Source organism: Uranotaenia lowii, chromosome 2 (genome assembly GCF_029784155.1).
Source record: "Uranotaenia lowii strain MFRU-FL chromosome 2, ASM2978415v1, whole genome shotgun sequence".
Taxonomy (NCBI): domain Eukaryota; kingdom Metazoa; phylum Arthropoda; class Insecta; order Diptera; family Culicidae; genus Uranotaenia; species Uranotaenia lowii.
Window position 1 is genome coordinate 254,613,278 of NC_073692.1, and position 128,787 is coordinate 254,742,064.

Below are 128,787 nucleotides of genomic sequence, written 5' to 3' on the forward strand. Positions count from 1 at the left end.
TTCTCTTGAAGCGTACGGTGGCGGAGCAGAGTCGTCTTCCTGAAACCCAAGCTTCTCGCTGCTTCTAGCTGCACGATGACGACTAAACTGTTGTGGCTGTGACCCAAAATTACGTTCTTCAGCGCCGCGCAGGTATGATGCTGCCTGCTGCGATTCGTGCACGTTGCGCTCTCGGTCTGAAAGCAGTTGCCTCTGCAGATGTCTCCTCGAAACTGGTTCTTCAACTGCGGCAACTCCGCTCACCCATGGTGAATTCCCTAAGTACGTGCTTTCGCGTCCTGAACTGAATGAGTTGGCCTCCGACTGCGATGCACTGCGAGCTGGCTGCTCCTTTCCGATGTCGACTAGCTGATTCGAGCTGGCTGCGATCCTGTCCCTCGAAGCTTTTGGAATGGTTCCTGTTCTGCTCGACTCGGCTCGGGATGCGCTCAGATCCACTGCTGCTGCACCATAATCCTCACTAGCACTTAGCACTTGTCCACTTACTTTCTTTCGCGGATTATTTAACACGTCTTCAATGTCCTCTAATGAACATTGAACCAGAAGAGTGAGAGTTTTATACATGTCTTCTAGCTTTGATGTTGGTTCAACTATCGCTAGACGATCCCGATAATGAATCAGACGCGAAATGGCTTGACGCATAAACTGATAATCGGCTGCTTTGTAGGCCGTTTTTAATTGATCAAGCAAAGTATGTACGCGTTCTTGACAGACACGAATATTTTGCTCCGCATCCATTATGTGCGAAGAATTGTCGTAAATTTTATTGCTTCTTATATCTTCTAGCATAATTTGCCGAAGTTTCAACGCTTTCGCTCTTCTAGGAAGAGAGCTTAAATTTGCTACGTGACGTAGCGCCAACTCATAACTCACCTCGTCTTCAGAAAGACAAGCTGGATCCATATCCATTTTGAAAAAAGGGTCTAATAATCTTAAATACAAATTGCCAAACTTTTAAACTTCAAAATATGCTGCATAAACTAAACAGCAACATAAAAATACCACAAAAACAATCAAAAATGTGGGTTAATTGTAGTTGGGCGCCAATGTTCGAGGTTTTTTCTTTATATGAACGGGCGTGGGAGTGCATACGGTAAAGCTCCTCATCACCAAATATGCCACAACTAATAAAATTTATGTTTTCATGATTGCATGTATTCAATAAAACGCTTTACTCACTCTGACTTTACTTCCGGCGCGGCATGCACATGCACTACTGGTAGCTGCTCGCCCATCGACTCGAGTGCCCACTGCCATCAAATTGCTGACTTGCCCAAAAGTGCTGATCCAGCAACACAGGATTCCGCTAGCGATGCAGTACGGATCGAGATGGTTGCCTTCTCGCCTCTCTTGCCTTGCGAGAGTGGTGTCGCGATCATTTGGTGGGTACTTCCCCTGTGATCGATGAACCAAAGCTGGCCTGATGTCGTGACCGGATCCAATTTTGCTGCTACGGTCGCCCGCAGGCCTCCGAGGAGCCCCAGCAAAGTCCGCTTCTGTGATGACTTCTTGTGACGGCTTGCGAAGCGTGGTTGTTGTTGTTGCTGATGCCAGGTTGGCCGGTTTGTAGTCACCGGACCACGGAACTCTGCTTCTGCGATACCCGCTGACGACCAGGATGCGGATCGCCTGATCGGACCAGGCCCAGATGGCCGTTATTGTTACTGCTGCCCGGTTGGCAGACTGGTTATCACCAGACGACGGAACCTGGCTGCTGCGATGCCCGTTGGCAACCCGGATGCGGATCGCTTGATCGTACCCGACCCAGGTGACTGGCGAACAGTGAGGCGCACCGACGTGAGTTGACGTGGCGTGGCTACGGCTTGGCTGCTGGGGACTAAAGAGGGGAAACAAAAAAAAGCCCCGATATTGGGGCTGTTGTGCTGTGGGTCTTCCCTAATGCCAATGCGATGTAGTGCGCTCCGACTGACTGGCTCTGCCCGTTGGTCTTCGGCAATCAGCCCGCTCAAAGTTTTTTGCAGCTTTGAAAGGAGCGCTGTGTCTGAGCGTTTTGGGATGAATCATCCAATAGGATGAAAATCCCTGAAAAAAAAAAAAAAAAAAAAAAAAAAAAAAAGTGTCTGAGCGTCCAAGGCCTTCCCCGCAGCGTTTTCCCAACCGTTTTGATGGGCGGGACAACCAGCAGCCGCCAGAACCGTTGAATTCTTGCTCGGGGCAATCCGGAATCGGCACCGGAGAGTGTCGAGTATCGTGGTGATGTCCGGATCCTGCTGGTCGTTCTCCGCCTTCCGGTTACGGTCGAACCGACGCTTTTCACCAACGCACTCAATAATAAAAGTGTCCGCGCGCATTTTCCTTCGAACACCACGTCAGCACTCCCAGAAATGATTTTTCCGTTTTTTTGTTTCCTTCTTTTTGACATTTACACCGTACGAGGGGTGTTCCAGAGTGATGTGAAAAGTTCCACACTGAGAGAATTTCAGCATATGTTTTTTTCTAATTCTGTGCTACTTGTGTGCGCAACATACGTTACTGAATACATGACTAATAAATACAACTGTTACACAATCCTATCATGGGATCAGAGTTTTTTGTGAGGCTTAGAAGAACCTCACAAAAAACTCTCTGCTTCCGCTTAGGTTCCGAAGCGCCGAGACTTAGAAAGATCAGAGAGTGTGGGTAAATCCCACGCGTAACTTGATTACGATGTGCGGCTGAACCGCTAAGACGATAACTATACTGTACTATACGGCAGCTGAACTGCAAAGCTATACTATACGGCAGCTGAACTGCAAAACACGGCCACACTGTGTGCCTAGATGGTGATCTCAACGCCATCTCATGGTGGCTAAACGTCTCTGAATGTTGCACTCTGATTGATCCCATGAAACATTTAACTAAAATCGTGATAGCTTAATAATCAAAAACTAGACGATTTAACAGGTAACAGATAAGAAGTTTGGCATTTAAACTAATCTACAAAAGATTTTAAGCAAGGCAATAGGAAAGGGAGTATTTAGTTCCCAAATCGTCAGGAGTCCGGAATAGAGGTTATCAACCGCGCCTCTAGATCGCGTTGCTTTTGATCATTTGTCCTGACGACCCCCAAACCGTACTTAATATTTGACTTGACCCAATGGATAGTATTTAAGAGTGAGTTGAATTAAATTGCATTATTAAAGCTTGAATTCTTCATTATGTTTTCATAGTAAGTGGGTTTTGTGTCCAAATTGAACAGATGTGCCATAGATGGGGTTTGTTCAGTAGTTCGTGGCCTCCAATCTTGGTTAGTGCTTATTTTAGCAGCATGTTGCTCGTCATCGTCAGTGATGGTACTGCGTGCATAGCGGGATAAACGAGTAGATGAGTGCCTTGGAAGTGCCACAGCCTACACTGAAGTCGATATGGCGGTAGCGGCCGTCATGATATCTACCCCTCACAACTTGCAGTGCAGTGCTGTATTCGATGGAATGTCGTTTCGGGATGTGCCTGCGTCGCTTCGCTTCTGTGGTGGTGACTTTGCTTCGCCGGTTCCTTTCCAGGGAGAGCGAAGTGACGGTTTCCTGACTTGACGTATTTGGGTGTTGTCGAATTCAATGTGTTGCTACATTCGGTGTTTCGTCATATTCGAAGGTTTGTTGAATGCGTCTGCTGACTGTTTCTCCGAATAGTGTGAGAGGCGAGGTTTCCAGAGTAGATGTGGTTCCGTCAGCCATCATCATCTCGTATTTAGGAGGCGTCTAAAGCTCGTGGTCTGCAACATGAAGTCTGCTTACATAGCTTGAATGTGTTCCGGCTGGTCGTTTTTGTGGTCTATGGTGTCCTGACAATCGTTTTAATTGCAGCGACGTGGTATGTAGCGCCTGGCTACGGTGATTCACCAGTGCTACTATCCCAAGCGCGATAACGCTGCTGTGAATGACAGGATTGCTTTCAGGACACTGAGCGGCGGCAATCCCACGCAAGGTTGCCGGCCCTCCCCAAATTCTGACGAACTGCATGGCCGAGTTCTCAGAGTCCGTACAGCTGACGCTGGTCCTACGCAAGGCCGTTGTCTCCTTCATGAACGCCTACTTCTTCGTGTTCGTCGGTGTACTAGCGACGAATTGGCATCAGCTGTGTTCCATTGAGTTGTTTGAGTGGAAGAATTCTGCATAATTTGCTCCGAGTAGTTGGAGGCGAGGTTTCAAAGATGATGTTGGTCCTTCAGCCTTCTCCATTTCGTGTTTTCTGCTCCAAGTGAGCTTGTGGTCAGCGTTAATGCTTACATAGCTCCAAAAAATCGTTCTTAGTCCGCTTTGATATCCTTAGCGTGGTACTGACCACGTTTCCCGGTTGACACATCTTCAAGAGTGTACAGGTTGGTACCAAGTACTGCTTTCACTATCGCTGGCAGGAATTTCGGATCTAGTTTACGATTTATGTGATCCACCTTAGAAGACTAGGTAAAAGTTCTTCGCCATACCAGATCTCCTACGTTGAATATCACAGATCTCTTTCGTAAATCATACCGCTCCTTCGACTTCGCATGGTTGTTCCGGATTCGTTTCATCACAAACTCCTGTATGCGCTTGATCGTTGATAAACGGATATCCAGAGCGATTTTTGGATCTTCGTCGGTGTTCAGACCTTCCTGAGTGTACAAATCGGTGTGCAGAATTAGTTCTCTTCCAAAATTTGCGACGTGCGGACTGGTTCCTGTTACTTCATGCTTGGCGCTGTTGATGGCTGCGCAAATTGCAGGCAGATGCTCGTCCCAGGTCCGATGATCCTCGTCGATCAACGATCGTATGCAGGTTACCAAGACTCGATTGACTCTCTCTGCGTTATTCACCATAGGACAATAATATGCCGTTAGCATGTGTTGTATGTTGTGCTTGCTCAAAAGAGATTTGAAGGCAGATGAGATGAACTGTTTTCCGTTGTCTGAAAGGATTATTCTTGGACGCGAGAACTTCAGGAAGACTTGATTCTCGAGGAACTCCACCATCTTGCCAGAATCCGCTGATTTCATCGGATGAACGACGATATACTTGGTAACCCAATCCACCACGACAAGCATAACCTTGTTATCAGAACGTGAGCGTGTTAAAGGACCGACAAAATCTATGGAAATTAGTTCCCATGGGGTGCGTGCTGGCTTTAGCTTCCCCATTTGAGGCATCATCTTGGAGTTTGCTGCTTTGCTACCTTTGCAAACATTGCACTGCTTGACGTACCGTGCAACCTCTTCTCTCATCTTCGGCCAGTAGAAGTGTACCTGAATTTTCTGCAATGTCTTTTGAAATCCCAGATGCGCGGCTGAAGGTGCGTCGTGGAATTTCCGCATGATTTCGACACGATTTTCCTTGGGTACTGCTTTCTTCCAACGATGCGTAGTGTTCCCGGCGTCATCCTTGGAGGTACAATTCTTATACAACTCGTCCTGAATGATCTGAAAGTCGGCGAACTTGTTCGGCGTTTCTTTAACGTTCTGCTTCATTCTAGCATACCAGTCATCTGCATTTGAACCTTGAGTGAATGTTACTGAAGCCACAATCCTGGACAGGGTGTCTGGAACCACATTTACCGATCCCTTTCGGTAGCGAATCTCAAAATCAAAAGCATTGAGTCGTAGCAGCCATCTGCACATCAGCGCTGTAGGATTCTTCATCGTTTTGAGGTAACTGAGGGCAGAGTGGTCACAATACACGATGAAATGAACGCCTTCTACGTATCCTCTGAATTTCTCGATGGCTCTGATTACTGCCAGACACTCTCGTTGCGTCACCGAATATTTCCGCTCTGCTGTCGATAATTTTTGTGAGAAGTAGCATATTGGATGCTCTTGACCATCAGTTTCTTGCGTGAGTACTGCTCCAATCGCTACATCACTCGCATCGCAAGCGATCGCGAACTGCTTCGTGTAATCCGGTGGCGCGAGAATCGGTGTAGATACTAAGGCTGATTTGAGTCGTAGAAAGGCTTCTTCTGCTTCAATCGTCCAACGAAACTTGTGCTTTACCTTGGTAAGCTCCGTGAGAGGCGCCGCTATCTCCGAGAAGTCTGCTACAAACCGACGATACCAGTTGCACATGCCGATGAAGCGCTGCACCTCTTTCCTGGTTGTTGGAATCGGAAAATTGACTACACAGCTTGTTTTCTCTGGATCTACCATCCAGCCATCTTGGTTTAACACATATCCCAGGTATTTTATCTCCTTCCTACAGAAACAGGATTTTTCAGCAGAAATTGTCAGATTAGCTGCACGAAGTCTCTTGGCCACTTCTTCGAGTAACTTTATATGCTCTTCAAAGGTCTCCGAACACACAATAATGTCGTCAAGGTAGTGGAAGACCTTTGGTTCCATATCCGCGAAGATGGTCACCATTACTCTCTCCAGTCCTTGGCTAGCGGTGCACAACCCGAAAGGAACCACCTTAAATTGAAAGTGGCCTCGCTGAGGTACCGTAAATGCCGTGAGTTGCCTTGAAGCTGTTTCAAGAGGTATTTGCCAGAATGCGTCCTTTAAGTCTATCGATGAAATGAACTTACAGCCGCTGAGGTTGTTCATAATTGCTGCAATCTGCGGGATTGGATAGCCTTCATTGATCATGATGGAGTTTAGGTGGCGAGCATCCAGACACACTCTATATTGGCCCGTCTTCTTCTTCACGGCTACCAGCGGGTTGTTCCACGGCGAAAAGCGAGCTTCTTCGATAACGTCTAGCTTTATCATTCGGTCTATTTCCTTGTTTACCTCGTCCAACACGTATTTCGACATCACATAGTAACGCTGCTTTTTCGGTTGCGCATCCCCGATTTCAATGCGGTGTGTGTATAGATTCGTGCGACCCAGACGACCTTCCGTTGCTGTAGGGAAGTTTGCTACTGTTGCTTCTAGGATGACTGATTGTTCCGGCCACAACTGCTTCTGCTGATGTCTCTTGCTCGTTACGTTGCTGTCGAAGTTACTGTTGACCTCCTCTTCATCGTTGCCCTGGACTTCACCTTGTAATTTCATGCTACAGCATATGGCCTTGACTCCGAATTCATTCCAAAAGTTCATCCCCAGAATCACGCAATCCGGCAGGGTCGGTAAAAGCAATACTGGGATTACTCGGGTCTTTCCATTGTAAGCAATAGGTAGACGAACAAACGTTTGGAAATGATGCTCCGTTCCATCTGCAGTCTTAATTCCTCCAGCCAACGATCCTTTCCGCAATTTTAGCTGCTCCACTAGCTGTACACAGCTTCCTCCGAGAAGCGAGCAGTTCGCCCCGCTATCTAACAGACCAGTGATGCTTTTTCCCAGGACTTCGATTACTGCATGCGGTCGATTGTCGTTGTTTAGATTGATGACTAAAGAGTTGATGTTGTTGAAATCCGGTATTTGGGAAGGATCATCAAAACATGGCGAGGAATTTGGTCCCTCCGTTACTAGTTCCCCGCCGGGGCGTTTCCCGAACGATGACGGCAACTTGGGCAGCTCCTTAACGAAAAACCTTTTTGCCCACACCGATAGCAGAATAGTATCGCTTGTGGTTTGGAACAATCCATAAAGCGATGTCCCTCCTCGTCGCAATTCCAGCAAATCATTGGTGGTCGAGTGTTTACGCTCGTTGGTTCTGGTTGCTCCTGACCGGACACGGCCGGTCGCGATTGATTTTCCCGCGTGTTTGTAGTGTTTTGCTCCCTGCGTTCAAATCTCACCCTCAATGCGTCGACCTGATGAATCAGTTCCTCCAAACGATCTTCCACCTTGTTGCTACTGTTGATCACCGACGATTCACCGTATGAACTCACTGCTTCTTCATTTCTGCGACTGTTCATTTCTTCTAGCACATTGACTCTTCCGTAGCGCTGATTCATCGGAGCACTGCGATTAGCGCGTTGTACTGGCACTGGCGTAGCGAGCGATGGTTCTAACAGCGATGCTGCCGGAAGTAGCATTCGCCGCTGCAGCTGTTGGAGCTTTCTGAGCTCGTCGAATTCCTTACATGCTTCTACCAGTTGTTCAACCGAAGCTGCTTGCTGTGCTGCTGCTACCGGAGCGTACGTAGAATTCATGTTCTTTTTTATTATAAACAATTTCTCTCTATCCGTTGCGGGAGGATTTGCATAGCTGAACAGTGTAGAAATGTCTGCGAAGAAGTCACTAAAAGTTTCTTGCTCCCCTTGGAGCCGATGATATGCCTCAGCCCTCAAAATGTATGCGTAGCTGCTTGGTAGGAACTCTCCCCGGATTAACCGCTTGAAATCACCCCAGGATCTCAAATCGCCTCTCAAGAATGCTCTCGCGTACCACTTTAAAGCATCACCTTTCAATAAGTGCTTGATGTTCTGCAACAAAACTTGCTCCGGAACCTCTTCTGACAATGCGAACACCTCCACGCTTTGAATAAATTCGTTCAACGACGCGCCATCCCTCTCACCTTTGTAGAAAATCTGCCAATTGTGAATCGCCTTGCTCGAAGAACGTCGGTCTTCCCAGCGCCGTTGTTGGTTTGCTTCCTGTTCACGTCGCATATATCGCTCCAGTAATTCATCTCTTAAACGGCTGTACTCATTCCTCGCAAATGACTCTCCCGCTTCTCTTGAAGCGTACGGTGGCGGAGCAGAGTCGTCTTCCTGAAACCCAAGCTTCTCGCTGCTTCTAGCTGCACGATGACGACTAAACTGTTGTGGCTGTGACCCAAAATTACGTTCTTCAGCGCCGCGCAGGTATGATGCTGCCTGCTGCGATTCGTGCACGTTGCGCTCTCGGTCTGAAAGCAGTTGCCTCTGCAGATGTCTCCTCGAAACTGGTTCTTCAACTGCGGCAACTCCGCTCACCCATGGTGAATTCCCTAAGTACGTGCTTTCGCGTCCTGAACTGAATGAGTTGGCCTCCGACTGCGATGCACTGCGAGCTGGCTGCTCCTTTCCGATGTCGACTAGCTGATTCGAGCTGGCTGCGATCCTGTCCCTCGAAGCTTTTGGAATGGTTCCTGTTCTGCTCGACTCGGCTCGGGATGCGCTCAGATCCACTGCTGCTGCACCATAATCCTCACTAGCACTTAGCACTTGTCCACTTACTTTCTTTCGCGGATTATTTAACACGTCTTCAATGTCCTCTAATGAACATTGAACCAGAAGAGTGAGAGTTTTATACATGTCTTCTAGCTTTGATGTTGGTTCAACTATCGCTAGACGATCCCGATAATGAATCAGACGCGAAATGGCTTGACGCATAAACTGATAATCGGCTGCTTTGTAGGCCGTTTTTAATTGATCAAGCAAAGTATGTACGCGTTCTTGACAGACACGAATATTTTGCTCCGCATCCATTATGTGCGAAGAATTGTCGTAAATTTTATTGCTTCTTATATCTTCTAGCATAATTTGCCGAAGTTTCAACGCTTTCGCTCTTCTAGGAAGAGAGCTTAAATTTGCTACGTGACGTAGCGCCAACTCATAACTCACCTCGTCTTCAGAAAGACAAGCTGGATCCATATCCATTTTGAAAAAAGGGTCTAATAATCTTAAATACAAATTGCCAAACTTTTAAACTTCAAAATATGCTGCATAAACTAAACAGCAACATAAAAATACCACAAAAACAATCAAAAATGTGGGTTAATTGTAGTTGGGCGCCAATGTTCGAGGTTTTTTCTTTATATGAACGGGCGTGGGAGTGCATACGGTAAAGCTCCTCATCACCAAATATGCCACAACTAATAAAATTTATGTTTTCATGATTGCATGTATTCAATAAAACGCTTTACTCACTCTGACTTTACTTCCGGCGCGGCATGCACATGCACTACTGGTAGCTGCTCGCCCATCGACTCGAGTGCCCACTGCCATCAAATTGCTGACTTGCCCAAAAGTGCTGATCCAGCAACACAGGATTCCGCTAGCGATGCAGTACGGATCGAGATGGTTGCCTTCTCGCCTCTCTTGCCTTGCGAGAGTGGTGTCGCGATCATTTGGTGGGTACTTCCCCTGTGATCGATGAACCAAAGCTGGCCTGATGTCGTGACCGGATCCAATTTTGCTGCTACGGTCGCCCGCAGGCCTCCGAGGAGCCCCAGCAAAGTCCGCTTCTGTGATGACTTCTTGTGACGGCTTGCGAAGCGTGGTTGTTGTTGTTGCTGATGCCAGGTTGGCCGGTTTGTAGTCACCGGACCACGGAACTCTGCTTCTGCGATACCCGCTGACGACCAGGATGCGGATCGCCTGATCGGACCAGGCCCAGATGGCCGTTATTGTTACTGCTGCCCGGTTGGCAGACTGGTTATCACCAGACGACGGAACCTGGCTGCTGCGATGCCCGTTGGCAACCCGGATGCGGATCGCTTGATCGTACCCGACCCAGGTGACTGGCGAACAGTGAGGCGCACCGACGTGAGTTGACGTGGCGTGGCTACGGCTTGGCTGCTGGGGACTAAAGAGGGGAAACAAAAAAAAGCCCCGATATTGGGGCTGTTGTGCTGTGGGTCTTCCCTAATGCCAATGCGATGTAGTGCGCTCCGACTGACTGGCTCTGCCCGTTGGTCTTCGGCAATCAGCCCGCTCAAAGTTTTTTGCAGCTTTGAAAGGAGCGCTGTGTCTGAGCGTCCAAGGCCTTCCCCGCAGCGTTTTCCCAACCGTTTTGATGGGCGGGACAACCAGCAGCCGCCAGAACCGTTGAATTCTTGCTCGGGGCAATCCGGAATCGGCACCGGAGAGTGTCGAGTATCGTGGTGATGTCCGGATCCTGCTGGTCGTTCTCCGCCTTCCGGTTACGGTCGAACCGACGCTTTTCACCAACGCACTCAATAATAAAAGTGTCCGCGCGCATTTTCCTTCGAACACCACGTCAGCACTCCCAGAAATGATTTTTCCGTTTTTTTGTTTCCTTCTTTTTGACATTTACACCGTACGAGGGGTGTTCCAGAGTGATGTGAAAAGTTCCACACTGAGAGAATTTCAGCATATGTTTTTTTCTAATTCTGTGCTACTTGTGTGCGCAACATACGTTACTGAATACATGACTAATAAATACAACTGTTACACTTCCTTTCGTAACCCTAGCTCTTCCACAATTTGTGCTTTACTACCACCTAGCAACGAACAGTTCGCTCCACTGTCCAATAAGGCTGTGATTTTCTTTCCTAGGACGTCCAGAACGGCGTGTGGACGGTTGTCATGTCCGGGATTGATGATTATAGAGTTGATGTTTTTTAAATCGGGAGGTATTGAAGGTTGATCGATGTGTTGCGAAGAATCTGGCCCTTCGTCTACCACTTCCTCGCTGCGGCGTTTTCCGCTTCGCTGTTACAAACGAGACAGCTGCGTAAAGTGTAACCTTTTCGACCGCATCTGTAGCAAAAGAGAATTGCCTGTGCCTTCGTGCAATCCGGAAACCTATGCCCCTCCTCATCGCAGTTCCAGCAAAGCGCTGGGCGGTACGCTGTATGCTGAACAGGATCTATATCGTACATGTTGCTGCCTGCTTGCTGAAGCTGCTGGTTCTGGAGCTGTGGTTGATAGTGCTGTTGGAATTGCCGTTGAAGCTGTTGCTGTTGAGGCTGCGGCTGTTGAGGCCGCTGCTGTTGTTGCTGCTGCTGCCGCGGCGCCCATTTAGCTTGCTGTTGCAACGGATGTTGTATTCGATAGTTCTCCGCTTGACTGCCTTGCCGATTCATAAAGTTGTTCTGACCTGTTGAAGTTGTAGGCGGTTGCGGACGCTGATCCGGTCGCTGTAGAGAGTTTTGCTGCTGTAGCCCTGTATTGAAAAGATTTGGTCTGCGTTCCAGCTGAAGCTTCATGGCACAAACTTGCTCGTACCACTGTTCGTATTTCTCCTGCCAATCGATGAAGTCTTGTGGAGTCGTGTGCTCCTCTGTCTGGTGATAGGACGTAGTCGGATGCTCCATTACCACTCGTTCTTGATTATCGGCTTCCACTGCGTGAACTCTGTTGAAACGCTGCTGTTGATGCTGCGTCGCCTGTGCCCGACCCGGTGCCGGTGTAGCGAAGTTTGGTTCCAATAGAGCTGTATGGGGTATTGGAATCCTACGCTGTCTGCTTAACAATAACCTGGTTTCATCGAAGTTGCTGCATGCATCCAATAACTCGACTAGTGTTCTCGGCTGTCGTGCTGTAACGATGGTAGCGTACTCCATGTTCATGTTCTTCTTCACAATGAACATCATTTCCTCTTCGGTAAGCGGCGGCTCGATAAACCGGAATAAAGTTGAAATGTCACGGTAGAATTTGCCAAAGGGTTCATCGGGACCTTGATATCGGAAACTAGCTTCTTGACGCAGTATTTGTGCATATCCACTTGGCAAGAACTCACGACGGATCTCTCGCTTGAATGCTGACCACGAAAGAAGAAGACCTTGGGCTAACGCTCTGGAGTACCAATCAAGTGCGTCTTCCAAAAGAAGGTGTTTTACTGAAGCGAGAATGGTACGATCGCTTAGCCCTTCGGATCTGGCGAACGTCTCGACCCTGTCGAGGAAGATGTTGAGTGAAGTTGTGTCCTTTTCACCCCGAAACTTGAACGGCCAGTTGTGAATCGCCTTCACCATTCGCTGCTCTTCGTGTCCAAAGCTTCTGGTGGAATGTGGAGAACTGCCACCCAAATTTCGCTGCCTCCTCTGCCGATGTTGAAGATCAACTCGCAACTCGTCGATAACATCTACGGATCTCAAACCCACTTCCGCTTCAACGTTGAAGTTCGTTGGACTCCGGATGTCCTCCTGTACTTGCTGCCTTCCAGCTAACCCTTCGACCTGCTCTCGTGCTGGATTTTGTTGACCTGTGGCACCTCTTCGTCGATTTGGGACCGCTTGACCCCAGCTAGGATTGTCGTCTTCATCTCTGCCTTCCGCTATTTCACTGCTAGGCTCACTCAATCTGCCGCTTAAATTTCCCGAATCACTGCGCACCACTTTGTTGACAGCACTGTTTATTTCGGAAATTAACATCTCGACCAAATCGCTCAAAATTTTCCGCGCTTCTTTAACCGAAGAGACCGGCGGTATAATCGATAATCGTTGTCGGTAATGTAGCAATCTCGACCGAGCGCAAGCCATTTGCTCCGAGTTGCCATTCTGAATTGCCAAATCTACAAAATTTTTCAATTCCTGAAGTGCCATTTGACAGGCTTCAGCATTTGATTCCGGAGACATCGCGTATTCAGAGCTAACGTAATTAGTTTCTCTTAATATGTCCTCTTGGACTAGTGCCTTTAATTTTACCACCTTCGCCCGTCTGGTGCTAGGGGCTAGGTTTGTGACATGGCGCAAGGCCAGTTCGTATGATATTTCCTCATCGCTGAGGTGGAATAACTCTATTCGAGAGTTCATCTTATGGATCAAATAACCAGTAGAAATGTGTTACGATACGACAATATAACGAAGAAAGATACGATATTTCAAAAAAGAGCGATAATAATAGTGATTACTAACGAACAATAATAATCATAAGAATCATAAGCGTATTCACAATAATAATAAAAATGATTGTGATTACGAACATTAACATTTAACGAACTTTTATTGAATAAACAGGTTCGTTTTGTTGGGCGCCATTTGTGACGTTATCTTACTGGGGTCGATGCCACCAAGTAAAACTAATAAAATTTTGCAAACTTATGGTGAAGCAACATTAACAATCGTTGCATAATTTTGGGTAACCCATTTTATTATTTTCCCCCCATTAACAATAATGTAGTGCAACTTACGTGCTAATTCAATTTACTCATCCTGTTGGCCTTAACGTGTGCTGTGTTGCAGTAGCATGGTTCACTCATGTTCACGCTTCCCTGCTTGAACGGCTTGCACTCCGTTTCCGACCTCACTGGACTCTGCATTGGGAATGTTGTCCCGAAGATGAATGAGTGCACACCTCACTGGGTGTGTCCGAGACGCACCGCGATGGCTACGCCACTCGCCCTGCGCACGCTGCAATTCAGCGGATTACACGACACTATCCCGTCGAACACTGGGACTGACACGCACTTGCTTTCCTTTTCTGCTGCAGATCGATGAGGAGTGAGCACAACGTCCTGTAGGTGCAGTCCTGTTCTTCTTGCTGAACTATTCTGTAGTTTCCGCTGGTTGCCAAATTGCGCCACCGTTTGTCTTACGCAACTCCGACAACCTGGTAGCGGACAACTCCGACAATGTGCACCGGATTCCAAAATTGCTTGCAGTTGTACTGCGACGATACTCGGCCGGTAAGCGTTCCTCAGCGCCGACGGTGTGCTGAATCGGAATGGCCAGCCACAAACAATGCCCAGAGATCTTTTTGCTTCTGTTATTACAGCTCCGTGACAAAGGAATGGAGCGCACGCTTGCACGATGGGCATGCAAACTCGAGAAGATCGCCTTTTGCCAGACGAAGAAAAGAATATTGGATCGGTTCTCCGAGAGAGCGCTTCTTTCCGGATGATGCGACTGATTCCAGTCGATGCTGAAGTCTGACAATCTGCACAGCTGCTTGATCGCGCCTTTCCGAGATGAAGTGGCACTTCCACCTTTTGCTTCGCTTGGAAAAATATTCCACCAGTGCCTTGAGCACGTTCCATGCAGTTCCGCTTAAGTGCGGGGCGTTCCAAAACAGCAACGTAGCAAAGCAGAAACGCTTTTGCAACTATTCCGCTTGGTGTGCACCGAATTTTTCCTCGAGAGGTGTTCTTTGAAGCGTTTCGGAACAGATTCAAAATTTCTCGATTCCACCAAATGAAAGGCAGTTCGACCCACCACCAGATGGCGCTCCGAACAAGTTTGGAAAGATCACCGATAGAATAAAAAAAGGGTCCTGGAGGAATGAGATTTCCGGTTAGGCCAGAGAATGTGATCAAAAAGGGGTTTTACTTACGCTGACGACCCTTTTGATTTGGTTGGCTCTTCTACCAAACTTCCTCTATCGCTTTTCTGTCTCAGTCCTTTCTTTTGTGGTGGATAGTGAGGCGATATCTGAGGATTGGGATTTGATTAGCATCTACTCCTTGATTGGCAGTTTTCTTTTTCTGCTTACCTTCGCTATTCTTGAGTCCTTCGCGATTTCAGAAATCGATATCGATGATCGACTTTCACCACAGTAGCTCCGGATTTCTCTGCTCTTGGCGTGCAGACTTCGAATGCTAGAAGCCCCGATACCAGATGTTTTTTCGGCCCTGTTGTGTTGCGAAAAATTAATGTTGTTGCTTCTATGCGGTTCTTTTTAAATTCCGCTTACCTATAGTGTTTTTTCCGCCTCGTTGTATGACAGAGAAGATTGCATGCGGATCTGCGGAGTTCCTTCTAGCTCTCACGCCTGTTTTGGGTGCTAATGGCCCTGTAGCGCGGTGGATGAGAAGCAATTAGTTGGTGCTTTGAAGGCGTTGATTTTGTCCGCTTACCTTGGATATTCTCCTCTTCTGTTTGTGATGGAGGAAATCGCATGCGGATGAGCAATCCTCTTTCCCGCTGTCACAATCTTCCTGCGCACGTTTCAGGTGCTGGCGGCCCGGTATCGTTACGCTTTGTGGTGGAGCGAAATCAGCGAAATCTAGATTAAAGGTGACGATTTTTAGCTGGCTGCCAGTTGCTAATTCTGTAGCTTACCTTTTCTTATCGCGCGGACTTTTTTTTCCGGGAGGATGCCCCTTTCGCACTGCACACTTCTATCTTCTTTTTCCGGAAGTGCTTATTTGACAGGACAATAATGCCAACTTGCCAAACTTAAATGATTTCACGTTGAGCGTTCCTGGTAGCTTTTCGCGACTCGTTTTTCTCATTTGTTTATTTTGCGAGGGGTGATTCGCGCCAAATTCTTATGCACGCTTCTAATTTGTTGATGGGGAATGGGTTAAATTTAAATGTTTGCAAATTCGCTTAAATATCGTATCGGAATAAATAACGAAAATATTAAATGTAACACCTACTTGTTTTTTTTGTTTCATTAAATTGAGTTTAATATAAATTATAAATAGGTATGCTTTAATTTCATCAAATATTATCATCACATTTTCGATGTGTATTACAATTCAGAATATTTGAATAAATTTAAAACCAATTTAAAAAAAAATATTACTTTTGTACTTTTAATAAATAAAGTGATTATTCGTAAACACACATACACATACTGAATTAGTATCAAGTTGGTATGAGGTAGCGAATGTTAACCACTAATGTACTGAAATTTTGTTATATGAGATAACTCGATAATCGGTTGACATTTCAGATGAAAAAATGGTAAGATAGAGTGATAAATATCAATTCAGTGTTAAATATCATGGAGTTTAAAAAAAAAATGATACATAAGCATTTTCACGAGTTTTGCTTTCAGCTCCTCGGATCAGCAAGTTGCAGTTGTTAACAACTTATTTTCATTTTCAGCCATAATATAAATCATTCATTCACTATTATAATTATCATATTTGTATCAAATCATGAACTAAATACATGTCTATCTTTTATTGGACATATTAGGGTACTAATTTTATATAATTTTGAAATTATATTCATTTAGTACTTCGATGTGGCAACAATAAAAGATGGAAAGTCTAATCATAATCATATGACCCATTTGGTCATGTGGCTATCATTGGGCGGGGCTTATTGATAAGGAAAGTAACCTCGGAATGTGCAGCTAGGTCTCTGTCATTCTGAAATGGGTTTCTGGAATTTCAATAGAGCTAACACCACCAGCACCCGCAATTGAACAATATTAATCAAATTGATTAATATTGACTCTTTTGCATAACATACCTGCCAGCTCAGGGGGTCGTCGGTTGGAACACACACACACACACCTCCTCCCCCTCCGTGGACAAGCGTGGACATTTGGCAAACCCCTACCCCCCTCCCCAGATGTCCACGTGGACAGATTTGAAAAAGTTTTTATTTTAAATACCTTTAATTTGACAGCTAGAAAACACCACTTTTTGCCTTTTTGTTATTGAAATGGCTGATTTTGTAAAACCGAATAACAATTTCCTGATACAAAAAAATTAAAAAAATTTAAATTTCTTTATTATTATATACATATATCACTTGCTTGTTTATACTTAAACTGGAAATGTGTGCCATTTTAAGATTTTGATTTTAACATCTTAATATTTATTCACCTTAAAATAGAAAATATTTTGAAAGTAAGTATGTCCACGTGGTCATGACCAAAACCCCTACCCCCCTCTCCGTGGACAAGCATGGACATTTCCATACCCCCCCATAACCCTCATCCGCATTAGATTTCATTACCCTAATCAGCACTAGGAGTGTCAATTTGACACTCCAAGCTAAAATCGTCATAACTCTTTTTATATCAAAGCGATTACAATGAAACTTATATCACTAGAAACCTTGTAATGTCAGTAAAATTATTTAGAACATTATATATAGCTAAAGCTTATAGTTTTCTCATTATTCAGCATGAAAGAAAAAAAAAATCCAAAAAAATAATACCTCAGGAAAAATGCTGTAGTTTATATATTACATGTTCAAAAAAATATTTGCTTTATGCATATGAAAGCTGAAGTTAATGTCTACATCATGAAGCCAAGAAATATTTTTTTTAATGAAATGGTCACATTAGTTTTAGAAAATTGCCAATAACTTTTCAGGATCAACTCAAATCTTTTTCCAGTCTTCGACAAAGTTGTCGGGCATGAAATTTTCTACAGTCATTGAACTGGGTGATTGTCATATGTAATAAGTAGTCAGAAAAATCCATGGTCATAGAACATAAGGGGGCATCCATAAATTACGTAACGCTCCTAGGGGGGGGAGGGGGTAAGCTCGAGCGTTACGAATTGTGACATAGGGGAGGGGGGGAGGTATGCTCATCGTTACGTAACGATTTTTCTATAAAAAAATCATTTTCATCGCAGCTTTTTCATGTCATGCAATTTTTGCAGGATGATATGCAAACCAAAATCAGTTTAAAATTTGTAAGCTTCAACATGATTGAAACTGGTTTGTAACCTTTCCTCTTTTAAGATTTATAGGTAGATTTCTTAAAATGTGTTTTGAATATTCGTGAAAAAACCGTTGCAAACCGAATATGAGGTACATCTACCCCCAAGAACTCAATTCAACCTTAAGACAGAAATTTTACTATTTTTTCTAAATTGATTTAAAAAATGCAATTTTGGTTATTCTGACAAATATTACTAAGTTGAGTATATCTTGCATAACAAGCTATGCTCTTGTCACAAAATAAAGTAAACAAGGTGGATCATCAGTTAACAAACACAGAGCAACTCGTAATAAGACAATCAATTTATTTTATGAGAGAGTTTTCATCAATGAGTACTAAGAAGCAATTTGGATAGATATTAATTCCGCTTTGAAGAACGTTAAAAAAATTTACGATAATTTTTTTTTTACTTCGAAAATCAGTATTTAAAAACGTGAGAAGATGGGGGGGGGGGGGGGTAATTATCAGCGTTACGTAATTTTCGTAGGGGGGTACGTCGAAGCGTTACGATTTGTGACATACGGGGGGGAGGGGGTCAAAAAAGTGCATTTTTTGCGTTACGTAATTTATGGATGCCGCCTAAGGTCGAAAAACCCCATAGGAAATCTTATGCAAATTGACTTAAATTTAAAATCGCTCTATTTTCAAAAAAGCCCGATGAAACATTTCCAAATTTGCAGGATGGATGCCTGAATACTATATCTTCCGAATGCCGCGTGCCGTTTTGGTGGTCATTTTTATTTTTTAATAACGTATTTTGGCACACCGTGAATACCTCTTTTCACTGAACATATCAACCGAGAATATTCAAATCATCTACACATCTATACTGATGGTTCGATAGCTGACAACCGGGTAGGTTGCGTAATCTGGTCCTCAAGTATCCAAAAACTAATGCGACTCCAACCGGACTGCTCCATATTCTCGGCTGAAACCTACAGCATATTCAATGCGATTAAAAGTTTTTATGACATCGATTCACCTCTAGTAATTTTCACGGATTCGGCGAGTGTTATAACCGCAGTTCAAAATGGGTCCTCCAAACATCCGTGGATTCAAAAAAGTGATGTTATGATTTTTCAAAACAAAAAACATCAACAAAGCGGACCAATCTGTCTCAGGAAATGAATAGGTACCTGATTGGATTGTATAAAAATCCATAAGGTTAACTTGCCCCTAAAAGTTTGCACACAAGTTGAACTTGGTGCTTGTTTTCGTGAAGACTGATACTGAGTTAAGAAAAAAAAAATTATAAAAGTTTAATTTTAAAAGATCTTGAAATTACCAGCTTTCCAACGAGCTCTGAAATTTTAAGATTTTGAGAAACTGAATATATTGGCGTTTTGAGATTAAAACGATAAGTAGGGTTTTAATTGTGTCGGTCACTGTATAGGTTTAAACAAAAACACAGATTGATTGGTATGTTTAGTTCACTTTTATTTAATGAAATAGAAAATAAACTAATGCAAATGAGAAAACGGATAAAAACAGTAAATTTCCATAGAAATCTCTGTCTCGGTGTCTACTAAGATGTTTTTTTTCATACGACGGTGCTCCAAAGACGTTTGTTTATGCTTTATTTAAAGTTCAACCTATACTTACTCGGTGAATTTTAACTGCTAACCGCACACAAACTTTTCTTAACCAACTAATGGATTCCTCAAATCGTTACTCAATGCTGTAAATCCCTCTTATTTTTAAAATAAAATTACACAATTCGTTAGTTGATTTTGACTGTCTGTTTAATGTTTTCCAGTAGCTTTATTATTGGCGCATCTGCATTTTAGTACGCAAACTGCAGACAGCGGGATATTTCGGTCACAATCGATCCATTTTATTTTTTGTCTTCCTCTTTTTCATCTTTATCCTCGGTTAAACCAGGCATCGCCTCATCATCCGAATCTTCCTGATCATCGTCCAGGTCGTCGAAGGATAGTTTGTTGTCATTATTCGACCGCAACATGTCATCCAGTGACATTTGATTATCGAATTCATCTGTGGAATAAAAAAAATACATATAACTTATTGCAACTCTTACAATCAATTAAGTAACCAAATTTAAATTACATTTGGAAGATAATGCAAAATTTTTCCCCCATCTCTCTTTCCCTCTGCGAAAAAATAATTATTTCAAATCGAATCAATCTTATGCATCAAATATTGCACACAGTTCACTGAATAGAACTGCACACTTCTTAACAACGTATTTCAAAATAAGTGATATCAGTCAAATAAATGATAGTTTTATTCATCATAGTTTTTTTTATTAAGGCATTTCATTTCAGAAGTTTCGATTTTGTTTGTTATGAAGAAAAAATTTGCAACTGAGCCAGTGGAAAATAAACGAAAATGCTTAAAAGTAAAAACATTTTTTATCGTTAGAATAGAATACATAGAATTTTATCAACCCATTAATCACAAACTAAAACAATTCTATATTGTGAAATATCTCTTGGGTATATCCAGCCCACAAAAGTAAAACTATTGAAATTTTTGAAATTTCCAGTTTCGCCTTGAACAATGGCCGCCATGTCGCTAGAACGAATTTGATAGACTCCCTTCGGGCCCGAGGAAAACCACCCTATGTTCCAGTGAGAGATGTGCTGGCTGTGATAGACTTGGACTACATGTTCGAAATATATCTTTTCCTAAAAGCTATTGATCTTCGTCAATAATTCTTTTTATTTTCATATGTTCCTATCTATTTCCTTTTCTCTTAAAACAAATGTACTAGAAGTAAGAAAACTGTTCAGTCCGACAAGCGGACTGAGAATCAGTGATTGAAATCCTCACCAATTTTCTCATCAGAGGCTCTCAAAATACATGCTTTGAGGCCTCGCATAGTAATACAGGAGACGATACATATACATTCATTCAAACCTCCCCTCATGAGGAGGATCTGCTCTGAGAGACACTATTCGTTTGCTGCCCCGAACGAACTCTCTCAACGTTTGGTTGCTACATGATGCATGAAGAAGACTAGGCACACATACTCATTAACGTTATTGAATTTGATGGACTCAAGCCGATAGCTGTTGTTGAGGAGAACATCTTAAACCTCGCCGCAAAGGTTGAGGCAACAACGACAACAACCGAACTTATTGCATTGCATAGGCCCGCAACGTATGGAGCAAGGAGGGGGGAGGAAAAAGAAACGAAAACACTAGCTGCCTGCGTGCGGTTGCTGTGCAATAATAGCAACAGCAGAAAAACCTCGGGTATTCGATCCAGGCACCAACGAGGAGACTCGGGTTTGCTGTGCCTTTTGAATTCGGTTCCCTCAAGAATGTAACAGCAGATGAATGAGAGACATTCGTTTGGTTGTTTGGATTCGCTGCCTCGAATGTATAGTGCTTCGTGAAGGCGGGCAAGTTGAGAGCGTATGCATCACCGGTTTTGTCGTTTTCGCTGCCTCAAAGCAACCTTTGCTTCCGAGTAAAGCGTTGAGCGAGAGAAGGTTGATCAATTCATTCTCAACCAAATACAACCACTGCTGAGAATAGACGCGAGAGTATACCGCACCGAGAGAGCACGACGGCTGCTCTCACTGAAAGCGAAATGGAAAGTTCTAAGCGGTTCCATCTGGCGCGAGAACGTGCTTGCAGGGTTGCCAACTATTTTTCGAAAAAGTCTGAAAGATTTTGCAAAAAATGTCTGGATAGCTTACTTTTGAAGGTGGTGACCTCTTTTTTTAGTCGACAGATCTCCATGTTGCAGATAGCCACAAATCGTTTGTTTCTGTAACTACCATCTCACAACTCAATCGAATCAGCTATGAAAAGACGAGGGTGCCACACAGCAATTGTTGACTGGACTAGTGCCATGCTAATAAATAGAACCATTTATGCAAGCTTGGGAGGACTTACAATCAGTGCCACTCCAACGAAGGGATGTCCCCAAGGTGGGGTTCTATCTCCGTTGTTGTGGTCACTGATCGTGGATGACCTCCTAAACAAACTTGTATCTATGGGATTCGAAGTTATTGGCTTTGCAGATGACGTAGTTATAATAGTTCGGGGAAAATATGAGAACGTGTTGTCAAATAGAATGCAATCTGCGCTAAACTTCGCACTATTCTGGTGCAGGGAAGAGGGATTGAATATAAACCCTTCCAAAACTACTGTGATAGCATTCACTACGAGACGAAAAACTGCACTAAAACCTCTAACATTAGATGGGGAAGTGCTAAACTTCGAATCACAAGTGAAATATCTAGGAATCATACTAGACTCAAAACTATCATGGAACCCACAATTAGAGCATGTTATAAGGGTATATACGGACGATAGTATTGGCGAAAAATTGGCCTCAGCCATAACCTCAAATTTTGATTTGCTGGCGGCCTCACCAGTGATGCTAGGTGCGTTACTAAAATGGGTATTGGCTTGTAAATGAATGAAGATATGCCATCTTTTGCTAATGAATTTTCAAGGTGAATTCAAAACAACTTATATGTTTTATCTACTGTTTGGTGGATTAAAAAAGAGTTGTTTCTAACTTCTAAACGAATGCAAAGTCATTCATTGTTACAAACAAGTAAATTAATGAAAGCCCCGTCTATGTTGACTTTGAAAATAATCGCCTACATCAGGCATGTCAAACTGGGGGCAGTGTTCTGAATATCACTCATTTTCAATGAATGTTTCTGATTGCACTTCGCACCTGAACGTACAGCGGTCGGGTTTCGTTATTGATTGCTACTGGACCTACCCGATCATCGATCGTTCAATTCATCGCTAAAATACAGATCACCTCGCACGATGCTTGCTGTCAAAACAGTGCAGCACCATCATCAAATTGGAATATCACCAATGCGCAATGCATATGGCGAATCTTGTTGGTCTTCGATCAGGAGTGAATGGATCAGGCAGTGAGTGAATGATACATGAAGCCGATCATTAGCGTATTTTGTTTGATTTGATATAAAGCAAATTAATAAATTTATTTGTTGTTATAACGTTTTTTAACATCAGTATGATCAAAATCAAATTGCAGTTGTGTTTGTGAGGGAAAGATGTTCACTTTCGCCGTGTTTTTCAATTTTTACAAGTTCTCTTATTAAAATGTCGTACGTCACGTTAAAACTACTGAGAATTTATGGTGTCCCGCACAACTGTTTGATTTTTCTCGTCCTGCAAAAAATAATTTTGAATTTCATATAATTCAGGCAGATACTGAGTGAGCTACATTCAGAATGGATCAGTTTGTATCTCAATCATCTCCGATATGCGATGTTTGCTGAACCGATGATTCTGAATGATGCGACTCGGTTTGCATAGCTGATAGGAGCGCTGATCGAGATTGCATACCAGCCAGGCGAAGCAGTAGCGAGAGGCGCTATCCCATTATACAATCGGAATGTTTCCAACAGGAAACGCATCCTGAGTGTTTGTTTTGATTGATTTTCGGACCATTGACTGGGGGTTCGCGGGACGCATGCGGTCCGCGGCCTTGGTCAATGCGGCCCGCGTAGCCCCGTCTTAAATTATCACAAAATTCCCTACTACACAGAAGTACGCTGGCTTTCCTGCCACAAAATATTAAAAAGATTTTTTTTTGCTACGAGAGGAAATAATATTATTTTTGGAAATGAAAGATTTTTTTTGCGGCCCGCACACTTAAACGAGTTTGACATGCCTGGCCTACATGCTCTGATTATTTTAAACATATCAACATAATTCGCTACATCGTTTAAGTATCGATACAGTAAGTTGTTTTTTCGTTTAGATAAATGATGCTTTTAATTTCACATTCGAATAGAAATCTACGGGAAAGTTGCAAATTCTCAGTACTGATGAAAATGTTTTTCAATAACAATGCAATTAAAAAATTGTAATCATTTTTCAAATATCAATACACTTGGCAGCCCTGAACACCCAAAATATCAAAACATGAACATCTGTGTATCGCTTTTCGACAGGGCGAATTTGTCGATATTAGTACCGGGAAATCGCTTTTATCGTGCGCCCTTCTCAAAAATCGATTCAGTTCTCCCATGGTTTGAGGTTAGGGCTGAGGCCTCCTGCTAACGTGGTGTTCGTGTAGAACTGTCAATATATCCTAATAGCCAAGGCTACAGCATCTCTGTGGGTCTGCCTCAAAGGAGTAGGGAAAAAATGGGGACTACGGCCGAAAATTATCCATTGGATATTTACAGCTATAATAAGACCCAAAATCTCTTATGCTTCTTTAGTATGGTGGACCAAAACTGTGCAAGCTACGGCCCGGAAGAAACTAGCGAAGCTTCAAAGAATAGCAACCCTAGCTATAACTGGCGCCATGCGAAGCACATCAAACGAGGCCCTTAATGCACTACTAAATATTCTGCCACTACATCAATTTATTGAACTAGAGGCAGAACGCAGTGCCTTGAGACTCTCCAAACATAAAACTCTCTATGAGGGGGATCTTACAGGACACCTAAAAATTCTGAAGATATTTAAAATAAACTCACTTATTGTAAAGAATGATGACTGGATGGAGCCCGTTTTCAACCTAGACATACCATACAATGTAACTATCAACGATAGGGACGTGTGGGAGTCAGGTGGGCCTGCGGTTCCTTCCGGATCGATAAAATTCTTTACTGATGGTTCAAAAATGGATAAAAGAACTGGGGCAGGGGTGTTCGGACCTAGACTCAGGATCTCAATTCCTATGGGAAACTGGCCAACAGTATTCCAAGCAGAAGTTCAAGCAATTCTAGAATGCACTTTAGCCTGTTTGAAAAGAGGGTACAGGTACACAAGTATCTATATATTCTCTGACAGTCAGGCCGCTCTCCGAGCACTAAGTACATTTACATGTTACTCCAAGCTAGTATGGGAGTGTATTGTTGCACTAAGAAACCTGGCCATACGAAACAGAGTATTTTTATTCTGGGTTCCAGGCCACTGCGGTATCCTAGGGAACGAAGAAGCAGACCAGCTAGCTAGGGAAGGGTCTCAGGGCCTGTTTATTGGACCTGAACCTTTCTGCGGAGTATCGAGGAGTGCCTTGAATATGGAACTCAAGAACTGGGAAAGCACCACTATTGTCTCCAACTGGAGAACAGCAGAGGGAGCAGCTCAGGCGAAAAGATTCATTGAACCAAGCGCACGACTCTCCAAAAACATGTTGAAACTAAGTAAGCACGAGTTAAGTACTTACACAGGTCTCTTGACCGGACATTGTCCATCAAAACAACATCTAAAACGGATAAACATTATTCAATACGATGACTGTCGGTTCTGCGGGTTCGAAAAAGAAACTGCAGAGCATCTTCTATGCAACTGCTGCGCCCTCCTAAATAGGAGAGAGCGTGTACTTGGGGCAAAGTTAATAAGCGCACAAGACATATGGTTGCATATCAGCCCTAAGAAGGTTATATCGAATGTTGGTTAATCGCCGCGATATATTGTTGTTGAATTTAATCGACGTTTTTCGGCGAGTTTTACAAATTAAAAACTGTTTTTTACCAGTTGTCCAGACGTTTCGAGCTACTTTGGCGTTCGCTCCTCTTCAGTGGACACTAAAATATATTTTAAATTACAATTTAATACTACAATTACAATTTTTGATTTCAAACTTACAAATTACTGGCTTTCGTCTATACTACTGTGCCGGCTTAGGAGAAAAACTAGCCAGATATCTAAGGCAATTTGATATTAATGTTGCTTTCCAGCCATTAGACAAAATAAAAAACGTAATTTTCACAAAAACAAAAGATAAAATTCCAAAAAATAAAAACATTAATGTGGTCTACGAAATAAAATGTGGAAAGTGTAAGAAATCATACGTTGGTGAAACTAGCCAGTTTTTAGAAAAACGAATCAAACAACATAAAACAAATGTATCAACGAAACAAATGAGCACTGGTTTAGCACAACACAGCTTAGAAACTGGTCATGTTTTTGATTTTGAAAACACCAACATTTTAGAAAGAGTAGCAGGATACAACGCAAGAATAACTACAGAAACTTTTTACATAAAACTAAGAGGGGACAACAATGTTGTAAACAGACAACGGGATTCATGTAATTTTAAAACAGCATACGACCCCGTCATTTCCAAATTAACACAGACACTGACACACAAATGTAAACGAAAACCAAAACAAACTGAGCCAGAACAAATTAGTATGGACGAAAGCCAGTAATTTGTAAGTTTGAAATCAAAAATTGTAATTGTAGTATTAAATTGTAATTTAAAATATATTTTAGTGTCCACTGAAGAGGAGCGAACGCCAAAGTAGCTCGAAACGTCTGGACAACTGGTGAAAAACAGTTTTTAATTTGTAAAACTCGCCGAAAAACGTCGATTAAATTCAACAAGAAGGTTATATCATACATCTTTGATATCATACCCGATTGGGATAAAATGCTTAATCAGCAATCAACTGTCACTTCAACCCATAGTGCAGGTGAGCCTGATAGCATACAGTAACGCGGGGTAATTACCACAATAGATCAATTACTGGTCGCAGTGGGCTCTCCCCTACAAGGAAAAAAAAAACTACCATTACACAATAAACCATTTAGCCCTGTTATAAGTCGCATTATATTAGGATATATTGACAGTTCTACACGAACACCACCTTAGCAGGAGGCCTCAGCCCTAACCTCAAACCATGGGAGAACAGAATCGATTTTTGAGAAGGGCGCACGATAAACGCGATTTTCCGGTACTAATATCGACAAATTCGCCCTGTCGAAAAGCGATACATATGATGTTCGTGTTTTGATGTTTTGGGCGTTCAGGGCTGCCAAGTGCATTGATATTTGGAAAATGATTACATTTTTTAATTGCATTGTTATTGAAAAACCTTTTCATGAGTACTGAGAATTTTCAACTTTCCCGTAGATTTCTTTTCGAATGTGAAATGAAACGCATCGTTTATCTGAACGAAATAACAACTTACTGTATCGCAAACTTAAATGATGTAGCGAATTATGTGGATATGTTTAAAATGGTCAGAGCATGTAGGCGATTACTTTCAAAGTCAAAATAGACGGGGCTTTCATTAATTTACTTGTTTGTAACAGTGTTTGTAACAGTGAATGATTTTGCATACGTTAAGAAGTTAGAAACAACTCTTTTTTAATCTTCAAAGCAGTACATGAAAATATATTTCAGATAATTTGAATTCACCTTGAAAATTCACTAGCAAAAGCTGGCTTATTTTCATCCACTTAGGGACGCCCCGTAATGAATTCAAACGTTAAGCTGTTTTTTTTTTGTAAATTATTTATTTGAAACGGCTCATACCTTTAGGCTTTAAGGAGCCAAACTCGTTTTGTTTGATTACAATTGTGTACTTAGATCTAGTTCACTTTTTTTTTTGAAGAAAAAGAAAGATAGAAAGTGAAATATGAAAATAAAGAGAATTATAGTCGAAGATCGATAGCTTTTAGGAAAAGGTATATCTCGAACATATAGTCCAAGTCCATCATACCTAATACATCCCTCACTGGAACGTCGGGTGGTTTTCCTCGGGCCCGAAGGGAATCTATAAAGTTCGCTCTGGCGAATAGGTGGTCCTCACACGACCAAACAATATGCTCGATGTCATGGTAACCTAGACCACATCCGCATAAATTGCTGCCAGCAATATTTAAACGATAGAGTACCGCATTCATGGAATAATGATTGGACATGAGACGGGAAAATATACGAATAAAATCCCGAGTCAGGTTCAATCTATTAAACCAGGGTTTAAGGCTTACCTTTGGGATAATCGAGTGGAACCACCGACCCAACTCATCCTCGTCCCATCTACGCTGCCAGTTGACAAGAGAGTTTCTTCGAGCCAAGAAGTAAAATTCGTTGAATACGATTTCACGCTGGTAAATGTTGCCTTCCATCGCACCCACTTTTGCAAGGGAATCTGCCCTCTCATTGCCTGCTATTGAGCAATGTGTGGGGACCCAGATAAAGGTGATAGAAAAGCAACGTCTTGATAAAGTGGTCAATATATCTCGTATCATTTCGAGGAAGTACGGCGTGAATTTTCCTGGTTTTATAGAGCGGATTGCTTCAACAGAGCTGAGACTATCAGTTATAATATAGTAGTGTTCAATAGGTCGTGTGGCGATACTATTCAAAGCCCAGTGAATAGCTGCTAACTCTGCAACATATACAGAGCATGGTGACTGGAGACTGTGAGATGCGCTGGATATTTCGTTGAACACTCCAAATCCTGTTGTTTCCTCTATAAGTGATCCATCGGTAAAGTACATTTTATCAGCATCGACGTGTCTATATTTAGCTTCGAAAATTCTTGGAATCAGAAGAGGACGATGCGGATCCGGGATTCCACGAATTTCCTGCTGCATAGACAAATCAAACTGGACAGAAGAATGATCGTAGTCTGGGCTACAAACACGAGTTGGAGAATACGAAGAAGGGATTACCTGCATTGACATGAGGATATGGTATATAGACATAAATCTGGTTTGAACATTTTGCTCAAGTAACCTTTCGAAATTTACAATCACCAATGGGTTCATGACCTCACACCTGATGAGGAACCGAAGTGATAGTAAATTGAATCGATCTTTCAAAGGGAGTATTCCTGCCAAAACTTCAAGACTCATGTTGTGTGTTGAGGGCATACAGCCCAAAGCGATACGGAGACAACGGTATTGGATACGCTCTAGTTTGATGAGGTGAGTTTTGGCAGCTGACTGGAAACAGAAGCTACCATATTCCATAACGGATAGAATAGTTGTTCGATACAATTTGATAAGATCTTCTGGATGGGCTCCCCACCAGGTGCCAGTAATTGATCGGAGAAAATTGATTCTTTGTTGGCATTTTCCTTTCAGATACTCAATGTGGGCTCTCCAGGTACACTTGGAATCAAACCAAACCCCAAGATACTTGAAACTCCTCGATTGAGTGATCGTTCTGCCTAGGAGTTGAAGCTTAGGTTGAGCAGGTCTACGTTTCTTAGAGAAAACAACCATTTCCGTTTTCTGAGGGGAAAACTCAATCCCAAGCCCCAAAGCCCAGGAAGACAATCTGTCTAAAGTATCTTGTAAAGGCCTGTGCAGATGAGACTCAGTAGATCCTGTGACAGACACTACTCCGTCATCTGCAAGTTGTCTTAGAGTGCAGCCTTCAGAGAGACAGCTGTCGATGTCACTCACATAAAAGTTGTACAAAAGTGGACTCAAACATGAACCCTGTGGGAGGCCCATGTAAGATGTTCTTCTAACTGCAAAATCTCCGTGAGCAAAGTTCAAATGTTTCTCACAAAGTAAGCTGTATAAGATGTTGTTCAATAGAGGAGGCAGACCCCGGGAGTGCAACTTGTCTGACAAAACCTCTATTGAGACTGCATCAAAAGCTCCCTTTATGTCTAGAAACACTGAAGCCATTTGCTCACGTTTTGCGTACGCCATTTGTATCTCTGAAGACAGCAAAGCAAGGCAATCGTTTGTCCCTTTGCCCCTTCGAAACCCAAATTGAGTATCTGAAAGAAGACCATTTGTTTCTACCCATTTGTCCAAACGAAACAATATCATTTTCTCCATCAATTTGCGTATACAAGACAACATCGCTATTGGACGGTAAGAGTTGGGATCAGACGCCGGTTTTCCGGGCTTTTGGATAGCAATGACTCTCACTTGTCTCCAATCTTGGGGAACAATGTTATGCTCCAAGAATTGGTTAAATAAATTTAACAAGCGAAATTTTGCAGCATCCGGAAGGTTTTTCAACAAGTTAAATTTGATTTCATCAATTCCCAGAGCTGAATTGTTGCAAGAGAGGAGGGCAAGTGAGAATTCGACCATCGAAAAGCTTGAGTCTAGACCACTATCAGACCTATCAGGAGGCACGTTCCGGATTATTTTTTGCACAGGTGTAGAATCTGGACAGACTTTCCGTGCGAATTTAAATATCCACCTATGTGAATATTCCTCACTTTCATTTGTAGATGATCGATTACGCATGCTTCGTGCCACTTTCCACAAAGTACTTAAGGATGTTTCACGCGATAACCCACTAACAAAATTCCTCCAATACACCTTTTTCTTCCCCTTGGTTAACTTTTTAAACTGATTTTCAAGGGAAACGTAAGCTTCAAAATGGACAAGAGTTCCATGTTTTCGAAATTCTTTAAATGCTGTTGATTTGTCCTTATAAAGCTTAGAACACTGAGGGTCCCACCATGGATTAGGAGGCCTTCGATGAATAGATGATTCTGGGATGGGTTTTGTTTGAGCGTCAACTGCACTATCGTGTATCAGACAAGAAAGAAAGTGGTACTCCTCCAAAGGAGGTAAAACGTGCATAGAGTCGATGGCGGTTTTAATTGTGTCCGAGTACTTTTTCCAGTCGATGTGTCTTGTAAGGTCATATGTCATATTTATTGTGTTCGAAGAGCTGACCCCATTGGTGATAGTAATTTCGATAGGTAAGTGATCACTACCATTCGGATCATGGACTACCTTCCACTGGCAATCAAATGATAGTGAATTTGAGCAGAGTGAGAGGTCAATTGCACTTTGTCTTGCAGGAGGTTTAGGTACCCGTGTTTTTTCACCCGTGTTCAATACTGTTAAATTGAAACTGTCGCAAATGTCATAGATAAGAGTAGAACGACTATCGTCAATTTGTTCTCCCCAGACAGTTCCATGTGAATTGAAGTCACCCAGGATCAACCTTGGCTCAGGGAGCACTGAGCACAGGTCCTCTAGGTGATTTCGATCCACTGCAACTCTCTGAGGCCAGTACAAACTGACAACACATAAGTCCTTACCTCTTATTGTTGTATGACATGCAACAGCTTCAATTCCGCCTGATAAAGGAAGGTGAATTCTATAAAAAGAGTGGCACTTATTGATCCCCAAAAGCACCCCTCCATAAGAATCGTCACGATCCAGACGGATAATATTAAAATTGTGGAATGAGATGTTAGATTGAGAAGATAGCCAAGTTTCGGACAATGCAAAGATATCACAGTTTGTTTTATGAAGTAAATAATTCAATGAATCCAATTTTGGAATAAGACTACGACAATTTCACTGTAGTACAGTGATATCTCCGACCTCTCGGCGTAAATTAGCCATCGAGAGATACAAACACTGAAAGGACGGGCCAAGTTTGCATCAATTGCTTTAAAAATGTCTTTAATACAGGAAGCATTGCAAATACAATGTCTTTCACGGGTTCTGATACATTAAAACAAGAAAAAAATCTGTTCAAAATGTCAGTCAACTTAAAGAGCCCAGACTGAGTCGTTGATTCTGGCATCACGTTTGGGGTTTGGGTTTGCGAAGCTCCCGCAGCTGTTGGTTTATTCTGCAGTGGTGCATTTCCGCGGAAACCTGGAGGAACTTGTTTTTCCTTTTCAGCAGCAGTCGACTTTTTCTCGTTTCTATTTGAAGAGACAACCGTAGCTATTTTAGCTGGTATTTTCGGAGAAGGCGCCTTTGTTCGCTTCCGAGAGCCTCCTGCAACGAAGACTGGCTGAACTTCATCAGCCGTATCTGTGTCTTCATTGTCAACTGACAGCACAGAAAAAATGTTACTGGTCTGAGGTTGGACCGGTGGAGAGGCGCTCTTTAATATGGCGGCATAAGAACGCTTGGAGCGTTCTTTTAAAGAGCGCCTCTGTTTATCCCAGCTTGCCTGAAATGCCTCGCAGGAGGAGATATCATGGGGTGAGCCCCCGCAATAGACGCATTTTTGCTCAACTGCTGAGCATGCTCCTTCCCCATGATTCTCCCCACAATGCAAGCATCGCTTCTTGTTGCAGCAATGCGAAGCAGTATGCCCCAACTTGATGCAATTCTTGCATTGCATTGGGCGAGGCACATAAAGGCGTACTGGAAGCCTTAAAATTCCGTCAATCAAGACGTAATGAGGGAGGGCTGTTCCTGCAAATGTAACCCGAATCGAGGCTGAAGGCGAATACTTGGTAACGCCATCAACGACGGAGGCAGTCATGAGTTGGCGACAATCCAAGATTCCGACCGAAGTCGAATCAAGGCTCTTGAACTTACCTACGCCGTGAGACTTAACGTATTCAGCCTCCAAACTCGATTCGGTGATCACACCCTCGATCTCTACGTCTCGAGATGGAATATAGAGCTGATACTCTAAATTAAAAAAATTACTGGCAAGAATTCCGTTTGCGGCCTTCCGGTCGGCCACAACAACGCGCAATTTGTTCGGACGTACTTTGGAAACACTGGTAACGGAGGGCCACCTAGCCAGATCTTTCGTGATCTGCACTAAATTTAATGGTTTTCCGTTAGCTTTGGGCCGGATGAAAACCACCCCCGGCCCAGAAGAGGATGAATTATCAGGATAAACTCGGAGTCGGGTTGTTTTTCCCGCAGCTGCAGATGGAGTAGCAATATCAACTGGCGGAGAAGGATGAGCATTCAAAGAACCAGCTACAGCTGAATCCTCCAGATGCTCCTCATCCTCATAGATGATTTGCTCACCATCCACCTCTGGCGGGTCCGACCCCCCGCCTTCGCTCATATTTCATGAAAATAAAAGCGAAGCTCAATTTGATCGAAATATATAATAGAGAAAAAATAGAATTAGAAATAGAGAAAAGTAAGAAAAGTATAACAAACTTGATTTTTGTTTTGATTGGCTCCTTCAGTGGTGATCCCAACCACGTGGTCCTTCTTCGAAGATGGCTGCCACGTCAAGTCTCGGCTCGAGCAAGAACGACCAGATTGATGATGATGATGAGTCAAACAATGGCGGCGGCCCTCGTGGTGACCAGTTGAGGGCAGTCAGCTAGCCAGAAAAAAACCTTTTCTTTTGTCGACCAACACTATAATAGCACCACTTTGGCAAGCTGGGGTCTGCCTTTGGCAGAAAAACGTATAGCGCGGTACAAAACACCGTATTAAACGCCCGAACGGAACGAAACACCCGGATATATTGGACGAAATCTCGAAACGCGACTGTTCACTATGAGCGATACGAGACGAATGTGAAACGTTAAGCTGTTGATAGTTAAAAAATTCAATCAATTCAGAAATATTGTAATTAGTTTGAAATACTGATTTCTGTAAAGCACCTAGCATCACTGGTGAGGCCACCAGCAAATCCAAATTTGAGGTTATGGATGAGGCCAATTTTTCGCTAATACTATCGTCCGTATATACCCTTATAGGCCCTGTGGGATGAAAAAAAAAACGAAATAAGCCGTATATTGGTTCTTTAACCCTCATCCGCATTAGGGTGTCATTTTGACACCATTGCAAGTTTGAAGGCTTGTAACTTTTTTCAGAAGCTTCAAAATACAAAAATTTCTTCGGGGACCCTAAATGAATTCAAAAGTTCTTCAATATTGCATCTTTACTTTTTTTTATGGACGAACCTTGGAAGCCTGGACAAAAAAACTCCCTTTTCCGACTTTTGGTGTCATTTTGACACCACAAAAGTAAAATCTATTTAAGTCGTTTGAATTATTATGAACTTCATATAAAACTTATATCAATAGAAACCTTGTAATGTCAGTAAAATATGTTTAGAACATTATATACAGCTAAAGTTACAAGTTTTCTCGTTATTCAGCATGAAAGAAAAAAAATCCGAAAAAACATGCCTCACGAAAACTGCTGTAGTTCATATGTTCCACGTCCAAAAAAATATTTGCCTTATGCATATGAAAGCTGAAGTTAATGCCTACATCATGAAGACAAGAAATATTTTTTTAAATTTTTTTTAATGAAATGGTCACAAAAAGTTCAAAAAAGTGGTCTAAAAAACCTACTTTTCATTCGATTGCTAGTAAATACTGTTTGAGCGATGGTAGACGAAGAAATGCAAGACACGCATCGTTATTTCGTCTGTCGGCTTCGCTCTCTGACCAAATCACCACCCACCGTACCAACTCGGAGAGCAAACAAACACGTTTTGCTGGACGCGGTGCTTGTAGTTCTAGAAATTCAGGAATGATTTTACGTTTATAATTTTCATATTTTTGTGAAATCTCACAGCGTGATTTGTTGCACCTCACTAGAATGTAGATTAAATTAGCTTTCCAATGAATATACTTTTGATTGGTCCAAACAAAGTAAAAGCACTGAAAATCCGGGTACAACCTGATGGTGGACCACAAAAACAGATGAAATTTCAATTTGTATAAAAATTGCGCAAAGTAGTAAACTTTGAAAAATTCTAGTTCTTTCATTATTTACTAGCAATCGAATGAAAAGTAGGTTTTTTAGACCACTTTTTTGAACTTTTTGTGACCATTTCATTAAAAAAAATTTAAAAAAATATTTCTTGTCTTCATGATGTAGGCATTAACTTCAGCTTTCATATGCATAAGGCAAATATTTTTTTGGACGTGGAACATATGAACTACAGCAGTTTTCGTGAGGCATGTTTTTTCGGATTTTTTTTCTTTCATGCTGAATAACGAGAAAACTTGTAACTTTAGCTGTATATAATGTTCTAAACATATTTTACTGACATTACAAGTTTTCTTTTGATGTAAGTTTTGTTTAAATCGGTCTAACACGTCCAAAGTTACAACGATTTGAGCTTGTGGTGTCAAATTGACACCACAAGTGCTGATTAGGGTAATGAAATCTAATGCGGATGAGGGTTAAGGATTCGAAATTACCTCGGCTCGAACGTAGATGATTGTCCAAAGCGAATCTCGACTACATTAGGACGGAATTAAAAGTATTTACTGTCATGCGAAAATCAAAGCATTGAAAACTGTCAAGAAGATGTTCCCAAAACTGTCACGTAGCTTAAAAAGCTTTCATATCTACGAACAAACTTACGCATGAAGTGAAACAAGGCATCGTTGTACATCGTACAACCGCTCCTTTTAAAACTGTTGGGAAAGAAATATTCGGAAAGCTTTCATCGAGGTGTATGTGAGCATCCCGAGTCATCCGACCATTCTTCTTCATCTTCTGCTTAACAATTGCCCAATATTTTTCGATAGGGCGGAATTGAGGGCAGTTGGGTGGGCTGAAGTCCTTTTCGACAAAACCCACCCCGTTGTCCCGATACCACTGTTGTAGTACATCTTGCTGTAGTGGCAGCTTGCCAAATCTGGCCAAAACTTTTTTTTTCTCAGACACTCCTCCTTGTACATCTTGGAGTCCATGGTCTTGTTTGTCAGAACGCTGCACACGGTCGATTTGGTCATTTTAAACGATTTCGCGATTTTTAAACGTGTTTTTTTTTGTGGCGTTTAAATAGCTCGGGGAGCTGACACTGGAAATGAAAATTAGAGATAGTTTGGAGAAGAAAATTTTAAAGTTTAGAAAAGGCAGCGTAGAATAGTAAGCGATCATGAGACGTTGGTTAGACCATCAAGCACTTCATTATATCCATTCCGGCTGGATATGGACAGAATGCAGTTCAAGATAACAAACCAAACCCTCCTGATACCAGTTGTAGGAGGGTGGGTTCGAGACTGGCCTCTACTTACTCCCCAAGCATCTCAGGATTCGAACCCAAAAGTTTTTCTTGCCGATACCGGGAATCGAACCCAGTACGCCTGGGTTAACAGACTCGCGCCAGTCTATCCACTAGACCACATCAGCGCTGATTTCGCGATTTTTGAACCCGACATCACGTGTAACTTTTTGGAAACAAAAAGAATCGTAATGAAATTTTAAACACTGATAGAGGAAACATTCCAAAACAATGTAATGTAAAAACATTCCAGATCCGACAACTAGGAGCACTATGGTATAATAAACAGTGCGTCCAGATATAAGACGACCCATGCTTTAGAAGGAAATTGAAATACCGTAATCCGGGGTAGTATAATGCCATCGTGTGTATTTTTTTCGAATGCGTTCGGAGAATGGCTTACCTCAAAAAATGAGAGAATTATTTTGTTTTCGTCGTTTAATTCGCCAGTCACCATCCTAAAAGCGGGGTAAGTGAAGACACCAGAAGTCCAGTCCATAACAATTTACGTGATAACTTTTTTCGCTTCGCGTCTTTCAAGCTCTCTTCAGCATTTGTAAACAACATGTTCTGCATCACATTGAACGTAAATTTATTAAAATTGATCCACTGCTAATTTTTTAAGGATTTTTTTTATAATTGAACTATACGAAAAACCGTCCCCACTAACCCCGGTGTACCTTATTATTTTCATTCCTGAGTGCACGTTACAAACCCAACGGTACTGTCGGCAATAGTGTGGCCTGGTGGAACCCCATCTGGGTATCCGACCGCCGACCGCTTCCGCTAGTGCTCACTCGGTAGTGTTAGACACTCACGTGACAAGTACACTAATAATGATCCTCCCCGTACCGCATCGAAACATTAGAATTTAACCCGACACACTTAGGCCATGTTGTCGCTCGGCTTGCCCCAAGGGGGTGAGCTGCTCTGTTCCTGACTCTACATTCCGGAATCCCGTTACGTCGTAGCCAAGGTGTCCCCCCAGAACGGCCGCAACGAGATCCCGAAAGAAGAACACATTATAAAAAAAACAGGTTCGAACACAGTGCAAATTGAAAAAAAAAACCCTTTTCTTAAGGTTAAAATACAACACACATTTAAAATTAATTTATAACTGTAAGAGCATCTGTATCCGTGATCTATTTTTGGGTCTAATTTATACAAGAATTGAACCAACGGAATAACATCCAATCCAATGAAAAAACGGGCAACCCCACTCGTGTTTCATTTACTGTCAAACGGTTTAGAACTGCGTCAAATTGGATCCAAATTTCATAAATTTTGGAGCAATAGCCAGTTCTAAAAAAATGTGTAAAAAAAAACTTCCCCTTGAGCTAGCGCAGGGAAGTAGGGTCTCTACGACTCTAACAGGTCAGACACCTAAGAATTTGTGTTTGACCGGATGGGATGACCATCAACTTGCCAGCTATGCGTATAGTTATGGCGTTTTTCAATGTGCATGTCTTTATTTTTGCAGATTCCTGACACTTGGAGCTTTACTGATGAATTCGCTCTCAGGTTGTTATCTATTATTTTAAGTTGACTTGCTTTAAATACCTACTGACGTTCCAATGATTTTTTTCAAGATTTGTTTTTGTTCTCAACTATTTATAGATTCATGCTATTTAACTTTTTACGAGAATATAGCACTTTTGTGCGTATTCATCCTTTTTTCGATATGTTAAAAAATAAATTTTAAAGCGTGAAAATTGAGCCCTTTATCGCTTCTAGAACTTACTTGTTTCATCATCGGATCCTTCGTCTTTCCATCGGTTGAAATCAACTTTGAGCCAGTGGGGTTTGTTCTTGTCGTTCGTAAGCTTTGGCCAGTACGATTCCTTGGTATCTGCCTTGGAGATCACGAATTCAATGCAACGGCTGGTGTTTTTGCTTACCACTTTGTCGGGATTTATTTTGCTGTAGAAGTTTATGGTCACTTCGTGGTTCTTTTTTTCTGGCAAACCGACACCTTTGAAGTACATGGAGTCCTCTGTGAACCTATATAATGTTAAAAAAATGCAATAATATAGTTAGTCACTGAAAAATAATTATTCTCTAGTAAAAAAAACTTACTTGAATGTAGGATCCGGACACTCTACATTCAGTGTCAAATATATAACATCGTTCCTCTGGGCCCAAATCGCTGGAGGGGGTACGCTGTAACCGTGGAATGACAGAACATAAGTAGATTAACATAAAACGATTTCATTTACATAGGTCAAAGATCACCGTCATAATGGTCATAACCAACTTTGATTCTAGATTGTTCTAGATCAGTGCGGGGTAGGTAAATAAAGGTTATGATCAAATGAATCATTGTGGATACGAGGTTTTGTGTGTTTTACCCAGGAACTCTTTTGTCGATTTTACGATCAATAAGGACAATACGGTCACCGGACATCGTTCCTGTTAACTAGTTCGCTTCCGGTTAAGAAATTTATTGAAATATATGCGAGCATTCATCGCCGCCAACCAGGATCGATAAAAATGGACGACGCCGCAAAACACGCTATGAGCAACCATCGCAGAGAGAAGAAAATGAAACCTCCTGTCCAAGTTCAGGGTACTTACACAACTTCGGAGGACATGTTTGGTTCTTGTTTTGTGACCGGCACGGGTAGATTATCGGTTGATTCACAGAAACTCAAAACCTTTTAAGCAAGGCGTACGAGACACGATCCGAACTGACCGCAAAAGTTACTGAACGAAAACCTTTTTCTTCTTCTTATTCTACTTTTTAAATATAGCTTTTTTCAGTCCGCTCGAAAACTTCAAACACTGTCATTTTTGTTCGAAATAAAAAAAACGAGGTGCATGCAGAGATGCCAATGTGCCTGATTTTTCAGGCATTGCCTGATTTTTCGAGGCTCTGCCTGACAACCTGAGGCCGATGACATAGTAAGAGCGATGCGATGCGAATTGGCGAACGCGGCCAATGCGAACTCGAGCGGCGGAACAAATTGATATCTGCTTTGCCGCGTTGTGTATGTCAGGTTTAAGCGATTCACATACATTTCCATCATATGTGGTTCGCCGCATTGAATCGCATTCGCCGTTTCGCATCGCATCGCACTCACTATGTCATCGGCCTGATAAGCCATTGAATTTCCCTGATTTTTGAAAATATGCCTGATTTTGCCAGCGGCCGAACAAATTGACTTCTGCTTCGCTGCGTGAGTATGTCTGTCAGGTTTAAACGATTCACATACATTTTCATCAAATCTGGTTCGCCGCATTGAATCGCATTCACCGGTTCGCATCACATCGCACTCACTATGTCATCTGCCTTATTTGTTGCCGAACACTGTGGGAGTTATAATAAATAGTTTTAGATTAGATTAGATTTATTTATTTCGTACATCAACAGTGGGTTTTTGAGAGGGTGTTGCCTTTATCGACCATATGTTTTGCAGATAAAATTTAAAAAAAAAAGTCGAGGTCGAAGATCTGGAAATCCATAGAAAAATTTAGTGTTGCTGTATTTATAAATATCTGTTCGCCGGTGCGTTTGCTCTAAAAAGCTATTCTCGCGGAAAGATTAGATGGATTCTGGTATTTTTCTTTCGGATTCGCTGCTGGCAATCCGAATTCGAATATCGATTTGAGTTCGACTGACAAAATTTGATAAAAATAAAAAAAAAGGAAAATTTTGCTCGTCAGTCATATTTTTCCATCGTGCATCAAGGCAAGTGCTAATAAATACCGAATAGGTACGGGTTTGTTACTTAACCAATCCTAAATTACCACAAAAGAAACACATTGGTCAGAATATAACGAAAACTCATATGGTACTCTTTAAATAATCAGTTGTGTGACTTTCCTCTGTAGATTGAAACCATGCTTCGGTCAGCGGCAGGCCAGTTGTTGGGAGTCCTCCGCGGAAGCGTCGGATTGACGGCCTCCCGCCTTGGTGCCACTGGGGCGGTCCGTTTCTCACACAGTGAGGAAAGCGCTGAAGAATTTGATGCTCGCTATGAAGCTTACTTCAACCGTAAGGACATCGACCATTGGGAAGCTCGCAAGGCTATGAACGATCTTCTGGGAATGGATTTGATTCCGGATCCCAAGATCATCAACGCTGCATTGCGCGCCTGTCGTAGATTGAACGACTATGCCCTGGCTATTCGTTTCTTGGAGGGTTGCAAGGACAAGTGTGGTAATCAGGTGAACACCATTTACCCCTATTTGCTGCAAGAGATCCGCCCGACGCTTACGGAACTTGGAATTGATACGCCCGAGGAACTCGGCTATGACCAACCGGAACTAGCTTTGAAGTCCGTGTATGACATTCATTAAGCCGGATTCGGGATGCATTCGTTTCCTTTGCATTAGAAGAAAGTTAAGAATAAAATGCTGCGGAAATATTCCGATGATTATGTAATCTTTTTATTTGACGTCGGCGAAAAAAATAAAAAAATGCTTCTGAGTATTAAATCGGCGTTTATAAATTATTATTGAAAATATTGCTATCAAATTTTCCTCAAATTGGAAATAAAAATTTTAGGTGTATTTTATGTAGGTATATATTTTTGGAAATTCACCGAAATGTCAGCACTAACACACTCTGTTCATTTTCAACATTATTGTAGATCTGGATAAGAATAGTAGATCTATTTAATTTGTGTTTTTTACTATTAGTGCGAGGCTTGCCTCAAGCGTCATCCTGACTCCAGGAAACACTTTAGGCAAGTAATGTATGTTCAAATAAACTCCAAAGACCGAACGCATATCTCATCCGAGCAAACATTCCAGGCCTGTAGGAGTTACTGGGGTCAAAACTACTAAGTGAAATTGAACGAGTCACGGCACGTGACTTGCGGAATAAGATAGGAGGTATGTATTTTGATTATTTTCTGTTCTTTTTAAATAATCTTTGAACGATTTTATTCACGATCGCTATCTGCGACTCTTACTATTCACCTGATTGATTAGGAAAAGGTTTTTTTGGTGATTCTGTGAAAGAAACGTTTTACACCTAAAATCAAAGTAGGTAGAACCAACAAATTATTCTATATCCTATAGAGTTTGTATGTTAAAAACGCTAAGCCCATTCAAAGTAAACAAGCTATCTGAGGCAAAAGTGATGTGATATAAGAACAGATTTGAGTGAGATGTTATGAAAACGTTTAGAGCAAAATGTGGAAAATCAAGGAATTTAATAATGATGACACAATACCTGATTAAACACTAGAGTGCCCCAAATGACCCGACTTTTGAAAAAGTTATACGCTGCAGGCTCAAATTGATCCTAGGCCTGGTACAAGATCTCATGCCAAATTTGGGCCAGATCGGATCACGGGAAGGGGTCGCTCAACGAGCCTGAAGTTTGTATGGGATTTTGAGACATTTTGTTCGGGAGAAACATGAAAAACCAGTTTTTTATCAATAACTTTCGATCCCGTCGGCCGATTTCTTTCAAAAACGGTTTTTCTTAAAGTCTAAATTATGAAAAATATTTCATCCGAAGACTGTATATCGATAAGAGTTAAGATAAAAAAGTTATTAGGCTTCAAAAATAAGCTAACTTTTTTAACGGTGGTATTCAGCACTGGTAATGGGGCGTCAATATGTTCGACCGCCTCGAGTCATTAACAGTGATGAATACCATCCTTAAAAAAGTTAGTCCATTTTTGAAGCCTAATAACTTTTTTATCTTAACTCTAATTGAAATGCAATCTTCGGATGAAATATTTTTCATAATTTAGGCTTTAAGAAAAACCGTTTTTGAAAGAAATCGGTCGACAGGAACCAAAGTTATTGATGAAAAACTGGTTTTTCATGTTTCTCCCGAACAAAATGTTTCGAAATCCCATACAAACTTCAGGCTCGTTGAGCGACCCCTTCCCGTGATCCGATCTGGCCCAAATTTGGCATGAGATCTTGTACTAGGACTAAGATCAATTTCAGCCTGCAGCGCATAAGATTTCACAGGTTTTGAATTTCCCATACAAATTTGGGGCAGTCTATTAAACACCACTTTGTTTATTTTTATTTCTATTTTTTTGATTCTTTGTTTTACTTCCCAATCTATCTAGATATTGAGAAAAAATGCACACCTCCATGCCTTAAGACAAATTAGCAATTTTTCCAATCGTTTAATATTTTTGCAGCTTTTTCCAAATTTTCGTCCTTTTTGAAAAAGCAATATCTTACGAAATCTTCTCCCAGATGTTTGTTAGGTTCGCTGTAAAACGCAGATGGAGGAATACCCTGCAAACCGATGGATTTCGTCATCCATTTAGTGAAGCGATAATCCTTCCTGGGATCAGTCTCGCCAGACAAATCGACCTTATCCTCCAAGGAAGACCAATTGGCGACCATAAAATAGCCGCCTTGAGGCACAGTTGGACACATACCGACATCCAATAGGAACTTAGCCATGTAGTCTCGTTTGGCCATCAATTCTCCGGAGATACTGTTGAAATAGCAATCGGGACTATTCAAACGCTTCAGCTCCGTCTCAAATCCGACAGCTATTGCCTCCTGGATTGGGGTAGCGCAAGTGTAAACGCAGTTCTGGTGAACCATTTGAAGGTTTTTCAGTAGATTTTCTGGCCCATAGGCCCATCCGATCTTCCAGCCAGTGAGGGAGAAAGTTTTTCCTAATAAAACAGAACAATCAATCAAAAATGAAGATGAGATCAAAATCAGATGAAACGATGATCTGTAGATGAAAAAGTAACACCTGTATGAACAAACAGTTTGGGTATAGAAGCATGAGTAAATAATACACATCGACATCTGGTGTTCGGTGTAAGCATTTTTAGCCGGAACAAAGATTAAATACTTGTAGTATTTGAAATATTACTATAGTTTTTAGCCATAAGAACTATGAGATAACTGGTTGATTAGAAAAAAATGGCATGTACTGTATTTATGCTAATTTGGATATAATTGATGAGATTAGGTACATAAACTCACCTGCTGATCCGATAGTAATAGTGCGTTCCCACATGTCTGGCAGTGTGCAAATGCGTATATGCTCGAATGGCGCAAACACCATATGCTCATAAACTTCGTCCGAAACGCAAAGCACGTTCCACTTACAGCATAGATTGGCAATCGTTTCTAGCTCCTCTCGGCTCATGACCTTTCCGAGAGGATTATGCGGTGTATTGACGATAATCATTTTCGTTTTGGCGTTGAAAAGCGACTCAAGTTCAGTATTGTCCAGAACCCAATCGGCAGACGAAATGGAAGAGGCTCCGGTTATGCGCTGTGGGGGAATAATTGAATGTAAAAAAAAGATAAATAAAAATACATGACGATTTTACCGGCTTGAGAGGGATAAATCTAGGAATTCCACCGGCTGCTTTCACCATCGGTTCATAGCAATCGAAAAATGGTTCGATGATGATGACTTCATCGCCTTCATCCACGTGACCTTGGATCGTGGCATACAAGGCTTCATAGGCACCAACAGTCACTAGGATTTCCGTCATAGGATTAATGATCCGATCAACAAGCTGGGAGTACAAAGTACTCAGAGCTTGAACGAGTCGAGGATGGCCAAAACCTCTGGTGTATTGGTTGGCTAAAGGATCACTGCTATTGGCAGCTGCAGCCAGTGCGTCTGTAGCATATTTTGGTGCGTGATAATCAGGAAATCCTTGGCCAAGATTCAAAGGTTTATATTGCAGAGCAAGTTGAATATATTCCACCCTTAAAGAAAGATCGAAAAGGATAAAGTTAAGAGAATAGTCGCTATCAGTTAAATGCTAATCTAAGCATCTGATAACGATTTGTAGATGCCTACCAAACACTTTTGGTGCTTCCTTGATAGCGCTTGGGAAGGTCAAATTTATTGTGCGTATCGCTCGACATTTTTCGTCGGGTCAAACTTGTTGATTCTGCTGATCGGTTGCTGACAATCGGTTGAACGGATGAGAAATAGGATCCCACTAGTGACGCGACGTTTCGAGATTTATAAACCGACGACAAACGGTGCAACGAACTAGCTATCACGCCGACCGCGTAAGTTTTGTGATTTCGGCACAGAAACATCTGCTGCGCAAGATTATAGGAATGGAAAAAATAAAAAGAATAATAATTATTTCAAACCGCACAATTATCTACACGGTAAATTCTGATGATGCACTTTCATACTCACAGAAGATGGCAACCAAAAATTCCGCCCCTTAAAAAAATGCTAATCTCACGCTCGATTTTGTATAACCATTTATGGTTCTTAAATAACCATTTTATGATATTTACTTTGAAACCGCAAATATGGTTATTTTTCAATAATTTTTCCTGAAAGGATTTTAACCATTTTGGTAGTTTTCGAGTATAAACCAGAAAATGGTTGAGTAATTTGATGTTCTCTGTATCGCCATTTTGAAAGCGGTTTACATTGCAGCTGGACTCCCTTAAAGCAATTTTTTTTCTCCGCAGAAGTGCATCTTGTTTTCCAATTATTCCTTTTTTGAAATTGTAGAAACATCGAATTTGTAATAGATGGGGAAAGGTAAGTGATTTATATCGATTATTCAAGTGATTTTCGAATTATTCAAGTGATGTAATTCAATTTTCATCATAAACAATTGTAATTGTAATTGTGAACGAAAAACTTTCAGGGTACCTATTGGACGATGCCGGTTCAATTCCGTTTGAAACACCAACAAAATTGACGAGGACGAGGACGAATTCACCGGTCAAGGCTACAAAATGAAATGGTTTCTAAGAAGTTCAAAAGGGATCGTTTTTTCACCATCCGGAAGGAGCTGGAACGGGCCGGAATGTTCGAAAAACATCTCCCGCTGGGCGTAGATGAATCGACCCCCCTCTCGTTAACGGATAGTAAACTAATGATAATGGCATTGGCCATCCGCAGCACTCGTTGGGGAACTTCACTTCGGCTACCGGGTGATTCGGCTGCTTTTAGTATTTGCCCAAACTGGGCTGCAATATTATAAAAGGCAAATAAAACATAATGAGCTATATAGTTTATAAGTATAACGTAAGAGAAATGAAATAAATATTCTGACAAATCTTTTTTTCCAAATTCTTTCAACAATTGTAATTTATCTTACAAATCTTGCAAAACTGCTCTTACGGTTGAAATATAACCATTTTCTAATTGCTATGGAATCTTTCTTACGGTTAAAAAATAACCATATTCCAACTTCTCCCCGAAAAGTCATTTTATGAGTTCTCATGGAGAACTCATAAAATGACATTTCCTGGGAAAAGGTCAAAAATGGTTATTTTTGAAACGTAAATGGTTTAATGATTTCTAGCGTGCTGAGAAATTATATTCCTACTTGTTATTCGTACAACGTGCAAAAGGTCCAGGTGGTCGTAATGGTATTTATGGGATATCCTTTATATCTCGCGTGAGCTTTCATTACGTCGAATGAAACAAAATTTGAAAAACTGAGATATTCACTAAAAAAGCTTCATTATAACATTATCTACCTATGCGATTGATAAAACAATCAATTTAAACCCTTTTTTAGGGCATCCGCAGCAATCGCGAGCAAAGTGAAAATGCTCACGAGTTTGATCACTTTTATACCGCACCGGGGGTTGGTATATGGGTGAGCAAAATAGGGCCGTTGCCGTCGGGACCGATAAAATCACCAAATTTGCTCACAAGAAAGGGGCGAGAGCAAACAGGCACTGAAAAAATTTTACCGTTTAATTCTGAGTTAAACAAACGACGTTCAGCGTGTAGAGTTTGTTTACATTCCATTTTGCGCATCGGGTCGAACTGGTCCACTGAACACCGGCCGTGGTGGAACCGGCAGACTCGTTTACGGGAAGAGCAGAAATTTTTCCAATCAAGGTGCATCTCCCAGGGTTAACAACAACGGAACTCCGAACCAGAATCATGGCCTTCAATAACTTCAAATCAATCTTCGAAGTAACAGCAACATCAACCACAATCAGTTCAAAAAACAAAGAAATTTTCATTCGTGATTTCATCCGAAGCTCCATGGTTCGCCGATTCGACCCGAAGGATTGCTAAAAGGAAAAAAGTCTCCGTTCTCGAATTTCAATATTCGCTGGTGGCCGATTCTGATAAACATTGTTCCGGTCGTGTAGCTGTGATTTTATTGGTCTGTGTGCTCTACGCATAGCGAACCAGAATACATACAAAAATAGGAAAAATGAAAATCAGCGCTTCTAAAATATCAGGTAAATATGATAAAATAAAATTGGTTCAGCACATGCCAACTATATTTTTGTATTTTGAAGGTTCGTCTGCAAAATGCTTTCGGGGATACAATTTGATATGGTTTGTTGGCATTGGAAACGTCTTCCGGAAAGTCGAACAACTTAACCCAGTTGAGAGGACTAGGTCAGCTTCAAATTGGCCTTCTAATCAGTGAGCAGCTAATCGATTGAGACAGTGGCTCAAAAACATAATAGGATGGCGTACTGGATGATGACGTATGTGTTGAACAACAGTGCAAACATGTTAAATTTGAAATATTTGTAGTGTTGTTTTCTACTATTGAACTGTAATAAATAATGTATCATAAAGTGTTTCGAATATTAATGAAACGTGAAAAAAACTTGATTTTCATCATATAGGTTTATAAATAGTTTATTTCGAAGGTTTTCAATCTGTCCATATTTGTTTTTTTCTGGAAAACTTCCAATCTGTACATTTTCTAGAAAATCATTATGATCGGAGTTAGAAAGCTTCAGCAAACTGTTCAAAATGAATATTCTTCGTTTTAGGATTTTCCTGTTTTAAGCATCTCGTCCATTACGATTTTCGTGGCGGTTTCGGTGACGTATTAGTCGCTTCCTGATGAGGTGCATCAAATCGAGGATGCATCAGATAGGCTTGAACCGGGGCAATGACGAAAACGGCCCTTCATCTCGCTCCAGGCCGGACGGGTCCAACTCACAGAAACCGAAGCCTCTGACCAGCGGTGGAATACTTTCTACTTGATGATAGAACTCCACAGCACCTGGAATATTTCGCGCAGATTCTGCTGACTTTGATTCCGGCTGCTGCTGCCCGGAAGTTTCGGCTGTATCCGCCACCGGACCCGGTTGCTGGTCGGTCGAAGCTGCTTGGCCCTGCTGATGCTGAGATGTCGACTATGACTTAACTTTTCGAAAAAGCACCAATCGAAATTTAATCGAAAAAACTCACGGCTAAGAAAATTTACTCGGTCCGTATAATATTATTTGATCAAGATGTTCTGCAAAAAGTTTTCTCAGTGCAATGCTAAATTTAAAATAAATATGCTAACGCCTGGTGCGCGAAAGGGTGTGTATAGTCCTATTTGCCGCTGATAGTGTTGGTGATATTATGCTGGTTGTTTCACCAACACTTTTTAGTTTTGGGACAATCAACCTAAAAAACGACCATGTTTGTCGACCGTCTGTCCGTTTTTTGTACCGAGAGTTTTGGAGGTTAATTGTCCCGTCTCATCTGTACACGCTCAGCAAGTGTGCGTAAGAAATGTCAAAAACAACTCTATAGATATGGTGGTCATGATGCCTCTAGTATGGTGATCTCATATGCCAAATCGCCATTCCGCCATATTGAAAAAAGTTTTGACAGCTGGCTGTAGTGTTTACGAAAAAAGGGGTCCAGGGATGCCAGGTGTTTGAGATAAAAAATCAGATGGCAAAAAAGTGTGTATGTGCACAAGCCAATCGTAAACGAAAGATCAAAAGATTCAAAACCGTACTGGGGTTTAGTTTATTTTATTATATTTAAATTGAGTTTTCGGAAAAAAAGCAATGATATGAGTATATTCAATGAATTAATTTGTATTCTAAACACTTTTTTATAATAAAATTACAATACAGTTCGGTCTATCCGTATGTTCCGAAAAAGAAAAACTTTTCATTGACCGTTATAATACACACAAAATTTTCGAGGCCGAAAATTAGCAAAATTTTGCTCAAATTTGACCAGCTAGAAATTTAGCAATCAATTTAGCAATATTTTTTTGCTAAAATATCAGCAAATATGGGAAAAAGTTAGCCGCCGGAATGTTTTACTGAAATTTTAGCAAAAACCGGTGATAAAGATCGTGCAGGATTTGAGCCTGCAAGATTTATTATTTTTCTTCTGGAAACACATGGAATGTATAATATTTTCAATCAAATACAAAAACTGTGTGATTTTCATATTATTTTTATTTTTTTCGGAATTTGCACTAAACACTTTTTTGTCACTAACATTTCGATAACTTTCCAGCGGGGAACGGGTTATTTAACGCCTATTTTCGGATGGTTACATCTACGGCCTACATGAACCATCCTTTCCGTACATTCGCGTTGATGAAGTACCGTCACTAGCAGCAGCAATCTAGTCGAAAAAATAGAGAATTAAACACATTAAAACCGGAAAATCTATTTTCCGAATGTAATGTGACCTGTATGCTTCCGTTGTCGATTTGGCCACCTTTTCGTTGTCCACTTGGCCACCAAAGGAACCGTCGGTATCAAACTTCCAAACAGCACTGACTTTTTTCTTAGCGGCGGCAAAAACGGCTGCTGCCAAAATCAGAAAGCGGCCAACGAACTTAGTTTTTACTAAAATCAAGCAAAAATCCCTTTTTGCTATCGTGTCAGTAAAACGAGTCCAATTGCTAATCGAAAGTAATCGACTATTTTTGCTAAGTGGAGGCTCAGAAATTTTGTGTGTAGAAAGGATCTTAAAGGGTGGAACAAACAACCAAAACCCTAAACCGGATGTTGCTTGTTCCTTATTCTTGTTACCTTATCCTAAGAGCTATTTTGTTTCCCTCTAATCGAAAAGTGTTGGATGAAAATAAAAGTAAATCGGTTCTGCTAAAGGAATGCTATAAATTCTGCTATTGATAATTTTCATGATTCAATGATAAACGATTTTAAGGTTCGAATTTTTTTTTCAAATAACTGTTGCATCATGTAAATACTGCTTAAGCCTTTTTCAATATTAACATATTCAGTTAATCTACCTTCACCACCACCCACGAGCAGCGCTGAGCTGAAGCTTTGCTGCACTTGAGGATGACTAGCAATTGGACAGCATCACCTGCAGAATCCTTCAAGGGCTCAATCCATTCCGGACAATCAACAGTCTGCAGTGGATCGAACTGATTCCCTAACCCACTCATCGGACTTATCGTCATGCTGCTCAGGCGCCTAACGTTGCGCCTATTTTCCTATTTAAGCTCATCGGTCCCATCATTCAAAAGTGCCAAAAACTTCATCTGATTTTCCCAAATGCTACTCGATTGGATCTTCTGGAGCAGCGATGGCAACAGACGGGGGTCCTCCTGAAGCAGCTTTTTCATCTCGATAAAGATCGGATGTTCCTGCAGGAGGGCGCTTCTCGGACGATGGAATGTAACGTCTCGCCATGTTACCATCCGATTCGATGACTTTCTGCTGCTTATAGATAGCTCTTGAAAGAAAAAAGTGTTGAATAAGCATAAATTTGTCATAAGTAATGCAAAATTAATGTTACTCACCGCTACCGACAAAGCTGGCACCGTCGTTTATAGGCCCAACTTCTTCCAGCTTTGCTTACCAGCCCGGAGCTCAGCCGGAAGATTTTGTTTCGATTCTATGAATTATATTTGCAAAAATCAAGGCGAAATCTTTGTCTAAGCAATATCTTGGTGATTGGCAAAACTTCGTGTTTTACAAAAAATCAGAGCACCTGGCATCCCAGCCAGCCAGCAGCCAGCCGAACAGCCAGCTGTCAAATTTCGGCTCCTCCTCCGCATCCAACCCTCGTCTACTTTTTGCCAAAGAGAGACCACCATCATGATGCCTCTAGATATGGTGGTCTCTCTTTGGCAAAAAGTAGACGAGGGTTGGATGCGGAGGAGGAGCCGAAATTTGACAGCTGGCTGTTCGGCTGGCTGCTGGCTGGCTGGGATGCCAGGTGCTCTGATTTTTTGTAAAACACGAAGTTTTGCCAATCACCAAGATATTGCTTATGTAGTGACCTCTTGTCACATTCACTCTAACACTACACAAACTAGACATTTTGATTATATAAAAACGCGAATTTCACAAATCACAACCAGAATTTCGCATCGATTGGAAACGTGACTTTTGCTTTCAAAATTACTCAACTGAATGATCTTGTTAATTTTTCTATTACACGCTCGTACTATGTATTCAAAATTTGGGTAAATCGGAAATGCTTATTACAGCAGAAAATAACTCATTTCCGAAACGAATGGAATTATTAACACATGATAACGAATTCTCATAAAGCGTTAACTAGCTATTACTCTGTCACTCCCCTCTTAGTCTTACTTACTACATTACCCCCTTTCTGTACCGTTATGACCAATAGCTATTCTTATCTTTTCTGTAATTATTATTTTGTTCACTACTATTTGTCAAAATTTCAAAATATTTTTTTTTAATTACAAAGTGAAATACAATTAATCTTCAACAATCGCTGATGTTTTCTAAAACCGAAATACGAGAAACGTTAATTATGTCATTGTTTTATTGAAATATTATTTTGGTTTTTATACATCTTCCATAACACATTTCTTTTTTTTTATCTTAAATATTTGTCTAAAGATTTAGAACTTACTGTTTTGTCTAGTTATTATTTATACTATTTTGTGGAATTTATTGTTTCGTCCATCTTTGGGTTTTTCTTTATAGAAACCTTGTTACTCAACTTTTTTAGAAAATACTTCTGTTCTGTTGGGAATTTATAAACTATGGAAACCCATTGTTACGGAATCAGTAAACGCGCCTCCGCTACCAAGAAGACCCCACCAGCAATCGACGTCAATGATAGGTATAGATAAGCCTTCCGGAAAGGGAAGACAAGAGAAAACAAAGAGGAAGATATAAAACGCCACAAATCAAAACGTTTACCACGTATCGTGAAGTGGAGTTTTATTTCGGGAAAAAGTTGTAGTCTAGTGTAGACAGTTGAATTTCTTTGAAGTCTATAACAGTATTAAATACCAGGGAATAATTATCTTCAGGTAAACTAGAAATTACAAATAATCTTACACTATAGTTATAAACACAAAACTTAACCTAATTATCACAGATTGGCTATCACAGCACGTTTATAGAACTTCTATCACAGTTCGTACCGTAGCAAGGTCACGAAAGGACATTATACCTATAATTTGAATAAGGCATCGCACAGGTAACATATTACATATACTATTCAATGTGTGAAAACTAAAATGTAAATTTGATAAACAGTATATGATACAACCGTACCAGAAGTGAACACCGGCAACAAGACTATTTAATTACAAAACGCAGGCACTAAACGTGAGTACAACACAATCAAACTTTGAACATCAATTCAATTGTAAAACACTATTGATAGGAACCTAAAATAATGTCAGATATTGGTTACAGGTAAAATTTAACAATTCATCAAATACATACATTGTTCAAATTTTCGGAAGTTTCCTGTTTTTGTTGCCGATTCACCAACACCCATGAAATAAATAAAAGGGATCGCAAAATTTCTAAACTGATTCTTTTTGCACAATTTACGCTTGTAATCTTTTCACTTATTTATCAAGAGAAAGTTACCCCGAAAAAATTTGCATCAATACTGTGATTTATGCATTTATTTAAATGTGTTGCTGTCTAGCACAAGGATAGAATTTTATGAATACGGGTGTTTCAACTTAGTTTATGTTTTTACGCACAATATTGTAAATGAACTTTTTAAAAATTGAAAATGTGAGTTGATTCGATTTAGTGTGTATTTCCGTGAGCCGAAAACATTCCCCTTGATGCTGCCCTGAATAGCCAACAAATCGCGAAGCAAAAAATTCATTTTGGAAGACAAAAAATTCAAAAACTATTCACACAAGTAAGTCTTTGTTGAAAAATCTTCCGGATGCCGCTAAATTTCGCTTGTTGAATTTATTTAATCAATTCTTGGAGCATAACATTGTTCCAGAAGATTGGAGACAAGTGAGAGTTATTGCTATCCAAAAGCCTGGGAAACCTGCTTCCGATTTTAATTCATACCGTCCAATAGCGATGCTGTCTTGCATCCGGAAATTGTTGGAGAAAATGATTTTATTCCGACTGGATAAATGGGTGGAAACAAATGATCTCCTTTCAGATACTCAATTTGGGTTTCGAAGGGGCAAAGGAACAAACGATTGTCTTGCTTTGCTGTCTTCAGAGATACAAATGGCGTACGCAAAACGTGAGCAAATGGCTTCAGTGTTCCTAGACATAAAGGGAGCTTTTGATGCAGTCTCAATAGAGGTGTTGTCAGACAAATTGCACTCCCGGGGTCTGCCTCCTCTTTTGAATAACATCTTATACAGCTTGCTTTGTGAGAAACATCTGAACTTTGCTCACGGAGATATTGCAGTTAGAAGAATCTCATACATGGGCCTTCCGCAGGGTTCATGTTTGAGTCCACTTCTGTACAACTTTTACGTGAGTGACATCGACAGTTGTCTCTCTGAAGGCTGCACTCTAAGACAACTTGCAGATGACGGCGTGGTATCTGTCACAGGATCTACTGAGTCTCATCTGCACAGACCTTTACAAGATACTTTAGACAAATTGTCTTCCTGGGCTTTGGGGCTTGGGATTGAGTTTTCCCCTCAGAAAACGGAGATGGTTGTTTTCTCTAAAAAACGTAGACCTGCTCAACCTAAGCTTCAACTCCTAGGCCGAACGATCACTCAATCGAGGTGTTTTAAGTATCTTGGGGTTTGGTTTGATTCCAAGTGTACCTGGAGGGCCCATATTGAGTATCTGAAAGGAAAATGCCAACAAAGAATCAATTTTCTCCGATCAATCACTGGCACCTGGTGGGGAGCCCATCCAGAAGATCTTTTAAAATTGTATCGAACAACAATTCTCTCAGTGATGGAATACGGTAGCTTCTGTTTCCAGTCAGCTGCTAAAACTCACCTTATCAAACTCGAGCGTATACAATACCGTTGTCTTCGCATCGCTTTGGGCTGTATGCCCTCAACGCATAACATGAGTCTCGAAGTTTTGGCAGGCATACTCCCACTAAAAGATCGATTCAATTTATTATCACTCCGGTTCCTCATCAGGTGTGAGGTCATGAACCCATTGGTGATCGCAAATTTTGAAAGGCTACTTGAGCAAAATCTTCAAATCAGATTTATGTCTATATACCATGTCTTCATGTCCATGCAGGTAAATCCTTCTTCGTACTCTCCAACTCGTGTTTTCATTCCAGACTACGACAACTCTTCTGTCCAGTTTGATTTGTCTATGCAGCAAGAAATTCGTGGAATCCCGGATTCGCATCGTCCACTTTTGATTCCAAGAATTTTCGATGCTAAATATAGACACGTCGACGCTGACAAAATGTACTTTACTGACGGGTCCCTTATCGAAGAATCAACGGGATTTGGAGTGTTCAACCAGATTACTAGTGCTTCGTACAGTCTTCAATCTCCATGCTCAGTATACATTGCGGAGTTAGCAGCAATTTATTGGGCCTTAGAAAATGTAGGCTCACGTCCCGTTGAACACTACTATATTGTAACGGACAGTCTCAGCTCTGTTGAAGCTATCCGTTCAATAAGACCAGGAAAGCACTCACCGTATTTCCTCGGGAAGATACGGGATATTCTGAGTGCTTTATCAAGTAGATGCTTTGTCGTCACCTTTGTTTGGGTCCCCTCACATTGTTCGATAGCGGGCAATGAGAGAGCAGACTCTCTGGCAAAGGTGGGGGCGATGGAAGGCGACACGCATCAGCGTGAAATCGTCTTCAACGAATTTTACTTTTTAGTTCGAAGAAACTCTCTTGTCAACTGGCAGCGCAAATGGGACGAGGATGAGTTGGGTCGGTGGCTTCACTCGATTATCCCAAAGGTTAGCCTCAAACCCTGGTTTAATAGGTTGGACCTGAGTCGGGATTTTATTCGTATATTTTCCCGTCTCATGTCCAATCATTATCCCTTAGACGCGGTACTCTTTCGTTTTGATATTGCTGGCAGCAATTTGTGCAGTTGCGGCCAAGGTTACCACGACATCGAGCATATTGTTTGGTCGTGTGAGGTCCATCTTGTCGCTAGAACGACTTTCATAGACTCCCTTCGGGCCCGAGGAAAACCACCCTATGTTCCAGTGAGAGACGTGCTAGCTGTGCTAGATTTGGACTACATGATCGAAATCTACATCTTTCTAAAAGCTATCGATCTCCGTCTATAACCCTATTTTATTTTCATATTTCCCTATCTGTCTTCTTTTTTCTTTTAACAAAAGTGCTAGACTAAGAAAATGATTGTAAAAAACAAAAAACGAGTGTGGCTCCTTAAAACTTAAACGTATGAGCCGTTTCAAATAAAGAATTATATATAAAAGTAAGTCTTAGGTGTGTTCAACAAAACTCAATCGAAATCAATTGAAATGGATTGACAGCTGATCAGCTGTTTTTCCAATTGACTTCGATCGATTTCTATCAGGCTGCTGAATGAACAGTCAGACACTAATACTAACGTACAGGCGCAGTGTTTTCAGATTGTTTGTCAGCTTCGTTCAGAATTCGAAAAGGCGGTTTACTCAAGGCAAATTGGAATGAATCCAACATTTTGGCCATCTCAATGGCAATTCTTTCCCGTACTAAAGCTGTCTGAAAAATTTTAGATTAGGAAGTTGTTGTTCGACTCGAACTAAATTTGAATACTAAAAAGGAATTGTGTTTAGAATAATGAGCAATTTTTAGAGACAAGGAAGGCACAAAAGCGAAAAATTGTTGCTCTAGGAAAATAATTATTATTTTTAAAACATGCGATTATGAAAATAAAATACAGTGGATAAATTTTATATTTTATTAAAAAAAAATTTCGTGTTTCACAAGATAGATCAAATTTTTCTATTTCCTTCGGTGGGTCTTGATGGTCACTAATTATTATAATTATTAGAATTATTATAATAATCCGAAACTGACTGACAGATGTATTGTGAGTGCTAATTTACATTTGCATCACAATTCTTGTGCAACTGTAGCCGACTGACACCGACACCAACGCAGCAACACCAAAACAGCATCGACCTATACCACTAGCACCGCACCACCGAAACAACACGAACTCTCCTGACACCACTTGATGTTGTGAAAATACATTTGAGCTTGTTGTGAGCAGCTGCAGCAACTGATCCGACTGACACCCGTCACACCACTATAACTCAGCACCACCGGCACAGCTCCACCGGCACAGCACCACGACGCTCCACCGATTGACTACACTTTCATTTGCACTGCAGGTCAAAAACAAACCCAGTCAGCTGTTTTTGACAGTTGTCAACTGCATGTGTGTAAGTGTAATTGAAACCGATAGAAACGAATCCTGCTCTCGAGCTTGATCGATTTCGATTGGTTTCGATCGACTTCGATTGGCTTCATTGAACGTCAATTGGATTAGTTTCGATCACAACATTGGCTGAGTGAACAACAATTAACCAATCGAAATCGATTGAAACCGATTTCAATTGGCTGTTGAACGCGCTTCTTATTAACAATAATTCGGTTAACTTGTTCCGTTTTTTTCCAGCCTCTTCAGAAACTTTTCCTCGAAGTCACTGGAACTTTTCCGAAACTCAGCGAATCACTATAAGAGAAATAAGCAGTTATCACTATATTAACAAGAGGCATACAAAATCTTCAACTCTTATAGGTATTTATGGAAATATTCAGCAATACGGTCGAACAACCTCTTACAGAGTTTTTACTTGTTGGAACGAGGTACAGAAATCAAAATTCATACAAGATAATCCTCTTACTTATAACTGCACTAGAACTGATGAATGAACCCAAACGACGACCTTGAAACTAGTTCTTTTTTCTGGTTTCAGAGTTTCGAAGCAAAACCGATTCATAACCCAGACCACCCAGACTTCTTAATTCTCTCTTTTAGCACCTCCAAACGGATGCCAATTCCTTATAGTTCGACTATCAGATTGATCTCAATATTTACTTACGCATTGATATCTAAAATCACATTCAACATCTAAGTGATAAGAAAAAAGGTTTCTAGAGTTAATTGTTTTATGATTTCAGACCTTGTCTTGAAATAGATTTGTATCTACCACAAAATATATCAATTTTAGACCTTACCTCTCGGGCTCATTTCTCAGATTCAGGTTTGGATTACATAATCCACTAAAGGCAACACTCAAGCTTCTATTCATAATTTAGCAATCCGATTCCAATTTGCCTGAGGATTATTCTGTTCGACTTAAAACAATTTCTTCGTAATTTGTGCATAATACATCGTAAATTATTTCCTTCTCTAAATACGTTAAATTACAAATTTTTATTAGTAAATATATGTATATATGCATTCTTAAACGTGAACTTGTTTATTGTAAAACTTGTACATGTATGAGCTGTTTGGAATATTTTCAATACTTGTTAGCATATCAGTAAGTTTTCTTTTCTTCTAATCATTTTTTTCACAACGAGACCCCTCAACTAAAGTGTGTTCTGATTTTATTCTGAAAGGAATTTCAATCCCCAAGCTATCTATTTCAGATTCAAATTTTATGCCTGGATGGTACAAATTCAGAGACAGAAGTATAAAAAAGAACGGATATCTCCTATTCATTTTTTTTTTAATATTTGTCAGACCTGGATTACCGAATCGAATCGCATCTACTACATTGTGTCTTACTAATTGCAAGTCTTTGCCTACTGCTCTGCCTGAGCGTGTAGACGATCAGCCGTTTCAATTCAACTTTACAGTTCAAACTCACACTTAAAGCATAGATACCTCTCAAATACACTTTGATTTAAAAATTCTATTTAATCTTTCAGATTCATATTAATTCATATTCGACTTCAAAAATCAAATTATTTAGTTATAGGTATATCAGGATAAACCACAAAAATATGAAAAAGGGGATCGACAATTTCAGAGTAAATTTTTGTTTGTAAAATAATATAATCAATAACTACCACCGGGTGTCGGAAAAAATCCTTTTTTATTTTTCGCTTATATTCGTTTTCCAGACTTGTAACTCCAGATATAAGTTCAAATTTAGTTTCGCTCTTCGTATGAAAATCTCGGTTACAATTTACTTTGCATTGTAAACTCATATAATGGTTCTCAGTTTGAAAATTTATATTTCAGGTGCAGTTTACAAACTAGAATTTCGAACCAGTTTGAACTTCATGTTTAGTTTTATTGATCAAATAAGGAAAATAAATGTAAGATTGAATTGTTTTTACATTCCAGATTTGAATTGATAACTATTACTTTAGAAATAGATTTGTATCCCGAACTTTAATAACACTCTAATAACACTTAATAACACTCACTCGGATGAATGGTACCCAGATTTTTAACTCGGGATTCAGATTCCACTCCGTCTCCAGTATTCCATTAGTGTTAAATTTCACAGAAAATATATTCTTAGACATTACTTTTAAATTTATCAGTAATTTTCTCTCATATAAAGACCTCTGAACTGAACTTTTTTTCGTGGTGTTATTTTTAGAATAAGATATAAAATTTCGGAATCATATTTTAGACTCTATGCCCTATGGTTCAATTTCTTAGAAGCAGATTCTGCTGTGTTATTATTTAGTTATTTGTTACCATTCCTCTATTTTGAACCACCTTCGAGGAATTATGTCGATCGACATCTTAGTCGTTGAATTTCTCCACAATGCGTTATTAAGTATCTGACCTTGCATATTAAAATAAGAATTCTTTCAGATTAGCTACAGAACATAATAATGAAAAAATATGAAATAAATCCATAGGCTGATTAGGTGTTGATGTCAAGAGGTAATTTCGATTTCAAAATTTTATTTCAAATTATTTATTTGATTTCAGGTGCAAATTCTATTATCTGTTTCCGAATTTAAATTATAATTTCAATGTTTAAGTTTTTATTTCTATTTTTCAATTAAGTATCCTAAATATTTCTACTTCACTCAGCTTAGGTTTCAATACACCTCACATTTCTAGATAAATCTGAATTAATAATTCCAGATAACTAGATACTAATGTTGGCTTTAATCAGCATGATTTTTTTTTTGTCTTAGATCGAGATCTGCGCACCCTTTTATCTATTTTAAATTTAATTTTCGGATCCACAGCCCTCGCTCGATTTTGTAATTGCAGACTTGGACCCCAAAATTTCCCAGATCGAGATATCTCGCTCCATATTTTTTTTCATGGATTAATCGTTTGAGAGTTCGTTTGACTTCTTGAACATCGAGATCACTTTTTCGATTTTTTTTTTTCATCAAGCCCTCTGTTTGTGATTTTTGTGTCCTCTCCCAAGATACATTATCAGAATGGTTTTTTTTAACGCGATCTCTCGCTCGAGTTTTTTTTTTAAATTTATGTATCGCTCGTGTTTTTTTTCTTTTAGTTGTATCGAGTCCTCCCGCATACTAAAAAACTATATCTGAAACAGTCCATACTATACATCCACGGCTTCAGAAATAGTGATTGTCTCTGTAAACGTAGCTGTTCTATAAAACTTTACCTCGAGAACGATAAAAACAAAACATGAACGTTCACGTAAAAAGTGATGGTATCTAGAAAGGTAAAAGAATGGTAAGAACGATTTCCTTCAATATTTCTCTAATCGTCAAAATGATCTCTAATCGTTACCCATATCGTCCATTTCTTCTGCCATATTTACGTCAAAAATGAACGAAACGCCGATCAGAGATGCCAGATGATTTCGCACAATATCCGTACACATTTATGATAATATCCTTCCGATCTCTCCTAGAAAATGCACATTATTCTACATTTTATTTAATTAGTACAAAACAACGAGTCTAAAAGAATCAAACATGCATCATGAAAATCATGTGAGCAAGCATTTTAATAGTCTAGTCGTAAATTCCAGTCATTACATTACATCTGATTTTTCTCTCCAGTTGGGGGTACAGCTCGGAATATCAATGTTGTTTGTTGTTCTGGTTGCTGTTATCGACAGCAAGCGTTTTTTAAAGATATTTGCGAGAACTTTGTATCCTATGTCATTTAGCATAGATGCAAGCGACATAGAAACATTGAATTTGCGTTCACATTGCGTATACAATTCTCGTTTTTTAATTTTGATTTGAATTGATTCATTCATAATTGAATTTATAGCTTGTTATATGTCCATAACATTATAAACTTTAACTAACAAATATAAAATAATCCTGCTCATCTAAAAAGATTACATTTAAATTTTGCATTCTAATTTATATCTGTACAAATATTGATAAAACACTTAACCTGGCACCACTGCCGCAAGCAGTTATTTTGTTTTGTTGCGCGCGCGCGGGTTGATTTTTTTTACTAAATAATTCGTATCGATTGGCGTCTTGGCGTGGATATTCGGAGCTGAATCTGCTGGAGCAGGTGAAATTAGCGTCCCAGGGCATTCAAATTTAAATGAATGCAATGCAGGTATGTAAAATTAAAATTCTTAAAAAAAAAATCCGATTATCCGTATACTTATATGTTTCAGGTTATGCTACTGGAACCCCCCAATACTCCGCACTACGAAAACGGAGACTTATGGATTACTTCAGCTTCGGACCCTTCCTTCTTGGTGGAAATTATAGATTGCTGTTCATTCCGGCAACTCCATTGATGCAGACGAAAATCTGTACCGATCATCTACGCACAGGAATGGCGCTGACACCGGAACCAGTGCCGTAACTTACAACAGGTCGTGCTAGTTGAAACGTCAACAAGAGGAAAACAAAAATGGTCAGGTGAACAAGTGAGTTGGTAATGTTAATAAATTATTCAATAAAAAAATGAAATTCATAATTTCAAATTCTTATCCGAAAAATTCCTTATATGCGTTACGAAAAATATTTGCGTTTGTGTGCGTGCTCTTTTCACGAACGGTTCCCAAAACTGTTTGCATAACGTTTGATTGAAGTAAAAGTCAAATCGTAACAGAACTATTAATGTAAACGTGTTAGGTATGAAAGCTCTATAAAATAACTTTAACAACTACAGTTCGATGTTCTAAATATGCTACGCACAATCGGTTCTTCAACCTTTACCAAACGGTTTGAAGAAAAGTTCTCCCATACAAATGTTTTAACGGTTTTTAACAATTACATAACCTAACGACATATTAAAAACACTGTGAATTTGGAATTCACGATTCAGCCAATTAATCTCACGGTTTAAATAATCGTTTACTAAACGTTTTTTTACGCTTTATCAAATCGTCGATTGACTATTTAGGAAATCGTTTGGATACAATCCTCATTTATGCGGGCTCTCGCAAGATACATTACTAAATTTTATTTTTATTTTTATTTCGAGACCTCTCGCTCGAGTTTTTATTTTTATTTATTTATTTATTTTTTTTAGTTGTATCGAGTCCTCTCGCAAGATACATTACTTTATTTTTAAATTTATTTATCGAGACCTCTCGCTCGAGTTTTTTTCTATAGTTGTATCAAGTCCTCTCGCAAGATACCTTACTAAAATCGTTTTATTTTCATATCGAGACCTCTCGCTCGAGATTTTTTTTTTTTAGTTGTATCGAGTCCTCTCGCAAGATACATTACTAAAAATTTGTTTGTTTTTTTTTAAATTTATGTATTGAGACCTCTCGCTCGATTTTTTTTTTTAGTTGTATCGAGTCCTCTCGCAAGATACATTACTAAATTTTATTTTTATTTGTATATCGAGACCTCTCGCTCGAGTTTTTTTTTTTAGTTGTATCGAGTCCTCTCGCAAGATACATTACTAATTTTTATTTGTATTTCGAGACCTCTCGCTCGAGTTTTTATTTTTATTTTTATTTTTTTTAGTTGTATCGAGTCCTCTCGCAAGATACATTACTTTATTTTTAAATTTATTTATCGAGACCTCTACTACTCTACTAAAATCGTTTTATTTTCATATCGAGACCTCTCGCTCGAGATTTTTTTTTAGTTGTATCGAGTCCTCTCGCAAGATACATTACTTAAGGCTAGTTCATCCTAGGAGACATTTGGTCTTGAAACGTTCTCAATGTCTCCCATTTTATTCGGGAGACAGCGAGACTCTCATGTTTCCAAAACAACAGACAACAAAGATCGTCTCAAACAAAAATCGCAATTTGGACATTTATTACTGAATGTAATGAGTGAAAGTCATTTATTCGAAGTTATTTCTTTTTTTTTTGATCCGAGAACTCCTGCTCGATTTTATTATTGAAATTCGAGACTTCTTGCACTACTTTTTTGGATCAAAACTTCTTACTCGAGTTTTAATTTTATTTATTATTTTTAATCAAATATTTTTATAAACAGTTTCATTAATTTTTATTTCGCACTGTAATATCATGAGTACGAAATTATCTGAACGCCATCTTGGCTCCATTCTTGTAGGGAATATATTTTTGTATACTTACTTTTCAGAAGCGAATTCCGTCCCTCTGACTGTGTTACATTTGGTTTTTTAAATGTTTGAGTTGACTATAATTCGATATGATTCGAGCAAAAAATTGGCAACATTTTGTTAGAAAAAACCCAACCCTAATCAAAAACAAATTAAGAGTGACTTTGTTCGACCAGATTTGGCCCACTGTATCGAGTTTATTTTAAATAAACCCGACAGCCCACAGCTCCCGCAAAACTGAAAAACAAAAACAAAAAGTTTGCGGAAAAGTGTGCGTCAGGTGACGTGGAACCTGTGGAAAAAAAGAAAAAAAAAGGGGATGACGTCGGTCTAAGCTGCCACAAAAAGGAGTGATTTTCTGGCTAAAGGAGGATTGAGAGCGCTACCAGTGAGAAATTGTGCGGTAAAGTAGCGAACGGCAACCGGTTATTGCAGAGTTCGATGGAAGTGTAGCGGATTTCCAGTGAAAAGCCCCCGAGAAGCAAATTTCCCTGTCCCCTGTCTCTATCAACATGTCTGGGGAGACACTTCTCGAGCTAAGCCGATGGGCAATCATGGCTGGCGAAACCGATGAGGAGGTTGAGCGACGACCGGAGAGCGCCGAGCAAAATCATACCGAGCAGTACGGCATCGTCGATCCGGATCGCATCATCAAGAATCCGCTGCAATTCCAGTGGACGCTCGGGTATCAGGAACCGGATAAGAACTTGTGGGAAGACGAGAAGAATTTCCGCGGCAGCCGGTGGGTGATCAACGTGCTCCGGCAGCAGCGCCACGAATTGGACAAACATTGGCTGGATATGACATTGTGGCTGATCGGCAAGGTTGTCGATAATCCTGAAGAAATTTGCGGTGCCGTCGTGAACATTCGCCAGAAGATGGATAAAATTGCGATTTGGACCTCCACCGTCATGAACCGGGACGCGCCGATGCCGGAGAAAGCTGTAAGTCGATTTCTTGCCATATTCGAACCATAAATTGTGAGAGGAAGGTTGGGTAAATTTGTTGCCAAAAAATTAAAACACGATGAGCTAAATTTTACGTTTTTTCATTATTATGGGCAACCGAAAGCCTAGTTTTTCCCCATTACAAATGGCGCCCAACTAAATCGAACCACTTTTGATTATTTGTTCGAGCACATTTTAAGGACTTAGCGTCCAGCTACAATTATTATTTTTGTAAGAATTCGATAATTATACTTGTGATTATTTCATTATTGCTCATTAGTAAATCATATCATATCGTTGTATCTTTAGAAGTATCGTATTGCTCCTTCGATACTACCTTTCATATTTAATTCATTCGTGCACAGATGTTAAGGGGGTTGTCAAGGAAACATCAAAAGGAACGCGATCTGGAGGCGCGGTATAACCTCTATTCCGGGCCCTTGGTAATTAAGAAGACTAAATCCTTCTTTACCCAAGACATCTGTTGCTTCTGTTCAGTCCTCAATGTAAAATCACAGTCATTATTTTCTTCAATGGCTACATGATTTTAGTTGCTTGTTTGCTGCTTGGGTGAAAGTTTTTCAGTCGTTTGGTTCAGGATTCGAGGAAATTTTTGCCAGGTTTGCTGGTATAGATCGACATCATTTGCCAAGATATGTTGGCGTTGAGTTTCGTCTTTAGTTTTAATGTAATCTTTGCCATAATTCGATGGCGTTAAGATATTTTTGCCAAGATTCGTTGGCTTTGAGTTTATTATGATGTGTTTATGTATTATGTATTTATGTATTAAGTTTTAGACACCTCTGCAGTAGGTGTTACGCTTCCGAGGTATGCTCGGAATGTAGTCGATCATTTCTTTCCTTCGAACTCCTTGTGGCGTGGTTATGAAATTTTCATGGATTGCTGTTACAACCCATGAAAATTTCTACCAAAGCAGCAATGTTGTGTTACATTTGGTTTTTTAAATGTTTGAGTTGACTATAATTCGATATGATTCGAGCAAAAAATTGGCAACATTTTGTTAGAAAAAACCCAACCCTAATCAAAAACAAATTAAGAGTGACTTTGTTCGACCAGATTTGGCCCACTGTATCGAGTTTATTTTAAATAAACCCGACAGCCCACAGCTCCCGCAAAACTGAAAAACAAAAACAAAAAGTTTGCGGAAAAGTGTGCGTCAGGTGACGTGGAACCTGTGGAAAAAAAGAAAAAAAAGGGGATGACGTCGGTCTAAGCTGCCACAAAAAGGAGTGATTTTCTGGCTAAAGGAGGATTGAGAGCGCTACCAGTGAGAAATTGTGCGGTAAAGTAGCGAACGGCAACCGGTTATTGCAGAGTTCGATGGAAGTGTAGCGGATTTCCAGTGAAAAGCCCCCGAGAAGCAAATTTCCCTGTCCCCTGTCTCTATCAACATGTCTGGGGAGACACTTCTCGAGCTAAGCCGATGGGCAATCATGGCTGGCGAAACCGATGAGGAGGTTGAGCGACGACCGGAGAGCGCCGAGCAAAATCATACCGAGCAGTACGGCATCGTCGATCCGGATCGCATCATCAAGAATCCGCTGCAATTCCAGTGGACGCTCGGGTATCAGGAACCGGATAAGAACTTGTGGGAAGACGAGAAGAATTTCCGCGGCAGCCGGTGGGTGATCAACGTGCTCCGGCAGCAGCGCCACGAATTGGACAAACATTGGCTGGATATGACATTGTGGCTGATCGGCAAGGTTGTCGATAATCCTGAAGAAATTTGCGGTGCCGTCGTGAACATTCGCCAGAAGATGGATAAAATTGCGATTTGGACCTCCACCGTCATGAACCGGGACGCGCCGATGCCGGAGAAAGCTGTAAGTCGATTTCTTGCCATATTCGAACCATAAATTGTGAGAGGAAGGTTGGGTAAATTTGTTGCCAAAAAATTAAAACACGATGAGCTAAATTTTACGTTTTTTCATTATTATGGGCAACCGAAAGCCTAGTTTTTCCCCATTACAACTGCGCCATTGTAGTGACCTCTTGTCACATTCACTCTAACACTACACAAACTAGACATTTTGATTATATAAAAACGCGAATTTCACAAATCACAACCAGAATTTCGCATCGATTGGAAACGTGACTTTTGCTTTCAAAATTACTCAACTGAATGATCTTGTTAATTTTTCTATTACACGCTCGTACTATGTATTCAAAATTTGGGTAAATCGGAAATGCTTATTACAGCAGAAAATAACTCATTTCCGAAACGAATGGAATTATTAACACATGATAACGAATTCTCATAAAGCGTTAACTAGCTATTACTCTGTCACTCCCCTCTTAGTCTTACTTACTACAGCTTAGACAAAGATTTCGCCTTGATTTTTGCAAATATAATTCATAGAATCGAAACAAAATCTTCCGGCTGAGCTCCGGGCTGGTAAGCAAAGCTGGAAGAAGTTGGGCCTATAAACGACGGTGCCAGCTTTGTCGGTAGCGGTGAGCAGTGATGTCAACCTTCCAGATTTTGTCTGGATCTTCCAGACTTTTTGGACTTTTGCCAGACATTTTTTTTAGGTTTCCAGACTTCCAGACTTTTGGCATTTCTTCCAGACAAATCCAGACTTTTGTGTTTGGACATAAATTGTTCTAAGATTCTTTGAAAATTCAATTTTGTCATGGTGTAATATGGCAGGAAACAGGGTGGCCACCCATTCGGGAAATGCGGGAAAAAGACGGGATTTGGAATCCACCGGGAAAAATGCAGGAAAAAGCCGCGAATTTCTTCCGAAAAGTCGGGAATTTTTGGCTCGGTGAAAGTCTGTTCAATGAAGTTTGAACGAAAAAGGCGAAACAAGTAAAAATTGATTCACAGTTGATCATCAATCTCTTTCCGATTGGCTTCGACCGATTTCTACCAGGTCGAAATGGATCCTCCTATTGTGTTGGATCGGTTTTGACTAGTTTTAACTTGCTTCATTGAACAACGGGAATAACCGTAACGAAATCGTTAATCCAGTATGCTATACTCACTCGAGAGATGTCGAGTCCTATTAAAACAAAAAAAAAGGAAAACAATCTGTTATAGAAACTATTGCAAATCGGAAGCGAGAGGCGGCCGAGGAGGCGAAACAATTGAAGTTTCTATCCGACGCCCATAGAGAGGAAGCATGATGGACGAAAAAATTTGTACTCGGCCAACGGCCAAATACCGAATATTGACCTTTTAAACTATTCGGCCAAACGAATATTCGGTCGAATACTCCAGAGAGTTATTAATTATAAAACCAAGAGCGATTATTTCATTTTCCTTATATTTGTTCCATTGTAATACCCCTCATGTTTTGAATCGATCATTTCCAATCAGATGATATTACCGTATGATGTATTACGAGATCTTTTTCAGGTAGGGGTTTCTATGATATTCAAAATGTCTCAAAGAACTGAAAAGACATCAGATGACTTGTCGCTGCTAGGGCGTTGGTTACCAAAGATATTTGGATCCTGTGAAATCTGGAACAAAACATGTCAAAGCAGGTGCTAAGCAATTTGAAATTGCTTATTTGATATTGAATTATATGAAGGTCGAATTTGAGCAAAATATCTTCAAAATAGTAGTTTCAAAGAACGATGATTTTTAACTTAAAAATACCATACTTTCCATCACACGTTCCTACATGGTCGGGCAATTCAGGACGATTTTTGAAAAAAATATAAAAACAAAGGCAAATCTTAGAAATCTAGGTCTAGGTAGGTGGTTCAAAAATAAATATTCGGATTTTTGTATTGTGTCCTGTTTTACAAAATCGAGAATTTCATGTTAACATGCGGGAAAAAGTCGGGAAAAATGCGGGAAATCCAAAATGGATTTCGAGTGACCACCCTGAGGAAATGATTAATAGAACCTATGAACTATGAATTCAATAAGGGTTCGAAACCTTGGCAAATGCTTTGAGGATGTATGTTAAATTGAGATTCAGACAGAGCACGTGACTGATATAACGACAGAAAAATACTATTGTAACATTGAGATCTGGGGACCAAAAAAAAGGTCGCCACCTTCAAAACTTAGGTGTCCAGACATTTGCAGAAATTTCCAGACATTTTTTAAAAATCTTCCAGACTTTTCTGAAAAATAGTTGGCAACCCTGGCGGTGAGTAACATTAATTTTGCATTACTTATGACAAATTTATGCTTATTCAACACTTTTTTCTTTCAAGAGCTATCTATAAGCAGCAGAAAGTCATCGAATCGGATGGTAACATGGCGAGACGTTACATTCCATCGTCCGAGAAGCGCCCTCCTGCAGGAACATCCGATCTTTATCGAGATGAAAAAGCTGCTTCAGGAGGACCCCCGTCTGTTGCCATCGCTGCTCCAGAAGATCCAATCGAGTAGCATTTGGGAAAATCAGATGAAGTTTTTGGCACTTTTGAATGATGGGACCGATGAGCTTAAATAGGAAAATAGGCGCAACGTTAGGCGCCTGAGCAGCATGACGATAAGTCCGATGAGTGGGTTAGGGAATCAGTTCGATCCACTGCAGACTGTTGATTGTCCGGAATGGATTGAGCCCTTGAAGGATTCTGCAGGTGATGCTGTCCAATTGCTAGTCATCCTCAAGTGCAGCAAAGCTTCAGCTCAGCGCTGCTCGTGGGTGGTGGTGAAGGTAGATTAACTGAATATGTTAATATTGAAAAAGGCTTAAGCAGTATTTACATGATGCAACAGTTATTTGAAAAAAAAATTCGAACCTTAAAATCGTTTATCATTGAATCATGAAAATTATCAATAGCAGAATTTATAGCATTCCTTTAGCAAAACCGATTTACTTTTATTTTCATCCAACACTTTTCGATTAGAGGGAAACAAAATAGCTCTTAGGATAAGGTAACAAGAATAAGGAACAAGCAACATCCGGTTTAGGGTTTTGGTTGTTTGTTCCACCCTTTAAGATCCTTTCTATTATAACGGTCAATGAAAAGTTTTTCTTTTTCGGAACATACGGATAGACCGAACTGTATTGTAATTTTATTATAAAAAAGTGTTTAGAATACAAATTAATTCATTGAATATACTCATATCATTGCTTTTTTTCCGAAAACTCAATTTAAATATAATAAAATAAACTAAACCCCAGTACGGTTTTGAATCTTTTGATCTTTCGTTTACGATTGGCTTGTGCACATACACACTTTTTTGCCATCTGATTTTTTATCTCAAACACCTGGCATCCCTGGACCCCTTTTTTCGTAAACACTACAGCCAGCTGTTAAAACTTTTTTCAATATGGCGGAATGGCGATTTGGCATATGAGATCACCATACTAGAGGCATCATGCTCCGTCTTTATCTTCCACCACTGAAAAACTTTTGGTATCCTACCCTGGTAACCGGGTGCCTACTTTTTCTTAAACTGCCTACACCCGTACCTTAATTGCGCCCTGTTCCAAACCAAAACAAAATTACACTCCATCCATTTCTTTGGTCAAATCCGTTTTTAATAAAAAAAAAAAACTGTAACTTTATTAATAAATTAAATTTTGAACTCAACATTTTTTGTCAGCTATAAAATCTACAAGATCAGGTATGCCAAACTTGTTAAACGTTAGGAAACTATAGGACGTTGATTCTGATCATTTATCTTTTCCTAAATGTAACCGTTGTCTTTTTCAAAATTTGAGATAGGCTATGCAGCACCTTCGAGAAGAGTTCAAACAATTGGAGGAGCTCGAGCAACATCACGGGGATGTGGGCATTCGCCGTGTCAATCATCAACCCGAATGGATTGCGGATGCGGATTTCACGAGAATTTGTCTGCATACTGGTGCCAGTACAGGAAGCATGGGCTCGACTTTCATCATCTTTTTGAAACCGGAAATGGAAAAACTATCTAACACATGCAGCGATTCAGAGAAAGATGTGCAGTTGAGAGGAGCGATATTGTCAGAAATTTTAACGCTAGTTAAAAAAAATATCATTGTAGGAAATATCGAAATTATTTGAAGAATTAAATATAAACCATACAATTATTCTATTTTAGGTAATCCAATCTCATGGGAGGTATACGTGGTTGATAAAATTCACGTGTGCTGTGCTGCTGCTGAAGAATCTACCGGTCCAAATAGGTGATGAGATTACCAAATTCATCTGTCTGATTAAGGCAGTGGACACAGAAACATATCACTATGACCCACTCTTGATTCACACATTAACGAAAGTACTTTTCGAAGATTTTCCTTTGCGACGAATAAATTTGATCCATATTATCAACAGACTCGCCCAGCTAAACCACAAGTTGCTATATTATGTTGCCGTATGTCTGATATTCGCTGGCTTCTACAGAACCGTGGTTTTGAAAGAAGAAGATCCATCTCCACCTATGTACAGAATGCATAATTTTCAGGACATTTTAACTGCTCTTGATGATCTTAAGATCGACGATTTAAAACAACGTTTCGATGTAGAAAAGTTCTATATTTTGTTGAAATTATTGTGCTGCTACCAGAATATTGTTTTGTTGCGACATTCCCGCAGCAGTAAACAAGACATAGAAATGGATCATACCTGCTATTCGGAGTATTTTCATATTACCGTAGAAGAAAAACGCGCTTTTCTCAAATGGTTAAATGTTGCGCGAAGTTTGATTAACAGCTTGAATCGGAAGTTGCGACAACAAAAGATATCAGACAAGGAAGACTTTTTATTGGTAATTGAACTGGTTGAACTGGACATGATTCCGCTTATGGAGGATGATCTACAAGAGAATGATTGTTTCGATTATTGACTGATTGAAGGTTTGGCTTACCGAAGAGAATTTTCTCATTGTGCCGTCATGTACGAACTTCTGTCGTTCGTACATGAAGGAACACTCATGTTAATTCAAAAAAAACAACCTTTGAAGCGGAATATAAGAATTTGAAAACAAAAACCATTGCATTTTTGTTTGTATATTCAACGAATAAAACATAATCAAATAAAAATCTGTACGTAAACTACTGACCATCTGAACAATTTTTTTTCAGGGGTTTTCATCTCGTCCCGAACCGCATCTGAACATTGATGCCGTCTAAACATTTTATTGTGAGTAGACTGTTCCGAAAACTGTACATATTATGTATATCACTTTGAGCTCAGGGAAAATCAGTCATTGTACCAATCTAAGAACAATAACGTCAAAGACATAACAATGAGGAAAAACAAAACCCAAACTCGAAGCCCTGCATTTCGTTGAATTGCTTGCTTTATCTGCTCGTTGGCGTCTTTAACGTTTTCGGTCGCTCCAACTACTGTATTGGCAATCCGCTCAATGTCAGTTTTTTGCAATGATATCTGTAGTTAAAAAATAGTATGTTATTTTGTGTTTAACAGCGTAAAATAGAAACTAAAACCTTCTCTGTGAAAGCCTCTTGCAGTTGGGCAATTTCCACTACATTCTTTTCGATTTGTTCGACTTCCTCCGAAAGACCTTTTAGCTCGTTGTACAGCTGAACATTTTCCGATTCGAATATCTAAAAAAAAGTTTTTTTAATTAGGTCTTTCTGACTAGAGGGCAGACATTATTTTCAAGAAATATATAAAGTAAGGTTTTGTATTGGATGTCAGAAGCGTTGTTGCCCACCTGAATATCTTCTGCACTTAGCTCTTCATTTTCATCCAAAAATGTACTACTATTTACAATATCTTCTTCTTGGGCGGCAGCCTTCGCTCGTGATTGCTCTAGGCTTTCAGCAAACTCATCCTCGTTTTCGCTATTTTCAAACGACCAAGTGTTCCGTTTTCTGTTTTGCTGGCTTTGTTCAATACAACCTGCCTGAGAGGTTCCATTCGAAAGGCCTCCGTTGGACAAACGCGAAGGAAAAGTAGGCAAAGCCTTCTTGTCGGAATAAAACTTCAAAAATTTGTACGTTTCCAATTCGCGCTGTATGCGGAACTGTCGCTGTTCATTTGCAATGTGGTGCACATCATTCATATAATTGGACAGGGCTTCGATAACTAGGTCCATAAATTCGGTCATCTGCCTGGTCCGTTTAGCTTTGCGACACTCCGTTTTAAAATCGTTCAGCATTTCTGTACACATCCGGATAATATTTTCTGACTCTCGATCGATGATGTCCCTTTCATCATCACTCATTTGCGTCGAACTTTTAAGGTGATACGCAAACTGCATATACGCGGCCCTGTTTTCAACAAGCAGATTTTTAAGTTGAGTGATTTGGAAACGTATCTTTTTAGCTTTTTCCGAAAATTCATGTGCAGGTTTTTTGCCGAGAATACGAGATTTGTTTGGCTTTGGTTCTAGTGGGGCACTCGCAGATAATTTTAATCGAACAGTTTTTACGGAAGCCTTGAACAACGACGTTATATCCATTGTGTTAAAATTTTATGCATTCAATTTTTATGTGAAGTTATTAATTAACTTGATACGAGTTTTTAGAATTAGAAAACGGTGATGTGTTCGCAATAAAATAACAACAAAATAGTGACAGTGGGCTCCCGATGATGTCAATTCACGATCATGACATTCCCCTTTGTGGTGACAGTTCGCAGGTTTACGGAACGAGAATTTTTTTGTGTAGCTGCACGGTCAAGAAATGGAACACAAAACTCAGTTTAAGGATTTATAGCACCAATCTACTTTGCATTGAATATTCTGGGCCATGCAGCGCATTTTACTTGAAAAAAAAATCCAATCGAGTGTCCAAATCTCTCGTGAGCTTTCGAATCAAACAAAATTTGAAAATTAGAAACTTGCACTCAAAATGCTGTACTATTTCACTATCTATCTATATGATTGATAAAACAATCAGTCTAAATTGTTTTAATGTATAAACTGTAATTTTTTTTTAGCTGTAATTTTTTTTCATTCTTGAATCACTTTCAAGATTAATTTAACAAACTAAAAGGGTTTCAATTGATTGTTTCATCAATCATGTAGATAGATAATGCTATATAATAAAGCATTTTAAGAGAAAATCTCATTTTTTCAAATTTCGTTTCATAGAGTTGTTTTTGACATTTCTCACGCACATTGACTGGCGTCACACTGTCGTCTATGGACGAGAACGGGACAATAATTGTCCCGTTAATTATTAACCTCCAAAAATTCCAGTGCAAAAATCGAGCAGCCGGCCGACGAACACGGTCGTTTTTGAGGTTAATGCTCCAAAAATGAAGAAGTGTTAGTGAAACGCCCTGAATTACGACACGAATACTAGTAGCGGCAAATAGTACTATAGTCCTATTTGCCGCTGGTAGTGTTCGTGATATTATGCTGGTTGTTTCACCAACACTTTCCAGTTTTGGGACAATTAACCTCAAAAACGACCATGTGTGTCGTCCGGCTGCCTCTTTTTTGTACCAAGAGTATTTGAGGTTAATTGTCCCGTCTCATCTGTACACGCTCAGCAAGTGTGCGTAAGAAATGTCAAAAACAACTCTATTCGAAGTAATGAAAGCTCACGCGAGAAATGCTGTCGTTGAATCAAAAGTACCTTTTAAATTAACTACTTTTTCTTTAGAGTGTAGATAAATTTCATAAATTTGGCAACAGCATGATGATAATCAAAAAAAGCGAAAAAAGTCGACGAACGAGACGAACGAGGCTTTAATCGTTTTTAACTGTCAATATTCGAAAACAAAAAATAAAAGAAAGAGATTCATGGTTTGCAACAAAGGAGTGAGCGAGCAAAGCACATACTTTTACACCATCGGTCGTTCAGCCAGCGAGAGCCGCGAGTTTGTTGAAAATAGTCGTGCGAGGAAAGAAAATCGTTGCTGCTCTTGTTATTGTTTAATGGACGCGTGAAGAAAATTTTCGGTATCTGCTGTTCGTGTTGTCGGTCGCAATCAGTGTTAAAAGTTGAAATTCGACGTTGAAATTGTGCAAAACACATGACTTAATGTCGTGTGCAACTTGAGAAGTTGAATTTGAGCGTAAGTAGTCCTGGAAAGTGGTAGAAAATTTGATTTTTCCTAACATCAGTCTTGCAAGGAGCACCAAAACGAAGAAAAAAAGATGTCTACTACGATGAACTGTGGTGACGATGATGATGGCCGTTCCATAGCAGGAACAAAATACATTTTTTCAGGGACATAACCAGGCTGTTCCTTGAAAACAAACATTTATTTCCGGTGAAGTTAATATGCTTTAACGTGATACATTGCCCCGCTACAAGGAATTTCGTTGTTTTCATGTGCTGTTATGCAGTTGGGATTCCATTATATTTAGAGCAGTTATTTTCGGCACAAACTTTCTCTCTTATGTTGCACCATCATCAGTGAGTGCATAAAAAATGCTGTTTTAGGATTCATCTTCGTCGACCAGCAAAAGTAGACCTCATTTTCTTTCATTGAAGTGCTGATTTACCTTCCCATGTTTTTCATTTCATTGTGCTTCTTTTTCTTTATTTAATTGTTCGGGAAGTAGAACATAATGTCCACATATCTAATCCGCTATCACAATACACAAACGCAATCAATTTAATTTGCCATTGAATTTATTTAGAAGATTAATTACTAGCATACTGTTTAGTAATCAGAAAATGGCGAAGTTACTTTTTTTTTCTCGATTTATGTATAGACGGCTATTTGTTAAAAATCCATTTATATCTCAGGGTGCAAATGAAAAATATTATTCAGAAATAACTGACCCGGTAAACTTCGTTTTACCTTCTACGTATGCCGTATTTGTTTTCATCTGGTGGCCAACCGGTTGTGCACCAACTGATGTCATCTTCATATAAAAAAAAAATGGCTTTGACAACACTTGGTGCACAACCGGTGGATCACCAGGGTGAAACAAATACAGCGTTAATAAAACGTTAGAAAATGATTAACTTCCTTAACTTCTTCGTGCTCGTGAATAAATTTTTACGGAATCTTCTTGAAATTGTTCAAGTTGTGTCCCATTTTAAGTTGATTTTCTATGCGAGCCTCCCATCTATAAAAAGTGAGATTCTCGAAACTATTATACAAACCATCTCTAACCCGAAAAACCCTCGAATACCAAATTTCACTTAATTCCGGCCGTCCGTTTATACGTGATGGTGATAACAGAAAACGCCTCTTTTTATATAGATATCATGAATTTAATCTTTTATACGTGTTCAAACTTCCTACAATTCTATTGTAAGTAGGCTTACCAGAATAAAATTTCGGAAAGTAGGACATTTTTCTCAACATACTATGTAAAAGTAGGACGTTTTTAAATCTGAAGTAGGACGAAAAGTAGGACGCTTTATTTTGTGATTTTGATTTAAAAAAGTTTTTACACAAATTTTTAACAAGATAAGATGATATCACAACAAATTAGGATCAAAAACTGTTTTTTTAATTCAATATTTTATCGTTAGTATTTATTTTTATAAAAAACGAACTCTTCATTTTTCAACAAATAGGAATGGAACTCTGAACACAAACGTAATTTCGAATTGCTGATATCAAGTAATAGAAATTTAGTTTACCGCTTGAGCTAAGAAAATGTTGTTTATTTTTTAACCCAACATGGAAAACGAAACATTGCTCAGTACTGTCTTCAAACATGGCTGTATTTGATTTTTTTTTTGTAAATTCTTTATTTGAAACGGCTCATACCTTTAGGCTTTAAGGAGCCAAACTCTTTTTGTATTTTTACAATAGTTTGCTTATATCTAATCTAGTTCACTTTTTGGAGGAAAAAAAGAGGATAGATAGGGAAATATGAAAATAAAAAGAATTATAGACGAAGATCAATAGTTTTAAGGAAAAGGTATATTTCAAACATATAGTCCAAGTCAACCACAGCTTACACATCCCTCACTGGAACGTTGGGTGGTTTTCCTCGGGCCTGAAGGGAATCTATGAATTTCACTCTGGCGACAAGGTGGTCCTCACACGACCAAACAATACGCTCGATGTCATGGTAACCTAGGCCGCAACCGCATAAATTGCTGCCAGCAATATTTATACGATAGAGTACCGCATTCAAGGAAGAATGATTGGACATGAGGCGGGAAAATATACGAATAAAATCCCGACTCAGGTTCAACCTATTAAACCAGGGTTTAAGGCTTACCTTTGGGATAATCGAGTGGAGCCACCGACCCAACTCATCCTCGTCCCATCTGCGCTGCCAGTTGATAAGAGAGTTTCTCCGTGCCAAGAAGTAGAATTCGTTGAATACTACTACTCTTGCCTGCTATTGAGCAATGTGAGGGGACCCAGACAAAGGTGATGGAAAAGCAACGTCTGGATAAAGTGGTCAATATATCTCGTATCTTTTCGAGGAAGTACGGCGTGAATTTTCCTGGTCTTATAGAGCGGATTGCTTCAACAGAGCTGAGACTATCAGTTATAATATAGTAGTGTTCAATAGGTCGTGTGGCGATACTATCCAGAGCGCAATGAATAGCAGCTTATTCTGCGATGTACACGGAACATGGTGACTGGAGACTGTAAGAGGCGCTAAAGATTTCGTTGAACACTCCAAATCCTGTTGATTCCTCTATAAATGATCCATCGGTAAAGTACATTTTATCAGCATCGACGTGTCTATATTTAGCTTCGAAAATTCTTGGAATCAAAAGTGGACGATGCGGATCCGGAATTCCACGAATTTCCTGCTGCATAGACAAATCAAACTGGACAGAAGAATTATCGTAATCTGGGCTACAAACACGAGTTGGAGAGAACGAAGAAGGGTTTACCTGCATTGACATGAGGATATGGTATATAGACATAAATCTAGTTTGAAGATTTTGCTCAAGTAACCTTTCGAAATTTACAATCACCAATGGGTTCATGACCTCACACCTGATGAGGAACCGGAGTGATAGTAAATTAAATCGATCTTTCAGAGGAAGAATTCCTGCCAAAACTTCAAGACTCATGTTATGTGTTGAGGGCATACAGCCCAAAGCGATACGGAGACAACGGTATTGGATGCGCTCTAGTTTGATGAGGTGAGTTTTGGCAGCTGACTGGAAACAGAAGCTACCATATTCCATCACAGATAAAATTGTTGTTCGATACAATTTTAAAAGATCTTCTGGGTGGGCTCCCCAAAAGGTGCCAGTGATTGATCGGAGAAAATTGATTCTTTGTTGGCATTTTCCTTTAAGATACTCAATATGGGCTCTCCAGGTACACTTGAAATCAAACCAAACCCCAAGATACTTGAAACACCTCGATTGAGTGATCGTTCTGCCTAGGAGTTGTAGCTTAGGTTGAGCAGGTCTATGTTTCTTAGAGAAAACAACCATCTCCGATTTCTGAGGGGAAAACTCAATCCCAAGCCCCAAAGCCCAGGAAGACAATCTGTCCAAAGTATCTTGTAAAGGTCCGTGTAGATGAGACTCTGTAGATCCTGTGACTGACACCACGCCGTCATCTGCAAGTTGTCTCAGACTGCAGCCTTCAGAGAGACAGCTGTCGATGTCACTTACGTAAAAGTTGTACAAAAGTGGACTCAAACACGAACCCTGTGGGAGGCCCATGTAAGATGTTCTTCTAACTGCAATATCTCCGTGAGCAAAGTTCAAATGTTTCTCACAAAGCAAGGTGTATAAGATGTTGTTCAAGAGAGGAGGCAGACCCCGGGAGTGCAATTTGTCTGACAACACCTCTATTGAGACTGCATCAAAAGCTCCCTTTATGTCTAGAAACACTGAAGCCATTTGCTCACGTTTTGCGTACGCCATTTGTATCTCTGAAGACAGCAAAGCAAGACAATCGTTTGTCCCTTTGCTCCTTCGAAACCCAAATTGAGTATCTGAAAGGAGACCATTTGTTTCCATCCATTTGTCCAAACGAAACAATATCATTTTCTCCATCAACTTGCGTATACAAGACAACATCGCTATTGGACGGTACGAATTGGGATCAGACGCTGGTTTTCCGGACTTTTGAATAGCAATGACTCTCACTTGTCTCCAATCCTGGGGAACAATGTTGTGCTCCAAGAATTGATTAAATAAATTTAACAAGTGAAATTTTGCAGCATCCGGAAGGTTTTTCAACAAGTTAAATTTAATTTTATCAATTCCCGGAGCTGAATTGTTGCACGCAGCGAAAAGGTTTTTTATTTCAAAGGAAAGTGCCGCAAAAACAAAGGATTTTTTCCTTTGGTTTTGGGACAAATAAAAATTCTTTTGGTTCAAAAGCATTTTCCTTTGTTTCAAAGAATTTTTCTTTTGAAAAATCTTTGAATCAAAATCTTAATACTTTGAAACAAAAAACAGTTTCATTTGATACAAAGTTGTTTTCGTTCGCCACAATGTTATTTAGATTTAGATTTAAAAATATTGGTTCATTGAACCATTTTCCATTTATTCCAATTGCAGGACATATTTCCTGTTGTTTTGAAATTCCTATTAGGAATTTCAAAAAATAAAAAGAAAGAAATTTATATGTTAAATTTATTTTTATTTACAACAGATGAAACTCTTGGTCACAAACAAGTTCACTAAAATCGATCCGGTCCAAATTTTTGTCGATCCGACCGCTGGATTTGGAGCGGTGTCATCGTGCGCAGCTTTCATCTCGGTTGAGACATCCACGGAAACCATCCTTCGGCTCTGGTTCTGTAAAAACGCAATCACTTATAGAAAATCTTTGATATTCACTCTTTAATTTACATACTTACCATACTTCATCCTGAATCCTTCTAATATAGTGAACTCTGACCTACACGGAAAATAATAAAAAGGTAAAATTTACCGAGTTAGCAAAGGTGAACGCTCGTGAAAGCTAAAAAGGTAACTTCTACCTCTTCGAGGTGAAACTCACCTCACAGTGAGGTAAAATTTACCTGAATCGAGGTTGGAAAAAAGGTACAATTCACCGAGAAAAAAGGTGAATCCAAAAAAGGTAAATCTTACCTCGTAGCGAGGTGAATTGAGCTCGATAAAAAAGTATAATTCACCTAGAAAAAAAGGTAAATCCAAATAAGGTAAAACTTACCTCGTAGCGAGGTGTGATTGACCTGGATTGAGCTAAACAAAACGGTACAATTCTTCTAAAAAAAAGTAACTATTCGCCGAACCCGTTCATTGAGGTTAAGTTGTTTTGTCATTCTAGGAACAAGTTTTGCTTTGTGCCTAATATGTGAAAATCGGAATAGAATGGTAAGTGTTCTTAAATATCATTTAGTTGTGCTGGTTCTCGTCATAATACATTGCTTTTGTTTCAGATCGGCCCATAGAGCTTTGAGGTGTATTCCACGTCATCCTCCAGCCGGAAAAGCCGAACCTGACCGGATTAGTCGAACGGAGGAGGCCATGAATGTACGCAACGCAGGTGGATTCAGCGGCCATAGCGGCTCAGAAGAACGCGAAGTCGAATTACCAGTCCCTATTTATCCCCAATAAATATCATTTTTGAAAGAATTTTGTATTTTTTTAATTCTTATTGAAGAAAACAATCAAACCAACTAGCATTTACCTTTTAAATCAGTAAATGGGAAAACGGTATTATTTACTATTTTGCTAGGTGAATGCGAAAAAGGTAAAATTTACCTTTTTGCTAGGTAAATTAAAAAAGGTAAAATTTACCTTTTTGCTTGGTGAATGAAAAAAAGGTAAAATTTACCTCGAAATAGGGGTGGAAAAAATTCACCTCGCAAAAAGGTAAATTTTACCTTTTTTTTATTTTCCGTGTACATCTTCACACGACCGGCCAAACTTGATTCGATTTTTCGGTTTTGTATTCTTCTTGCAAGGCAAATCAAAATATCTTTTGAATCAAAGGCTGAAGTTTTTATTTAAAGGAATAATTTCTTCAAGTTAAAAACATTTTCCTTTGGTTCAAAAAAAGTTAACTTTGTTTTAAAAGAAATAAGCTCAATTAACATTTATTTAGAATCAAAGTATTTGCTTAAATTCAAAATCCAAAAATATTTAGTTCAAAGAATTAATTCTTTGTTTCAAAATATATTTTTTTGAATCAAAAACAAAAGTTTTTGGTTGAAATAAAACAGGAGTTTGATTCAAAAAAATGAATGTTTTGAAACAAAATCATTTTTGTTTTGGTTCAAAAGCCTAGTTTTCTCTGCGTGTGCAAGAAAGGAGGGAAAGTGAGAATTCGACCATCGAAAAGCTGGAATCCAGACCGCACCTATCTGGAGGCACGTTTCGGATTATTTTTTGCACAGGTGCAGAATCTGGACAGACTTTTCGTACGAAGTTAAATATCCATCTTTCAGGGTTGCTAGCGAACCGGGAAAACCGGGAATACCGGGAAAAACTTTGGAATTTCATCGTGCCATCGGGAAACCGGGAAAAAACCTGGAATTTCAGCACCTTACCGGGAAAATTGTCATGTTTGAAATATTTTTTTACGGAATTCCAAAAATACTTTTAAAATTATTTCTAAATTCAAGAGTAGTTTTTGACAATCACGATATAGATTTATCTCATAAACGCTTATTTTCGTTCATTAGTAAACAATAAAGTTTGAATCGCGTTTTTATCTTATTGTGAAGCAATATGACATAATATCTAAAATGCTACAAAATTTAATAATGAAACTATTATCGATAAAACTAAATACAAAACTAACTAAAGTCGAACCTGGACAAGTGAGAGTCAAAGAACTGAATTTTTATTTCTCGCTCTAAGAGGTTTCTAACTTAACCAGGTGCTCTATAATAGAGGGTCAACAATAAACAAATGCATTAAAGTGGTCTAGAAATGCAACTAAACAATGTGTCTTGATAAAAATCCACTGATTTATAAGAAACCAGTAGAAGCAGCAGTTCGAAGTTTTCTCGAGTGAGTTTCAATATGGAACTATGGATATTTTTTTTAATTGATAATAATTTTGGTACCACAACTTCAATACAAAAGTGGTATTTTTTCTAAATTCCTTGGTCTAGTCAAGGAAACGACTCTAATTTATAGTGGTTTTACACTCTCACTTAAAGAAGTTTTGTGCTTTGAAAAGCTTGGGACTTGGTGTTTTCTCTGAGTTATAGAGGTTTCTCGCTTATACAGGTTCTACTGTACCAGTTTTAGTTTTAGTTCGGAATGATTTGGCAGTTTGAGACGTTTTTAAGCAGAGTTACACCTTTTTTTTCACCAGAAAAAAAGTATTGTAGTGTATATTTCGTTTGAATTGGCATGAGGAACGAAGCATTATGTCGAAAGTGTTTAGTTTTTAATTCTTCCTACGTAAAACTTTTGCTTAAAGTTTCCTACGCTGAAATATATGTCTTATGTAAAAATTGTATCGAAAACAAGCTCCTGTCGAAATCTAAGGTCTCTACCCTGACCTGATACAAAATAAAATCTTACATTCTTACAAACAAACAACAAATCTTACAACAGTTGGACATTTTAGGCCCTTTACATCGATTTTTTTATATTCAACATGATTTTATATTGAAAAACTAGTATAATAAATAGGCAAATCATCATTTATAACCGAGAAAACCTGAAAAAAACCGGGAAAAACTTTGGAATTTCAAAACGAAAAATCGCTAGCAACCCTGATCTTTGTGAATATTCCTCACTTTCATTCGTAGATGATCGATTACGCATGCTTCGTGCCACTTTCCATAGGGTACTCAAGGATGTTTCTCGTGATAAACCACCCACAAAATTCCTCCAATACGCCTTTTTCTTCCCCTTGATTAATTTTTTGAACTGATTTTCAAGGGAAACGTATGCCTCAAAATGGACAAGAGTTCCATGTTTTCGAAAATCTTTAAATGCTGTTGATTTGTCCTTATAAAGCTTGGAACACTGGGGGTCCCACCATGGATTAGGAGGCCTTCGACGCACAGATGATTCTGGGATGGGTTTTGTTTGAGCGCAAACTGCACTTTCGTGTATCAAACAAGAGAGAAAGTCGTACTCTTCCAAAGGAGGTAAAACATGCATAGAGTCGATTGCTGTTAATATTCTGTCCGAATACTTTTCCAGTCGATGTGTCTTGTGAGGTCATATGTCATATTAATTGTGTTTGAAGAGTTGACCCCATTGGTGATTGTGATTTCGATAGGCAAGTGATCACTACCATTAGGATCATGGACCACCTTCCACTGGCAATCAAATGATAGTGAATTTGAGCAGAGCGAGAGGTCAATTGCACTTTGCCTTGCAGGTGGTTTAGGTACTCGTGTTTTTTCACCCGTGTTCAAAACCGTTAAATTGAAACTGTCGCAAATGTCATAGATAAGAATAGAACGACTATCGTCAATTTGTTCTCCCCAGACAGTTCCATGTGAATTGAAGTCACCCAGGATCAACCTTGGCTCAGGGAGCACTGAGCACAGGTCCTCTAGGTGACTTCGATCCACTGCAACTCTCTGAGGCCAGTACAAACTGACAACGCATAAGTTCTTACCTCTTATAGTTGTATGACATGCAACAGCTTCAATTCCGCCTGATAAAGGAAGGTGAATTCTGTAAAAGGGGTGGCGCTTATTGATCCCCAAAAGCACCCCTCCATAAGAATCGTCACGATCCAGACGGATGATATTAAAATCGTGGAAAGAGATGTTAGATTGAGAAGAAAGCCAAGTTTCGGATAACGCAAAAATATCGCAACAAGTTTTATGAAGTAAATAATTCAATGAATCCAATTTTGGGATAAGACTACGACAATTCCACTGTAGAACAGTGATATCTCCGACCTCGCGGCGTAAATTAGCCATCGAAAGAGACAAAACACTGAAAGGAGGGGCCAAGTTTGCATCAATTGCTTCAAAAATGTCTTTACTACAGGAAGCTTCGTTGTAACAATGCCTCTGATGGATTCCGCTACATTAAAACACGTAAAAATTCCATTTAGAATATCGGCAGTTTAAAAAGCCCAGATTGGGTGGATGATTCTGGCAAAACTTCTTTGGTGTTGTGGTTTTGCGAGGATCCCGCCGATGTTGATTTGTTCTGTGGTGATTCTTTACCGCGGAAACCAGGAGGAACTTGATGTTCTTTGTTAACAACAACCGGAATTTTTGATGGTACTTTGGGAGAAAGCGCTTTAGTACGCTTTCGAGAGCATCCTGCAGAGAGTTGTATTGGTTGTACTTCATCAGCCGTATCTGTGTCATCATTATCAACTGGCAGCACTGAAAAAATGTTACCAGATTGAGATTGGGCCGGTGGAGAGGCGCTCTTCAGTATGGCGGCATAAGATCGTTTAGAACGTTCTTTTAAAGAGCGCCTCTGTTTATCCCAGCTTGCCTGAAATGCCTCGCAAGAGGAGATATCATGGGGTGAGCCCCCGCAATAGATACATTTGATGCAATTCTTGCATTGCATTGGGCGAGGCACATAAAGGCGTACTGGAAGCCTTAAAGTTCCATCAATCAAGATGTAATGAGGGAGGGCTGTTCTCGCGAATGTTACCCGAATCGAGGCTGAAGGCTTATACTTTGTAACGCCATCAACGACGAAGGCAGTCATGAGTTGGCGACAATCCAAGATTTCGACCGAAGTCGAATCAAGGCTCTTAAACTTGCCAACGCCGTGAGACTTAACGTATTCAGCCTCCAGACTCGATTCGATGATCACACCCTCGATCTCTACATCTCGAGACGGAATACAGAGCTGATACTCCAAATTAAAAAAAAATGCTTGCAAGAATACCGTTTGCGGCCTTCCGGTCGCCCACAACAACGCGCATTTTGTTTGGCCTTACTTTAGTCACACTAGTAACAGAGGGCCACCTAGCCAGATCTCTAGTGATCTGCACTACATTTAGAGGTTTTCCGTTAGTTTTGGGCCGGATAAAAACCACCCACGGCCCAGAAGAGGATGAATTATTCGGATAAACTCGGAGTCGGGTGGTCTTGTTTGCAGCTGCAGATGGAGTAGAAAGTTCAACTGTCGGAGAAAGATGACCATCTGAAGGACCAGCCACAACTGAATCCTCCAGATGCTCCTCATCTTCTCACCATCTACATCAGGCGGGTCCGACCCCCCGCCTTCGCTCATATTTTATAAAAGCGAAGCACGAAATGATCGAAATAACTATAGGGAAAAAAATAGAACAAGATAAAGGGAAAAAAGAAGAAAAGAATCACAAACTTGATATATTGTTCAATTGGCTCCTTTGGTGATCGACCCAACCACGTGGTCCTTCCTCGTTGATTGAAGATGGCTGCCACGTCTCCACTTGGTCTCGGGCGAGAACGATCCGTAAGATGATGACAATGATGATGATGATCGTCTTTGGCTCTCGTGATGACTTATTGTTCTTTGCAAAGGCAGTCAGCTAGCCACAAAACCGCACTTTATCCACCAACACTCGTAATTAAACTTTTGATCAGCTGGGGAACTTTTATTTCATCTGCCTTTGGCAGGAAACCGCAAGTCTTTTGCTTCCACGCGGCACTAAACACCTTATTAACCGTCCGAACGGCACAAACTCCCGGATATAGTGGACGAAATCTCACTCACTTGTCGCGATTATCGAACGACTTTAAAACGCGTCTGTACATGACGAGTGATGCGAGACGAATCAGGCTGTATTTGATGGAAATGTTGAAATATGAAGGTGGATGTATAAAAATTCAAAATGGTTCGCTATGGGATGACTACACCACATTTGTACAAATGCGTCTATGGTCTATGGGATGGTTTGTACAAAATATTTCGATCCCGACCGATTTTACTCCAACCGTTTGGGCGCTCATTCAAGCAGTGCCATACACTATGCAAATCGTGTTTACAGCGACAAAATTTCATCGAATTTCATCGCATTTGTACAAATGTTGTGTAGTCTGTGGCCCGCTTTATACACTGCGGAGCCAGTCGCGTTGTCGATTCTAGAACCATCAGTAAAGAACATTTTTAAAGGATCAATTTCACGTACTTTTGAAGCAAAGATTGAAGGAATGATGTTGGGTCGGACGTGATCTGGAATTCCACGGATGTCGGCGGTCATGGATAGATCGAATTTTATCAAGGAACTGCTAATCGGGTAAAAGTGACTCGTGTCCAAATTTAATAAAGAAGGGTTTATTTCTAATTGACTAAAAGTATTATAATTGTTTACATATTTTACTTGCGAATTAATATTCATAAGCCTTTCCAAATTTTCTATCTCCAAAGGATTCATAGTTACACTTCGAATTAGGGAACGTAGCGATAAATCGAAGAACCGATTTTTCAACGGCATTATTCCCGCCAGTACTTCGAGACTCATCGTATGTGTCGATTGCATACAACCCATGGTAATACGCAAACAACGATACTGTATTCGTTCTAGTTTAATCAAGTGGATATTCGCGGCGGACCCAAAGCAAAAGCTTCCATATTCTATGACCGACAGTATCGTTGTTTGGTATAACCTGATAAGGTCCTGTGGATGAGCACCCCACCAGGTTCCAGTAATCGTTCGAAGAAAATTGATTCTCTTTTGTCATTTGTGTGTCAAGAACCTAATATGTTTGCCCCAGAGGCATTTAGAGTCAAATCAGACACCCAAATATTTAAAACTAAGAGATTTAGTTAGAGTTCTACCCATCAAAAGGAGCTCTATTTGAGGAGGGGAATGCTTCCTTGAAAAAACTACTAACTCGGTTTTACTAGGCGAAAACTCGATGCCTAGATTCCTGGCCCAATGTGATAAATTATTTAGAGTTTCTTGTAACGGAGGTTTAATTTGATTGTCTGTTTTACCTGTGAAATGAACAACACAGTCATCCGCAAGCTGTCTTAGCGTTCGATTTTGTGCCATACAAGCATCGATTTCTCGGACATAAAAGTTGTATAGCAGGGGGCTTAAACATGAGCCTTGGTGTAGACCCATGTAACTAATTCGTTCAACGTTGGTTTCTCCATGACCAAAAAGCATGATTTTTTCAGACAACAGGTTATGAAGAAAATTATTCAATTTTTCTATGGACACCGAATCGAATGCCCCTTTGAAGTCCAGAAATACTGCCCCCATCTGCTCTTTTTGGGCAAACGCTAATTGAATGTCTGATGAAAGTAATGCTAGACAGTCGTTCGTACCCTTGCCCCATGGAATCCAAATTGTGTAGTTGACAACAGATTGTTTGATTCAACCCATTTTTCCAGCCGAAAGAGAATCATTTTTTCGAGCAATTCCCGGAGACACGAGAGCATTGCAATCGGCTTATACGAGTTGTAATCAGAAACTGGTTTTCTCGGTTTTTTGATGGCGATGACTTTCACTTGTCTCCAGTCACGCGGAACAATGTGCATCTCTAAAGATTTATTGAATAAATTTAACAAGCGTTTCTTAGCGGTATCTGGCAGATTCTTCAACAAGTTTAATTTGATTCTGTCCAGACCGGGAGCAGAATTGTTACAAGACCAGAGCGCAAGTGAAAGTTCGACCATCGAGAATTGATCCTCCGTTTCGGAACTATTCTCTGTATTCCGATATATTTTCTGTGTTGGTACTGTGTCCGGAGCTTTTCGCGAACTGTGTCAACCATCGACTCGAGCTTTCCTCACTTTCGTTCGAAGGTGTGTGATTTCGCATGTTTCGTGCTGTTTTCCAAAGCGTGTGCAGAGACGTTTCTCGAGATAACCATCCACGAATCGCCGCCAGTACCCACGTTTCTTGCCCCTGATCAAGTTCTTGAACTTGCGTTCCAAGGCCAAGTAACGTTGGAATTTTTGTGGCAATCCGGTTCTGCGAAACTCAACAAACGCCTTGCACTTTTCTCTTCGCGCACGTGAGCAGTCTCCATCCCACCTCGGAGTGGGAGGCCGTTTCTGTATCGTCGAATTGTCATTCCGTCTGATCTGTGCCCCGATTGCACAGTCCACAATTGTCCCGGAAATAAAACTGTACTCTGCCTCCGGAGGCAGTTCGTCCGTTGACTAGATGGCATCAATGGTACTTTTTCCAATCTATATTTTTTGTGAGGTCATAAGGAATATTGACCTCTTCGGGTGGACTTCGACCACTGGTGATAGAAATATTGATAGGCAAATGATCGCTTCCCTGAGGGTCTTGAATTACCTTCGACGTACAATCCAAGCTCAGAGAGGAAGAAGCTAAAGAAAGGTCTAAAATACTATGCTGTGATTGGGATCCATTAATTCGAGTCACTTCCCCATTGTTTAAGACAGTCATGTTAAAGTCGTCGCACAGCTCATAAATAATGTTAGCACGATCATCATCACGTGAGCTACCCCAGCCCACGCCATGGGAGTTGAAGCCTCCCAGAACTAGCCGGGGTTCTGGGAGAAGTGAAATAATATTCACCAATTGGTTCCGGCTCACTTTTTTTTTTTTTTTGGTAATATCTTTATTTGAAACGGCTCATACCTTGAGGCTTTAAGGAGCCAAATTCGTTTTGTATGTTTACAATTGTTTTCTTAGGTCTACATCACTTTATCACTTTTTTTTTACTTTTTGAAGAGAATAGAAAATGGATAGGGAAATATGAAAATGAAAAGAATTATAGACGAAGATCAATAGCTTTTAGAAAAAGGTAGATTTCGAACATGTAATCAATGTCTATCGCAGCTAGTACATCTCTTACTGGGGTACAGGGTGGTTTTCCTCGGGCCCGAAGGGAGTCTATTAAATTCGTTCTAGCGGCCAGGTGGGCCTCACATGACCAAACGATATGCTCGATGTCGTGGTAACCTTGGCCACAGCCACACAAATTGCTGCCAGCAATATTTATACGGTAGAGAACCGCGTTCAAGGAACAATGATTGGACATGAGACGGGAAAATATACGAATAAAATCACGACTCAAGTCCAATCTATTGAACCAGGGCTTAAGGCTTACCCTTGGGATAATCGAGTGGAGCCAACGACCATCCTCATCCTCGTCCCATCTGCGCTGCCAGTTGACAATAGAGTTTCTCCGAGCCAAGAAGTAGAATTCGTTGAAGACGATTTCACGCTGGTAAATGTTGCCTTCCATCGCACCCACCTTTGCAAGGGAATCTGCCCTCTCATTGCCTAATATCGAGCAATGTGAGGGGACCCAGACAAAGGTGATGGAAAAGCAACGTCTTGATAAAGTGGTCAATATTTCTCGTATCTTTCTGAGGAAATACGGCGTGAGATTTCCTGGTCTTATAGAGCGGATCGCTTCAACAGAGCTGAGACTATCAGTTATAATAAAGTAGTGTTCAACAGGTCGTGTTGCAATACTATCCAAAGCCCAATGAATAGCAGCTAATTCTGCTATATACACAGAGCATGGTGACTCGAGGCTGTAAGAGGCGCTAGATATTTCGTTGAACACTCCAAATCCCGTAGATTCCTCTATCAGGGACCCATCGGTAAAGAACATTTTTTCAGCTTCGACGTATCTATATTTAGCTTCGAAAATTTGTGGAATCAAAAGTGGACGGTGCGTGTCTGGGATTCCACGGATTTCCTGCTGCATAGACAAATCAAACTGGACAGAAGAATTATCGTAGTCAGGGCTGCAAACACGAGTTGGAGAGTACGAAGAAGGGTTTACCTGCATTGACATGAGGATGTGGTAAATAGACATAAATCTAGTTTGAAGATTTTGCTCAAGAAGCCTTTCGAAATTTGCTATCACCAATGGGTTCATGACCTCACACCTGATGAGGAACCGAAGTGATAGTAGATTGAATCGATCTTTCAAAGGGAGTATTCCTGCCAAAACTTCAAGGCTCATGGTATGCGTTGAGGGCATACATCCCAAAGCGATACGCAGGCAACGATATTGGATACGCTCGAGTTTGATGAGGTGAGATTTGGCAGCTGATTGGAAACAGAAGCTACCATATTCCATCACTGAGAGAATCGTAGTTCGATACAATTTTAAAAGATCTTCTGGATGGGCTCCCCACCAGGTGCCAGTGATTGATCGAAGAAAATTGATTCTTTGTTGGCATTTGCCTTTCAGATACTCAATATGGGCTCTCCAGGTACACTTGGAATCAAACCAAACCCCAAGATACTTGAAACACCTCGATTGAGTGATCGTTCTGCCTAGTAGTTGAAGCTTAGGTTGAGCAGGTCTATGTTTCTTAGAGAAAACAACCATCTCCGTTTTCTGAGGGGAAAACTCAATCCCAAGCCCCAAAGCCCAGGTTGACAATCTGTCTAAAGTATCTTGTAATGGTCTGTGCAGATGAGACTCAGTAGATCCTGTGACAGACACCACGCCGTCATCTGCAAGTTGTCTTAGAGTGCAGCCTTCAGAGAGACAACTGTCGATGTCACTTACGTAAAAGTTGTACAAAAGTGGACTCAAACATGAACCCTGCGGGAGGCCCATGTATGAGGTTCTTCTAACTGCAATATCTCCGTGAGCAAAGTTCAGATGTTTCTCACAAAGCAAGCTGTATAAGATGTTGTTCAATAGTGGAGGCAGACCCCGGGAGTGCAACTTGTCTGACAACACCTCTATTGAGACTGCATCAAAAGCTCCCTTTATGTCTAGAAACACTGAAGCCATTTGCTCACGTTTTGCGTACGCCATTTGTATCTCTGAAGACAGCAAAGCAAGACAATCGTTTGTCCCTTTGCCCCTTCGAAACCCAAATTGAGTATCTGAAAGGAGACCATTTGTTTCTACCCATTTATCCAAACGAAACAAGATCATTTTCTCCATCAATTTGCGTATACAAGACAACATCGCTATTGGACGGTACGAATTGGGATCAGACGCTGGTTTTCCGGGCTTTTGGATAGCAATGACTCTCACTTGTCTCCACTCTTGGGGAACAATGTTGTGCTCCAAGAATTGATTAAATAAACTTAACAAGCGAAATTTTGCAGCATCCGGAAGGTTTTTCAACAAGTTAAATTTTATTTTATCAATTCCCGGAGCTGAATTGTTGCAAGAGAGGAGGGCAAGTGAGAATTCGACCATCGAAAAGCTGGAATCCATACCACACCTATCTGGAGGCACATTCCGGATTATTTTTTGTACAGGTGCAGAATCTGGACAGACTTTCCGTGCGAAGTTAAATATCCATCTATGTGAATATTCCTCACTTTCATTCGTAGATGATCGATTACGCATGCTTCGTGCCACTCTCCACAAGGTACTCTAGGGGGCCTTCTTGGAACAGATGAATCTGGGATGGGTTTTGTTTGAGCACAAAGTGCACTTTCATGTATCAAACGAGAAAGAAAGTGGTACTCTTCTAAAGGAGGTAAAACATGCATAGAATCGATGGCTGTTATTATTTCGTCCGAGTACTTTTTCCAGTCGATGTGTCTTGTAAGGTCATATGTCATATTTATTGTGTTTGAAGAGCTGACCCCATTGGTGATAGTAATTTCGATAGGCAAGTGATCACTACCATTAGGATCATGGACCACCTTCCACTGGCAATCAAATGATAGGGAATTTGAGCAGAGTGAGAGGTCAATTGCACTTTGTCTTGCAGGAGGTTTAGGTACCCGTGTTTTTTCACCCGTGTTCAAAACTGTTAAATTGAAACTGTCGCAAATGTCATAGATAAGAGTAGAACGACTATCGTCAATTTGTTCTCCCCAGACAGTTCCATGCGAATTGAAGTCACCCAGGATCAACCTTGGCTCAGGAAGCACTGAGCACAGGTCCTCTAGGTGACTTCGATCCACTGCAACTCTCTGAGGCCAGTACAAACTGACAACACATAAGTCCTTACCTCTTATAGTTGTATGACAAGCAACAGCTTCAATTCCACCCGATAAAGGAAGGTGAATTCTATAAAAAGAGTGGCACTTATTGATCCCCAAAAGCACCCCTCCATAAGAATCGTCACGATCCAGACGGATGATATTAAAATTGTGGAATGAGAAGTTAGATTGAGAAGATAGCCAAGTTTCGGACAATGCAAAAATATCACAGTTTGTTTTTTGAAGTAAATAGTTGAACGCATCCAGTTTAGGAATGAGACTACGACAATTCCACTGTAAAACAGTGATATCTCCGACCTCTCGGGGTAAATTAGCCATCGAGAGAGATAAACACTGAAAGAAGGGGCCAAGTTTGCATCAATTGCTGAAAAAGTGTCTTTACAATTGGAAGCATTGCCATTACTATGCTTCTGATGGAGTCCGATGCATCGAAAACCGAAAAAAGCTTGTTCAAAATGTCGGACAACTTAAAAAATCCCGGCTGAGCAGCTGCTGTAGAAGAAATCATATCAGGTACTGGAGCTTTTGATGTTCCCGCGACTGCTGGATCACTGGAGATTGTAGTTTTCCCGCGGAAACCCGGTGGTATTTTGTTTTCCTTATCCGCTTCTGTCGATTTCTTAGCACTGTTAGTCGATGGGCTGACTAGAGGGACTTTTTTAGGGATTTTGGGAGAAGTCACCTTTGAGCGCTTCCGAGAATTTCCTAATACAAGAAGCGGCTGTTCTTCTTCAGTAGTATCCGTGTCAATATCGTCAACTGGCAGCACAGAGTAGACGTTATTAGATTGAGTTGAGGTCGGTGGAGAGGCGCGCTTTAAAACGGCAGCATAAGAACGCCTGGAGCGTTCTTTTAAAGAGCGTCTCTGCTTGTCCCAACTGTTCTGAAAGGCCTCACAAGAAGAAAAATCATGGGGTGAGCCCCCACAATATACACATTTTTGTGTTGTTGCGGGGCACGCTCCAACCCCATGATTTTCTCCGCAACAGGAACAACGTGGTTTATTCGCGCAGTGGGACGCAGTGTGTCCCAACTTCACACAATTCTCGCAATGCATAGGACGGGGTACAAAAAGCCTTACAGGAAGCCTTAACATCCCATCGATTAAAACGAAATGAGGGAGTGCAGTACCCTCGAAAGTTACCCGAAATGAGGCTGACGGAGAGTACTTTTTAACTCCATTGACGGCGTTGGCAGTCACGAGTTGGCGGCAGTCCAAGATTTTGACCGAAGTCGAGTCAAGGCCTCTAAACTTGCCAACGCCGTTGGATTTAACATACTCCGCCGACAGGCTCATTTCGGATATCACTCCCTCGATTTCAACTTCTCGAGAAGGAACAAATACTCGGTACTCTAAATTAAAATGATTGCTGGCAACAATTTCGTTGGCTGCTTTGAGGCTAGCCACGACCACCCGCAATTTGTTCGGTCTTACCTTCGTAACATTGGTCACAGAGGGCCACCTGGCCAGATCTTTGAAAATCCGAATTACATTCAGAGGTTTTCCATTAGGTTTGGGCCGGAAAAAACCACCCACGGCCCAGCAAAAGTTGAACTCTCAGTATACACTCTGATTCGGGGGGGGCGTAGATGCTATGGGTGATTTTGAGAGATCATCCTTTGTAAATGTATCAGTACCTGAAGGGCCCGCTCCGTCATCTGAGGTGATGCCCTCCGAATTAGGGCCTGGGTCCTCCAGGTGTTCCACATCTTCATAGGAGATACCCATATCATCCATAGAAACTGCGGGGTCAACCCCTCCGCCTTCGTTCATATTTTATTACGGGGACAAATATGTCTCCCGTAATGAAAATATGAACGAAGTACAATAATCGAAATAAGAAATTAAGGGAAAAATAGCCAGTAACAGTAAGAGTTAGGAAAAAAAGGGAAAATGAAAAAAAAAAACAATACTAATCTTCTTTTTCTTGTTGTTAAATCCAGTGATGATGTGGCTTTGTTTTGTGGCCACCCTTAGCCTTATAGCAGCAGACCTTGAGCTACCACGTGGTTTGGTCGTCCACTAATTCGATAAGTACCAATGGCCCTTTGGTAATTGGCCACAGCGTTAAAATCCGATCCCAACGGTTTGTTGACTGGATCGGCGAGGATGCCCAAACGGCGCGATAAAGTCCGGATCTGTTGAGCTGGAAACACGACGCGTTAAAAATTAACCACACTTTTTCCACTTGACAACTGAAGAGCGGGTATATGTGCGACTGTACGCTACGACGTCAACGTTTCGAATCCTTCCGGCTCACTTGTCCTTTAATTCTAGCTTGGCAACTGACGACTTCAATACCTGGAGATGATTGTAGTGGAATACGATAGAAGTAGTAACATTTCTTGATCCCCAAAAGAAAGCCACCCCCTCTTTGCCCAACTCGATCCAGGCGAATAATATTGTGGCTATGGAAGTTGAAATCAATGTTTGGTGAGAGCGAAGTTTCACATAATGCGAACACATCACAATTCAAATTGTGTACCAATACTTTAAAGGAGTCTAGTTTTGGTAAAATACTTCTGCAGTTCCATTGCAATACAGAAAGAATTTCTCTTACCTCAGTGGACGAGTTATTCATCAAAAGAAATTGCTTATGCGATGAGGGTCATAGAGAGAGCTTTCTTTTTGAAGATTTCTTTTAAAAGAGGTACAAACATATTAATCATAGTCCTCCATCCTGCTGGTACACTGAAAAAGTCCAGGATGAACGAAACAATTTCCCAAAATTTCATCTTACCATCAGTCGAAAAGCTAGGAAAACCATTCGACGATGGAGATGCAGTTTCTCTGGGAATTGTTACATTCTTGTTAGTTACTGATGGTCCCGAATTGTGAAGGGAAGTCTGGGGTTTTGACTTCCTCGAAAGTGGGGGGAAGTCCTTAGGGGAGGGATTTAAACCCGGAGGTCTCTGAATAGGAGGGGTATAAATACTATTCCCACTTTGAGGATTTTTAGTTTTATTAACTTTGCTGGCAGCTAATCTGGATTGTGTGTTAGTTGTGCGTTTCCTTTTTGGAGCCTGTGAAACATTTTTTTTAACAAATGCCCCAGCTGATGTTCCTTCGCATGGATCCTCCCCTTCGGATTCATAGTCACTTAGAAGGCCAAACTGGTTCTCTGAGACGATTGGCAAAGACTTCATCAGCATATCTCTATATGATTTTTTAGAGCGGGTTTTTAAAGAAGTCTTGATTTTTTCCCGGCGCAATATGTACTTCGGACACGCCGAGAGAGCATGAGATTCCTCGCCTGTGCAATATAAACACTTGCTTACTGCTTGTATTTCACACGAAGCTTCCGCATGCTTCTCCCCGCACTTAGAGCAGCGTGCCTGATTGCAACAGTAGGCGGCCGTATGATCCAACTGCTTGCAATTCTGGCAGTACATGACCGAAGGCACATAAAGTCTCACAGGTAGACGAACCTTCCCGATCGCAACGTAATCAGGAAGTGCAGTGCCGGAAAAGGTAACCCGGAAAGAGTTCGACAGGGAAAATGTTCGCTTTTCCCCCTCGCCAGATTCTGTTTTCAGCTGCCGCGCGTCCAGCACCTTGACCGTGGGAAGACCAGGGTCTTTGAATCGGCCAACCCCGGACTCCACAAGATCATCGACGGTTAAACCCTCCTCGGTTACCACTCCGTTGATTTCCACGTCACGAGCGGGAACGTATACGCGATACTTGATCGTAAACTTCGAGCCACAAGCAATGGCATTTGCTTCCTTCAGGCTACCAACAACAATGCGCATCTTGTGCGGTCTCATCGGCTGATAGCTGATTACGGAAGGGTAAGATCGATCAAGGTCCCGAGCGATTGAAATCACATTCGGTGATTTCCCATTCGTTTTGGACCGGATATAAACTACCCAAGGTCCCGTCGATTCAGGTTGGTAAACCCGACGGCGAGGGGCGGCTTGAGGCAGCTCATTAGCTTTTTCAACGGGGGAGTTTACTTGAGGGGTTGATGCTGGTGAGGAGTTGCCAAAAACAAAGGGAATTTGAGAGAAAAGGGTCTGGGGGAGAGAAGAAGGAGTATCATCCGTATCTGATAGGTACATCGGAGGGTCAATTACTTCCTCGGAAATTATTTCCTCGGAATCATCCTCCTGAAAGGGAGCATCTTCGCCAGCCTCGCCGTCGTCATCCATTAGTCGATACTATTCGAACTAATGGGTTTGAGCGGAGAACCAAACCTTCAAGATGAAAATATAAAATATTGAAATTCAATTCAAATTAAAAAAAAAATTGTTTATATATGTATTTAAAAAAAAAGAAGGAATTATAGAGAGAATTGAAATAGCGAAAAAATAAGAAGAACCCAAAATATAATAATAAAAAAACCAAAACGAAACTTTTGGAAAAAATAAATCGAAATATTTTTATTAGGTGCACCCTAATTTTCGATACACCCTATACCACCTGATGTCGAGAAAAACGTGGCCTTTTGTTTTGACCTTGGACACTGGTTGGCTTTTGTTGGATGCTGGTGATAATCGTTTGCAGCACACACGGTGATAATATCACTTTTTACCCGGTGAAGCACTTCGATCGGAACTTATCGAGAAAAAAATTGCCCGGGCGGTATTCACAACCGAATATGTGGACAACTAAATGACAAACTTGTTACTCGCGACTGAGATTACGGGTAAATATCAGGAGCAAAATAAGCACGACCACTTGCGGTGAATGGTACGAAACGAATGAAGGCTGTCCAGTTTTTGCACTGAAATTTGTACCGAGAGTTTTTGAGGTTAATTATCCCGATTCATCTGTACACGCTCAGCAAGTGTGCGTAAGAAATGTCAAAAACAATTCTATAGCGATTAACTTCTAAGATATTTTTCCATTATGCATGCGACGAAAGTGTTACGAAACTTCAACAGCGATTTCCTTGAAACATGTCAAACAGTTCATACGACCTGTTCAAAACTGACAAAAATTTTGTTTTTTCCTCAATTTGGTTTTGACAGTTCTTTTTGGTATGTTTGGAGACATCTCGTGGCCCAGCCAAAAATTGGTACAAAACGATCGTTGGAAATTTTACACAAGTTTCGTGGGCTAGCTTGTACGCCTGTTCTCTGTGTTCCTACTTATTCTTTTTTACAAACATGCAAAATTTTATTTCAAAGTTATTAGTTGGATGTCATATCTTTTACTACTTCCTTTTTTTTTGCTCTCTCCACAGTATAAAATTATTTTGAATCAACATCACCTATCGTCATCATGGAGGAGGACACCGAGTATAAGAAATTGCCAATTGATGAACGTTGTGTTCATAAACTCTGGAAGGCTCGTGTTGATGGATACGAAGAAGCGGCCAAACTGTTCCGAACGATTGATGATGAGAAATCTACGGAATGGAATAAATATCTTGGTCTTGTAAAGAAGTTCGTCATCGATAGTAATGCAGCGGCGCAAGAAAAAGGTCTTGAGGCGACACTCGTTTTTGTGGAAAACAGTGGTAACGCCGGTAAAACAGTCGGTGAAGTAATGAGCGGTATTATCACCAAATGCATCGGAGCACCAAGAGCTAAAACCAAGGATCTGGCCGTCCAGATAACACTGATGTACGTAGAGATTGAGAAACATGAAACTGTATTAGAGGAATTGTTGAAGGGAACCGATCAGAAGAATCCTAAGATTGTCGCAGCTTGCGTTGCCACCGTGACGCAGGCTTTGCGGGAATTTGGTAGTAAAGTGATAAGTATTAAACCAATTGTTAAAAAGCTTCCAACGTTGTTGAGCGATCGAGACAAATCTGTGCGAGATGAGTCAAAAGCGCTCACTATAGAGATATACCGATGGATAGGTGCAGCCTTCAAATCACAGATAGCATCACTTCCTGCTGTTTTGCTTACGGAGCTGGAGACCGAATTTGAAAAGGTAAGTGGCGATAAAGCCGTTCCGGTTCGATATTTGAAATCACAGCAAGAGAAGCAAATGTTAGCTGCTGTTGCTAGTAATGTTGAGGCTCCGGAAGGTACTAATGAAGACGAGGCCGACGAGGTCGAAGAAATCGATCCTATGGATCTTATCGATCCAGTTGATATACTATCAAAGCTACCCAAAGACTTCTACGAAAAACTGGAAGCTAAGAAGTGGCAAGAACGCAAGGAAGCATTAGAAGCTTTGGAAACTTTGCTGCAAAATCCTAAGCTGCAGCCTGGAGATTATGGCGATGTTGTTCGAGCATTGAAAAAAACTATATCGAAAGATACGAACGTTGTGTTGGTGGCACTTGGAGGAAAATGTCTTTCGATGTTAGCTAAAGGATTGGGCAAAAAGTTCAACACTTATGCCGGGGTAAGACATTAAGTTTTATTTTATTTATTACATCGCTAAAATTTACATACAAATACTTCTGAAAACAAATTTGCGTAAAGAACTTTAGAAAAAATATATGTATAGTGATTTTCAAGGATTTGTAGTTAAGTATTAATGTATGTAAACCTCTAAATTGTTGAAAGATCTTAATAGAGTTGCTGCATGACGCATCACACAACACACATTTGTTTTTAAGCGTACAGATGTTTCGGAAAAAAATAAATAAATGTAAAATTAATAATATCAATTGTTCAATTTGCAGGCATGCATTCCAGCAATTTTAGAAAAGTTTAAAGAGAAAAAAGCAAACGTAGTGACAGCGCTAAGAGATGCGATCGATGCTATCTACCCGTCTACTAATTTAGAAGCAATACAGGAAGATATCCTTGAAGCACTAGCGAACAAGAATCCCAGTGTCAAGACCGAAACGGCCTCCTTTCTAGGTACGTAAACGAAAGTTTATAAAATAATTGCAATTTCAATGTATCTATGTATTACAGCAAGAGCGTTTACAAAAACTCTACCGACTATATTAAATAAAAAACTATTGAAAGCATTAGTTACGGCTTTATTGAAAACTTTGAACGAATCTGATCCAGCAGTACGTGATGCTTCAGCTGAAGCTTTAGGCACTGCTATGAAATTGGTCGGTGAAAAGGCTATAGGGCCATTTATAACAGAGGTGGATGCCTTGAAACAAGCCAAAATAAAAGAATGCTGCGAAAAAGCAGTCATTACCATCAAAATTCCCGGCCCCAAGAAAGAACGACCAGCAACAGCTCCTCCAAAAACGAGTGTTACCACAAGTTCATCGGGAACTGGTGCAGTTAAAAAGGGTGGTTCAACTGAACCAAAACCGGTTGCTCGGCCAGCAACGGCTGGTGTCAAGAAACCACTTGGTGCTAAAAAAGTTCCTGGTGGAGGGGGGGTTGGTGGAGGTGGCAGTTTATCAAAATCTTCAAGCACAGCTAAAGTTTTGCCCACTGAACGAGATATGTCCCAAGAGGAAGTGGACGAAAAAGCAATTGAAATACTTCCTGCAGAGGTAGTTCAGGGTCTTGCTGATTCCAACTGGAAATCAAGAGTAGCTGCTATGGAATCCTTGGTCGGTGTTATTCCTGATTTTGATGCCAAGTGTGGCCACTCCCAGGTGATTTTAAGAACACTAGCTAAAAAACCTGGCCTGAAAGATACAAATTTCCAAGTTTTAAAACTCAAGCTCGAAAGCGTAAAAGTAACGGTAGAAAAAATGGGCATTACCACTACAACTGCCGATTACATCGTCAATGACATAACTGAGAAACTTGGTGATGCTAAAAATAGTAGTCCAGCAGCACATGCCCTGACTGCGATAGCCGAAGCAATTAAGCTTGAATATGTTGTTTCGAAGGTAATGGAATTTGCTTTTGAACAAAAATCGCCGAAGGTTCAACAAGAAGCTCTTAGTTGGGTCAACAATGCCATTAAAGAATTTGGCTTCCAAGTTAATCCTAAATTACTTCTTGATGATTCAAAGAAAGCTGTCCAAAGTATAAACCCGGCAGTTCGTGCAGCTGGAATTGCACTTCTTGGTACGATGTATTTGTATATGGGCAATTCCTTAGCTATGTTTTTTGAAAACGAAAAACCAGCTCTAAAACAACAAATTCAAACTGAATTTGATAAATGCGCCGGCCAAAAACCTCCGCCCCCTAGCAGAGGTTTAACAAAGTCTGCCAGCAAGTCATCATCAGATAATTTAATCAAGTAAGTTTTTGACAAAAATTTTAAAATCTAGATATTCAAAAAATTTTTTTCAGCGATGATGACGCTGTAGAAGAACAACCTACAGTTAATATAAACGATCTTTTGCCACGTGTGGATATTGCACCCCAAATAACAGAATCTCTGTTGGCAGAAATTTCGGATAAAAATTGGAAAACGAGGAATGAAGGCCTCGACAAATTGAAAGGTATTCTGGGAGAAGCAAAGTTGATTAAACCTAGTCTAGGCGACCTGCCCCAAGTTTTGGCTCAGCGTTTAGTAGACAGTAATGCAAAAATAGCACAAACCACGGTGGAGATTTGTGAGCAGATAGCAACAGCCATGGGTCCTCCTTGCAAACAATATGTACATGTGCTGTTTCCAGGATTTCTAAAGGGATTGGGTGACAGTAAATCCTTTATTCGAAGCGCTTGTATATCGTGCATTAATGCTTGGGGCGATCAGGCTGGATATAAAGAATTTTTCACTGGTGAGATTATTGCCGATGCATTAAAAACTGGTAGTCCAGCGTTGAAGACAGAACTATGGGGTTGGTTGGCAGAAAAACTACCTGCAATTCCGGTACGTAACAAGTTGATCGATTTAAACTTTTGAATAATTGATTTTGTTTTCCACAGCCAAAAAGTATTTCGAAAGACGAACTGGTAGCTATGTTGCCTCATTTGTATGCTAACATATGTGATCGAAGTGCAGATGTTCGAAAAAACGCTAACGATGCTGTACTAGGTATAATGATTCATCTGGGATATGATGCGATGATGAAAGCCCTCGATAAACAAAAACCAACCTCCAAAAAAGACATTCAGGCTGCTCTGGACAAAGCGCGCCCAAACTTACCGGTTAAACCTTTACCAAAAAATAAACAGCAGGCGCCAATTGTAGAGGAACCAAAAGTTGTTCGTCCTGGAACGGCCAAATTACAGAAACCGGCACCTGGTGCTGCAAATAAAGGCAATGCAACTAGCAGCTCTAGAAAAAAGGAAGAGGAAGTTGATAATTCGCCGTTACTAGCAATAAACAATATGAAAAGCCAACGTTTGTTAGATGAGCAAAAGCTCAAAGTTCTCAAGTGGACGTTTACTACCCCTCGTGAAGAATTTACAGACCTGCTGAAGGAACAAATGACTGCTGCGAACGTTAACAAGGGGCTTATTGCGAATATGTTCCACGATGATTTTAGATATCATCTTAAGGTTATCGATGCTCTGATTGAGGATTTACCTAAAAACGATAAAGGGCTGATTTGTAATCTCGATCTAATAATGAAGTGGCTTTCGTTAAGGTTTTATGATACTAATCCTTCGGTGTTACTCAAAGGCTTAGACTATTTAAATCTCGTTTTTCAAATGCTTATCGATAAGCAATATGTACTTGCAGAAAACGAGGGAAGTTCATTCATTCCGCATTTGCTAACAAAAATCGGAGACCCAAAAGATGTAGTTCGGAATGGAGTGCGCACATTACTACGGCAGATTTGTCTAATATATCCATTCGCTAAAGTGTTCGTATTTGTGACAGATGCTCTGAAATCAAAGAACGCTAGACAACGCGCCGAATGTTTGGATGAGCTGGGTTATTTAATAGAGACCTACGGTCTAACAGTTTGTCAACCATCTCAACAGGTAGAAACAATACACACAATAAAAAAAAAGGATGATTGTTATGTCATTATTTTTCAACATTCCACAGGTTGCGCTGAAAGAAATAGCTAAACACATTTCCGATCGAGATAATTCAGTGCGTAATGCGGCTTTGAATGCAGTAGTTCAAGCTTACTTCCTAGCCGGAGAAAAAATCTACAAACTTATTGGACAAATGTCTGAGAAAGATCTATCTATGTTAGATGAGCGAATAAAACGTTCCAAAAAGACGATTAAGAAACCGGCTAGCACGATTGAAATAGTTAAAGTTCCATCAGCAGCCGAAGTAAATGTTACAGAGCAGGAACCTGTGGACGAAGAAGATGAGGTTATTACACATGAACAACCTGAAGAGGCGGTTCCAGTTGCACGGTGAGTAATAGTAATTGAGTTGGTTTGCTATGTTCTAGGATTTTTTTTGGAGTTGAGTACCATTTTTTCATATACGCTTCATTTTCATGCATTTATATATTTTTTGCAAAAGTAAACGTAGATCAGTTGTTTTTAACAAAGCTATCAAAAATGAAGTTTGCACTGTTCCTGGGTCCACGGTAGAATGTTCAGAAGATTCTGAAACATTAGGTAATGCACATAAAAGGCCGCGGGAAGACTTGGATGAATCGGAAAATTTAAAGTTAGTATTTCATAATTTAAGGAAGGCTGAGGGAGACATTTGTTCGTGTTTCTTCGATGTTGTTTTTCAATTTTGTATGTGGTACGTCGAGATTACTGAAAATTCAATGTTGCAAATATATTGCTTCCTTGTTGTATTTGTATTGAATCAATTGTTATACAAAACGGTTGTTTTATTTTATTTCTCAAGTCGCGAAAGCCATAAAGATGGTAAAACGACTATAATCGAAACAAAAAAAAAATTATTTCTAGATTCCTTTATTAACAAAAGTTGCAGAACGTGAAGAATGCTTTAAACATTTTAAAAGATGAATGATTGTCTATCATCAAATCTTATTTTTTCTACATTTTTATAAATGTCTAAACAGATAATTAAAGCATAAGTTTTTTTTAAGAACCAATTGGCGTTGAGGACCCAAACATATGAAAAAGGGTGCGAAACCAAAATAGTACCACTTATGTATTCCTAATAAATCATAATTTATGTAAAAGTGAATACTTATCTATTTTTCTACAAACTATTTGAATGGATTACCAGTTTTTTTTAATCCATACAAGAGCCTGTTCATTCGAAAAATTCGATTTTTTAATAAGTAAAACATTATCTTTCCAGTTTCAAGTCGTAGCTGGCAGCACAATCTTGATGTTAAACTAAATAGGCTCAATATTGTTTTTTCGGCAGAGATGCCAATGTGCTTGATTTTGCGAGGCTTAGTCTGATAAGCCTATAAAGTTTTCACTGATTCAAAAAATAAGCCTGATTTTCCCTGATTTTTATTAACGTGAATAAAAATGTTGGGAACCTCTTATATGCGCACAAGCGTTCGTTGCCCGACGTCCTACAAACCGAGCGAACATTACCTTGCATGTCCCTCTCGCTCGTTTCTTGTTCAATGTAGAAAAAAGTAATCATGATAGTCAATTATTAACTTTTTTTAACAAAAAATACAGTTGTACTATTTTTGTTTTGCTCAGTATATCAACTGTAGCTTTTCTATTAATAGTAATATTTGTTAATGTAAATTTTTAAACGTTTTCTAAAAAATTGAATCTCGTTTTATTTACATTGTTGTTGAAATTAGACCCGTTTTTTTTCAAGTCATTTGGACATTTTACGTTATATTAAAAGATAACGTTGATAAAATTTCCAAATTTGTTTAACCTTATCTATTTTTTACCTTAATTTATCTTAAAACATACTTATCCGGAAAAAAAGATTAAGGCAATTGACTTAAAGAATAGTTTATAATTTCGTTTTTAATTTATTATCTTTTGTTATTCCTCCTAACGTTTAAAATTACTTCTCGTATTTGCAGTTGGTTAAGGCTTTTCGTTTATTGATTTCTGGTTTTCATGTTTTGCGTTTTCATTGAAACATGTATTGGCAATTCCTGTGTTTTTCATTTTTTTTTCATTGCACAATGTTAACCAAGATTAATCGTTAATTGTCCAGTTTTTTTTCGTTTTGGAGCTATTCAACTAAACAAATGCTAACACACCTAACGCGTATTTGATTGAACGACAAAGATAGTAATATTGAAACATCTTTTCCTTCTCTCTCTTTTCGATTGTTCCTCTCCATTCTATTCGCATCGTTTTATGTGATCCGTGAACTCATACTTCAGGCCACCGGAAGTGAGTGCGCCCAAAGTCAGCGGTCCCTTTAAGTTGGATGATAATGTGATAGCAGACATTGAGCACAACTGGGTTAAGGCCGACCAGCATCGAAAGCTGGATCTGCCCCAGATCGACGTCGCGTTTCTCTATGAACCAATCAAGGTGATTTCGGTACGCGGTGCGCAATATCCAGAGGAAAAATTCCAGCAACTTTTGGCACGAACTCTGCACCGACCAGTGAGTGCTCACTCGCGAGATTACGCTATGAGTCCACCCTCGCACATGCGTTCTCCAGCGTATGGTAGCATCGGTGGAGGTAGTGGCTGTGGGGTCCAGAAGTCTAAACCAACTGCAAAGTACGTTTAGTTGTAGATTGTTTTGCTGTTTATTTATTAAAGAAATATTGTAATCACTACCATCTTGCATTGGGTGGATGACAAGACTTAAATGCTAAATGTATATGTATTCTCCTTTCATTTCAGTTTGGCTGATGCGTTGCCTAAGTTAGACCCCAATCTCCTACGGATTATCAAAAGTATTGGTAGTGCGGACTTTTACACAGCTCATGCAGCAATAAACGAACTTTCCGACATCCTCGAATCACAGGAAAAGCAAGCTGTTCTGCGCGACTATGAAGAGATCTACATACAAAGTATTTTGCAGCAATTCAAGGTAATAAGATTGAGACTGATTACAGAATTTATTGTTTACGTTGTTTTTTCATTTATAATTTAGTATCTCCAGCAACGGCCACTAAATGAGGCTTTACCTATGTACCAGCCGCTTTTGCACAGTATTTATTCTTTCTTCGCCTCTAAAACTCTTGGAAAAAATTTGTCGGTTAACACTATCAAGAGTCTTATATCCGTGTTATTGGGTTTGATGGCCAATAATAAATTTGGTGGAAGTACTGACGATGCTCAGTTTACTAAAGTTGTTAATGGCATTTGTCTCAAAGTTCTGGATCATACGAATTTCACACATGTTCACTGGTAAGAAAACAATGTAATTTCTATTGATTTAATTGTAATGTAAATTTTATCAAATATTATATTTAGTGCTCTGATAAGGTTGCTCAAAGAGTCGTGTCAAACGAGTTGTTTACCTAAGTTTACTGAGCTTTTGATGAAATGTATATGGCGGAACGTCAAGGTCAGTTGAAAATATTCGTATGTTGGCTTGAAATGTTTATATATGTTTTTGTTATATTTATATTTATTTTTGCATCCAGGTTATTCCTGATCGCCTTACCGAACTCAATTACGATGCTGTGCTGCTAGAGGTACATGAGTTCATGTTGGCTTTACCGAGTGCCTGGTGGCACCAACGACCTTCCGATACCCCTCTGCGAACTGTTAAGACTATTATACATAACATGACAAAAATCAAAGGGAACGCTATTCTACAACACTTGAACAAGATTCCAAGCCACTCAGAGTTGAATACGTACATACTACGAATTTTGAAAAATCTCAATAAGGAATCAACTCCGAATGCAAATCAGCATTCGGCAACCACAGTGAATTCCAATAGTGAAAATAATAATATGCAGCAGCATCGAGGCAATGCCCGACCACTTCATGAAACTCATGAGGAGGTTTCTAACATCTTTAAACTCATTTCTAATACGGATAGCAGTCAGGAGGGCTTAGCAAAATTACATGAATTTAAGGTTAAATATGTAGAATATTTATATTATTTTACGCACTATTTTAACATATCAAATTTTGACTGTTTTTAGACGCGCAATCCAGAAGTAGATATCCTTCCGTTTCTCAAAGGTGCTAGTGTGAGCTTTCAAAAGTACATCATAGATGGACTGGCTGAACTAGACAGTCATCAAAAACAGAGCTCTGGTGGTATGGAGAAGAAGTGTAAGTGAAAATTAGTTAATTTTTTTTTTATTTAACAACTAGTTCATTAAAGGCCTTTTACTTTTACAAAGTTTCAGTGTGCCGAGTGTATTCGTTTCACTAGATTAGTAGGGAAGGGGGCCGTAATAGTCGCGGCGACTCAACTGTTAGAACTTTTTAAATAAGGGGAAGGAGGGGGTTATAGGGGGGTAATTTGTTAAATGTTGAATGAATATTTCTTCTGGAAGTAGTTTTTTTATTGTACAAAGACAATATCAATAGAGTGAAAAAATGGTCATATTATTTCACTTCATTGTGTGATTAAAGTCAGTATTGAATTTAATAAGACAAGATAAATTACATTTTTGATTAGATTACGATATACTATATGGAAATTTTGAATAACAAGTTAAAATTACAACATGCATATTGACTTAAGCTTAATAACAACCCGTTTGAATAAACACACATAGATAGCCTCCGTAATCAAAACTTTTCTTTTTGAAGCTGTCGCAGGCACCCGCATTGCACAATCCACTACAAATCCGGATTATTGGATGGACAGATTAAACTCTCTTATGGTAAGTGTAACTACCATGCCGGGAAGGATGATGGAAGCTATCGGGCTGAAGAAAAATTAAGGAAATTTGAAACCTCAAGTTTTTCGCAAATTTTGGTTGAAGAATATAAATTATTTTGATGCTTAACCAAATTACAACAGAATTTATTTTTGACACCATCAACCGCATCGTTTGTTTTCTTTCAATGCTGTGTTTATTACTTTATCTCACCGCTATAGCTAAAATGCTCTCTTTTTTCAGACGAAAACACATCCAAACCAACAGGGCAATGCAACACAACAACATCAGTTTTCGGATAACAAAATAACTGATGAAAATCTGAATCTCAATCAACTCCAGCCCAAAGTCAATCTGTTGCGGAAGGAAGCTGGCGGTGGTCTTGGATCGGGTCTTACTCCTGCTTCTATAAGCGGCGGAGGTGCTAACAACAGCCTCGTAAGCAACATTTCCGTGCACAGGCGAGAATTGCTGGCTCAAAAACTAGAGCAAATTAAGCAACAAAAATGAATAACGACCGAGCTGAGCTTGGTTCGCCGATAGTTTATCTCATTTACCGAAAGAACAATAACTATTAGAAGGAAAAGAATATTTGCTTGTGTAATGAGTGGTTAATCAGTAACGACGGAAAGCAATGGTGGCATGTGAGATAAATCCTTATGTTTCATTCTGCTACTTGTTACCCACACCCACAGAAAGAACGACGGTGTTGGTCTTCTAGGACCACAACCTTTTGGATTTTAGGTAGGACTCTATGCACTTGAGAAATGTGTAGATTTAGGTTCGAAGTTCTGTTGGAACCATCGTTATCTGCTTGATTTTAGTGTTCGCAATTTGTTTCTATTGTACGTCTATTCAAAATAGGCTGTAACTTTTTTTTACAATATGGCCTTACACGTAACAAATTGGAAATATATAAAGTTTTTATCTTTTCTCATTCGTGTTGACTTAAATCTGTTGTGTCCTATTCCAAAATGATATTTTGCAGTTTTTTTTTTAAATTATCAGTTATTCCTTGTATTTCGTTTAAACAATTTAATCAGTTACGCAAATGCAGCATAAAACAGTAAATATTTTTCACAGATCTTATCAGACAAAACAAGCCATCAAATGAAAATGAACCACAATACCAGAAAGTATACAGTTTACTAATCTTGCATAATCTACTAATGTATAATAGTCACCTATAACAAATCACTAGCTTTCGTTTCACCGTGTGTATCTTGGACGTTTTGTTTTCAATAATATTCATAAGTAGTTTGACATCTGGTTGTTTTCCCACGAAATTCGATGACAAATTAAACATGCACTGGAAAATTTAATGTTCACATTTAAAACCACAATTAGACTGACGCAAAAGCATACCATTTCATATACTTAGTTTTATATTGTACTTGTAGACATGAAACCACAGAGATTGTTTTGATCCACATTAGCATTCCCGCTAATTATAGAAAGTCGATATTTAAGTATTTTTGAATCTCCATCCTCATAAATTTGAACAACAATGCTGTTTTATCCTTTCTAAGAATACCTACAACATGAAAAACATAATTTTTCGATCGATTGGCATGATAGCTATAAAAATTGTTAATGTTACAAACATTGTTCATTCTTTGGTTTTCGTTATGCTTAAAAATACAGCTTTTGCTCTCGTCCTGCAGTAGATAATACTCAAATAAAAAAAAAACAGAAGAGATGGTAATAGAGCAAGCAAAAACTTAAAATTCTCTAATTAGGCGATCGAGTACATAGTGAATACTTATGATAATGCAAATCAAATAAGAACACATAGAAAGAATAAAAAAAACCTGAGTGCACATGCGTGTCATCATGACAAATATACAATGCAAAGTGTAATGGAGGGTGATTTCGGTACATCGGGGGTTTGCACTGATGCTTACTTTGCCCTCTCAAACTCGTCTTAATCATTGTGGTAGATCACGACACTCTGCTGCAGCGTAAAAAAATGGTAATAAGACAAAAGCAGCAATTAGAAAGATAAGATTCCACTATATATTTATTATTGCAAATCATTCATGTTGAATATGTAAACTAATTTAGATACTAAAACCTGTAATAAACAAAATAAAACTATTCGTTTATTGACTATTTGATTTATAAGTTTACTGTGAAAGATCCTAATTTACTTAAAAACAAGTTACTAAAAACAATTATTGGCATCATTTGGCTAATTTTTCTAGAACATTTGACATCTTGTAATCTACAGTGGAGTGCGAAAAAATAGCAGCGTCACTAAGTTCTACGTAAAATGCTTTTAACCTATGTAAATTTGATTCATTCTCAAAAAATTACAGTGACCGGTTACTTAGATAAAAATCCACCCATTGTTTTAATATTAAAATGCCGATATTTTTAATTTTTAAATTAATTTTTTTAAACACTGCCTAGAGTGCGACCCTGGCCACGGAATATGGAATATGGGGGGAGGGGGGCGTTGGGGGGTACGATCGTCATCATATAAATATTTTGAATACGATAGCTTTGAGTGGAACGCTGTTCATTCAAAAAAGAAAATTATGAAGTATTTTTACACAGTAAATCAAGCATTGATTGCTTCGATATAGGTATAGGTAAATTCACCCCAAAAAAATATCAGTTTTAATATTCATGCAACTAACCTATAGAGGAATTTCGAAGCCCATACTTAATTTTAACAAAGATATTCATATATAATAGAGATGTACCGAATAGTGGTATTCGGCGAACGGCCGAATACCGAATATTGACCTTTTCAATTATTCGGGCAAACGAATATTCGGCCGAATATTCTATTGAGTTTTTAATGAAAAAAAAACTTAAGCAATTATTCCAATGCTTTCTATTTCTTCCATATTAATACATCTCATGTTTTTTAGTCGATAATTTTCAACCAAATGATATTATCGAATGATGTATTACAAGATATTTTTTAAGTAGGGGTCTTTCAGATTTTTAAAATGTCACCAATAATTGAAAAGACATCAGATGACTCGTCGCTTCTAGGGCGCTTATCACTAAAGAAATTGCGTTACTATGAAATCTGGGATAAAACGTGTCGAAACAGGTGCCAAGCTTTTTGAAATTGCTTCTCTGATATTGAATTAGATGAAGGTCGAGTTTGTGCAAGATATCTTCAAAATAGTTTTTGAAAAAATAGATGATCTTTAACTTTAAGCATACCATACTTTAAACCACACGTATCCATATGGTCAGGACGATTAAAAAAAATTAAAAAATGAAAAATTTATGTAAGGTACACCGGGGCAAGTGCAAACGGTTTTTACCATAGTTCAACTTTCACTTGTCCTAGAAAAATATGTATTTGTTCAAAAATTATCAATCATCGTTCGTTGCATCACTAAAATAGTTCTCAACAAATTCCCGTTGGTAGTGAAAAATTAAAAAATGTTGGTAAAAAGTAACGGTGCTTTTGTGAAAAAATTTCAAAATTTGCACTTGCCCCGTTTATGGGGGCAAGTGCAAACGCAATACTTTTTCCAAACTAATTCACAGATGAGTCAGTGTATCGGTCTTAAAATGAATTGAATACATGTTCCGGTACGTTTTATAAACTTTGATTAATATGTTTGCTGTTTTCTTGCAATATTGATAACTTTTTGGAACTCCATTTTTGGTGACTGTTGTTTTAAGCAAAAGACCTTCATTTACTAATGCATTAAGGAATTTCGAACATCCGCTTCAGATACAACACTTTGGATACCCCTTCTGGCCATTTTAATATAATGCTGAACCATTTTTGTGATGAATTTTCTGAAATGGCTGATGTTGCATGGCTTAAAGGTGCGTTTGCACTTACCCCGGTAGTGTCGTTTGCACTTACCCCGGTAGTGTCGTTTGCACTTGCCCCACAGTGTGGGTTGACAAGAGCGAATATTATTTTCACAACTTTCGGGGTGTAATGAAAATTTATCATAAATTTTCTGCTTTCACTTGAATATCGGTCTCAAACACTCACCTTTTAACGAAAATTCGGATTTGAATGCCCTTTTTTGTAGCCAAAATATGCAAAACAAAAACACACTGTTCATGTCTAGTACGAACTTGAATTCGTGTGTGATCAAGCAGTGCCGTGTTTTTAGTGAAAAATTTAAAGAGAGTTTAGTTTATCTATGTCAGATTGTTTGTTTGGGTCTAAACAACAATTTCTAAAAGAAGAAATATTTTTTACTTTTCTTAGAAAAGAGAAAAGATGAACGTTTGCACTTGCCCCGAGTTTGCACTTGCCCCGGTGTACCTCATATTTTCAAATTTTTGAAAAATCGTTATTGAACACAAAATTTTAAAAAATTTAAAGAGGAATTTGAGTTTTTTTATTTAATTTAGCAAATAATTTGAATAAACCCGAGCAAAACTCGGGAAGTTTTAAACAATATCTTGACATCCCGGCCAGATTTGACTTATCTGGATTCTTTACTGGATTTATGGGCAAGCCGGAATATATCCAGAAAATCTGGAATAAACTATAATCAAAGTATAAAACGATACCGTTCAGCATTCTCCTGCACGATCTTCAGTGGAAGATACGCGGATACACCTTAGATGTTTTACTGAAACGATGTTTTTCCTTTTTTATATGAATTTATCTCATTAAGGTCATTCTTCCTCGTAAATAACTGCTGAAACCATAAGTTTTCAATGATTGTGGGGCTTTTTCAACATTACTTTTGGATATTTTATAAATTATCCGATTTTTTTTTTAATTTACAAATCCGTAGTAGATATTCGGCTTATTCGGCCGAATACTTAGCTCAACTATTCGGTGAGCCGAATATTCGGCTTAACGGTTTTTCGGCGGTATTCGGCGCCGAATATTCGGCCGACCGAATATTCGGTACATCTCTAATATATAAATAGCGGTTTTAAGCGAGGAGTGTCAAATTGACACTCAAAGCACTGACCACACTGACATGACACTTAAAACAAAAGTTCAACCATTTTCTGTCTAATTTTTTGTTGTCAGATTTTGCAGGTTCGCAATACCGACGGCAGGTGGCGAACCTGAAAAATTTGACAAAAAATGCCCTGTAGGAAATGTAGTCCTGTTTAGCCCGATTTTATCGTAGAAATTGCGCGTTTTATTTTTAAAGTTGGGTGGCATTTCCTAACTGGGATAGCATTTCTTCAAATCGATCGATGCGCACTCTGGAATCGACATTGCGTACTGTTGGAAAAATTATCCAGAAAACGAAATCGAGTGTCCAGTCAGTATGGTCAGTGCTCAAAGTCTGATTAGAATTTTTTTTCTTGGGTTTTCAGGGTGCGTTTATTAAAAAAAATAATGCAAAATTAAAAATTTCAAGAATTCATTGAGGGTCCCCGAAGAAATTTTTTTATTTGGATGCACCCGAATAATGTTACAAGCCGCCAACCTTCCCGCTTAACAAAATAAATGCTTGGAATGCTTGAAAGAATGCTTGGATTTGAAGCATTCTTCAAGCATTCCTCCCATTGAATTCAAGCATTAAATGGCCCAACCGATTCTACTTGAAACAGGTTTCCCGGTTCAGAATGACAGATCTCGTTGACATCTCTCATGTTTTGAATGTATTAGTGCGATAGGTAAGTGCTTATGTGTGAGTACATACGAACACGTGTGTGTATGTGTGTGTGCTTGTTTGAAACCGCATGGAGAAATTCTTCGAATTTTAAACTTAAAAAACAAATGAATTAAATCTTATAATATCATTTTTCTTTATTCATTTATTCCATCATTATTCACATTTTTCTTTTCTTCTTTCTGAACTCGTATTGTTTTTTTTAAATTTTCTCCATACTTATCGACGAATGCACTGTTTACCTGCATGGCCATTGCGAATCGTTCCGGAACAAGTCACCTTTTTCCTGATATTTTTCACTCTCCACGGTCGAGATAAAGTCCATATGTCGACCGAGGTACCTGGCAGCAAAACGATGGGATTGGTTCACTTTGGTCGAGGACAGCAGAAAATTCGGTCTACGGCTCAGGTTCACAGAATCCTTCCACTGTTGTCATCTGCAATAAAAACAATCAGATTTAACGAAAGGGTGGGGTTTTTATTAATGAAATACTTTACCTTTGCCGGTGTACTGCATGATAGTGTAATCTCCTGTAGTTTTGAGCCGGTATGTGATATTTTTCCCCCATCCTTTTGCTCGGAAGTATTCCTAAAAAAATACTGTGGCCGAAAGCCAACCACCCAAGCAACCAAAAGTTCGAATATCACTTAAGGAACGAACTAATAAGTTCATATATAGCTGTACAAAAGTTCTGTGGAACTTTTTTGCTGTTCAAAATGCTTTTTCGAGGTCCATGGAACTTCATTCTTTATCAAGTTCAGCCAATACTCAAAAAAAGCTTTAAAGTACTGTTTTGGTTTCTGTTTCTACTTTTTGGGAACTTTAAAGTTTATATAAAGAAAAACAATCTACTTGTTACGTACTTCTCATTTTTTTCAAAATCAAGTAGCTATCAAAGGGTTGCAAGTCTTTTTGTACAGCTCAATAGTTCGTAAAAAGTCTCTGTTGTACTATTTTGTAAACTTGAAAGTTTTTAATTAGTTCCAACGAGCATTCAAAAACAACTTCGTATTATAGAAACTTTGAAGTAGATTTAAAGGCTAAAATCTACTTTTTTCGAACTTCAACACGTGTTTGCATAAATAAACACATATCGTTACTTGGGAAACAACTATATGAAGTACACATTAAGTTCCGGAAGAACTTTTTAACAGCTTGAAAGTGGGACTTAAGTAGAAATAAAGAACCTGAAAGTCGTTTTAAAGAAAATCATCACATCGAGTAAAATCGTTGCCTACTCATGATGTTCATATAGGGCAATAAGTATGGATCTCAACTTTCAAGCGGTGAGCTCGGGTTCGAGGCTTGGTAAGAACGTGTTTTTAAATGTAATGTGAGTTAGTAACAAATATAGTTGATTAATATGAATCAAAATAGCAGACTTGAGAAGGCAATTGAAGGAGCGGAAGAGTAATTTTTTCGATTTTTTATGCTGCTTATAAAGTGTATTTTGAAGCTGGTTAGGAGTTGTTTGACGATTTATGCGAACTTTTTGTCAACTTTAAAGTTCGTTTAACTACTTAAAAATTGAGCTGAAAAGAAGTTATATTTGCATACTCGATTAAGCTGATCAAACCTGATAGAGGAATCTTGTCCGAACTTTTGGTTGCTTGGGCAGCAGCTGATCACAAGCATTCTGAGCCTTCTTTTATGTAAATCCAACTTGATCGATCAATTCGCAGGATCGAAAATCGATGAACTATTCCGGAATATTTTACATTTTCGCGCACTATAGGAACTTCTGTTTTCCTTTGTAAAAAGAAAGAGAAATATTAATTAATCGGATAAGAATAGCAAAAAAAACTCACCATTCCGGAATAACCAAGCAACCCGTCAATCATCATGGACGCGAAGAAAATGACCGTTAAAAAACTTCGTTATGGTGTTTGAAGTAGTGTGTGTAGCAGGCGGAGAATTTATCTTTTTTTTGTGTATGATTCTCATTATTGAATATGTATGGGTTCAATCGGTACAATCAGCTGACTTGACTGGTGCACGCTAAGAATTCGTACATCAATTATTAGCGTATAACGGTACTCTACGCTGTGAATAATTGGCTGAAGACTTTATGACAGAATGTGGGTTAGTATCATATTGACACTCAAAAAAATTGTAAATTTGTAGAATTTTGTCCAACGGAGAAATAGATGCCGAATATTGGTGAATGTCGAAGATTTTTCGCGGTCCTTAAAGTGTTAAAAAAGCTTAAATTATTACAGCATCAAAATTTTTAACTTGATACTCTTTATTTAGAGATTTTTTTCAATTTTCCTTTAATTAAATTTTTAAGCTTCAAATTTTAAATTTGAAAATTTATTCATTTTTATTCATCTTTTTTATTTTTTCCCTTGTTGGAGACCCTTTAAGGCCGGAACAAATTTGCAATCCTTCTTATTGAAACACCTCGAGGGGGGATAATAAAAAATAACCCAAATTTTCAATAAATGGGAACAAATTGGATAAAAGTTTGCATGCAACAAACTTGCATACATTTTTATTGTTCAAAATTGAAAAATAGAGTTATTTAAGATCGAAAATTTGAAAAACATCGAATACAATTCTTATCTTCTACAATTTGACTTTCGGTGTTGCAAATATTTAAATTTTTCAAAAATTTGCTCTTTTTTCAATAAAATACCTTAAACTTTATTCATACCCTCTTCGGGATTTTCGGGAAAATCGGAAGGGGATGACAAAAGAAGAATTTGAAATTGTTCTTAATTTTTAACTTGATTTTTATCCTTTTTTTTTTTATTTTTCCTGGTCGAGGTTCGCTTCAAAGAAGCTAAATTTCTGGATTTCATCAAAATTTTAAATTTCATTTTTTATATGATTGGATTCTTTTTTTTTTGTATTTAATTTCATTAATAGCAACTTTTCCATAATAGTCAATTTATGATAGAGCGCGAATTTAATAGACTCTCCCTTCGGGACCCGAAGGAACCCCAGTAAGAGATGTAGGGGAAAACTGTAAAAAACGGACCAGTTAAGCGTAATCGCTATTTACAGCGGTAGGTACCAATCATTTAAGAACCATATTGAATGTTTACGACCACTCAGAGAACTGATTTACGTCTTACTAAAAAGAAAAAGAATGATAAAAACACGGTTTTGAAGATATTTTTGGTAAAAACTTAAACATCTAGAAAACACACCGCGACAGAACGGATCATACCGAAAGGATGGTGAGAAATAGAACAATGATTATACGGAATGCACAGCAACATTATTTCCTCTAAAATTACGCAAATGTCCTGTAACAAAAAGGAGCAGGACATTTACCGTTATTTTACAGGTCGAAAAACAAATTACGTGACATTTAATTTTCAGTGTACAACTTTTTTACAGGACATTTTCTGTAATAATAAATGAATCTTCGTTAACTTTCAAGGAAAACAATTTAAAATTACAGGTTGATTTATTGGTTGGAGTTTCAGTGATACGTAATAGTCAATAAAATTTTCTGTGAATAAGTTTCACGCTGATTCCATTAATTCTTCTGTTTCTATGAACTAAAATAGTTTACACCAGAAGGAGAAATGCAAATTTGTTGGCCGCAACCAGAGCTGCAAATATTCGGGAGAAAATTTTTAGTCGAGTTTTTCTAAAATATCTTAAGTAGGTTTGCCACACTTCCTATCCACGTGTTGTTTTAGTCAACGATATTCTATGAAATGAAAATATCACAGTCCCCATCCCCACTATCAATGATTGTTCGTCAAACGAAATTGTTATGGATATATGTTTTGTTGAAAATAGCATTTTGGTTGAAGCTGACTCCCCAAAAAAGATTGAATGAAATAAGAATATAATTATCAGTTACTAAGGAGACTACTGCTGGAGGAAAAACAAATTTTGTTTAGTCACACTTCGTTTTTCATGTGATCATTTGCGGATGCAATTTTTTTTTTGAGTCACGGGAGTAGGCTATAAGTGTGAGCGAAGAAAGCGGACGAGTTAATTTTTTGACAGGAAAATTTGCTGCAATTTGTGATACATATATGTAAAATATTCATAATCGGAATCTATTTGGTGGCTTAAGTCCAAGAAATGGAACCGACCGGACTCTGGAATAGAGGCTCACCCAAATGAAGACCTACTAGTTAGCCTCGGTTCCTGCGAATAAGCAAAGTTAGCAGTTTTCCCAACACCTCCTGATCCAGTCAAGCCGAGTTTCCAGAAATTTTTGCCGTAGTTGAAACTATTTTTGCGGCCTGAATCATCTGTGTCCCTTTGATTTGGTGAGCCTGTTCTGTATTATTTTTATTCTGTTTGTTTATTCATATCCCGATAGGAAATTTGACAGATGAAAAATTTCGCCGTTCACATATTTAGTAGGGTGCCGATTTAGTCTAGCTACGAATCACCATACTAAATCAATGACCCTATTTAGTTTGCCGATAAATCGGGCTACGCTTCAATATGAAATAGGTGCCATACTAAATCTGCTGATAAGTAGGCTCACTCAATTACGTATGATTTGGTAGCATAATAAGTTGATCGACGTTATCGGGAGGGATCGGTCAATTTAGTAGGTTTTCGAAGGACTCTATTTAGTTGGCAAACTTTAAGCCTATTTAGTATGAAATGGTCAAAACTGAATTAGTTTTTGAGATTTGTTGTGTGATAAAGTTCATCGATGGGAAAGCTTGGCCCACAACAGCACGGAAGGCCTCGTCGGTGCTCATCAGCGGTTCGTTGGAGTGGCGAGCGCGTTTCTATCGGTTCCGTCATGACGACGTTCAACCTGACCAAGTGCCCGGACGTTTGCCGGACATACCTGAAGCCGTAATAAAAGGTGTTCCTGACTCCAATAGAGGCATCGCTTGGATGGCAAGCTTCTTTGCAGGACAGGACGTTTCCAGATTGGCTAGGTTAAGATTTCGGCATTCTCATAAGGTAAATCTCCACAGGACTCGCTCCGATCCTGAAGTTTGATAAACTTGGTATAGTAATGAATACTGCTATTAAATATGGCTTCGTAAGTTTCAGGTTTGTTGACTATTAACGTTCAGCGAGAAGACCTGCTGCCACTACCGGCAAAATGAACGGATTAAATAATCCGGGAGTGGCGCTATTAAATGATGGTACCAGCATTCAGGTAAGCTAAAGAGTTTTGTTTTATATCATAAACATAACAGATTTTTATTTTGAAATCAGGTGGCCAACACCAGCGCACTCCAACGGGCGGCAGAAAAGGAAGCCCTGGAGGATCGGAAACACCAGGAAACGGAGCTTGCCCAGCAAATGCAAAATGCCTTCAACGATTTGATAGACGATGACGACCGAGACGATACTCTGGACTCGGTGAATTATCTTTCAAACTGTTCCGAGCATCCTGGAGGGTCTCCGTCACCCCTTCCTATAGTACCAACCCCTTCTAAGGGGCAGCGCTTTCTCGACGGCATCAAATCGATGCAAAATGGTGGAGCCGGTGGATTTATCGGTGATGGGCAGCATGTGCAGGAAGCTTCCCACTGGTTCAAAGATTCCGGCATTCTCATAAGAAAAATCTCCACAGGACTCGCTTCAGTCCTGAAGTTTGCTAAACTTGGTACAGTAATGAATACTGCTATTAAATATGGCTTCGCAGATTTATTTTTCTAGATCATGTGACCAATAACCTTTTTGGTCGGGTGGTTCTATTTTACGGTCAATCAATCCGACTATTTAGTACGATTGGGTAGGGTGGTAGAAAAACAATCGATTTTTGAGGTCAACCAATTCGGCTATTTAGTACGATTGAGTTTGGTTGTAGGCAAAAATATCGATTTTTGCGGTCAATCAATCCGACTATTTAGTAAAATTTGGTAGGGTGGTAGGAATAAAACTCAATTTTTGTGGCCAACCAATCCGGCTATTTAGTACGATTGGGTAGGGTGGTAGGAAAAATAATCGATTTTTGAGACCAATCAATTCTGCTATTTAGTCGGATTGAGTTGGGTGGTACGAAGAAAAATCCATTTTTGCGATCAATTAATCCGGCTATTTAGTACGATTGGGTAGGGTGGTAGGAAAAACAATCGATTTCTAAGGCCAATCAATTCTGCTATTTAGTCGGATTGAGTTGGGTGGTACGAAGAAAAATCCATGTTTGCGATCAATCAATCCAGCTATTTAGTACTATTGGGTAGGGTGGTAGGAAAAACAATCGATGTTTGAGGCCAATCAATTCTGCTATTTAGTCGGATTGAGTTGGATGGTACGAAGAGAAATCAATTTTTGCTGTCAATCAATTCGGCTATTTAGTACGATTGGGTAGGAATATCTCATCAACTTTATCGCCCTACTAATCAGGCGATTTAGTCGGTTCCTACACAATCGTGCTACTCATCACCCTATTTGATAGGCCTACGAAATCGGCTTATTAATCGGCTGATGCCCAGCAAAAACTCCCATAAGCGACGTTGCAATAATAGGCCGATTAGTATGAACAAAAATCGGCCGACGCACCCTTCGCGAGCCGACTAAGTATGATGAATAGTAGGGTGTATTTCCTATCGGGATTCTATTGAAAATTTATAACCAAAGCCGTAAACAATCATATGAAGCGTTTGGCAGGGAACTCCACGCTTCATTCCTCCCTTGTTCCTGCATCTTTTGCGTTTATCATCACATGGTTGGCCTGGCCGTAGTAGTATCTACAATGCATGTTCTATGTATCAGATACTATGTTGAAAAGAAAAATGAGGAACGCAAGTTTTTCATTTTCCAGGATGCATACAAGTTTTGGCCATGTTGATGTCAGAACAAGAAGAAGAAGAAGAAGATCATTTGCGAATGCAATTTTTTTTGAGTCACGAAAATAAAAGTTTTTAAATCTTCGGGAATCGATTTTTTATGCATATTCGAATTGCAGAAAACTTTTTCCCAACAATTGGTGATGACAGTTTTTGATAATTGTACGTCAACACTTGTAGACACACTTGTCACGTTGCAATTTAGCATATAATAAATTCAGAACACAGATCAACTTATGAATCTATCGATTTCAGATTAGGATATTATATTTCTATACGAAATAGTGGGTTTATATTAAAATAAAAATATTAGGAGGAAGAATTCATTTCCCGTTTCAACGCGGAATCCCCTTTCCAGATAAATTTCGGTCAGTTGTCATCAAATTCTTTTAATATTTTGAAAATATTTTGAATACGACGAAAAATATCGGGACATGCGAAATTGGTTGATATTTTCAAAATCTGTCAGTCACAATAAAATATTCTGACCAGTGATGGTAAATTTCGCCCGATGCTAAATTTGACGGAGCCTCACTACTCGCATGACGGATAAAGCACGACAACAATCAACATTTCTCCATCATCGACTGGCGAAGCTCCTATACATGGTCAAAATTTCTCCTGAGAGTGACTGGTAAATCTCTTCACACTTCGATCGGCTGCTGACGGTAGGTACAACTAATTGAACGACTTGCTGGCAGAGAGCAACAATAGCAATAAAAAACTGAAAACGAGCTTGCTGGCAGGAGTAACAATAATAATAAATGCGTTTCTTTTTCGTCATCGGTCGTTTGAATGCGATTGCTTGACTAGGTTATTATTTTAGCTTCAAATGACTGGGGAATGAATGACTGGCAAACGAAGTGACTGGTCGTTAAGGAACAGTCAATTGAGTTTGACGGACCAAGAGGCTTCACAGTCACAGCTTCACGCCTCATGACGATGACTTTTGCCAAGCCTGATTCTGACTGAGTTTGGAAGGTCTCTCAACCGGAGTGACAAAAATAGAAAGCGATGGTCACTGTTCCAAAAAATTATTGTCTGCACATGTTCATGGTCAAGAGAAAACTGGAAGTATCATGGAAAGCGTGGTCGGTAAGCGCCTTTCTATAATCAAAGCCATCGTTCTGATAATAGGATATCGACAAGCATGCTGAAAACTGATATAGGTTGCTGGGTCAATTTCAATAATTTCTTTTCATTCTACGGGAGCAACAAATCATTCACCTCCCGTATTATGTGCATGTAAATATTTTTTAATTTATCGGTGAACATTTATCAAATTTACAAAAAAATAATGGCCATTGTTGGTTAAGGTTCAAGGAAAATCATTGCAATTAGGTTTAATTTTTTTTTTTCGATTATAGTCGTTTTACCATCATTATGGCATTCGCGACAATATCAACGTTGCAGTTGGCGGATCGTTATCGAAAAGCTTATCCGGTACAACTGTTTTCGATGTTTACTCTTGGGCTCGAACTCGCGGACATCGGCTCAGGAGACAACAGACTTGCCAACTGAGCTATATCACAAGCCCGCAATTAGGTTTAAGGAATTGAACTTATGTTCTTGTAATCTCATGTTAAAAAAGTGATTTTTTTCGTTCGGCAAATTTTGTGATATGGAGGTTTTAATTTTAAGTTGCACATTTAGATCAAATTTAATGTAACGGTTTTCAGTAAATTCAACCGTTTCAATAAAAATCTTTTAACATATTTGTTGAAAGAAAATTAATGAAATTTATTTACCTTGAACTGATTTAAAGAACTCAAAACCAGAGGCTCTTTTTTTAAATGTTCTTTGAAATATGAAATCGTGATTTGAAATATTAATGAAACTAAAAATCAGCTTATCATTTCCAAATTCAGAGTACCTTGCTTTAAACGAACCGGATTACTGGATGTTGAGCCAAACATTCAATCTACACATATACATATCTAACATATACGCATTTCAATCGAAATACTTTTAAATTGAATATTTTATACCTCCACAACTTTAAGACTAAATTTTATAAGTTTGTCTATTTTTGAACCTTAGCATTTTGTTGGGCATTCTTTTATTTTTAAATATAAGTCCAACTAAGCGACTTTCGATAGTGTATCCGAAATCGGGTTAAATAAGTTGTGGCAACATAAGCGCAATCCAATTGCGTGGTGGTAATCCATACAATCAATCAAAAAGGTGCAAACAAAATCTCCCCCCGAGCGGGTGAACAGCTGTTGTGTGCTAAGTGCCGACTGGCCGTTCCTTCCTGCTGGTGGATGCCGTCGACGAGAGACGGGAAGAAATACCCCGAAATCCGAACCGGCCGAGCCCGAACATTTGATTTACTTTTTCGCAATAAATCGATTAAGTTAAGTCCAATCAAGCGACTTTTTACAAGTTCATCCGGAATCGGGTCTAAAGCTGTGGCATTATAATCGCAATCGAACTGCGAAGTGATTTTAACACATCTAATTACACCCCCAAGTGCAAACAAATTCTTCCCGGATTCCTGCAGCAGCTGTTGGTGGATGCCGTCGACTGGAGACGGGAAGAAAACCCTCGAATACCGCACCCCCCATCGGCCGTGCCCGAACATTTGGTCCTTCGAGCCGTTTGTAAGTGTATAAATCGGAAAGCGAAATGCGAGAGATTCGGTCCTCAATGATTTTATGTTAAAATTCTAATTAAAAAAAAAAAATTTGTATGTTTGCATTCTGAATTTTGAATCTCATTGCTGTTAAATAAATTTTCTCTACCTTGTTTCTGAGTTCTTAAAATTAAAAACTGTGTATTAAAGTACGAAACTTGAATTCAAGTTATGAACGGATGTTTATTACGCAATTATCATTGAGAAGTTTGAATCTGATTCAATAACGTTGAAATCAGGTTTCGTATAAAAAATCAAACCATATCCTGGATATAAATATAATATCGGTAATAAATACGAAACTTTAATTTCGTATTTAGATTCCACAAGGGAAAATCATTTTTAGTTCCTGTGTTTTATTAAAAAATTTTGGAAAATTTTAAGCTACTGAGTTCGAATCATTCAGATTTTATAAAGACATTAAAAAAATATAATTTATAAACTTATAAATAAACATGAACACCAGATAAACCTTTCTGTTATCCTTCATTCAAACAATTATTCATATATGTATCTTGCTTAGATAGTTTAGTTTGAGAAATATAATGCTTTAAAAAAATAATTAACATCTATTTCTGACATTATTCAAAAAAGGCCTTTGACTATTTGATGCTGAAGATTTTTTAACTCCTTCAAAAACTTTGCTGAAGACTGCAAAACGTTTTGACTCATGCCTTAAGAAATATTGAGGACTTAATTTGGTTAATTAAAATTTTTAAAAATGAAAAAAAAAATGGATATTTTTATCACTTTTTTCTGAGAAGTCAATATTAATTACTCGCGGTCTTCGGGAAAGTTGATCATTGAACTTAAACCTTTATTTTTAATATCTTTGTCATGTTCTATAGTTTTTCCGAAAAGCGCAAAAATTTGTTGAATGAATTTTACCCTCTTTTCATCATTTATATCTAAAATAAGAGCTTATATTGCGTACATTTTTCTGCCTTGTGCTGTCGATATAGATTTTCAATCCGATTTCTCAATCCTTAGTACATTTAGGATTAACTTGGAAAAAATCTCGTCTTAAACTTCACACCTGATATTACACTTACATAAACATCTAACAAAACTATAAACACTTAAAACATTTTTACAATATTATCCAATACAAAACACGGCCTACCGAGATGAAAAATGTGAAATGTAATATTAGCTTCAATGATTGTCGAGATGTAACACGTCTAATTTCAGTTAATAAAACTTTATTAACGAGAGAATTTCAAATCAGTGCATGAACTATGAAGACGAATCGTCAACAATTAACTTTGAATTCAAAAAATAAAATCAGTATAAATCTGTATCAATGTTTAAAAATCTGTATAAAAATCTGTATCTGTGTCTTATAATTTCGTTGAAAAATCTGTATAATACAGAAAAATCTGTACATATGACACCGCTGGTGCGGGCTTACACATGTGGATGATGCTGGGAAATGTTCTTAGGTACTAACTTTAGTTGCCGACTGTATATTCAAATCTAAATACGGTCGGTTCAAATGAAGATTTACAACGGAAAAACTGGCTTTTCGTGTTCCTCCCGTAGAAAGCGATAAAAATCCCATACAAACTCGTTGCGCGACCCCAAAACAATTTTAGCCCGCACTGCGTGTGATTTTCGAACTGATCTATCAATATTTTTCGCACGGCATTTCATGTTTTAACTTCTCTCAGAAACACATGAATTTGAATAACCGATAACACTTTAATATGTATGTTCTATCCCTTCGCACTGAACTTGGCCTTCTTCTTCTTCTTCTTCTTCTTCTTCTTCTTCTTCTTCTCACACCAACATGCGTTCTTCATTTTTTCTTTTCAACATAGTATCTGATACATAGAACATGCATTGCAGGTACTACTACGGCCAGGCCAACCATGAGATTTTTTTTTTTTGGTCCTTAGGATTTTAACACCTGGATGTCATTCAAATGAACCAACCATGAGATGTAAAACGCAAAAGATACAGGTTCAAGGGAGGAATGAAGCGTGGAGCTCCCTACCAAACGCTTCATATGGGCCCTTATTCTGCGCCGCGCGTGACGTGATGATTGTCACCTCACCTCGGAGTCACCGTGAGATTTGTCACCTTATTCCAGGAGTCGATCTGGGTAAAGTGACAGAGGTTCATTCTAGGTGAGCGACCAAATGAACACATCTGTCAAAATGGCAGAATTCGGGTTGGTGCTGTTTTGATTTTGCTCTCGCTTCGGATTTTTCGAATTAAGTTTTTGTATAACTGGTTGGAATTTCGGTTCGAAAATGGCCATCATCGGATTTTACGGTCACAGCAAGCTGCTCAAGGACGATAAACGGACGATTTATGCGACGTAAGTTGAAATTTCGCTCATCAAAACTGGGGTTGGATCTGGGTCATAGTGCCGAAAAAAAACAACAGCAGATGCCGACGGCTGCTGCTCCAAAAAAAAAAATGTTTGCTAAACATTTTCCTTTTTTCCAAACATTTATCAGGTAAGTAAAATATATAGTTTGTGTTTTGTACATGAAACTGTTCGATCAGAATGGTTTTCGTAAATTTTGACCATTCAAGATTAGATAAGTTTTATTTTTCGTTTTCAGTATAAGTGCTGCTGATAGTTCTAGGGTGAAATTCCATTTATTCTGAAGTGAAATTAAAAAAAAAAGATGGAAAAAGTGTACCCGGTGGAGCAAGTGTCAAGGAACCAAACCAGGAATACATCCCGGGGGAGCAAACTGTCTTTTGTGTTCAAAGACGGCAGCAACTGAATTTGCATCTTTAAAAATTAATTAAAGTCTTAGAATGTGACAAAAAGTGCAAATAAAATAAAAGATTATTATACATATTTTACCACTTTTACAATCAGAAAACTAATTCCAACAAACTAAATTTTGCATTTATATTAGGATATCAAATTTAAATGTTTGCATTCAGTATTCAAATATGAATGATGGATTTTAGGTAACAAGGTTTTTTTTTATTAAATTACATAAATAATAAATTTAATAAATTGGTTTCATTATTTCCAAAACTACAATTCTTTAGTGTAATTAACTATTCAGAGCCTAACATTCCGCTTTACATAAATTTAATGCTCAATTTCTATCCCGTCACCACCTGAAAAGGTACCGACAATTGTCACCTAAAATCGTCACCCGAATGCGACGATTCTCACCCACGGTGACTACGAGAATAGGGTAGAACTCACAAAGTTCATCCGAAGTGACGTTCCTCACCTAAACCGACTGCTGGAATAGAGTGACATGGGTGACTCTACTATCGTCACGTCACTCGAGGCGCAGAATAAGGGCCATGATTAATATAGAGTTTTGGTTATTTGGGAGAATAATAAGATTTAAAAAAAAACAGGATAAAAATTATACAGCAGAACGAGCTCACCAAATCAAATGGAAACGATGATTACGGAAGACGCAGAAATAGATTCAACTCCTGTAAAAATTTCCGGAAACGTGACTTGACTGGATCAGGTGATATTGGGAAAACTGCCGGCTTCGCTTCTTCGGAGGAACCAAGGCTAGATAGTAGGTCTTCTTCTTGTATTTCAACCACCATAAAAGCTTCGTTTCTCGAATTTTTCACCAATATCACAAATTTAAGAAAATTTTCCTGTCAACAAAATTGTTTGCTTTCTTCGCTCACAGCCTACCAAGATCCTATCCCTTCGCACTGAAATTGGTTTTAGTTTTCTGGGACTTTTCGGATAAAAATAATTTGAAAAGTGATTTACCAAACTCTCTCTCGTGATCTATGTGGGGATTTTATATGTTCATATAAAATCCTTGGAACTGAGGATTCACGGGAAATAGGGAGGGGAATCAAAAAGGGATCCGGAAAATGTTGAAAGATTTCACACCAAGTCGTCGATTCACAGGTTGAGCTGAAAATAGACACAGGAACAAATACTAACAAATTCAATTCGGTTACAGCGGAACAATTCCGTTCCAAACGGAATTCGATGTTCTTAACACCTTAAAAATCACCAAAGTAACGGATAAAACTTTTGGAGCGGAATCCACACGTTCTGGAGACCAACCAAACACGGACTGATCGTCGAGCCACCGTTACCATTACTTTTATAGCAAGCATCAAATGCATGAGAATTCACCCCAATCCTAGATGTATTCCAGTGATGCTGTCATATGATTGTACCTAACAGAAAAAAGTCACATAAAAGACCTACTCAATTACTTCCCCAACCTCTGACATGTTAACGAAATACACCGGATCAGGAGTGAAAACACTCGTAATGCAGACATTTACGATTATGTCTAAATTTGTGGTCAAATAGCCGAGTTTCATCCTGACCAGTTGAAATGCTCGGCCTACTGTGTACTATATATACAAGTGGACCTCGTCCCCTACGCATATTGGATGAAATTAACTCAATTGAATGTACAAATCAGAGGGAGCATCTTTCGTCTCGTCATCGCAGTAGGCATCGTTTCATGCAGATACGGCGATGGATATCTCGCTGAAATCTGGGGCTATGCAATTTCGTCACACAGTTGTTAATCCCTGCTTGTTCAGTGCCCCTATTAGCTGGTAGGATAGGTTCCGGTGACTCGTTGATAACAGTGCTGCAAATAATCAGTGTCAGCTTTCAATTTTCAATTGAATTTACTGCAGTGTACGCTCAGTTCATTTCCATCTGCATTCATCTGATAATGAACAGAAAGCTCAATCCCGAAAGCACCCTGCATACTCATTCACGAATCGGCAACATCGGTGCTCAGTATACATTCAGGCTCTTTGCAGGTTCATGAAATTATCCAATCTTCATTTTCAGTATCAAGCAAACATTGCTGAAAGTGAAAAAAGCTCAATTCGATTATCATTAAGTTTAGTTGAATGGTGACAAAGCTTGTTCGATCCGCTAGACTTGCGGAAATTGAATAATTACTGCTGGGATTCTTATTTTTTAAGGATTTTGGAAAGAAAAAAACGTGATAGTGTGTAGAGGTGGGAAGGTTGAGAAAAAAGTGTTCGGGTTGGCGAGGGAGCGTGTGGGACAAATGTGGGGGACAAAATTACGACAAAAATGTAACAAAATTATGACAATATAATAAAAAAACCAACGCAACTCTGTCGAAAATATGACAAATGTGATAAAAATGTGACAATTTTTTTAAAAAAATGACAAAATTTTGCAAAAATATTATAACTGACAAAAATGTACCAACTATAAATAAATATGACGAAATATTGGCAAAAACAATTCAAAAATAAGACAAGTGAGGTACAAATATGACGAATATACAACAATAAAATGACAATATCATGATCACTATTTGTGATTAAAATATCAAAAAAAAAATTAAATAGAAGGGACAAAAATGTCGTCAAACTATGTAAAATTATGATAAAGTGATAAAAATATGACAAATGTCAAATCTTTCAGATTGTTGTCATTTTTTACCAAATTTGTCATAAGTTTGCCATGTTTTTTCATTTAATTGTTAATTTTTTGTCATATTTATCAGATTTATGTCATAATTTGTGTTATTTTTAAAACATTTGTTTTATTTTTGACTGAGGTTTGTCGAATTTTTGTCATTTCATTGTTAAACCAATGTCATATTTCTGTCTTAATTTTGACATATTTTTGTCATATTTGTCAGATTTTTGTCATAATTTTGTAATTTTGTTGTCATATTGTGTTATCGTATTGTCAAAATTTCGCTATATTTTTGTAATAGTTTTCATATTTTTTGTCATATTTTTATCACATTTGTCAAATTTTTATCTCATCTGTCAGATTTTTGTCATGGTTTTGTTATTTTTTATCATTTTATAGTTCATTTTTTTGTCACATTTAGGCCAAAATTTTGTCATATTTGTCAGATTTTGGTCATACTAAATATTGTCATAATATTGTCATTTTTTCACCATATTTATTACATTTTGTCAATTTTTGACCACAATTGTCAAATTTCTGTCATATTTGTCAGATATTCGCCTTGTTATATACATCACTCTTCCTGTCCCCTCTGAATATTCGTATAGTCTTAGCGAATTTCCAATCGTGTTTTCTTTTTGAATTCCATTTCACAATTTTGTATTGGAATATTGTTTATCGCCGCGCTTTAATGTAATTTGAGTCATCGACGTTTTTCGGCGGATTTAAGAATCAAAAACGTTATTACCAGTTGTCCAAACTGGTAATAACGTTTTTGATTCTAAAATCCGCCGAAAAACGTCGATGATTCAAATTACATTTCACAATTTTTGAAAATGGCAAAAAACAAATGCCTACTGAAATTATCAGCAACTTTCGCTGACACTGATTGAATGCTAAAGCTACATTCACTGATCGAATGCAGTGAGTGACAGAAACGCCTAAGCGAAAGACGCTTTCGTAGCAGTCGGGTGAAACAAGTTAGTTCGGGTTTACGAGTGAGCTTTCTACTGACTGATAGACATACTCGCAAAGCTTGCCGTAAGCACGAAGATGACCGAGCCGATCAGAAGCTTTTATATTCGTTGACTTTTCTATTCCATTCATTTCAGTTCAAGCTTTTTACACTGATAGAAAATCACAGTCAATATCATTTGTGCTTTCAGAAAATTTGCAGCACTGGTTGATAATGATACTTTAACTCTGCCAGGGGGGAATGGCATGTGGTCATCCCGGGCTGATGATAGTCACTTTGAACAATTTATTTAGTGCATTAAGAAAAATATTTATACGGATACGGATACTATACGATGTACGGAAGTACGGACGAGACAAGCGAACACGTAGTGTTCAACTACCCAAGATCCCAAGGAGAACCTGCTAAGAAATATCTGCAAAAAACTATCTTCATATGTTTACATGTTCTTTACCCATGCTTGATTCTATTAAGATTAAGATTAGCAAAAACCAATTAGTTCCTATCTAATATCGGTGATTATAAGCAGTTTCAAATTTTTGGTGTAAATTTATGTCAAATTGGATGCACAAAACTGAAGCATCAAATGTGACGTAAAATTACACACGATGAAGACAAAAACGCTTGAAGTCATAAATTTTCAAAATCATTAATCCTTAATGAATAAGAATGTCACACTAGATGTACAAAACCAAAAACAGGAATCAAGTAATTTTTCCAGCGAAATTAGGTTTTTTTGCCATATAAATTTGTTCTATCTATGAGTCTTTAAAAATGTTGCGTCTTCATTATGCATACAAAAATTTGCTCTTTATCCGGCAGTTCTTTACCAACGGGTAAGGTGTCCCTGAAAAAGAAATCTCATTTTAAATTTTCTTAACTAGAAATTAAATTCAAATTCAAAGACAACCCTTGCATTTAGATCGGACAGCATATCAAACAACAAACAACTTGTTGCAGAACTTTCTCTACACTCAGCCGAAATAAAAACTTTAAATTCACCTGGATTTTCACGTAGGCTCACTACGTGAATTTTTGCCCGACTTACGTGAATCACTTCGAAGCTAATACAAATTCACTTGATTCGTACGTGAAACTCACATGGCTGTTAGCTGTCAAAACGAAGACACATTCGATTTACGTGAAAATCCAGTGATCTACCAAGTACAAAGGGATTTGGTGTATTCTATGTGACGTTCACGTAGCTCTGAATCCATGAGCTAGATGTAGAGGTGTGGATGAACTCGGTTTGCCGTGGTATCGGTGATCGAAAAAACGTAAACAATGTGTGTATTACAGTGATGACGTCATAACATCATAGGGACTGCAGTGCGTAATACAATTCACTAGAAAAGTTATCAAATTAACATGACTAAAGTACTATAACACTAATAATAATAGTTCAAATACCTCGCTGTTTCTATCGTACGCAGGATTTAGATTTGGAATAACTTCTTCCGGCCAATCAGAGTTGGTTTTCAACGGATCGCTTATCGCCTCACAAATCATCAGTTTGGTCTGGTAGCTCTTGGTCCTTGACGTTAGTGCTGTTCTGTAGAGACTCGATTGAACTGTTGTTTCCCACCATGGACAAGTTTGCATTTCTCTGTAGAAATTCTTTCCTTTTCTGCTTCCGGTTCCTCACTTTAGCTCTGATGGATCGAGCAGACTCAGTTGGAGGGCAACGAATGGATGGCAAAGCTGAGAGAAAAAACGAAACATAAAGAATATTGCGATAATGGCCTAAGTTAGAAATACTTACCAGATTTTATAAGAACCCTCCTTGCGTTTTTCATATAAACATTGACAAACTCCGTCAATCCGATATGCTGGGAGCACACGTATATGCCGGATCCATCCTTACGGCCACAGAACGCGAGCCATTTTTTGCGTACCGCGGGTTCCTTCGTTAGCTGATGAAAACTCTCTGCTCTATTTTGCTTCTTAGCGTCGACCTGCGAAATTTTGCAGGATTTTATGCAGCACTTAATCATTATTTCATTAAACAAAAGTTATCTAAATCAAAAAGTCTTCCGTAATTGCAACCCAAACAACTCTTATGACGTCATTGATGCGAATCAGACCGCATTGCATGCACACCAGTCTGAAGATACTGATGTATTTGTGACAGCATCAAAATATCTCCGCACCTTATATAAAGCTCATGGGCTCTGAATAACTTATTCACGTAAAATCTATCTATGTGACGGAATAAACTACTCAATATGGCGCGGATCCAACAGCTGGTGCTATCGGAAAGAGAAATTCTAGGTGATGAAGAAGGTGATTTTCGGTGAGTAGTTAAAATTTGGTTGTGTATTCGTTATTTACATTTTTTGTTATTTTAACAGAATTCGGAATTGGGGCTACTAGGACGACCAGGCAACCACTTATAGAGGCAACCCAAATGCCATCTTCGATCATTTTTCTTCGATGCGGTATTTGTGTTAGGTATGTGAAGTGAAGTGTTCAAAAAGTATCTCCATTGAAAACAAAAAGTGCATAGTATCTGAGAAAAAAATAAAATGCCCTGCAAAATCAACACCTTTGTAATTTATAAAATCCGAAAAACCCAACTACGTTTATATTTCAATTAAATCTAAGTGAATCGCATGTAGCAGAACGCATCCCTTTTCACATTCGACCTACGTCATTTTCACATACAACTCATATGAAAATTACGTGAATTCTGCTTGCTGCGCCAGCTCTGTTTGCTACCTGAAATTCACATAGGTTTCACGTGATTTTCATGTTGACAAAAATCCATGTACATGGAAGAATGCATATATTTATTCTGTTTTTAATATGTCATAAACACTCAAGCAAAGTCGAGAAAAGTTAACAATTCTGATGTTGAATTAGAAAACATATATTTTTCATTGCTCATACATTTTATTTTCAAATTTATTAGCTTTCCTGTCGTTTTTTCACTATTAACTTTAGCAAAAACTAGCTTTAAGACAGACACGCTTTTTACCAAAAATATAAAAAAAACGATCTTGCAGAAATCGGTCATTTTGCTTCGATTTTCAAGGTGGATCGATCCTGGAACCATTCAACTGAGTCGATTTTTTCCAGAAGATCGAGCAATCCTATTTCAGGTATCAAATTTAGATCACAGATTTTCAGATTTTGGATTGCAGATTTAAGATTCAAATTTCAGATTCAGATTTAAGATTCAGATTTTGGATTTCAGATTTTAGATTCAAATTTCAGATTCAGATTTAAGATTCATATTTCAGATTCAGATTTCAGATTCAGATTTCAGATTCAGATTTCAGATTCAGATTTCAGATTCAGATTTCAGATTCAGATTTCAGATTCAGATTTCAGATTCAGATTTCAGATTCAGATTTCAGATTTCAGATTCAGATTTCAGATTCAGATTTCAGATTCAGATTTCAGATTCAGATTTCAGATTCAGATTTCAGATTCAGATTTCAGATTCAGATTTCAGATTCAGATTTCAGATTCAGATTTCAGATTCAGATTTCAGATTCAGATTTCAGATTCAGATTTCAGATTCAGATTTCAGATTCAGATTTCAGATTCAGATTTCAGATTCAGATTTCAGATTCAGATTTCAGATTCAGATTTCAGATTCAGATTTCAGATTCAGATTTCAGATTTCAGAATCAGATTTCAGATTCAGATTTCAGATTCAGATTTCAGAATCAGATTTCAGATTTCAGATTCAGATTTCAGATTCAGATTCTACCCTGAAGCCCTCAAACTAAATCCATATTTGCCACCACCTTTTATTGCTACTAACGATACTCTGGATACAGACTTCACTTTGGCAGAACTGAATATCGCTCTGCGAAAATGTAGAGGAAAAGCTACTGGACCAGACGAAATAACTTACAGCATGGTTATAAATATGCCCCAAATAGCAAAAAAGGTCATTCTTAATTTATTTAATGAAATATGGCAAACTGGAGATAACCCGATAGAGTGGAGAGAAAGCATCATCATACCCATCCCCAAACTCGATGACTTCTTAAGCTTCAGACCAATATCTCTGACTTCTTGTATGGCTAAAATATTCGAACGCATGGTTAATTATAGATTGCAATACTATTTGGAACAAAACAACATCTTTAACCAAAATCAACATGCTTTTCGAAGCGGAAAAAGCACCACCAGTTACTTTAGTAATCTGAAAGATATCCTGACAGAACATCGCCACGAAAATAAACATTCGGAACTGGTATCTCTTGATTTATCCAAAGCATTCGATCGAACATGGCGTCCTGGAATATTGCAGGCTTTAGAGAAAGCTAAAGTTGGAAACAGAACTTATAAAATAATTAGTACTTTTTTAAAAGAAAGAACATTTCGTGTGGGAGTTAGTGGAGCACTTTCCTCTGCTCGGCCACAAGAAACAGGTGTACCACAAGGATCAGTCATTTCACCCACTTTGTTTATACTTGTGGTAAATGGAGTGTTTGAATCCATCCCTAGAGGAATAACAGTTTTGATATATGCGGACGATATCTTATTGATCTTTGGTAGTAAATTCACAGCCGTTTGTCGAAAAAACTTGCAAAAAGGTGTGAATGCAGTTATCAGGTGGGCTGATAAAAATGGATTCACCATAAACGCCAAAAAAAGTACACTTCTCCACACATGCTCTGGTACAAAAGGCAGACACCGTTTTTTTAACATTAAAAAACTCGAAGCAAATGGAAACGAAATAGAACGAAAAAGAAACATTCGTATTTTGGGTGTCACGATCAATCAAAAAGGTAATGCTAATAACCATATACAAAACCTTAAAAAAGGTTGCGAAATCAGAGTTCGGTTTCTTAAAACTATCAGTAGCCTTGGAAGCAGGGATACTCTTCTTCAAATTGGATTTGCTACCATAATGTCCAAACTGTTCTACGGGTGGGAAATCTTTGAGCCACAAGAAATTTTCAAGGTACAAACAACGTATCATAATATGTTAAGAACAGCGTCAGGCGCTTTCTATACGACACCAGTTAATGCTCTTTACGTTGAATATGGTGTGCTGC

The 128,787-nt window shown here is 39.2% G+C and overlaps 9 protein-coding genes and 3 long non-coding RNA genes across 19 annotated transcripts; 8 read left to right on the plus strand and 4 right to left on the minus strand.

The window, feature by feature from the left end:
• Positions 1–14,723: 14,723 nt before the first annotated feature.
• Positions 14,724–15,699, minus strand: LOC129749979 (uncharacterized). 2 transcript variants are annotated; one of them, XR_008738235.1, is made up of 4 exons: positions 15,528–15,699; positions 15,323–15,471; positions 15,160–15,258; positions 14,724–15,097 (listed from the first exon to the last, which is right to left on the minus strand). It is a non-coding gene; the product is annotated as an uncharacterized LOC129749979 (long non-coding RNA). The 2 variants fall into 2 exon arrangements; XR_008738234.1 differs by having other exon boundaries at positions 15,160–15,471.
• Positions 15,700–19,299: 3,600 nt separating this feature from the next.
• Positions 19,300–38,018, minus strand: LOC129744428 (uncharacterized protein CG16817). The gene is made up of 4 exons (XM_055736941.1): positions 37,858–38,018; positions 37,360–37,443; positions 37,025–37,284; positions 19,300–19,878 (listed from the first exon to the last, which is right to left on the minus strand). The coding sequence occupies exons 1-4, from the start codon at positions 37,872–37,874 to the stop codon at positions 19,718–19,720; spliced, it is 522 nt and encodes a 173-aa protein (XP_055592916.1). The 5' UTR covers positions 37,875–38,018; the 3' UTR covers positions 19,300–19,717.
• An 822-nt stretch (positions 38,019–38,840) lies between these two features.
• Positions 38,841–39,720, plus strand: LOC129744430 (cytochrome c oxidase subunit 5A, mitochondrial). 3 transcript variants are annotated; one of them, XM_055736944.1, is made up of 2 exons: positions 38,841–38,971; positions 39,115–39,720. In XM_055736944.1, exon 2 carries the CDS (start codon positions 39,124–39,126, stop codon positions 39,580–39,582), a length of 459 nt encoding a protein of 152 aa, XP_055592919.1. In that variant the 5' UTR covers positions 38,841–38,971; positions 39,115–39,123; the 3' UTR covers positions 39,583–39,720. The 3 variants fall into 3 exon arrangements, with proteins under 3 accessions (XP_055592919.1, XP_055592917.1, XP_055592918.1); XM_055736942.1 differs by having other exon boundaries at positions 38,845–38,996; XM_055736943.1 differs by having other exon boundaries at positions 38,900–39,048.
• Positions 39,721–41,251: 1,531 nt separating this feature from the next.
• LOC129744427 (kynurenine aminotransferase) lies at positions 41,252–43,384 on the minus strand. Its single transcript, XM_055736940.1, has 4 exons — positions 43,043–43,384; positions 42,561–42,948; positions 42,208–42,502; positions 41,252–41,888 (listed from the first exon to the last, which is right to left on the minus strand). The coding sequence occupies exons 1-4, from the start codon at positions 43,288–43,290 to the stop codon at positions 41,362–41,364; spliced, it is 1,458 nt and encodes a 485-aa protein (XP_055592915.1). The 5' UTR covers positions 43,291–43,384; the 3' UTR covers positions 41,252–41,361.
• A 1,193-nt stretch (positions 43,385–44,577) lies between these two features.
• Positions 44,578–46,531, plus strand: LOC129744431 (uncharacterized). Its single transcript, XR_008736909.1, has 3 exons — positions 44,578–44,592; positions 44,745–45,426; positions 45,487–46,531. It is a non-coding gene; the product is annotated as an uncharacterized LOC129744431 (long non-coding RNA).
• Positions 46,532–50,071: 3,540 nt separating this feature from the next.
• Positions 50,072–50,998, plus strand: LOC129742675 (uncharacterized). Its single transcript, XR_008736547.1, has 4 exons — positions 50,072–50,213; positions 50,282–50,383; positions 50,443–50,514; positions 50,605–50,998. It is a non-coding gene; the product is annotated as an uncharacterized LOC129742675 (long non-coding RNA).
• Positions 50,999–52,405: 1,407 nt separating this feature from the next.
• LOC129747939 (uncharacterized) lies at positions 52,406–55,370 on the plus strand. The gene is made up of 2 exons (XM_055742368.1): positions 52,406–54,525; positions 54,762–55,370. Exon 1 carries the CDS (start codon positions 52,471–52,473, stop codon positions 53,416–53,418), a length of 948 nt encoding a protein of 315 aa, XP_055598343.1. The 5' UTR covers positions 52,406–52,470; the 3' UTR covers positions 53,419–54,525; positions 54,762–55,370.
• Positions 55,371–60,623: 5,253 nt separating this feature from the next.
• LOC129746855 (uncharacterized) lies at positions 60,624–68,512 on the plus strand. Of its 3 annotated transcripts, XM_055740759.1 has the most exons (4): positions 60,624–63,997; positions 65,720–67,085; positions 67,187–67,480; positions 67,542–68,512. In XM_055740759.1, exons 3-4 carry the CDS (start codon positions 67,190–67,192, stop codon positions 68,283–68,285), a joined length of 1,035 nt encoding a protein of 344 aa, XP_055596734.1. In that variant the 5' UTR covers positions 60,624–63,997; positions 65,720–67,085; positions 67,187–67,189; the 3' UTR covers positions 68,286–68,512. The 3 variants fall into 3 exon arrangements, with proteins under 3 accessions (XP_055596734.1, XP_055596735.1, XP_055596733.1); XM_055740760.1 differs by having other exon boundaries at positions 60,624–67,085; positions 67,183–67,480; XM_055740758.1 differs by having other exon boundaries at positions 60,624–67,085.
• LOC129742526 (eukaryotic translation initiation factor 4E-like) lies at positions 61,130–61,552 on the plus strand. The gene has a single exon (XM_055734433.1). It carries the CDS (start codon positions 61,130–61,132, stop codon positions 61,550–61,552), a length of 423 nt encoding a protein of 140 aa, XP_055590408.1.
• LOC129742527 (eukaryotic translation initiation factor 4E-like) lies at positions 62,977–63,399 on the plus strand. Its single transcript, XM_055734434.1, has one exon. It carries the CDS (start codon positions 62,977–62,979, stop codon positions 63,397–63,399), a length of 423 nt encoding a protein of 140 aa, XP_055590409.1.
• LOC129746854 (syntaxin-18) lies at positions 68,033–70,004 on the minus strand. Its single transcript, XM_055740756.1, has 3 exons — positions 69,120–70,004; positions 68,890–69,009; positions 68,033–68,830 (listed from the first exon to the last, which is right to left on the minus strand). Exons 1-3 carry the CDS (start codon positions 69,867–69,869, stop codon positions 68,642–68,644), a joined length of 1,059 nt encoding a protein of 352 aa, XP_055596731.1. The 5' UTR covers positions 69,870–70,004; the 3' UTR covers positions 68,033–68,641.
• A 1,235-nt stretch (positions 70,005–71,239) lies between these two features.
• LOC129744212 (protein mini spindles) lies at positions 71,240–104,546 on the plus strand. 3 transcript variants are annotated; one of them, XM_055736620.1, is made up of 16 exons: positions 71,240–71,434; positions 93,226–94,343; positions 94,627–94,807; positions 94,865–96,110; positions 96,164–96,689; positions 96,746–97,750; positions 97,818–98,140; positions 98,253–98,402; positions 100,027–100,374; positions 100,501–100,690; positions 100,754–101,010; positions 101,077–101,170; positions 101,250–101,690; positions 101,760–101,892; positions 102,379–102,452; positions 102,693–104,546. In XM_055736620.1, exons 2-16 carry the CDS (start codon positions 93,264–93,266, stop codon positions 102,957–102,959), a joined length of 6,315 nt encoding a protein of 2,104 aa, XP_055592595.1. In that variant the 5' UTR covers positions 71,240–71,434; positions 93,226–93,263; the 3' UTR covers positions 102,960–104,546. The 3 variants fall into 3 exon arrangements, with proteins under 3 accessions (XP_055592595.1, XP_055592596.1, XP_055592597.1); XM_055736621.1 differs by lacking the exon at positions 98,253–98,402 and having other exon boundaries at positions 71,241–71,434; XM_055736622.1 differs by lacking the exons at positions 98,253–98,402; positions 100,027–100,374 and having other exon boundaries at positions 71,241–71,434.
• Positions 104,547–128,787: the final 24,241 nt, after the last annotated feature.

Coding starts and splice junctions, on each gene's coding strand:
- LOC129744428 (XM_055736941.1), bottom strand. Junction 37,285..37,359: donor TGTCCGGATCCTACATTCAA/GTAAGTTTTTTT, acceptor AACATTATATAG/GTTCACAGAGGACTCCATGT. Junction 19,879..37,024: donor AGGATCCGATGATGAAACAA/GTAAGTTCTAGA, acceptor TTTATTCCACAG/ATGAATTCGATAATCAAATG.
- LOC129744430 (XM_055736944.1), top strand. CDS start 39,124: ATGCTTCGGTCAGCGGCAGGCCAGTTGTTGGGAGTCCTCCGCGGAAGC.
- LOC129744427 (XM_055736940.1), bottom strand. CDS start 43,290: ATGTTTCTGTGCCGAAATCACAAAACTTACGCGGTCGGCGTGATAGCT. Junction 42,949..43,042: donor GGAAGCACCAAAAGTGTTTG/GTAGGCATCTAC, acceptor TCTTTCTTTAAG/GGTGGAATATATTCAACTTG. Junction 41,889..42,207: donor TATTACTATCGGATCAGCAG/GTGAGTTTATGT, acceptor CTGTTTTATTAG/GAAAAACTTTCTCCCTCACT.
- LOC129747939 (XM_055742368.1), top strand. CDS start 52,471: ATGCAGCAAGAAATTCGTGGAATCCCGGATTCGCATCGTCCACTTTTG.
- LOC129742526 (XM_055734433.1), top strand. CDS start 61,130: ATGGCTGGCGAAACCGATGAGGAGGTTGAGCGACGACCGGAGAGCGCC.
- LOC129742527 (XM_055734434.1), top strand. CDS start 62,977: ATGGCTGGCGAAACCGATGAGGAGGTTGAGCGACGACCGGAGAGCGCC.
- LOC129746855 (XM_055740760.1), top strand. CDS start 67,190: ATGCAGCACCTTCGAGAAGAGTTCAAACAATTGGAGGAGCTCGAGCAA. Junction 67,481..67,541: donor TAGTTAAAAAAAATATCATT/GTAGGAAATATC, acceptor ATTCTATTTTAG/GTAATCCAATCTCATGGGAG.
- LOC129746854 (XM_055740756.1), bottom strand. CDS start 69,869: ATGGATATAACGTCGTTGTTCAAGGCTTCCGTAAAAACTGTTCGATTA. Junction 69,010..69,119: donor TAAGTGCAGAAGATATTCAG/GTGGGCAACAAC, acceptor ACTTTTTTTTAG/ATATTCGAATCGGAAAATGT. Junction 68,831..68,889: donor AAGAGGCTTTCACAGAGAAG/GTTTTAGTTTCT, acceptor TTTTAACTACAG/ATATCATTGCAAAAAACTGA.
- LOC129744212 (XM_055736620.1), top strand. CDS start 93,264: ATGGAGGAGGACACCGAGTATAAGAAATTGCCAATTGATGAACGTTGT. Junction 97,751..97,817: donor TTTGTCAACCATCTCAACAG/GTAGAAACAATA, acceptor AACATTCCACAG/GTTGCGCTGAAAGAAATAGC. Junction 101,011..101,076: donor AATTTCACACATGTTCACTG/GTAAGAAAACAA, acceptor TATTATATTTAG/TGCTCTGATAAGGTTGCTCA.